At 46.1% G+C, this 104,836-nt stretch overlaps 2 protein-coding genes and 2 pseudogenes across 13 annotated transcripts; 2 read left to right on the forward strand and 2 right to left on the reverse strand.

Annotated features, from left to right (window-relative positions):
- The first annotated feature begins 348 nt into the window (after positions 1-348).
- Positions 349-72,185, forward strand: TXNDC11 (thioredoxin domain containing 11). 10 transcript variants are annotated; one of them, XM_035267016.3, is made up of 13 exons: positions 349-736; positions 7,312-7,528; positions 9,761-9,858; positions 12,987-13,116; positions 23,728-23,821; positions 44,403-44,515; positions 46,624-46,824; positions 52,941-53,724; positions 56,370-56,512; positions 56,824-56,933; positions 59,025-59,105; positions 70,623-70,729; positions 71,943-72,185. In XM_035267016.3, the coding sequence occupies exons 1-13, from the start codon at positions 483-485 to the stop codon at positions 71,990-71,992; spliced, it is 2,382 nt and encodes a 793-aa protein (XP_035122907.3). In that variant the 5' UTR covers positions 349-482; the 3' UTR covers positions 71,993-72,185. The 10 variants fall into 10 exon arrangements, with proteins under 10 accessions (XP_035122907.3, XP_035122905.3, XP_009007446.4 ...); XM_078344741.1 differs by lacking the exons at positions 70,623-70,729; positions 71,943-72,185 and adding exons at positions 1,322-1,487; positions 64,006-64,759 and having other exon boundaries at positions 428-736; XM_035267014.3 differs by lacking the exon at positions 71,943-72,185 and having other exon boundaries at positions 70,623-70,935.
- On the reverse strand, positions 64,683-75,493 carry SNN (stannin). 3 transcript variants are annotated; one of them, XM_054242626.2, is made up of 3 exons: positions 75,395-75,493; positions 69,690-69,946; positions 64,683-67,838 (listed from the first exon to the last, which is right to left on the reverse strand). In XM_054242626.2, exon 3 carries the CDS (start codon positions 67,751-67,753, stop codon positions 67,487-67,489), a length of 267 nt encoding a protein of 88 aa, XP_054098601.1. In that variant the 5' UTR covers positions 67,754-67,838; positions 69,690-69,946; positions 75,395-75,493; the 3' UTR covers positions 64,683-67,486. The 3 variants fall into 3 exon arrangements, with proteins under 3 accessions (XP_054098601.1, XP_078200874.1, XP_035122908.1); XM_078344748.1 differs by lacking the exon at positions 75,395-75,493 and adding an exon at positions 74,498-74,724; XM_035267017.3 differs by lacking the exon at positions 69,690-69,946.
- A 12,001-nt stretch (positions 75,494-87,494) lies between these two features.
- On the forward strand, positions 87,495-89,738 carry LOC118146146 (small ribosomal subunit protein eS12 pseudogene; annotated as a pseudogene).
- A 12,516-nt stretch (positions 89,739-102,254) lies between these two features.
- Positions 102,255-103,127, reverse strand: LOC118146111 (small ribosomal subunit protein uS5 pseudogene; annotated as a pseudogene).
- Between the last annotated feature and the right edge of the window lie 1,709 nt (positions 103,128-104,836).

A 104,836-nucleotide genomic window follows, 5' to 3' on the forward strand; every position in this document is an offset into this window, starting at 1 on the left:
ACGTGCTTCGGGGCCTGTAGTGAGAACGGTGGACACGACTGCAGTTGTTACGCCTCCTAAAATCCAGAGCGGCTAGCGGAGACTACGGTGGTGTCAAGGTCACTCGCCCCCAGGGACTTCACACGCGCCCCGCGACTGCGCCTGCACATACTCCGCGGGCGTGGGCGGGACCTGTGGGACGTAGGCGTGCTGAGGGCGGGGCAAGAGTCCGCCTGTTAACATAGGGTGAGGGGCGTGGCCCGTTGGGGCGGGGCTTTGGGGCAGTGTCGACCTTCGCGCCGACTCCATGAGCGGTGGGCGGAGCAGCGTGCGCTGGGGTGTTCCCTGGGGCTGCCCCTCGGCGGCGGCGCGGCTGACGTGGAGCGTCCGGGTTAGCGGGCGCGGCGAAGCTGCGGGATTGGGGAGCGACTGGCCGGGCCGGGCCTTCGGGCCCGAGGCGGCGGCGGCGGCGGCGGTATAAAGCCAGGGACTGGGAGCATGTAATGTCGGAATGCCGAGGCCGCGGCGGCGGCAGCAGCAGCAGCGAGGACGCCGAGGACGAGGGTGGGGGCGGCGGCGGCCCCGCGGGCTCCGACTGCCTCAGCCCGAGCCCGGCCCCGGCCACAGCGTCCTCGGCTGGCCGGCTCCGTCACGGGCTGCGCGGCGTCTCCCTCATGGCGTGCCGGCGGCCAGAGCTGCTCTGCGGGGCCGTGGCGCTCGGCTGCGCGCTCCTCCTCGCGCTCAAGTTCACCTGCAGGTGAGGCGGCCCGGAGCCCGGGGCCCCGGCGCGACGCTCCCCCGCTCTGCCGCCTGGAGCCTTCAGGGCCGGGTGGCAGCGGCCTCCGCCGGGGAAGTCGTGCCTGACCTTGCCCGGGACGGCTGACCCCTTCCGGAGCCTCCGGCCGCGGCCTCCCACCTTCCCTTCGTCCCCGCCGGCCCGCGGACATAATGGCGAGGCTTCCGGGTGCAGCCTCGTGCCGCATCGTCCCACTTTTGTGCCGGGGGAGGCGGATCAGGGGTGCTCCTGACCTGTTGCAGTCTCTAGGTGGGGACTTGTCACTTGTTTTCTGGCTGTAGGACCCTCATCTCTCACCGATTTCCTTCCCCTTAAGCTTCCCGTACAGTGATCCACAATTGAGAATTCCCGCACTCATTGATCTAATGATTATTATTTTTTTGAGACGGAGTCCCGCTTTGTCGCCCATGCTGGAGTGCAGTGGCACAATCTCGGCTCACCTCAACCTCCACCCGGGTTCAAGGGATTGTCCTACCTCAGCCTTCCGAGTAGCTGGGATTACAGGCAGTCGCCACCATGCCCGGCTAATTTTTGTGTATTTTGTAGAGACGGGGTTTCACCATGTTGGCCAAGCTGGTCTGGAACTCCTGAGCTCATGTGATCCATCTGCATAGGCCTCCCACAGTGGTGAAATTACAGGCATGAGCCACCGCGCCCAGCCTCATCTAACGATTATTCATCTGTACCTACTATGTGCTGGACACTCATCCAGGTGAACTCCTTGTTTCCTTGAGTGACTAGGACAGTGAACAAGTAAACATAATAAATTTTTTTTAAAGCTTCAGTTCTAGGCAGGGCATAGAAGCATTGGCGGTGAGGAAAGACTTCCTAAGGAAGTGACATCTGAAGCTCGTACAAAAAGGAGAAGGGACGAGCACTGGGAAGATCTAGTGGGGAGCGTGTCCAAGGTAGAGCGAACAGCAAATACAGAGGTTCTGAGGCTGGACGAGCTTGGTGTTTCCCTTCAGTCGATAAAAAGGCCTGACGGTAGGCTGGGGTATAGGGAGTAAGAAAAGGAAAGCTCATGTCTGTCTTTTCAGGAATATCCACACATACAAAATTTGCTCTGTATTTCAGGTGTCATTCTCGGCTCCCATGTCCACAGTGGATCTTCTGGGATTCCAGTTTTATAAGATCTGTATTGCTACTATGATATCTGTGATTTCACTTCGCAACATTTTTGCGTTTATTTAGCACGATATGTGGCCGATTGTCAAACGGGTATCAAACGATTGGGGATTTTAGTGGAAAGATAAATTATGATAACTCAGCATTTTCCGTATGCCAGGTACTGTTCTATCAGCAGGGTTTCTCAGTCTTGGCACTGTTGATATTTTGGGTCAGATAATTCTAAGTTGTGGGGGCTGCCCTGTGCACTGTAGGGTGTTTAGCAGCATCCCTGGCCTCTACCCACTAGATACAGGAAGATACCCCACAAGATGTAACAGCCCATAATGGCTTCAGCCATTGTTAGATGTCCCTTGGGAGCAAAATTGTCTGCTTGGGAACCACTGTTTACATAAGTGCGTTTATTCATTTAATACATAGTTGAGAGCCTAGTATGGGTGTTATTTAAATCTCACAATCCCCATTAAAGTTTGAATATACTGTTATCTTTCCCAGTATACAGATGACGGAGTCCAGCCTTGGTAATGTTACAGAACTTGCCCCAAATCACAGCCACCTGTTAAGTGGCTGAGCTGGAATTTGAATCCTTTACTGTCAGGACCTCCTAGATTCTTTTTTTTTTTCTCCCTCCCTCCTCGAGATTCTTTTTTTTTTTTTTGAGAAGGAGTCTCACTCTTTTGCCCAGGCTAGAGTGCAGTGGCGTGACCTCTGCTCGCTGCAACCTCTTCCTCCCGGCTTCAAGCAAGCGATTCTCCTGCCTTAGCTTCTGGAGTAGCTGGGGTTACAGGCACACACCACCATGCCTGGCTAATTTTTTGTATTTTTAGTAGAGATGGGGTTTCACCAAGTTGGCCAGGATGGTCTTGATCTCCTGACCTCATGATCTGCCCTCCTTGGCCTCCCAAAGTGCTGGGACTACAGGTGTGAGCCACCGCCCGGTTGAGGACCGCCTAGATTCTTAACCTTGCATTTTATTGTTGTCTCTCACAAGGACAGTATACAAAGTATTTCACGAGGTAGAGTGTTAGGAGGTGACATTTGGGTTCAAATTAGGAAGAGAGGTTTCCCCCTCCAGGGATGTGGAGTTAATTTTCAAGGGTTTGTTAAACTGCAGAAATAATGGTTAATGTTGGTTCTGAGACAGCATGGCTTAATTGATATAAAAGTCCTTTGAGGCCTGTCGTGGTGGCTCACGCCTATAATCCCAGCACTTTGGGAGGCCGAGGTGGGTGGATCATGACGTCAGGAGATTGAGACCATCCTGGCCAACATGGTGAAACCTCGTCTCTAGTAAAATACAGAAAATTAGTCAGTTGCCTGTAGTCCCAGCTACTCAGGAGGCTGAGGCAAGGGAATCGCTTGAACTGGGGTGGCAGAGGATGCGGTGAGCTGAGATTGTCCTACTGCACTCCAGCCTGGGTGGCAGAGCAAGACTCTGTCTCAAAAAAAAAAAAAAAGAAGAAGAAGAAGTCCCTTGAGATCAGAAGGAAGGAAGAGAATAAATCCAGTTACTGCAGTAGGCAGAATGAGATCCTTGCTTCAGGCAGGGAGAGTGAATCAGTAAATGGCTGCTGCTTCATCTCCTTTCTGTGTCACTGACAAATTTGACAGTCTTTTAATAGACTCATTAATTTCTTTAGGGTCATCTTTGAATAGTGTCAAGATAATATACTATTGCTGTAAAACTGGCTAACATTTCTAGTCCCCTTTTCCTCTTTAACTTTTATTTTTATTTTGAGACGGAATTTCGCTGTTGTTACCCAGGCTGGAGGGCAATGGCGCGATCCCGGCTCACCGCAACCTCTGCTTCCTGGGTTCAAGCAATTCTCCTGCCTCAGCCTCCTGAGTAGCTGGGACTACAGGCACGTGCCACCATGCCCAGCTAATTTTTGTATTTTTAGTAGAGACCGGGTTTCACCATGTTGACCAGGATGGTCTCGATCTTTTGACCTCGTGATCCACCTGCCTCGGCCTCCCAAAGTGCTGGGATTATAGGCGTGAGCCACTGCGCCCAGCTCCACATCTCTTTAACTTTTAAGATCTTTGCTTTAATAAGGAGATAGGCTTAAGGGAGAATAGGATTTTTTTTTTTTTTTGAGACGGAGTCTCAATCTTTTGCCCAGGCTGGAATGCAATGGCTGTATCTTGGCTCAGCCTCCGCCTCCTGGGTTCAGGCAGTTCTTGTGCCTCAGCCTCCCAAGTAGGTGGGTTTACATGTGCACGCCACCACACCCAGCTAATTTTTGTATTTTTAGTAGACTGTGTTTCACCATATTGGCCAAGATAGTCTCAATCTCTTGACCTCGTGATCCACCCACCTCGGCCTCCCATAGTGCTGGGATTTCGATTGACTGTGTACTTTATCTGGCTCATTTAGGAATGCTTCTGAACATGCAGAGCAAAAATACTGAGTTGCTCTTTATCCTTTCTTTGGCTGTCAGACCTACATTTTTTCCCTCATATTGCATTATTTGATGCTCACATTGCAGTTTTTTTTTTCTCTGGAGATGGAGTTTTGCTGTTGTTTCCCAGGATGGAGTACAATGGCATAATGTCAGCCCACTGCAACCTTCACCTCCTGGGTTCAAGAGATTCTCCTGCCTCAGCCTCCCAAGTAGCTGGGATTACAGGTGTGCACCACCATGCCTGGCTAATTTTGTATTTTTAGTAGAGATGAGGTTTCGCTATGTTGGCCAGGCTGGTCTTGAACTCCTGACCTGAGGTGATCCACCCACCTCAGCCTCACAAAGTGCTGGGATTATAGGCATCAGCCACCATGCTCGGCCATATGCAATTTGAATGGCAGAAAAAATACTCCAAAGAGAAGAATTTTGGATCTCTTGAAATCGTCTCATTGTTTTTTTTTTTGCTTCAGTGCCGTTCCCACCTCTTACATGACTATCTTGTCATTCAGGTCTCAGAGCTTAAATTATAGCACCTCCCAAACCACCATCCCATCAGAGGAGCTACCATGTCCTTCTGTACATCAGCTTTTTAAATTTTCCACATAGCAGTGAGCATTTTCTATATTTTTCTTGTTTACACATTTGATGGTTTTCCTGTCTTCCTCCCCTAGAAAGTGAGCTCCTCAGCAACACACTGCTGCAGCCTAAGTACCTGTGCCAGAAGCACAGTAACAGCTGCTCAGTAGAGTTTTTGAATAATTGAGTAAGTAGTTGAGTTTTTCAGGTTATGAAGGCATTCTGTGTAGACTGAAACCTCTCTGATTGAAGGTTAAAATACTAGTTTGAGTGAATAAATAGGTGACTTGCTTCATTGAATACTTCTGCCTGTTTGGGAATTTCGTATAAGTGCATGCATAGTACATAGTGCATGTACTCTTTAGCGCCTTTTTTCACTCAGCATAATTATTTTGAGACTCATCCAAATTATAGCATGTATGAGTAGGTTTTGTTTTTTGTTTATATTGTAGAGTAACATTTAAGTAAACTGGGGTAAGCACACCCCAGTTTATCATGTAACCTCATGAGTCATGCCAGCTTTCTTACACTGTTTACATAGCTTTTCTTTTCCCATCCTTATGCCTTTATCCTCCGTCTTTATATTTAAAGTGTGTCTCATTTAGATAGTGCATAATTGGGTCTTGCTTTATCTTGTCTGGCTGTCTGTTCCTCCTAATTGGGTTGCTTCCTCTTTTTATTTTTAATGTAATTGTTGATGTAATTTGGTTTGAGTCAACCTTTTGCTCTTTGTTTTCCATTTTTACCTTCTGGGTTTTGTTCTTTTCTTCTTTCTGCACTTTCTTTTTTTTGAGATGGAGTTTTGTTCTCATCTCCCAGGCTGGAGTGCAGTGGTGTGATCTTGGCTCACTGCAACCTCTGCCTCCCAGGTTCAAGCAATTCTTGTGTCTCAGACTCCCGAATACAAATGTGAGCCACAGCGCCTTTACTTTCTTTGGGGCTAATCTAATTGTTTTTTTAGGTTTCCATGTTTATATATTCTGTTTGTATATTAGCAAACAAGCTATAATGGTTTTATGGTATGCAAGTGCAGATACATGGGTAGCTCACGGTGTTTATTAGGGCCCTTTTACATGGTGAGATGCAGGCTCTATCTAGACCTTTATGTCTTTTTTTTTTTGAGACAGTCTCACTCTGTCACCCAGGCTGGAGTGCAGTGGTGCATTCTTGGCTCCCTGCAACCTCTGCCTCCTGGATTCAAGCGATTCTCCTGCCTCAGCCTCCTGAATACCTGGGACTACAGGTGTGCCATGATGCCCAGCTAATTTTTGTAATTTTAGTAGAGACAGGGTTTCACCATGTTGGTCAGGCTGGTCTCAAACAGTTGACATCATGTTTTACCCACCTTGTCCTCCCAAAGTGCAGAGATTACAGGTGTAAAGCACTGTGCCCGGCTAGACCTTTATGTCTTGATGAGGAAAGTAGTGGCAGATCCGTTACTTCTGACCACCTGTCAGTGTTGGTTTCTTTTTCCTCCTGATTTCTTTCTTCTGGGAAGCTCAAGTGTTCAGAAAGCCCGTTTTTTGGTTAAATAGGCTGTTGCTTTGTTACTCATCTTCATTAGTTTTAGGATTATGATACATATATCTGGAGAAATGTATATTATTATTTAATTGTTACTGTTACCTGAATGCCCTGGATAAGTATAAGACAACTCCAGCTAATAAGCTTAAAAGTTGAGTTGATTGTAAATATCTCCCATAGAAATCTTTTATTTATTTATTTATTTTTTTTTTTGAGATGGAGTTTCGCTTTGTTACCCAGACTGGAGTGCAATGGCACGATCTCGGCTCACAGCAACCTCTACCTCCTGGGTTCAAGCAATTCTCCTGCCTCAGCCTCCCGAGTAGCTGGGACTACAGAATAGCACCACCATGCCCAGCTAATTTTTGTATTTTTAGTAGAGACCACCTTGTTGACCAGGATGGTCTCGATCTCTTCACCTCGTGATCCACCCACCTCGGCCTCCCAAAGTGCTGGGATTATAGGCGTGAGCCACCAAGCCTGGCCAGAAATCTTATTAGGGATAGTGTACATGTTCCCTCACTGTAATTCTGAGCTTGTATCCTGGTGGGTCTAAAGCCCTGGAGACAAGTGGCTTCTGTGGAGAACCAGGCTGCAGAAAAACGAGAATGAAATCTTTGTTGTTGGGGGCAGGAATATACATTATTCAGAGACATCCTTCTGCTCTCCACTGCCCTCCCAGCCTACACCTAGGGAACCAGAATCTGAGAGAATTGTTTCCGGTGTATTATTCACGTCTTGCATTTGCTCAGCTAGAATTTGCCTTTCTAGGGCAGTGATTTTGGGACTCCCCATTTTCTTATTCAAAAGAGGACTTTTATTTTAAGCTTCATTCTACTTCCACAGAGCTACTTTTAGAAGAAGATAAACTAAGCAATCTTTTTTGTGTTTGCTCTTTTTTAGTCGAGCAAAAGATGTGATAATACCAGCAAAACCACCTGTCAGCTTTTTCTCCCCGAGGTCTCCAGTCCTTGACCTCTTCCAGGGGCAGCTGGACTATGCAGAGCATGTTCGCCGGGATTCAGAGGTGGTACTGCTGTTCTTCTATGCCCCCTGGTGTGGGCAGTCCATCGCCACCAGGGCAGAAATTGAGCAAGCAGCAAGTCGGCTTTCAGACCAGGTAATGCTGACATTCAGCCTAAGAATCAAATGACTGTCAGTCCTTTGTGTAGGGCAGGATGTCCCCACAGAGACACCTTGCCCAACAGTCAGATATTGCTAAGGTAAACTCCAGGAGTCCTTTCTAAATCACAGCGTCTTCTATAAAGCAACAGAAAGGATTTCCAGTTGTGGTGATTATAGTCACAGGCAAGTGTGGGAACAGATTCTACACCTCATAACACCAGCCAGTGCTCATCCTGGGGTGCTATACTGTTTGGTTTCAGCATTGAAAAAGGTAGAGGGACTAAAAATTCTAGTTCTTGCATATCCATTTGATACTTGCTGGTTAGGTATTTTAGGGAAGAAAATTTATGTATGATATGACTGCCTTGTAACAAGGCTGACCTTTTAAATATATGGACCAGAACTATATTCAACAGATAAGGAATGCCACCTTTGGGCTAGGTAAGAAGGAAATTATACACAGAAAAATCACCTGTTACGGCAGTGGTTTTTAGCCCAGTGGATCCCAGTTGCGCTTTTGAAAATAAGTACTGTATGATGTCCCCTTTTCTTCCTGAAAAATAATTCAAGATGATAAAATTTTCCTATACATGTAATTTGAAAATAATCTAATGCACTGATTGTAATATAAAGGTGGGGGGGAAGAAAGTAATTTGTAACTAAATGATATTTATTTTAGTATGTAAGTGCACACTCAGAACAGGTCCAGATACCTTTATGTAGAGCTACTGTGTAGACTGATAGAGGTATGATATGTTGGTGACTTACATGTCACAGGGACATTGCTCTTAGTAGTTGATTATCCTAAATGGTGAACAGTTCTTGATAAAATCCTGAACCACACAAAGCCCTTTCTGCTCTGTTTACACAGAAATTGCATTCCTGAAAAATTCAGTGAACACAAAAAGGATGCTTTAGATTCACATGGAAAACGCAGCTTGGTTCTGGGCTTGGATAATAACAATTTTTTCCCAACATCAGTGTTTGGCAGGCATTTTGAACTACTCTGGAATGCTGTGGATGACTCTTCCTTGTGCAAAGCCGTTGAGTGTAGCAGGACATCTAACAGGGTCCCCTGCCCTACCTATGCACTGTAGCTTCCCCTAGTCATTGCAGCAAGCAAAAATCATCCCACAGATTTCTATGATGCTCCTGCTCAGAACTGCTGATCTGAAGTAATGTGTGTAGGCAGCTGAGTTCCAGAAGTTCATTTGGAACTCTCAGCTGGTTTTTCTAAGAAACAGTGTTATAAATGGTGGCTAGGCTTTTTAACCATTACATCCCTGAAAGTGGTACCAAGTACTGCTTAAATATAACTTTCCATTCCTAATAATGTTGATTCGGAGAGCAGGATTGGGAGGAAGTGCTGTGGACTCGTGGAATTTATCTATTCCCTATTTATCTTTCCCCGCCCCCAACCCTAAAATGGATAATAGTAACCAAGCTGGCAGATACTTCCAGGGAGGAAACAGGAACTCTCAGGAGTTAGTGGGAGGCAAGTAGTATGTAAGCATAAAAGAAATCACCAGTTTGTCATTTTCTGAGCCTTTTGAATTTAGAGAACAAAGTTCACCTTCTCCATGTTGGGCACAAGAGGGAAGTCTATTGTGTTGTATTAATAAGTGTAAATTAGCTACCTTACTGTCAACCTGAGCAGTATGTCCTTCTGTGTGATGGTATTAGTATAATATTAATAATGGTATTTTGGTGTGCCAGGCCCTGTGCTAATTCGCAACCACTTTGCGAGCTGATGCTGTTAGCCCTGTTTTTCTGAAGCAGGACCTCAGGCTTAAGGGGGTGTATCAGTTTGTTTACAATTACATAGTGATAAGTGGTGGGGGTTATAGTGTAATCCAGTGACTGCTGCTGCTTTAAAAAAAAAAAAAAAAAAATTCAGCTCCTTCCAGATGAGGATCTTATTATTCCATGTACTCAGTAGGGAAAAAAGTAGGTTTATTTTTGGAAACACAACAAAAATTTTTTGAACTGTATTGCATGGTATAAGATTGGTAAACATGGTCCAAGTCCTGGCTGGACATCATCGGTAAGAGTATGTCTTTTTTGTTTTACTGGTAAATGATGACCTTTGAAAACTTGAGACAGTTTTTTTCATACTTTCTGTTTCAGTGAGAGAGGAAGAGTTCCATTTTTAAATTTCATCTTTTAAATCTTGGTAACTTTTCAGTTGTCATTCATAGTCATTTGAAAACCTTTTTTGGCTCTGCAGGTGTTGTTTGTGGCAATTAACTGTTGGTGGAACCAGGGGAAATGCAGAAAACAGAAACACTTCTTTTATTTTCCTGTAATATATCTGTATCATCGGAGGTAAGAACTTTTTAAATAGTGTTTCTCATTGCAGTTGGGTTTGTCAGTTTATAAATGAATTTGCATTTTTTCTGTATTAAAGTATTAGATACTCACTATAGAAAATTCAGATAATACAGATAAGTAAAAAAAAGAGAAAAAACCCTGGATAATCTGCCCCACTTTTTAAAGCTAAACATGGGATTAGGCAGTAATACTGTTTCCTAAACTGCTTTTCTCATTTTTTTGAACATCTTTTCATGTCATTATACGTTTTACAGCATTGTTTTTAAAAGTACCAATTACTTCAATGTATTGCTGTACATTTCAGGTATTTTAAGAGTGTTTTGTAACACAAAAATACACCAAATTTCTTATCCTTTTACCTGAAGGCATAGCAGAGTCCAGAGGGTATCTTACTATCTTTTCTAATGGGAAGAAAATTACTACAGGTACACAGTCCCATGCCCACAATTCTAAAGTCACAAAGGGGGCTGAAAAACTGAAAGAGTCTTATTTTGATTTTCTTTTCTTTTTTTGAGGCAGAGTTTTGTTATTGCCCAGGCTGGAGTGCAGTGGTGCAAACTTGGCTCACTGCAGCCTCCATCTCTAGGTTCTAGCAATTGTCCTGCCTCAGCCTCCCAAGTAGCTGGGATTACAGGTGCCTGCCACTATGCCTAGCTATTTTTTTTGTATTTTTAGTAGAGATGGAGTTTCGCTGTGTTGGCCAGGCTGGTCTCGAACTCCTGACCTCTGGTGACCCACTGACCTCGGCCTCCCGAAGTGCTGAGCCACTGTGCCTGGCCAAGAGTTTTATAAATTTTGTCTCTAGTTGCATTCACGTGGCTTGAGGTAACAAGAGATGATACCTTTGGTCTGTATCCCACTTAAGGTTCCTCTTTAGTCATTTTGCTGCAGAAATAATTTGTGTTTGATTGTGGGGTACAGCCTAGACCCAGCTGTGAATGATAAGTGATGTCTAAAAATCTGACTTGAAGGGTTTTGGAGATAGGAGATAGGACCTTGGACTTTGTTCAATGTGATTGGCTAGAAGTTTGTTGAAGGTAAAATGGGTAAAGGAGATTTGATTAGTAGAGAGGTTTATTTTTTCTCTCTCTCTAAACTTCCTGGGCCATAGTCAATGGGGATTTGTAGCAAACATCAATAAACAATGATTTGTGGGTTCTCTGTCACATTTCATCCCATTTCCGTGTCTGCAACATAAACTGTCATCTTGCACATAGTATGACTCCCAGGAACTATTAGGTAGTATTTGGGCAAAAATACACTTTCCTACCCCATCTCCACCCCCATATTTTCCTCTGATATTAGATGTTTGATTTTAATGTTTATAGTAATAAGCCAGTTTTTGCTTAGGGACCACTAAGACCATTTTCAGATATCTTCCCCACTGTTTGGCCAGTAATTTGGAGGTTCTGCCTTTACATGGAAGGTTCAAGTACAGGTTTTCTCGGATACAGGAGTACTTTCTCAGAGTTACTCTTATCGTTTTAAAGGAAAGCGTAAGGTGGTGTGCTTACTCTGTGCTCTGTAACGGGATGATGAGCTTGCCCTGCCGAGGTCCTTGCATTTCTTTTTGGCTTTGAAAAAGGGCATGGAAACCTAGTATGGGTATAGTTCTTTGGAGCAGATCAGAGGTGAACTGAATGTGATGTGACATTGAAATCTGAAGAGTTTCATGGAATCGAGTATAAATGTCATTTTGGGGTATGTGGGCATACAGTATTGTCATATATATACTATTTGTTTGCTTAGCTTTTGCAGAAAGATTGAAGGGACCTTAGAGGAACTTTAGAAACATGTCTAACCTTCTTATTTTACAGATGAGGAATTTGAGGTTGGTATATACCTTGAAATGCCTGTTTCCACACCCCTGTCTTGGTGTTGTTGGTTTTTACAAGTCACTAGGACCCTTGTATCACCACACCAGGAACACTCAGCAAAGCCTGTGTAACTGAGTGGTTGAGGTTCCAGATTGGTAGCTCCTTTTTACTGAACAAAATAAGTTAGATGTTTTTTTGATTTCTTACTTTAAATTAAAAATTATTGGTGCTTGATGGGGGCTGGTGGTGGTGGTGATAATTTTCAAACTGAACTAATTTGTAGTAAATCTGGATTTCATAGAATTCTTAACTGTCTCCCAGCTGTACATACAGAGAATGCTGTTTTTCACCTTTTCATGCTAATACTCCTTTCACATCATTCTGCAGTGCACATTGAAGAATTGTGTTTATCTCATCATTGTGTGTGTGTGTGTCTGTGTGTGTGAATTCTGTAACCATGTATTAGAGTATTATCACAGCCTTTATAAAATTCTTCACTGTGCTCTACTGTTGCTGTTAACAGTAAGCTTAATGTCAGTTTCTGTGTGGAGAACGGTTATACAGTTGTTGAATTTCACCATAACCCCCCACCCCTGCCACCTACCATCCAGTTATATTTGGGCAGTGTCTGTATTGTCTGAGATTGAAGAGAGGCACGTGAGAATTCCAATTAGCTTAGGAATGGTGATGGTATTACTTAGCAGCACTGAATCAAATTCTGTGTGTCCCCAGGCATGACTGGAGGGGAAAGGAAGAAAGATCATTTATACAGGTCACTGACTTCAGCCCTTCACATAATTTGTTGTTGTAATAAAGCTTCAAATAGGTTTAAGGTTCATTCGTGATCCTTTGTCTGCCTACTACTTTCTAGTGGGTCAAGGGCTAACTGCTCAGGCTGTTCCTTACCTCACAGTGATTAGTAGAAGGAAAGTCTGTTTACATTGAATTCTGTAGCGAAATCCTGGAATCCTTTAGCATGTGGTCAGTTTCCAGGGTTGTCTTTTTGTCTTGTTTTGTTTTTAAAAGAAATATTGTGGGAATTAATTTTTTTTCAGAGACTTAGAATGAATGTTCTTTGTTTGGCAATTCAGTTTGCAGTTGAATTCAAGATCATAGAAGGGCAGGGGCCGCTTGTGCCTGTCCTCACCTAAAATGCTTATTCTGAATTATCTGGTCACCTCCTGAGCTGTGACTTGGTTGGATCCCAAAGCAAGACATTTTCATTTTGTGGTGGTGATGATTTTAGTTATACATTACAGGCTTAATGCATGGTGTATTATTTTTATTTTTATTTTTTGGTACTAGTTTTGGACCAATCGAATACAAAGGCCCCATGAGTGCTGTTTACATTGAGAAGTTTGTCCGCCGGGTGATGAAACCACTTCTCTACATCCCATCTCAATCAGAGTTACTAGATTTTCTCTCAAACTACGAGGTACTTGTCTTTCATATCTCCTCCTCCATACTCAAGGCCTTTTACTGGGTTGTTATAGATTGTTTGTATTAAAGGGGTTTAAGAAAATACCTCCTGAATTGTGGCAATTAAAAGGTCATGTGGTAGATCCGCCCCAGTTAAATGCTTTTTGAGATACTGGTAAGGATAGCTTGTCCAAGGGAGTTTTAAGAGAATAGAATACTTGAAAAATCTTGTCTGTTTTTTGTTAGGGAATTTTCAACAAATGTTCATCTTCCCTCACAGTTAACTTAGAGTAGATGAGAATTAACTTACAATGTATGTGCAGCTGCAGATTTCTAAGAGTATTGTTTGACACTTCTCATAGCGTTGTACTATGAGATACCTGGTTTTTCTTGTCAGTTGTAGCTTGTTTTTTTTTTGAAACTGGGCATATGTTCCCTTCTGTATTATGAAGTCTCTAATTATGTCAAGGTCTTATTTACAGAAAGTTTTCTCACTTTCCTAATGCAACTTCTTCCCTGCTTTCCCATTGCCAACTTCAACCCCTGATAAATTATTTTCATACTATTTTTTTTTTTGAGGTAGAGTCTTGCTTTGACTCCTAGGCTGGAGTGTGATCTCAGCTCACTGCAACCTCCACCTCTCATGCCTCAGCCACCCAAGTAGTTGGGATTGAGGGCATGTACCACTACACCCAGCTAATTTCTGTATTTTTACAAAGGTTAGCAGATTCCCCAAGTAGCAGTATGAATATCTACTTATTCTGCTTATAGTTATTAGCTATGCGTCAGAGTAAATATTCCTTAACGACATAGATAGCAGATGGACTTCTGTGCACCTTCCAGGCCTGTCCCTTATTTTCCCTGGGCAGGCTGGTGGGTGAGGGCTATATTAGGAGGCAGGGTACTGGGGCCTGATCCCTTTGGCACACCCACTGGGTCTGTGATTTAGGGTGGGTTACTCACTTCCTGGGCATCAGGGGTCTGGGCCAGCGTATCCTTGAGATTCCTTCTAGTGGTAAAGTTGTGATAAGTGGGTTTTGACATGGATTTGCAGTGGGTTACAGCCAGAGCCACTGAAGATGGTACAGCAAAATGATGAAGAATCAGGAGTCAGACAGACCAACTTTTAGCAGTCCTCTGTTTTATTTATTTATTTTGAGACAGAGTCTTGCTCTGTTGCCCAGGCTGGAGTATAGTGGCATGATCTGGGGTCACTGCAACCTCTGCCTCTTGGGTTCAAGTGATTCTTCTGCCTCAGCCTCCCAAGTAGCCAGGATTACAGGCATACACCACTACACCCAGCTAGTTTTTTTTTTGAGACAGAGTCTCACTCTGTTACCTGGGCTGGAGTGCAGTGGCACAATCTCAGCTCACTGTGACCTTCATCTCCTGGGTTCAAGCAGTTCTTCTGCCTCAGTCTCCCAAATAGCTGGGATTACAGGCACATGCCACCATGCCTGGCTAATTTTTTGTATTTTTAGTAGAGATGGGGTTTCACCATGTTGTCCAGGTTGGTCTCGAGCTCCTGACCTCGTGATCCGCCCGCCTTGGCCTCCCAAAGTGCTGGGATTATAGGTGTGAGCCACCGTGCCTGGCAATTTTTGTATTTTTAGTAGAGATGGGATTTCACCATGTTGGCCAGTCTAGATTATTTTATTTAATTCTTTTGAGACAGGGCTTCATTCTTGTCACCCAGGCTGGAGTGCAGTGGGGTGATCTTGGCTCAAGTGATCCTCCTGCCTCCTCAAGCGATTCTCCTGCCTTGTGGGCACTTTGTCACAGGCATGAGCCACCATGCCCAGCCCAGCAGTACTTTAAAAGACTATGCTCCAAGTATTGACGTGGAGTTCACGTTAAACTCACTAATCTGCTGATGACATTACTGCGGATGACATTTAAAACATTACATTAAAGTTTTTTGGCAGCCCACTAAGAGTTATGTACAATGGTGATTAAACTGGACTGCCTTTAAAATGGAAACCACAAGAGTGTCACCAAGATGGAGTCCCTAGATCACTTCTGTCAGCCTTTAAAATGACTTCCTCCCAAAAGCTCTGGCTAGCTATTATCGGGTTAGTATCATCTTTTGCTGGGCTTTTCACTGACATGAGATTGTCTTACTGGCAAGAGATAGATAGTACTTTATTAATTGTGAAACAACTTGCTAGTCAAGCCCAGCATGACACTTGTGAAACCATTTGTCTTGCAAAATATACCAAATAGCCTGGCCTAGAAAATGTGACAGTTTCACACACAGTCTGTAAGAGAACATACAGAATTCTCGATCTGGTAATGAAACCACTGTCATGGTTTTGACGTTTGAATGATTAGGAAAGGTAAAGGAATTTTTGAAGTCTGAAATAGAGTACAATAAGCTTTTGAATACTCTGCTAAGTTAGGGTTTCCCAACCTTAGCACAGTTGACATGGGAGGTCAGATAATTCTGTGTTTTGGGGGGCTGTTCTGTGCTTTGCAGGATATTTAGCAGTATCCCTGGCCTATACCCACTAGATGTTGGTAGGACCCCATTCTCTCCTCAGTTGTGACAACCAAAAATATCTGCAGACCTTGCCAAATACCCCTTAGGGGGCAAAATTCCTCCGGTTAAGAACTACTGCTCTGAATAATTGAGTTTTCTCAATTAAGGTCTTAAGAGGAAAAGCACATCTTTTTTCATGTAGCTCTCAGAAGGCCTTAATCTAATAGTTCAAAGTTTATGTGCTTATAATGGTGGCAGTAGAGAGATGAAAATTAAACAGTGCCTTGACTACAGAATGCTAGAAAATTATTTGGGGGGAATTCTAGCTAGGGGTGAGTTAGATTGTCATCATTAGAGCTGTCTCTGATACTCAGCATTTTACTCAAACTCCTTATTTTTTCTAAAAAAGCAAACCCTACATAACTTTAAATATGTGAAGGAGCTTGCTAAAGATACCTTACTATGAAAGATACTTGTTTTGATCAAGAGCCTTATCTCAGTTTATATTTTTTATTAATATGGATTTCAGTATCAAGTGTGTTTAAATTTAAGTGTGTCAAAATTGGGTCAAAATAATGAATATTTTCATGGCACTTCTGAGGTATGACATAATGGCAGTTTTTTTTTTTTTTTTTTTGCATGACTTAATGTCTGTAGATGTGTTTGTAACATCTTGTTAGGAGTGTGTGTGATAATTTCCCCCTTGCTTAAAAAAAATTTTCTTTGTGTAGGATCTGGATTTTAAGGAAGGACCAAAAAAAAAAAAAAAAAAAAGAAAACCTATTGATTAATTATAAATTTGGCTCTAATCCAGACATTTGTGAGCATTTTGGGCCATTATGAAATTGTATAGTTAGCATTCATTACCTGGGAAGTGAGGATGTCCTGAAATAAGTAATGTTTTCTACTGACATAAACTCTTTTTGAGACAGAGTCTTGCTCTGTTTCCCAGGCTGGAGTGTGCGATCTCAGCTCTTTGCAACCTCCAACTCCTGGGTTTAAGCAATTCTTGTGCCTCAGCCTCTTGAGTAGCTGGGAATACAGTTATGTGCCACCACACCTGGCTGTTTTTTGTATTTTTAGTAGAGACAAAGTTTCACCTTGTTGACCAGGCCGGTCTTGAACTCCTAGCCTCAAGCAGTCTGCTTGCCTCAGCCTCCCAAAATGCTGGGATTACAGGTGTGAACCACTGTGTCTGGTTGATATAAGCTTTTATTATATGTATATGAAACTCTATTCATATATGCTTATTCTATTGTTATGAAAAGGAATGTTGTAGTTTCATAATTGGTTTTAATTTTTATAAGTCCTATAGTTGAATCCTTTCAAAGGCCCATTCAGATGATTTGATACTGAATTACTTAGAAGAGTGGAAGTTTTTTAACCAATGGAAAATATTTTATTTGGCTTAGATATCTCAAACTAACAATATCAGATTGCTTATCATTAACCATGGTGTATGTTTGTAAAATATGACTCTAAGAGGCCCAGTGAGGTGCCTCACACCTGTAATCCTGGTACTTTCAGAGGCCAAGGTGGAAGGATTGCTTGAAGCCAGGAATCCAACACCAGCCTGGGCAACAAAATGAGACCCTGTCTCCATAACAAAATGTGAAAAATTAGCCAGGTGTGGTGGCACATGCCTGTAGTCCCAGCTGTTTGGGAGGCTGAAGCTGGAGGATATGCTTGAGTCCAGGAGTTTGGGGTTACAGTGAGCTATGATGGCACCACTGCACTCCAGCCTGGGCGACAGAGTGAGACCCTGTCTCAAGACAAGACAAAGAAAAGACTGAGCCCAAAAACAATTTCTGGGACAACAGTTTTGCCTTTACTTAAAACATCACAGAAAGACATTAAAGGGTGAATACTAAAAATTCTTAACTTTGTAAACTGAAATACTTTAGTCGTTATCAGCAAAGAAGTGCGTACATGATCAGGCGCAGTGGCTCAGGCCTGTAATCCCAGCTCTTTGGGAGGCTGAAGTGGGCGGATCATGAGGTCAAGAGATCGAGACCATCCTAGCCAACATGGTGAAATCTTGTCTCTACTAAAAATAGAAAAATTACCTGGGCATGTTGGCACACGCCTCTAGTACCAGCTACTCAGGAGGCTGAGGTAGGAGAATGGCTTGAACCCAGGAGGCGGAGGTTGCAGTGAGCTGAGATTGGGCCACTGCACTCCAGCCTGGGGGACAGAGCAAGATTCTGTCTCAAAAAAAAAAAAGGAAATAATGCATAAACTGCATTGTCAAGTGCTCTTTAGTTTTCAAGTGCTTATTTCTGATGTTTCTAACAGCCATATGAGGTAGATGGAAATTGTAGATCCTTCGAACAGATTGAGAGGCTAAGGTACAGGGAGGCTGTGATTTACCTCAGTGGAGGCTGGACGATTGCCCTGCCTTGTTGTTCCACAAATTCTTGTCTATCATGTTTTTCCACAAAAAACTATGTAAGGTTCCGGAGTGGAAACTTTAATATCTATCTAGAGGTTACAACTTCAAATACTTAACTATTTAATGTCATTTTTTGAACCTTTTTTCTTTCATCATAGAAAATTTTGAAGGTGTTGGCACCTTAATTTGGCTGTAACTTTTTTTTTTACTCAAAAGAATAAATATGGATAAAGGATGATGCCATAGCTCTTAAGCACCCAATTTCCTGTTACTAATTGGTCATTAACATTTATTCTGAATAACTGGGATTATTCTGTGTATAATAGTGAAAATATTGAGGAAGGGTAAGGTCTAGAATTTTCTTCGCAGGTAAGCACTACAGTGATACTTACCTTATAAATAATGAACATAGCTAGAAACTGAAATGAACTTGCCAGGGGATAGATTAAGAGCTCTATGTCATTTTCTTACAAACCACGTTAATAAATTTTACTGACTTCAGTTACTCCAATTGTGGAATCCCTCTTTCTAGAAGGTTCTTCCTGCCAATTTAAATACAGATAGGAAAATGAAGTTGATTACTGTGGACTAACAGAACCAGCGTCATTTTTATTTTTATTTTATAGAGATGAGGTCTTGCCATGTTGCCTAGACTGGTCTTGATCTTCTGAGGTCAGATGATCCATCTCAGCCCCTAAAAGTTCTGGGATTACAGACATATGCCACCGTACCTGGCCAGTGTCATTTTTATTTCAGTGGACATTAAGTTGATTGGAAAAGGAAAAGGAGTGAGCAGTGGTAATTTAATTTTCAGTGACTAGTTTTTTGGCTTCTCTAATTTCAGTATTGTTTGGACATCATTTGTCTTAGGTATTGGTAGCTTCCACATCAATAGTGCTTGCTTCTTATTTATTTATTTGTTGTTTTGGGACAGAGTCTCGCTCTGTTGCCCAGACTGGAGTACAGTGGTGCATTCTCCACTTACTGTAACCCCCACCTCCCAGGTTCAAGTGATTTTCCTGCCTCAGCCTCTCAAGTAGCTGTGACTACAGGCGCTGGCCACCATGCCTGGATAATTTTTGTGTTTTTAGTAGAGACAGGGTTTCACCAGGCTGGCCAGGCTGGTGTCAAACTCCTGGCCTCAAGTGATCTGCCCTCCTCAGCCTCCCAAAGTGCTGGGATTACAGGCGTGAGCCACTGCACCTGGCCTCTTTACTTATTTTCTGAAGTACTTGACAGATTTGGTTTGACTTGTACCTTATAGTTTACTCACCAAATGCTAACAGTATTATTGTTTCAAACGCTTATCTTCTATGTGCAGGCAAAATATTTTAAGAATCTTTTTGTGAATTTCTGTATCCATTTAAGGACACTTATTTAGCATACACTCATTCATTTATTTCTACCAACTTGGTAAACAAAATTGTTTTACATTTAAGTGGAATGGGAAAAGGCTTGTGAATCTTTTGGGGGAAGAAGAGAGTTAAGTAAAATTGCCAGGTGACAGAAAACCTGAACATTTTGGGCAAAATTGTAGAATGACTGGCACCTGACATTGTCATATTGTTTGTAAAATTCTACTCTGAATGTTGAGCATATAGGTACTGTTTCTGTTAGTTCATAGTTTTGCATTTGTTTTGTTTTGTTTTTTGAGACAGTGTCTCGCCCTGTTGCCCAGGCTGGAGTGCAGCAACACAATCTTGCCTTACTGCAACCTCCACCTCCCTGGTTCAAGCAATTTTCATGCCTCAGCCTCCTGACTAATTTTTGTATTTTTATTATTATTTATTTATTTTTATTTTTATTTTTTTTGAGATGAAGTTTCACTCTTGTTACCTAGGCTGGAGTGCAATGGTGTGATCTCGGCTCACCTCAACCTCCGCCTTCTGGGTTCAAGCAATTCTTCTGCCTCAGCCTCCCGAGTAGCTGGGACTACAGGCGCGTGCCACCATGCCTAGCTAATTTTTGTACTTTTAGTAGAGACGGGGTTTCACCATGTTGACCAGGATGGTCTCAATCTCTTGACCTTGTGATCCAACCACCTCGGCCTCCCAAAGTGCTGGGATTATAGGCGTGAGCCACTGTGCCCGGCCAATTTTTGTATTTTTAGTAGAGATGGGGGTTTCACCATGTTGGCCAGGCTGGTCTTGAACTCCTGACCTCAAGTGATCCACCTGTCTCAGCCTCCCGAAGTGCTGGGATTACAGGCATGAGCCACTGTGCCTGGCCTCAAGTTCATAGTTTTATAACACTGTGAATAGTTTTACATTTTCTAGGTGTGAGTTAACATTGGCACAAAAACATTTCAAGTGCCATTGAGCAAAAACACACCAGGCCAGGCTTGGTGGCTCACGCTTGTAATCCCAGCACTTTGGGAGGCTGAGGTGGGTAGATCACTTGAGGCCAGGAGTTCGAGACCAACCTGGCCAACATGGTGAAACCTGTCTCTGCTAAAAATACAAAACAAACAAACAAACAAAAAAAATAGCCGGGCGTGGGAGGGCGAGGCAGGAGAATTGCTTGAACGAGGGAGGCAGAGGTTGCAGTGAGCTGAGATCGTGCCATTGCAGCCTGGGCAATGAGAGCAAAACTCAAGAAAACCAAAACAAAACCAAAAAACCAGAACACACCAAGGTAACTATTTTCACGGCCACTAGAGGGTGTGTGCACCATTTGCTGAAATTACAACTATTCTGCACATGGTGCCTGCTGAGGGAAGAAATTACTTTATGTAAATGAGGATTTGCTGGCCTCCTATGAATAGCCTGTTTTCAACTCTTCATTATGATAAGTCCTGCACTTATTGTACCTTATTGGATGGAATTAAAATATACAAACTGGGTCAAGTTATAATCTGGCACTCATTGTGTCTTATTTTTTGCTAAATTGTAAACTTGATGGAGGAGCCTTGTATTATCCTTTTATCCCTGTTCATTTGTTGGTTAACAAATAATTATTGTATGCCTGCTCTGGGCTGGGCACTCTCTGAGCTGGAGGAATGTAGGGATGAGCAAGAGAGAGGCTTTGTTTCATGGAGTTAAAATGGAAATAGACAACAAACAGGAAAACAACATTTACTGGGTTGGTATCCTCCCAAAACTCAAGTCTGTGTGGAACTTCAGAATGTGAGTTTATTTAGGGTAGGTCCTCGATCCAGTGGCTGGTATCTTGATGAGAAGAGGAGGGGACACAAACATAGGGAAGAAGGCCATATGAAGACAGAGGCAGAGATGAGAGTGGTGCAGCCTCAAACTAAGAAAGACCAGAGCCACCAGAAGCTAGGAAGAGGCAAAGAAAGACTCTCCCCTCCAGCCTTCAGAGAGCATGACTCTCCTGATATCTTGATTTTGAACTTCTAATCACCAGAACTGGGAGAGAATGACTTCTGTTGTTTTAAGCCGCCCATTTTGTGGTCACTTATCACAGCAACCCTAGGAAACTAATGCATGGATACTTTCAGAAAAATCACAAAGAGTGATGTGATAGAATTAGGGGCTGGGAGAAAGGCACAGCTGTTTTAGAAGACACGGTCTTTTGAGGAAATGAGATTTGAGCAGAAACATAAAGTAAAGCCTATATGATGTGACCCATCCCTGGAAGATTGGAGAAGGTGCTCCAGGATGTGGGAACAATAAGTGTAAAGACTCTGAGGAAGTATAAAGACCCCAGGACAAGGATAGAACTGGTGGGGCCAGAGGAGAGGAGAGAGTGGTAGGAGATGAGGTGGCAGAGAGGTTTTGATTGTCTGACCTGATGAAACCTTTGGTTGTCGGTTGAGTGAAGGGAAGAGGAACACTGATAGTGGAGCTCTTGTGGCTGCTTACCTAGTAGCTGTCTAAGCATCTGGGAGAGGGCTAATAGAAACACTGTGCCAGGCTGGGCACAGTGGCTCATACCTATAATCTCAGCACTTGGGGAGGCTGAGGCGGGCAGATCACTTGGTCAGGAGTTTGAGACCAACCTGGCCAACATGGTGAAACCTCTTCTCTACTAAAAATAGAAAAATTAGCCAGGCTTGGTGGTACATGCCTGTAATCCCAGCTACTGGGAGGCTGAGGCAGAAGAATTGCTTGAAACTGGGAGGCGGAGGTTACAGTGAGCCAAGATCATGCTACTGCATTCCAGCCTGGGCAACAGAGCAAGACTCTGTTTCTTTTCCTTTTTTTTTTTTTTGAGATGGAATCTTGCTCTGTCCCCGCCGGCTGGAGTGCCGGGGCATGATCTCAGCTCCTTGCAACCTCTGGGTTCAGGGGATTCTCTTGCCTCAGCCTCCCAAGCATCTGCGACTACAGATACGTACCACCATACTAGGATAATTTTTGTATTTTTTTAGTAGAAACAGGGTTTTATCATGTTAACCAGACTGGTCTCAGACTTCTGATCTCAGATGATGCTCCTGCCTCGGTCTCCCAAATTTCTGGGATTATAAGCATTAGCTACCGTGCCAGGCCTAGATGTTAGGTTTTTGGCAGAATGAAAACCAATGGATTCATTTACTGTTGAATCTTAGAATAAGCCAGTGGTTTAGATTGGAAAGATAGTATATTCCACTACAGATCAGAAGTTTCCTCTTTTATGTAACATATACTGATTTTAAACTTTACCAACAGATTAAATTTCCACCCTAACTTATGGATGCAGTTTTGTTCCAATGATCAAGTTCGCTTCCACAGTGACTTACTAATATAGAGTGTGGTGCTGAGTGTTTTTGGGTTCAAGAGGATTCTTTTCATTTGCCTTGTGCTTTGTGGTTCATCAGTCCTCCTCTTCACCTAACCCTGTGAAAATTGTTCCTCTTCCCACTTCAGGCAACTGAGGCTTCATATTGAGGGGTTGACCCAAGGCTGTTCTTTCAGCCACCAGATCTCAGAGTTCCGCTTAGGTCTTCTGACTCCAAGTCCAGCACTCTTTCCTCAAGGATCTCACAGTTTGACTTTTAAGGCAGATATAATTGTTACAGAACAAAATCTGACTGAATGAGTGCCATAGCGCCTTCAAAGAAGGAAGAATATATCTGGTAGGGGACAGTTAATTGGTTTCACAGAATGAAGGGGCATTCTATGCCCAGCTTAGAGAAGTAGATGAGCAGGTGGAAGTGAGTGTGTAGGACAGAGGAGCCAGAGGGCCATAGATGGGTCCCCTGCAGACCTGAGGGAAAGGAGAGTTGCCATTGTGGCAATGCTGGGTTTTTGGCAGAGTGGGGGATTGGCGGGGGTGCGGGGGGTTCTATGGTTTGTTTCCCATTGAGGGGCTTGATTACAGGTGAAGATTAACCCTAATTTCCAGCAAAGTGTGGAGGTATGTTTGCAGTGAGTGAAAGTGATTCAAGAAGAAACTTAAGGTTAAAAGAAAATTATTGACATAGCTTGTCTAGAGTTACTGAAAGTGATTGAGAGCATGAACTTGCTGATGAAGATTTGAGCCTGGGAAAATTGTACTGTCAGCAGAGTGTGGAAAGACCTACTCATGGGACAGAAGGAAGTTTTAGCTTTGAATGTTCCTGAATGACCACAGTGCAATCCTGTTAAAGCTGCTGCAGCTCCATCTCTTACCCTCTTATTATTGTTAAATGGAGGGGAGGGCATATTCAGCCCCAACCTGCAATCTTTCTTATGTGGTTACGCCTTTTGAAAAAATGAAATGCAACAAGATGCATTAATTGTCGATTATAATGTGTGCTTCTTGTTTTAAAATATCCTCCATTATACTGTGGCTGACAGTGCCTCAGTTACCTGATTCTGCTCTTTTTCCTACAGCCTGGAGTACTCGGGTACTTTGAGTTCAGTGGCTCACCCCAACCTCCTGGTTATTTGACCTTCTTCACCTCAGCATTACATTCATTAAAGAAAGGTAAAAAATGATTCATATTAAGACATGAGTACTTCAGTAGAATTGATATTGACATCTTTACCATGTATTATTATGAATATATATTTTAATTTGTTTGATTGCTTTCCTTAGTGTATTTTTATTTTATTTTATATATTTTTGAGATGGAGGCACGATCTTGGCTTACTGCAACCTCTGCTTCCCGGGTTCAAGTGATTCTCCTGTCTTAGCTTCACAGGCACCCACCACCACTCCCAGCTAATTTTTGTATTTTTAGTAGATACAGGGTTTTGCAATGTTGCCCAGGCTGGTCTCCAGCTCCTGACCTCAGGTGATCCACCCGCCTCCGTTCCCAAGTGCTAGGATTATAGGCGTGAGCCACTGCACCCAGCCATCAATGTATTTTTAATAATTACATTGTTTCATGTTCCATCATTAGCAAACAGGAAGTACTGTTCTATTTCAAGTATATCCTCTCAGATGTTTTGCTTTTTAAAAATAAAGCGTGAGGCGGGCACCGTGGCTTATGTCTGTAGTTCCTCCCAGCACTTTGGGAGGCCAAGGCGGGTGGATTGCTTGAGTCCGGGAGTTTGAGACCAGCCTGGCCAACATGGCAAAACCCCATCTCTACAAAGAATACAAAAATGGGGGGTGTGGTGGTGCACACCTGTAATCCCCAGCTACTTGGGAGGTTGAGGCAGGAGAATCGCTTAAACCTAGGAGTCAGAGGTTGCAGTGAGCTGAGATTGCGCCACTGCACTCCAGCCTGGGAACAGAGCGATACCCTGTCTTAAAAAAAAAAAATACACACACACACACAGACATGCACACACATATATGTGTACATGTTGGGCGTGGTGACTCACGCCTGTAATCCCAGCACTTTGGGAGGCCAAAGTGAGTGGATCACCGGAGGTCAGGAGTTCAAGACCAGCCTGGCCAACATGACAAAACCTCGTCTCTACTGAAAATACAAAAATTAGGTGTAAAAAAATTACACCCACCTATAGTCACAACATCTTGGGAGGCTGAGGCAAGAGAATCGCTTGAACCCGGGAAGCAGAAGTTGCAGTGAGCCAAGATTGTGCCAGTGCACTCCAGCCTGGATGACAGAGCAAGACTCCATCTCAAAAAAAAAATATATATATATATATATATATATATATATATATATATATATATGGCTTGATCATACTGTATCTGTAATTATGTATTTTGTGCTTTAAAATTTGTTACATCATTTTTTTGTTTGTTTGTATAAAGGTTTTGATCAGCATTGTTAGTGGTTATCAAATCTGTCAGGTTATAATTTAGCAATACATTTCCTTTTAGAAGTAGTTTTATAGGTATAAAACTCATGTCACATTATAGCATAGGCTTCTGCCAGCTTCTCACATCTGTATTTTTCTTTTGACTTAGTGGAATCGTACATTGTTTGGTGTCCTGCATTTCAAGTGAAAGGTCATATTCTCCCAATTTTTCCATGTTGTTCTGTGCTCTCTCAGTCCTGACTCTAGAGCTTGTCAGTTCTGTGTCAGATACATTCTTATCTGCTCGCTTGTCTCTGTCCTCTTCGTTACCACTCCGATCGGTGCCCATTCACCCACACCTGGACCCGAACAGTGGACGTGTAATTGGTATCCACGCACCCCTCCTTCCTCAGACTGTGGCCTTTGCACATGCTAGGTCTTCTCCCTGGAATGTGCCTTTACCCTTAGGGCCCAGTTCTCCACCCATCAGGGCCCAGTTCTACAATTAAATAACTGAAACCTCTACCCCAGTCTAAGTTGGGTACCCTGTTGTTTCTTTTGTAGCACTTAACACAGTTTGCATTTATGTATGTGGTTACAAGATGATTTATTTCATGTCTTTTTCTTTAGACTAAGATTTCTGAGGGTAGGGACCACATTCTTCAGATTAGTATTCTTTCTGTACAGACTGGCACAAAGCAGGGGGGTCATCAGTCTTTGCCAAGCAAGTGATCACGTTATCTTCCCCAAGTAGATCAAGCCTATCATCTTCCCCCAGTAGATTAACGAAAAATACGTAACTATACTTTTATTATTTTTATTTTTGGGATATTAAAACAGTATGTATGAAACAATTACATGACTGGCCATTTTAATATATACCTTGAAGGTTTTATGCACTGAGTATCTACTATATTCACATAGTATGGGAGACATTGGGGGAGAAAATCAAGCTGTCTTATGTCTGTCTAATTGAAAGACTTTGAGCTATACGGTTTCAAGTGTCTAAGAAGATATAGCAAATAAAGTTTGAACTTTGAAAACAAAATACTGCCAACTTAAATAAGCTTAAGAAGCATCCATTCAAAGCTCTTCATGGAAAATTAAGCAAAGCCCTTCAAAGAAGACAAGACCTTAATGAAGATCATATATAAAAGGGTAACCTAGAGTTATTCACTAAAGTGATGGTTGTATTCAAGTTCTTGAGCTGAAGAGGCTATTTCAAGGTTGTAGAAGCATATTTGTCATCTAGGCTTATATTTTGTGCTGCTATGCTGTATTAGAAATACATTACTCATCTTGAATTATTTTTTCATTCAGAGGTTTCTAAAATGGTGTTCCTTTTAGGAATACCCTTCTAATATGAGACAGTAGCCTTTTTTTTTTTTCTGAGACCGAGTTTCACTCTTGTTACCCAGGCTGGAGTGCAATGGCGCGATCTCGGCTCATCGAAACCTCCGCCTCCTGGGTTCAGGCAATTCTCCTGCCTCAGCCTCCTGAATAACTGGGATTACAGGCATGCACCACCATGCCCAGCTAATTTTTTGTATTTTTAGCAGAGATAGGGTTTCACCATGTTGACCAGATGGTCTCGATCTCTTGACCTTGTGATCCACCCGCCTTGGCCTCCCAAAGTGCTGGGATTACAGGCTTGAGCCACCGCACCCGGCTTCTTTTTTTCCTTTTTTTAAGCAAAAGAAGAGTAAAAAAAGTGATAGAGATAAAATAAGGCTGAAAGGGACAAATGAATAAAAATTACTGAAAGGTACAAAATGAACCTCCTGGGTCAAATCACTAATTTTGACAAATTTATATGCAAGCTGTTTTTATAATAAATGTGTGATCTGATTTACCTTTTCTACATCTCTTCCCTATCCTGTGATTCTAGTAGGATTTTGTAAAATTCTGTTGCATTTCCGAGATTGCAGGAGCCCAGATTAATTCTAATTAATCCTTTTCACCCCATTTTTTTTTTTGATGTGTGGCTAAATTCACACATTTGGAAATGATGGTTTTCTATAGTATGTGCACTGTGAATAATTCCCTGAAGTGATATTGCCTTGGGCATCTGAGGTTTTTCTCCCTTTCTTCTACCCTGAAGTCAAATGGTATTTTCCTTGTTATTAACAGCAGATGTGCAGTAAAAGGTAGGAGAAATGTGCACACTTAAAAAAAAAAAGATACAGTTTCAAATTCAATTCTAGGTCAATGTCACGTTTAGATTGTATATACAAATCTAGGTTGGAGAAACATTGGACACATGTAACATTTCGTTGTAGAGAGCTGAACTGAAGACCTGTTTAGACTGTGGTGGTAGAAAGCAGGTGCCTTGGTTCAGCAGGCCACAAGCATTTTTACAATGCACATGCCTTTCCCCTGCCTTAATGATTTTTTAAATTGTCTTAGAAATAGCCAGGCCACTTTCCGAGTTCTACATTTGTTTTTTTTTTTTTGAGACGGAGTTTCGCTCTTGTTACCCAGGCTGGAGTGCAATGGCGCGATCTCGGCTCACCGCAACCTCCGCCTCCTGGGTTCAGGCAGTTCTCCTGCCTCAGCCTCCTGAGTAGCTGGGATTACAGGCACGTACCACCATGCCCAGCTAATTTTTTGTATCTTTAGTAGAGACGGGGATTCACCATGTTGACCAGGATGGTCTCGATCTCTTCACTGCGTGATCCACCCGCCTCGGCCTCCCAAAGTGCTGGGATTACAGGCTTGAGCCACCGCGCCCGGCCTTACATTTGTTTTTTGAAGCTAGCTGGCCATCAGTACATAAATAATTTACCATTGTACCGCATCTGAAACATCACAGGCCTATAGGGTGTGCTGTGAGGAGAGCTTATTTCTGCCTTTCAACATGCAAGGCTTGGGTTGTAAGATCAGGTTCTGTGGTCCTTCATTTCCCACTTAACACGACTTGTCTAACATTTGCTATTTTTACACATGAAAATAAATGAAGTTCACTTACAACCTCAGCGCTGTAACAATAACTGCTTTCTCTTGTTGTGTTACCTGTTTCCTTTTATCTAGGTTATTTGCGTCCTTCTTTGAGGGCTCTACTTTTATGCTGATCTGTCATCTTTTACCTAGACCCACCTTTTACATGCTGTGGACAGGAACTCTTGCACATATTTTTGTCCATTATTATGTTAGCTTTTTAAATTTTATCATTATTTATATAGCGCTTTCATATTTTCATGTAGTTAAACCTCGTTTTTTTTGAGATGGAGTCTCGCTCTGTCACGCAGGCTGGAGTGCAGTAGTGTGATCTTGGCTCACTGCAACCTCTGCCTCCCAGTTTTAAGGGATTATCGTACCTCAGCCTCCCAAGTAGCTAGGACTACAGGTGCTCACCACAAGGCCCAGCTAATTTTTGTATTTTTACTAGAGATGGCTTTTTGCCATGTTGGCCCCTGTTGGTCAGGCTGGTCTCAAACTCCTTACTTCAAGTGATGCACCCCTCCCCGCTATGCCTGGGCCGGCTCCCATAGTGATGGGATTACTATCATTACAGGCATGAGCCACTGTGCCCGGTCTTCTGGTTAGTTTTTCTTGCCCTTTTTTTTTACCTGAAAATCTGATGACTATATTATTTTCTTCTTATTTTTTTGAGACAGTCTCGCTCTGTCGCCGGGCTGGTGTGCAGTGGCACGATCCTGGCTCACTGCAACTTCTGTTTTCTGGTTTCAAACAATTCTCCTGCCTCAGCCTCCCGAGTAGCTGGAACTATCACGCCTGGCTAATTTTTGTACTTTTAGTAGAGATGGGGTTTCACCATGTTGGACAGGATGGTCTCAGTCTCTTGAGCTCGTGATTCACCCGCCTTGGCCTCCCAAAGTGCTGGGATTACAGGTGTGAGCCACCACACCTGGCCTATTTTCTTCTTTTTTAAACTTAAAAATTATTTAGCACTTTATGCTCCCTGGCTTTGACTTAAAATATAGAGCACAGTTGATTTTTTTGCCCTCTGATTTATAAAATATTTCCTTTCTCTCTCATGTTGATGATGCCTGTTTTACTAAAGATCATATTCTTTTTCATGCATTTGGGTCTATTTCTGTGTTTTCTTTTGGTCTTTGTAATAAATTGTTATTATTTGGTAAAGTCTGGACTCTGCTTCTTCCAGTTCTTGTGTTTTGTGGAATATTCTTTTATGTCCACCCATGCCTTTGGCTGGAATTTTGTTGAAATTATGTTAAATTATAAATTGACTTGAAGATAACTGACATGTTCATAACATTTAGCTTTCCTTTTTAGGTTCACAGCATGATTATTCATTTATTCAAACCTTTGTTTTAGTTTTTTATAGTAGGTCTTACATATCTCTCATTAATGCTTAATCATTTCAGAGTGCTGGGTGATTTAATTATGGGCTGGCAATCTTTGTGTATGTTTCAAAAGCCTGGAGGAAATTGCCTCTCTTGTACTTCTTTACTTTTCTAGGACTGCAAAACCTGTTCCTCTTGGAACATTTTTACATTTGATCTTGGCAGACAGGCTGCTTTATTGCCAAAAGAAAATTTGGTAGAGGGATCATATACTGAAGTTGGTTGCTTGATTTTTTAAAATCTGATGATTATTATTTGCTGTAAACATGTGTTCTAGTAAAATGTTGTTATATTTTGCTATAATCAGTGACTTTTTTTTAAAAGAGAAGATTCGTGGCAAATTTTGATCCTGTTTTTCATCCGATCTACAAAAGTGCTTGCAGTGCAGTCTAAGGAGAAAAGCAGTGGGCCAGCAGCTAGCAATGCCTACTCCTTACCCTTTGTCTGCCCCTGGTGGAGTCTGTAAACTTGGAACAAAATCTTTAACTTTCTGTTTGAGTTTGCTTATCTGTCAATTTGGGGAGGGTGGAGATAAGTATATAAATCCTTGTTTTATAAAGTCAAATCATGTGAAATCCTTTGTGTGTGAGTCTAAAGTAATAGTCTTTATACCTTAATTAGAAACTAAGCCATCTGGCTGAAAGCAGCTCAGATAAGTATTTTATCTACTGTAAAAACATCCAAACCTCCTACCTGCTTCTGTTCGTAATGCATGGTTTTCACCCTGTCAAAATGGACTGAATCTCTCTCCCACCAGAATAGGAGCTAATTTGTTCAGATAATATTTACTGAGTGCCACGATGGCAGGGTTTTGTCTTGTTGCTCCTACAGCTCTACTATGTTCCAGCATAGTTGTAGCAAAGAAGGTAAATGAATGACTGGTAAAGGACGCGTGAAAAAGATTTCAGCTACAGGAATTTAAGTGTCACTTTGGATCCCCTCTAACCACCTTCTCCACTTCTCATGCCCGGCCCTTCAGGCTCCATAGACCATAGTGTAGGAATTCCCCTGCCTGGTTTATTCTTTTTTTTTTTTTTTGCAGAGACAGGGTCTTACTTTGTTGCCCAGGCTGGAACGCAGTGGTGCTTACTGTAACCTTGAACGTCTGGGCTCAAGCAATCATTCTGCCTCAGCCTTCTGAGTAGCTTGAACTATAAGTATGCAGCACCACACCACCAAGTTAAAACAAAAATTTTTTTTGTAGAGATCAAATTGAAATTCACATGGTACCTAAATGTCATCTTGGAAATACACTAAAGTATTAACTAAAGATATTGTTTCCACTCCCTTCTATCACCTTTGGGAATTCCTAAACTCAATTGATGAGGAAATCTACTAACGTTAGTTTTCTAAGGAACTCCCTTTGGGAAATAGTGTTTTAATGAATTTTTTTAGAGGAATATATTCAATGGAGGAAGAACTTTGATTCCAGTATAGGGTCCCTGTACTCCACCAGGTGGTGTCTGATGCTGCTGAGATTTGCTTGTGGAACCGAGTCAGTACACATAAAAAGTGCCCTCCTCCAAGGCCTTCTGCATGAAGAAAGCTTTTCTGGAGCATTGTTCTATCGGATTGTGAGATTTCACAGAGCATCAAGAGATTTTGGCCTGGTGCAGTGGCTCATACCTGTAATCCTAGCACTTTTGCCAGGCTGAGGCAGGTGGATCCCTTGAGCTCAGGATTTTGAGACCAGCCTTTTGCAATGTGGTGAAACCCTGTTCTACAAAAAATATATAAATTAGCCTGTAGTTGCAGCTGCTTAGGGGGCTGAGGTGGGAGGATTGCTTGAACATAGGAGGTCAGAGCTGCAGTGAGCTGAGATCATGCCACTGCATTTTGGTCTGGGTGACAAAGTGAGACCTTGTCTTAAAAAAAAAATGATTTGAAGGATAGTGTTTTCTTTTTTTTTTTTTTTTGAGACGGAGTTTTTGCTCTTGTTGCCCAGCCTGGAGTGCAGTGGCATGATCTCAGCTCACTGCAACCTCTGCCTCCCAGGTTCAAGCGATTCTCCTGTCAGCCTCCTGGGTAGCTGGGATTACGGGTGTGTGCCACCACGCCTGGCTAATTTTTTTTGTTTTCAGTAGAGGCAGGGTTTCTTCATCTTGGTCAGGCTGGTCTCCGCGAATCTCAGGTGATCCACCCACCTCAGTCTCCCAGAGTGCTGGGATTACAGACGTGAGTCACTGCGCTTATCGAAGGATAGAGTTTTCTTACTCTGTATGTGACATTTTAAAAGGCATTGAAAAAACAAGGGACTGACAAGCAAGGCTGGCTTGGAGATTGCTTTATTTTCTCTGGAGTTTGGGTCTAACTTTTGGGTCTTTGGACCAGACATTGAGTTTAACAGTTCTTGGTGAGTGGAATGGGTTCTAGGATTGCTTCGTTTTCTTGGGTAATTTCATTCATTGCCACTATACCCATTCATGGGGGAAATCTTTTTCTAACTGTCTGCCTGCTTTGAGACTCTTCTGGGTACTGACTAATACAGATTAGAAGTATTCTGTACTTTATGTCCTCACACCTAAAACTGACTTTTTAACTCAGTTGTCATTATTTTAGCAAAGGAATCCTTGTATATTTTGTGGGAGATGCTTTTGTTTCCACTGTGATTTTTTTCCTTTCTTTTCTTTTCTTTTTTTTTTTTTTTTTTTTTTTTGAGACAGTCTCTCACTCTTTTGCCCAGGCCAGAGTGCACAGTCGTGGCTCACTGCAGCCTCAGCCTCCCCAGGCTCAGTTGATCCTCTCACCTCAGCCCTCCAAGGACCTGGACTACAGGCATGTGACACCACGCCTGGCAGGTTTTTGTATTTTTTGTGGAGACATGGTTTTGCCATGTTTCCCTGGCTGGTCTGGAACCCCTCGGCTCAAGTAATCCACCCACCTTGGTCTCCCAAAGTGCTGTGGTTATAGGCATGAGCCACTGTGCCCCGCCCTGACTTATTTTTTAAGTCTTATAAATAAGAACTAAGGCCAGAAAAGGTCCTCCCAGCACTTGAGGTTAGATTCAGAAGTATAATTTCTTATTAAATAATTCAACAACCATTTGAGGATCTGCTATGTGATATAGCTACAATGATGAATGTACCTCATTCCTTGCTATCAGCAGGAGCCACTAGCCAGTGTGGCCAAGAAATACAGTTGCTCACAATGAGAATTTGGTGATGGGTCTGTGACAGCCCTCCTTAGGTGGAGACGGGAAGATGGCTCAGTGGAGATGGGTACTGGGAGTGGGAGGCTCAGCCTCCAGATAAGTGTGGAAGAAAACATACAGAGTGGAAGATTAATGGGGCCGGGGAAAGCAACAGGGGTTTCCACTTGTGTTTTGGCATCTAGAAGCTCAGAGCCAGTTTTAGTGTTCACTTAGATATATTTTGATTCCTTTATCTCAGGTATCTGAAAAATTGCACCTTCACTTTCTAATTATTTAGTGATATTTTCTACCCTTTTAAAGTTGTCCTCTTTTAGAGTATGGGTGTTGATCCAGTTTCTCAAAGTTTATTTTTTTTCATATTTGGAAGTTGATTAGACTCCTAGATAAAGAACCAGAAGCATTACAATTTTAGAAAAAAATCTTAGGGATCACATAATAAAGTCATAATCTTACAGTCAAACAGCTCCATGCAGTCAAGCCCAGTTCTGGTTTGTCCTTGGCCACCTTTTATATACACTTGAATCAGATAAGCTGACACTTGACTGAGCACTTCTTTGAGCCAGGGGGACTTGACCTGAATGACAGTCTTCACTATCACCCTTTGAAGTAGGAGCTGTTAATTATTCCAGTTTTACAGATAAGAAACTGAAGCTTTAGGGAGGTTAACTTAATCAAGGTTAATGTAGTAGGCAGGGCTAGAAGGGCTCTCTAAAAAGCTCCACTTCTTACTCACCAGAACCTATGAATATGTTATATACATGGCAAGGAGGAATTAAGGCAGCCAATGGAATTAGATTACTAATCAGCTGACACTGAGATTATCCTGTGTGATTGGGGTGGGCTCAGTGTAATCAGAAGTATTCTTAAGAATGAAAATTGGAGGCAAAATAACAGAGTGTAATGTGAGATGGACAGTCCAGTTGTCACTGGCTTTGAAGGAGGAAAGGGCCAACAAACCAAGGAATGTGGGTGACCTTTGGAGATGGAAAAGTTAAGGAAATAGATTCTTCCCTAGAGCCTCCCGAAGGAGCATGACTTGGTAGTAGGCCAGTGTTGATTTCAGCCCCATGAGACTCATTTTGGACTTTTGACGTGCAGAACTTTAAAATATGTTTGTGTCCGCTTGTTACAGCAGCAACAGGAAGCCAGTACAGTCACAAGCCAGTAAATACAGGAGCTGATGTGAGAACCCTCCTGCAGAGCTGTCTCACTCCAGTCCTATTCTGTTTTCTCTGCATCTCCTCTGCTCTACTGAGGTACAGCAGCTGATATGATGTGGTGATTCCCTCTTGGCTTTGCCTGTAATACTGCTTTAAATATAATACATTTCCCTGGCTGATGTCTGCCTTCCTAATTTTTCAAGACCTAGCGGAAGTTCTGTGGATTCATAACTCTTGATTGTCTATCATGACGTCTGGCATACTAGATGTCCTGTGATTTTCATAACCCCAGCTTCTTTCTTGGAGCTCCTGTTGCACTAACAGACGAATAGGCTATTTCTTCCGCTTAGCAGCCTGTCTTGGTTTCTAGTTTTCCCCGGGCTTCAGTGTTACCTTCCTAAGAAGAAGAACAGATAGGCAGGGGCCAATGAGTCTTGAAGTCATTTTTTTTTTCTCCTTAATGTTTATCTATTTGACAGGATCTCACTCTGTTATCAGAGTGCAGTGGCACAATCATGGCTCATTGCAGCCTCAAACTCCATAGGCTCAGGTGATCTTCCTAGAGGCTCAAGCCATCACACTCAGCTAATTTTTGTAGAGATAGGTTTTGCCATGTTGCCTAGGCTGATCTTGAATTCCTGGGCTCAAGCAGTCCATTCACCTTGGCCTCCCAAAGTGCTGGGATTATAGGCGTGAGCCACTGTGCCTAGCCCTGAAGTCATTTTAATAGCAAATATCCTGGTGTAATCATGGCCCAGCCTTGATTTCTCACTGGCCTTCAGGTTTCAGGTTCCCCATCTGTAAAATAAAGGAGCTTTGCTCTAGTTATCTATAAGGGGCATTTCATCTTAAAAATGCAATGGCCCTTGGACTATTTTTGTAGGCCTGGGAGCTAAGAATGTTTTTTACATTTTTAAAGCATTCTTTGGTGGGGAAAAAGAGAACATGTGACAGAGACCTCATCTACCTGACTCTCCTGTGTTAGACCTTAAGAATAGCCTGAAATGGGGTCGAGGAGGTTTCTCATTGGATATGTTTAGTTTGCAAAGTTTTTCCTTTCCCTGAGGATTATAAAGAGGAATTTAAGGGAAGTGCATACAAAGGGAAGTTTTTTAATTGTTCATTTTATTTTTTTTCTTTTGAGGTGGAGTCTTGCTATGTCACTGAAGCTTGAGTGCAGTAGCACAATCTTGCTCACTGCAGTCTCCACCTCCCGGGTACAAGTGGTTCTCCTGCCTCAGCCTCCTGAGTAGCCGAGATTACAGGTGCCCGCCATCATACCTCGTGAATTTTTGTGCTTTTAGTAGAGACGGGGTTTCACTGGACGGGGTGGCCAGGCTGGTCTCAAACTCCTGACCTCAAATGATCTGCCCACCTTGGCCTCCCAAAGTACCAAGATTACAGGCATGAGTCACTGCGCCTGACCTGAATTGATCATTTTAATATTGTGCTTTAGACTTACTAAATGAGAACAGCTGGTGTGAGGATGTTTATTTTACTGTCAGGTTAAGTATGTGTAACAATGCATATTTATCACTATAGTTTACTTTCTCTAAAATAATGTATTTGGAACTACATTTCTCTTTCCTTCCTACCTAGCTCACACATAAAAATAATCACAGCTTATAAGTTACTGTTTAGTAGTATCTTGGCAAGCACCGCAGTGTATCTGTGATGTCTAAATGCCAGATTTTTTTTTTCTAGATAATTGCTTTGTGCTTTATATTGAGAATTTTGAAACTGCGAATCTCACTGTCACATTCTGGGGGAAAGTGCAAGTAATGATAGTTTATACATTGAAAACAAGCATTTCTGTAATGTTACATTTCTTCGAAGGTTTTCTCATTTTGACGGACAGTTTATTGGAAATGTATGCAATCACCACCCAGTAAATGGTTATGAAGAACCTGAAAAGTGAATCATTATGTAAATATTAACATTAGAGGGGTTGTTTTTAATCCCTTTTTGTATAATCCTATTCTCCTTTTTCTGACTTATTTAAAACCTTGGAAAGAAGAGTAGAAAAGTAGAAGTTAAAAATGACAGAGAGACTAAAATGAGAATTGTTTCCCAACAACTGGGAAGTACCATGATACAGGGATATCCCTATTTTCCAATTGAAAGAAATGAGAAAAATTTCCCCATGGAGTAAATGGTAACTTCTTAGCCATGCTGATTAAATGCCATGTGACTTAATCCAGTGGTACTTTGTTTTGAAGTATATGTTGGTTTGTTAGCAGTTACCTTTATGAGCATTTTTCTTGACCTGATAATGCTCCATTTTGTTCCATGATCCCTTAGAGATGAGCTCATATGGAAGTCTCCATGATAGCGGATGACCTTCCCCAGTGTAAGGAATTCTGCATTGTTCAGACCTGGTGTTTCTGTCTGTTCTTTCAGTGTATCCTTGGGTACTTTACTATACCGTAGGCCTGTGAGAGAGAATTAATTTCAGAAGCTCAGGCTAGAGTTACAGATCTAGACCTTCTCTTTTTCCTTTTTGAAGAAGAGGAGACATGTACTTAGAGATAATTATTCTTTACTGTTGGAGGGATTTTCATGAAAAAAATTTAAGAAACATTGTCTCATGTGACCTTACCAGATATTATTAAGATTTCTGGCTCCTGGATTTATCATTGCAGCCTAATTTTCTTCCTGAGATAAATGAATCTTTCTTTTTCATCATTACCATGCCGGCATAATCCAATGGAAATATAATATGAACAACATAGCTAATTTAAAATTTTCTTTTAATTTTGTTTTTGAGACAGGATCTCACATTGCTGTCCAGGCTGGAGTGTAGTGGTGTAATTTTAGCTCACTGCAGCCTTGACCTCCTGGACTCAAGCAATCCTCCCACGTCAGCCTCCTGAGTACTGAGGACTATAGGCATACATCACCATGCTCAGCTTATTTGAAAAAATTTTTTTGGAGATAAGGTCTCACTCTGTTGCCCAGGCTATTCTTGGGCAACAACTCCTGGCCTCAAGTGATGCTCCTGCCTCAGCCTTCTCAAAAGTGTTAGGATTATAGATGTGAGCTACCATGCCTAGCCTAATTTAAAATTTTCTAATAGCTCTGCTAAAAATTAAAAAGAAACAAATGAGGCTGGGCACAGTGGCTCAGGCCTGTAATCCAGCACTTTGGGAGGCTGAGGCAGGTAGATCACTTGAGGTCAGGAGTTTGAGACCAGCCTGGCCAATATGCCGAAACTCTTGTCTCTACTAAAAATACAAAAATTAGTTGGGCATGGTGACGCATGCCTACAATCCCAGCTACTTGGAAGGCTGAAGCAGGAGAATTGCTTGAACCTGGGAGGCAGAGGTTGCAGTGAGCCAAGATTGGGCCACTTTACTCCAACCTGGGTGACGAAGCTAGACTCTGTCTTAAAAAAAAAATTGAGTGGGGGGAGAAACAGGTGAAATTAATATTTAGCCCAGTGTATCCAAATTATGTCAACATATAATCAGTATAATAATGATGGAGATATTTTACATTCTTTTTTTTTTTTTCACCTTCCATGTTCAAGCGAATCTCCTGCCTCAGCCTCCAGAGTAGCTGGAACTACAGGTACCCGCTACCACACCTGGCTAATTTTTAATAGAGCTGGGGTTTTACCAGGTTGGCCATACTGGTCTCAAACTCCTGACCTCAAGTGATCCATCTGTCTCAACCTCCCAAAGTGCTGGGATTACAGTCATGAGCGACCGTGTCTGGTCCTAGACTGACATTTTAATATTTAAAATTAAATTTAAGTCAAATGATACTAAACTAAATAAAATACAGTTGTCCCTTGGCATAGATTGAGGATTAGTTCTAGGATCCTCAAATATACCAGAATTTGCATATTCAAGTTCCACAGTTGGCCCTTTAGAGTCTGCATGTATGAAAATTGGTTCCCCATATAGATGGGCTTTACATTCTACAAATACTTTATTTTGGATCTGTGTTTGGTTGAAAAAAGATCTGTATTCAAATCCATGTTGTTCAAGGGTTAGCTATAGTTTTATACTAAAACATTGTTAAAAACCAGAAAGCGTTTATGCAAACTAGAGAGTAGAGTGAGCCAGATGAATGTGAGTGGAAACCAGATGGAGTTTCGGGTCTTTCAGGCACCCTTGGTAGCTACCATGAGGTGAATAGTGACAGTGGTGCACAAAAGGCACAAAAGAGCAGCCGAAGCTATACCTGGGGAGGGTGTGGGAAGCAAGGGGGGAACATTCTCTTAGGGGCAGAGAATTCCAGCCTCACAAGAGATGGCCAGGAGGAAACCTGCCTGCCTGCCAAAAGTAGGCAAGATTTCATGGGTCAAAGCACAAGACGATTTCTGCTCAAAGCACAGCAAACAGTATTCGCATCAGCATAATAGAGCTGGTTTCCCAGCCAGTGTCCATGGGAGATGTGCTGTGATGGGCCTAGATGGTACCTCTGTGCACAGCTCTGTAGCCAATGATTGCAGGGCCCTGGACCCAGCACCCTCTGTAGTAAGCAGCAAAGGATCAACCTTTCTCCCTGAGGAGTGAGGTGCACCAAGAGTCATGCTGTGGTCACCTTTTTAGCCACCTGTGTGAACAGCTGCAGAAACTGCTTAGTAACTAATTATTTTACCCAGATGTTCCTTCAAGATCTTATTACATCTTGCAGTGACCATTGACACCAGTTGTCACTTGTTTGAGAGAGATCTTGAAGTGGCCAATCACCAGACTAATGGAGATTTTTTTTTTTTTTTTTTAATTGAATGGGATACTGCAACTTTTAGACCTTTTTGGGTGGAGGAAAGGAGAGTATGAGTTTTAGTTTGTTTTTAATTATCTGGCAGATTCCAAGTTCTTAATTAAAATATTGAAACTTCATTACTTTTAGAACAAAAGAATTAATTTTATAAATGACAAAGACTTCTATTGTAGAAAGCCCTGGAGCTCTGCTTATCAGAGAATGCTCTGGATAAGGAGATGAGAGAATGCTGTTTTCTTGTATCGTCTTTATGCTATAAACTTCCTCTGCTAATCCAGGCATTCTTTGTTCACGTGAGACTGCAAATTTAAGCTGCTTCTTCCAGCAAGATTTCCACCATATGCTGGAACTTAAATAGAAGTGTGATTTTTGTAAATTTCTCCATGTGTGAAAAATAAAGTTTTGAGATTATAATATGTTTGAGCATGTTAGAATCTGTTCTGTCTGGGCAGACTGTCTGTTCTTATTAATACAGTTACACAGGTTTTTGAATGTCCCCTTTTAACCTTTGGGTCAGGCTGTCACTTCTTACACCTCTGCTCTAATAAATCCTGATGGTGACTTTGGCAGCCTGTCAAATGAATTTCCTTACAGGCTACTTTTCCTTCTCTTCTTTTATCTGTGACTGTCCACCAAGATCAGCTGTTTCTGGAGAGGGGTATTTTGGTCCTCCTAATTCACATCCTTTCTTTGGACTGTTTCTTCTAACAGCTTTGGGATCTGGACTTGTATGTCATGCCCTTTAAACAAAATTTTAAAAATTTCTCAACTAATTCTATACTTAGAGAAAAGTTGCAAAAATAGAACAGGGAGCTCTGTAATTCCCTGCCTTCAGCCAGTTTCCCCCATTGTTAACCTCTTACATAACCAGTTGTTAGGTGGTTTTGTACAAAATAAGAAATTAATATTAGGGCTGGGTGCGGTGGCTCACATCTGTAATCCCAGCATTTTGGGAGGCTGAGGCCAGGTGCATCACTTTAGGTCAGGAGTTCAAGACCAGCCTGGCCAACATGGTGAAACCTTGTCTCTACTAAAAATACAAAAAAGTTAGAGGATGTGATGGTGCATGCCTGTAGTCATAGCTACTCTGATTGCTGAGGCAGGAGAATCGCTTGAGGGTGAGCCGATATTGCGCCACTGCACTCCAGCCTGGGCAACGGAGCGAGACTCCGTCTCAAAAAAAAAAAACCAAAAGAAATTAATTAACATTGGTACAGTCCTATTCACCAAACTGCAGCCCTCATTTGGATTGTCTCAGTGTTTCCATGAGTGTCTTTTTGTTTCAGGATCCGCCTGGGATCCCATATCGCGACGAGTTGGTTTTTTCTGTTTCCTCCAACCTATGACAAAGCCTCTGTCTTTCCTTATGCTTTATATATAACCTTGACACTTCTGAAGAATACTTCTTGGGTATTTTGTAGAAAAATCACTCAATTTTGTCTGTTTTCTTGTGATTGTTGCCTTTTGACAACAATGCCATAGAAATAGGTCCTTTTCAGCACTTCTTATCAAGGGGTTCATGCGGTGTCAGGATCGCCTGAGGTCAGGAGTTTGAGACCAGCCTGCCAACATGGTGAAACCCCATCTCTACTAAAAATAAAAAAATTGGCCAGGCATGGTGGTAGACACCTGTTATGTGTCATCTCCTACAGGTGACGTTAACTTTGATCACTTGGTTAAAGTAGTGTTTGCTGGGTTTCTCCACTGAAAAGTTAGTATCTTTTCCTTTGTAATTAATAAATAAATTCCTTGGGGAAAGATCATTTGAGACTATGTAAACTCAAACTTTTGCCCACTAATTTTAGCCTCCATCAGTGGATCTTGCCTGCAGCAATTACTCTGGTATTCAGATGGTTATTTTCTATTTCCTTCATTCTTTTTTCATTATTAGTGGAATTCTCCTGTAAGAAGAGCTGACTGTTCTCATCAATATCATTATGGAGCCATGGGTATTTATCTTATTCTTTGTACTGTCGTTGTTTATTTTCTTCCTCACATTGTTCCAACTTTGGCTACTTGGAGGGCTTTGGCTTGGCTCCTGTGTCCTTTGGACAAACCCTTATCTTATTATGAGCACTTCTTTCCTTTTTTTTTTTTTTGAGACGGAATTTCACTCTTGTTGCCCAGCTTGGAGGGTAATGACAAAATCTTGGCTCCCTGCAACCTCCGTCTCCCAGATTCAAGTGATTCTTTTTTCTCAGCCTACTGAATAGCTGGAATTACAGGCGCCCACCAACATACCTGGCTAATTTTTGTATTTTTAGTAGAGATGGGTTTTCACCATGTTGGGCAGACTGGTCTCAAACTCCTGACCTTAGGTGATCTGCCTGTCTGAGCTTCCCAAAGTGCTGGGATTACAGGCATGAGTCACCTTGCCCGGCCCGCTTCTTTCCTTCTGATACAAGATATTTCAGGCTTATCTTGTGCTTTCTTCACCCCAGCTCTGGAATCAACCTCTTCTCCAAGGGTCCTGATTTCTTTTACTAGAGAATGTAAATGGCATTAGAAACCAAGATCATCTATGTGCTGGGTATGCTCTTTGGTATCAGGACGTCATTCTAGGTCTTCTCAGCGGATAGATCTAGGAACTGTATTTATACCCACACACATGCACATATTTATATTTCTGTATCCATTCTCTCTCTCTCTCTCTCTCTCTCTCTCTCTCTCTCTCTCTCTCTGTGTGTGTCTGTCTGTCTGTGTGTATCAAAAGCTGTAAGATTATACTGATTCTCTCTGATTTCAATTTAACATCACAGGGTTTATTTTTGCCTTCCTTTGTTAATATATGAATTCTTTGTCCAACAGTGAGAGTCCTGGCTATAATGTATTTACTACAAAGAAATACGAAGTAAGTTAGTAGTTGCAGAATTGCTAACTTATATCTCTTTAAGAAACACTACCTAGATTTACAGCACTTATGTACAATTATTTTTGCCTTTAGTTTTTCAGCATTGTCAAGATACTGTTTTCCAGTTATTAGGTTAGTTCTTTCTTCCCATCTCCTTCACTGTGGTGTTACCTGTTTGCAATACTTAGGGTTATTTGTACATGCTGTATTCCACATTGGGCTTGCCCCATCTCACTTGGTTTTAATTACTTGTTTAATTTTGGAGTATGTGAAGGGTATGTGAAACATCACTCTGGCCCTAGGAGTCAGACACTGAAAGGCCTACTCAGTGCCAGGCCTCTCAGCCCTGCTTTCCCATTCCCCTTCCCTTTTCCCCAGCCACCTGTAAGTAACCAGACTGTTTAATTTCTGGCTTATTTGTCCTATATTTCTTTTGTTTTGTGCCATTTTAAACTCACCAGGTTGGTATGAAAAATTATTGACTCTGGTGGTAGAGACATATTTACTCTCACCTCATTCTTCTTGGCCACTCCTTACCTGAGGGAGAGAGGATCACACCGCTGAAAGTGGGGCTCATGGGATGAAACTAGAAACTTTATGGGTTTAGCACCTCAATATTTTTATATCTTAGCTACTTGTATATAATTTGGTAACATTTGATGTTTAACTGATTTTTTTCAAAAAATTTATTTATTGTTTTGGAGACAGAGTCTCTCTATGTCACCAAGGCTGGAGTACAGTGGCACCATCTCAGGATCTCAGCTCATGGCAACCTCCACCTCCCAGGTTCAAGCGGTTTTTGTGCCTCAGCCTCCCGAGTAGCTGGGATTACAGGTGTCTGCCACAACACATCTGGCTAATTTTTGTATTTTTAGTGGAGAAAGCGTTTCACCATGTTGGCCAGGCTGGTCTCAGACTTCTCAGCTCAGGCAGTCCACCCACCTTGGCCTCCCAAAGTACTAAGGCTAAGGGCATGGGCCATTGCACCTGGCCTAAAGTTTAACTGATATTTTATTTAGCATGTGCTAATAAAGCAAAAAGGGGATAGGATAGAATGTACCTTGTTCTGTAGTATCTTATTCACCCTCCTTTAACACTAAATACTTTATAATCACACAAATATGATATACTCCATGAAAAAAATGAAGTTTCACATGTAAGTTCCCTGTTGATGTTTGTTCCCCAACATCAAACCACTTTTATTATCCTTTTAGATTCTTTATACATTTCTAAACATTAGAAAAAATATACATTTCTAAACATGTAGGAAAAAAAATACACACACACACAAACTGTTTTATAAGTGTCAGTCTTTTTCTTTTTTTCTTTTTCTTTCTTTCATTAGTATTAAAGGTCTACTCTAACTTCTTCAGCTTCTCTTTGTGGTGTATAGTCCTGCCTCATTGTTCTTAACATTTGCAGAGTGTTTCTTGGTGAATATCCTTGCCTGTGACTCCTGACACACGTGTGGATGCTCAGCAGTGGAAATCCTGGCTGTGTCCATTCTTTATCTAGTCACTTCAGCAGCTGCTCTCCTGAGTGGCTGTGCCGTTTTGACTTTTTCCCTCAGCATCACAGCAGAATACTCGTTTCTCTACTATTGGTCAATACTTGATGTTTCCTATATCTTAAATTCTGGGCAATTTGAGGGTTAAAAGTAGTATTTTGTTTTAATTTGCTTTCTTTCAAAATAATGAGGTTGAGTTTATTTTCTGTAATTATTAGCCATCTATACACATTTCTTTTTCTGTGATTTGCCCATTTTAACAGTTTTCCTTTTCTTGTTGATTTGTATCAGTCTTTGTATATGCTAGATTTGTTCAATTTAGTCAATGTGTTTTGATCTGTCACTATACACCCTGGCACTTCTGTAGGTGCTGGGATACCAGCATGAAGCAAAGTCTCTAATTTCACAGAAATTACAGTCAGAAGAGGAAATTGGGCCAGGCATGGTGGCTCATACTTGGCACTTTATGAGGCGGAGGTGGTCAGATCACTTGAGGTCAGGAGTTTGAGACCAGCCTGGCCAACAGGGTGAACTCTTGTGCCTGTTAAAATACAAAAACTAAGGCCGGATGCGGTGGCTCATGCCTATAATCCCAGCACTTTGGGAGGCCAAGGCAGGCAGATCATGAAGTTGGGAGTTCATGACCAGACTGACCAATGTGGTGAAACCCCATCTCTACCAAAAAATACAAAAATTAGCTGGGCATGGTGGCTCATGCCTGTAATCCCAGATACTTGGGAGGCTGAGGTAGGAGAATTGCTTGAACTGGGACCCAGGAGGCAGAGGTTGCAGTAAGCCGAGACCATGCCACTGCACTCTAGCACAGAGCGAGATCTCAAAAAAAAAAAAATACATATATATATTATAAAAACTAGCTGGGTGTGGTGGTGCATGCCTGTAATCACAGCTACTTGGGAGGCTGAGGCAGGAGAGTCACTTGAGCCCAGGAGACAGAGGTTGTAGCGAGTCAAGATCATACCACTGCACTCCAGCCTGGGCCACAGAACAAGACTGTCTCTAAAAATCAAAAAAAGAGGATATTGGACCAAAGAAATCCAAGTAAAAGAAGAAGATTATGCAGATGTTAAGAAGTGCTATAAAAAACAGGGTGAGATTTTTTAGGTGAGAATGAGATTATGCAGATGTTAAGAAGTGCTATAAAAAAAAGAGAGTACCTGAGTGGTTTGGGAGCCCAGTTTCCCTTTGTAGACTCTGTCTCCTAAGTATTTGCTGTTAGGTGGGGTGGTCAAAGAAGGCTTCTCAGAGAAAGTAGGAGATCAGCCACAAGAAGTGTCTAGATAAAGAGAACAGCATGTGCCTTGGCCTGTGATCAAGGAGGACACGTCAGACCATCATAAGATGGATACAGGGGACTCCTCAGCACAGGTGATTGTCAGAGAGTTTACTTAGAGACATCCTCTCAGGAGCAGGCTTGACATCGCAGGGGCTGAGGTCTGTGTCAGGAGGAGAGGTTCCTCACCTCCTCTTCTTCCCTCTTGAGGCTAGGTTACCAGAAGGAGCTTTGCTCCAGGGGTTTGTGCATCAAGAATTGATCATTGGGTTTTGTGGTTGTTTTAAGGCATAGGCCTTTTCTTTAATAAAGGAAAATTTTCTGTTTCAGATTACCTAGGAACAGTACGATTTGGGGTTATCACAAATAAACATCTTGCGAAACTGGTATCCTTAGTACACTCTGGAAGTGTGTATTTACATAGACATTTCAACACATCACTTGTAAGTATTTTGAAATCACGTTTATATTAGTGCAGTGGTTCTTAACCTTGTTTAGGTCACGGACTCCTTTGAGAATTGGGTACAATCAATGGGCACTCTCTAGAAAAGCGCACATGATCGCACATGATTTTATATTTGAATGGAGAGTTCTTACAGCCCCACCCTAGAGCCCAGGCCCCAGGTTAAGAACCCATGCATTAGAGGGCTCTTGAATTTAACATATAGAAATTCTTTATTTATAGTCTTAGATTTTGGTACAGACTTGCAAATTTTTCTTCTTGGATAAAATTGCAGAGTTATTCTCTTGGAGTATTGTTACTCTGAGCCCATGTTCTCAGAGGTTAAGCTTCCGCTGAGTGATGTTCTCTGTTTATTCCTTTTATGAAGAGTAGTCATGTGACATGCTTTTCTCCTTAGCTGATGTAATGGATTTTTGAAGTTCTTATCAAGTCACAGTGAGAAGTTAATGGCTTCTCATCCAAGAGAGCCTTGGTTTTCCATTGTCACCTTTGTTTCCTGATTTCATTTGCTTTCTCGTGGAACAGCCTGAACTCAGCTGTTACTGAGCTTGACCTGTGTTCTGCTCAGTCCTGTGCTTCTACTCTATTGATTGCTGCTTCCTCAGTCACATCACTGAGTTTACTTTTCTGAAGTATTCTGTCTCTCTCATGTTATTGTCAGTAACTTACAGGTTGTATACAGATCAATTTCCCTGCACCCAGTGTACCCAGCCTTTAAAACCCATGCCCCCCCCTTGGCACAGTATATAAGTCTTGTGCCTTCGGAGGGACTTTTGGGCCAATTCCAGGAGTGCCCCCTTGCTCACCACTCACCCTGGCTTCTGCATGTCTCTCAGAGCCCAGATGTTATGCCTTACTTCTGTCAGTTTATATTCCAAAGGTCAAATGAATTTTTGTGTTTTCCAAATAGAAATGTTTGAGGTAGTTCAAGTATGGTTTTTCAAACTCCCATCATCTCACCTTGACAGTCACTGCCGTGGTTGTTTCTCTGCTGCCCACCTACGCTCCTTGTGCTGCTACCTAAGCTGCTTTGACATCATCAGCTTTTGCTATCTGTCATTTTCCTACATCCTTCATTTTTAGCATGTTACACAGCCTACATATATTTATTTATAGTAAAGGGTACTGAGAAAGAAATTTAAAGTAGATGAGGGAAAAAAGGTAGGACTATGAGATGAGATGGAAAATATATCAGGTTTACTGCTTCGATTTGGTAGAATTTCTTTCATCAAATGCAATAATATTGGGAGACACCATTATTTTTAAAAATACAAGCAGTGGACATCTTTGTTATGAGTCAATTTAAATCTTCATTTTGAGGAGTTTTAAATATCCCATTTCATAAATCCCTCTGAAGCATCCCTTTGGTAGTTCTGTTTGAAGCCAGTGATTTATACTGTTAGAATTAAAAAATAATTGTATATTTACGTACATTGGTTGTTTATAGCAAAACAAAGCAAAAAATTTTAAGTGTCTCTTTTATTTATTTGTACACATAAAATGTGATCCATGGCCTCGTGCAAGTTTGGGTCATTTGTTGATTAATTCAGACAAGTGTTGAGTTCCTGCTCTGTGCCTGGTGTTTGTCTAGTCATGGAGGACACAGGTGAACAGAACAGCCTGTGCCTCACAGAGACTCTGTTCTGCCCTTGTGGGGCAGCATTTAAAAGGCTAAGGTAAAAATCTAAATGATCCTTGACTCTGTAATTTCTGTTCTCTTACATATGTCTTGGTCCTTTTATAAACACCCAGTAATGTTTAATACCTGTCCTTGAACAGGGTGATAGAGGTTGTTATTGCCACCAACCGGCAGGGAGAATGATTTGTTGATAGGTAGTTCTGTGTCATGGCAGAAAGATGAATCATACAATATGGAAGTCACCTCCTGCAACCACTTTGGTTTATTCGCCACTTGTGAGGAATGCTGTCTCTGGAGAAGAGGGCGTTACCTGCACAGCAGGGGCAGGTCCCACTCCGAGCCTGGGTTTTCTCACCTGCATTGGTGGGGTTGGAACAGCGCCGATGTGCCTGGAGCCTGCCCTCCCTCACTTAGGTCTCCTTTATCCTCTGTGCCTTTGTCTTTCGCAGGTCTTCCCCAGGGAGGTCCTGAACTACACAGCCGAGAACATCTGTAAGTGGGCCTTAGAAAACCGGGAGACACTCTTTCGGTGGCTACGGCCACACGGAGGCAAGAGTCTCCTGCTGAATAATGAGCTGAAGAAAGGACCGGCGCTGTTTCTATTCATACCTTTTAATCCCCTGGCCGAAAGTCATCCTTTAATAGACGAGGTAAGAACCGTGATGTTAAAAGCACCCCATAAGAAGTAGGAAAGCCTCATCTACCTGGCCTCTCTCATCCTGTACACAGCCATTTACGCTGGCAGCTGATGGCCACCAGGAGGGGCAGCTGCGGTCTGAGCATTGCTCTTTTCCCCTTCAGATGGGCAGGAGAGAGCTCGTATCTAGGACAGGGACTGGCACAGCCTCTCTGGACATATTTATTGACAGCTGTTGGGATCTCGGGTGAGTAGGAGGAGGCAGGGAAGCCATACTGTGCCCCTCTAGGGAAAGACGAAATGCCCTCTTCTGATGTGACTGCTGTTGACCTTCCTGTTTAGGGGGTGAAATAGGGAGTGGCAGGAACACAGGCCAAGTTTAGCGTGGCCTAGGAGATGCCATTGTCTTGGGGGTCCTCAGAGATCAGGAGCAGCAGCAGCGACATTGGAACACCTTGTTTCTCTGAACCTTCCCTGTTGTGCAGAAGCCAGAGTGCTTTTCAGAAGCGGTGCCGTCAGAGCCTGCTGTTCTTGCACGTCTTCGGCTTCATCTGGTGCGCATACATTCTGGGCGAAAGTTTATTTTCTACACGGAGCATTTGGAGGCCCTTTGAGACAGCAGGCACAGTACACAGAGTGAGCCTGGGGAGTGAAATTGCATTTACTGAGGGTTTTATTTTTTCTCTCCCTCAAGGATCCCTTAATTAGCCAACACCAATTTCGGCCAGCCAGTGTACCACTGGCCAGCTAAGCAGATGCTGCCTATCCTTGAGCCCCTCAGTGCTGGCCTGGCCGCCTGCCTGTAAGGAAGGGGAGGCAGGACTTCTCACCCAGCTGGATATCTCCTTTTGCTGTTGTGGAGGTCTTTTTGCTTAAGTTCTAAGTCCCTCTGGGGAGTATTCTGAATGAATCCTGCTCTCTTTGGCTTAGAGGAAGAAAGAGGAAAGAAATAGGTTTGGTTTTTTCCCTTCTAATTAGGGAGGACTCAAAATAATAGAACATTATTTCTGAATGAATGCTGCTCTTTGGGTTAGAGGAAGAAAGAAAAGAGAAAAATAGCTTTGTTTCTTCCGCACTAATTAGGGAGGACTCAGTAAAACTTTTCTTTAGAAAATTTTCACTACATGGATAGTTTGTAAACTGAGACACTGTTTCAAATGACTAGACCTTTACTGTATCTAATATTAAGAGCCTTAAAGCTTGTTGTAGGGAAGGAAGGGTTATCCAGCACTTCATACCAATGTGATATGGCTATGGTTGTGGATTTGGAAGGTTCTCTCCTGTCTGGTTTGAGTGTGTCGGGGTCCTGTGGGAGTGGTATTTTGTGGCAGGAGCCCAGAGCCTCTGCCCAGAGGATTGTGGTTGGATCTAGGCACTTGGTGGGAAGACACTTTCTTTGCCACCTTTGTTTCCTGAATGACTGTCCCTCCAGCAACCCGCAACTCCTCCACCTATCAACATGCCTCCTTTTTATCATGGTTTTGCCTGTGGCTCCTTTCCTTGGGGCTCCTAGTATCTCTGTGAGGTGGGTACATTCCCTTAACCTCAGTGTGTGGGTGAGATGACTGAACACCAGGCAGTATCTCATAGTATTATGAATTACTCAGGCAAGCGAAGTGCGTATCCAGCACATTTCCCTCTTTGTTTCAGGTCGGTCTGGCAAATGTTTACTGAGCACTCTCCTGGGAAGCTCCAGAGTAGAATGGATAGATGGGACACCATCGCATCAGTCTTGTCCTGTGGTCTTAGAAGTGTGTCCAGTACAGGGAGTGAAATTCTGCCTGTAATTCAAAGTAGAGGACTATCAGGCCCAGGCCCAGGGTCAGGAGGAACTGGAGGAGAGAGGGTGCTATCTCAGAAAGCAGGGGCCTGGGCAGGGGAGTGGTTAGCAGAGGCTTTGGATGGGGAAAGTATTAGAGACAGACTTGTAGGGGCAGCCAGGATCTTGGTGGGTTGAGAAAAACTTACTGGAAGGAGCAGCCTGAGCAGAGGCATGAGGGAGGAGAGTTGCTGCAGGTCCTGGTGTTAGGAAGGAGGCTGGGTTTTGTGGTCTGCAGATAATTGGAGAGATCCTGAAAAACCCTTTGGAGGAGAGAGCCTTGGGCACTTCTCTGAGGATTTCAAGATTAATCATAGTCATAAAGTCATCGTTGTCATCTTTTTTTTTTTTTTTTTTTTCAGTTAGGGTCTTCTTTTGTTGCCCGGGTTGGAGTGCAGTGGCACAGTCTCAGCTTACTGCCTCCTGAGCTCAAGTGATCCTCACACCTCAGCCTCCTGAGTAGCTGGGACTACAAGTGCATGCCCCTACGCCTGGCTAATTTTTGAAATTTTCTGTAGAGATGGGTTTCACCATGTTGTCCAGGCTGGTTTCAAAAGCTCTGGGCTCAAGCATCTGCCTTCCTTGGCCTCCCAGAGTGTTGGGATTATAGGCATGAGCCACTGCACCCGGCCCACACAAGTCTTATTGACAGTGAAGAGTTGTGGCCAGAGCTGTGCGTTACTATTACTAAAGTTTTTCTGATAGCAGGGTTCCAGAAAACTGAGAAGTAGTAAGAACTCAAACTTGGGTGGTAGAGATGGAGGATGGAAAGTAGGGTCTAGGATAAGGGAAACTGTGACACAGTGACTAGAGTGAAGAAGCCATTGGGCATTCGGGTTAGGTGGGAAGGATGAATGTTGTACTTACATAATGTGAGCTGTAAATTCATTAGCTTGTTGAACGTGAAAGACTTAGGTGCCTTTATTTTTCCATTATCACCTTAGGCCTAATATTGGGCAGAAAGTTGAGGATGCTTGCATTGTTGAGAAGAGAGAGGTCATCTTAGAGTGAGGGAAATAGAGTTGGAGGCATGCCAAGCACAGACGTTCTGGTTGGACAATTGTACTGTGGTACATGTAGGATACCAGGCAGGAGTGACTGTATGGTGGCCACAGCAAGCCAGACTGGGTAGCTGCTCCTACACACATGCATACCTGCATGTGCACCCATACACGTACCTGTGTGTACACACACACAAAAGCATACAACCTGACACCAGCATAAGGCCACTGACACCCTAGTGTGTCTAGACAGTTCTAGAGAGGTTATAAGACATCGTAGTGTGTATTACACAATTTGTTAACCAAAGGAAATGCTTACCTCAGCCAGCAAAGAGTCTTTTTGTGACTTGTTTTCTATTTTAAAAGCGTTTATTTGAGGCATTCACATATCTGAATCTGGTAAGCAAAGGCATGCTTATCATGTTCAGACTTACAGATTTCCCTGATTAAAGAAAATAGAAGGAAACATCTAATGTGCGAACAGTTAAAGTTATTTGCCAAGATTTCCTTAATTATTCACATGTAATTAAGTGACAGTAAGTGATACACATAATGTGACATAACTTGAGTTGTGTTTTCAAAATTGCATATTACATAAAAGGAATAGAAACATAAATACCACTTCATAAGAGAAAAATGATAATGCCTAACTCTTTAAGAGCATTGCTGGTGAGCACAGTGGCTCATGTCTGTAATCCCAACACTTTCAGAGGCTGAGGCGGGTGGATCACATCACCTGAGGACAGGAGTTCAAGACCAGCCTGGCTAACATATAAAAATTAGCTGAGCATGGTGGTGTGCACCTGTAGTCCCAACTTCTTGGGAAGCTGAGGCAGGAGAATCGCTTGAACCTGGGAGGCGGAGGTTGCAGTGAGCCAAGATCGGGCCACTGCACTCTAGCCTGTGCAACAGGAGCAAAACTCCGTCTCAAAAAAAAGTATTGCTGGTTGGATGCAGTGGCTCACACTTGTATTCCCAGCACTTTTGGAGGCCGAGGCAGGAGGATCACCTGAGGTCAGGAGTTCAAGACCAGCCTGGCCAACATAGTGAAACCATGTCTCTACTAAAAATCCAAAAAATTAGCTAGGTAAAATAAAAATAGAAAAAATTAGTTGGGCGTGGTGATGCATCCCTATAATCCCAGCTACTTGAAAGGCTAAGGCAAGAGAGAATTGCTTGAACCCATAAGGCAGAGGTTGCAGCTGAGATCAGGCCATTTTACTGCTGCCTGGGCGACAAGAGCAAAACTATGTCTCAAAAAAAAAAAAAAAAAAAAAAAGCATTGCTGTAGACAAAATTCTTTCTTCAATTAAAAATATTCTTCACATGGCTGCTTTGTTTATGAGATACTAAAGATAGGAGAGATGAAGAAATACTTTTCTAGAAATTTTCTTCTCTATTATGTAATTAATTACTTGGATTTCTATAAAAGATTACAGTAAATCTTGAAGTCTTATGGAAGTTTTGGGGGGAGTGGGTGGGAGTAATTGTCTGTTACTGTGTCTTTGAATATAAAGCAGTACCAGGTTAGGGCCAGAGGGCATCCAGGCTCTTCACAGATTATATAGGCTTGACCTTGTTAGTACAGCATGCTGTCAGAGCTTCAGCCAAAAACGGCTGAGATGTTTTTGTGTGGGGAAATACAATTTCAAGCACTGGCCTGTCATCTAAAGTGACTTCTTTTCTTCGCCCAGTAGGTCTCTGGTGGGTTATAGTGACTTTTTTATGCCAGTTAGTTTACAAGTTTTATGTAATATTTAGAGAGTTTAGAGAGTTAATTCAAAACATACATATTTGTACAGGAAAATAAATTGTTTCAACAAATAATTTATTTTCCTGTACAAATATGTATGTTTTGAATTAACTCTAAATTTTACATACAACTTTTTAAAATTTTTATGTACGTATTTTTATAAAACTTTTTAAAATTGGAAATGCACTCATTAAATTGTTTTACACAAATACACACACACTTTAACGAAACAAAATCCTGAGTGACACCACCCTGTAACTACCTGGTGAGATTTGATTCAAGTTGACACACTCTTCTGTTTTAGAGAGTAAATGCCTTTGGATTATAACTCATTTGTCCTTCTCAAGAAACTAGAATGAGAGGTGAGTAATAAAACATTCTTTTTGGAAGAGGAAGAGTCTTGGAATAAAATGTAAATCCAAATTGCCAATATGGCCTGAGAGTAAAGTGGCAAATCTTACCAAGAAAGGGGAATGTGTCCATTACCCTGAGCTGCCACTCATTCATCAGAGATTTACTGAACATTTGTTATGTGCCTAGCTCTGTGCTAGGCCCCAGGGATGGCAGGATAAATCAAATGTGGTTTCTGCCCATGAGGATCCATAAGCTTGTGGGGAAGAGGGATGTCTCAGCAGAAGCTTGTGAGACTGTAGAAGGGGCCTCAGGGACACTGGATGTATAGAAACTAGCTGGGAGTAGGGTTAGCTTCTCTAAAGCAGCTGCCCTGGTGCTGGACCTTGGGAACAGATGGAGGAGGTGGTATCCCCTGCCAGGCCTCCGTGAAGGCGTGGCATTGCAGGAGGGCCTGGTCTGTTCTGAAATGGGTCGGGTGAGACTGGAACACCAAACAGGCCAGATTGTGTAGAGGTTTTATCTCACAGGCAACATACCATTTGGCCCAGGAGTGTCATGCCTGGGGTAGTATTTTTAAAAATATAGTAATCACCTCCCCTGTACCCTCTTCTATCCCACTGCATGTTCTTGGTGATACGTTCCAAGACCCCCAGTGAATGCCTGAAACCACAGTTGGTACTGAACCCTGTATATACTACACATAAATTTCACTTTTCTTCATAATTTTATGAGTAGAATATTTGTTCTTAAGAAGACTTTAGCAACCTCACCATTTTGTTTTCTTATTGAGACTTTCACCATTTCACTTAAAGGAAGCATTTTGGCTTCTCTTTGGCATATCTGAATTGCCAGCATCACTACCCTTGCACTTTGGAGGCCCTTGTAATAAATAAAGGGTCAGCTGAACACAAGCACTGCGATACTGAGACAGATGATCTGATAACTGAGTTGGCTACTAAGAAACAGGCTGGTAGCTTTTTTGTAATGGCAAAAACTTTTTGTAATGGCTCAAAATTTTTGTAATGGCAAAAATTTCATCATTTAAAACTTAAGACATGTTTATTTCTGTAATTTTCCATTTAATAGTTCTGAACCAGAGTTGACCATGGGTAACTGAAATTGCAGAAAGAGAAATGTGGCTAAGGGGGTGCTAATTCCTCAGTCATCCCCCAGCCTCTCACCAACTTTGCCCTAAATTTCAGATCACCGAAGTGGCCTTGGAGTACAACAACTGTCATGGGGACCAGGTGGTGGAGCGTATTCTTCAGCATCTGCGGCGGGTGGATGCTCCAATGTTGGAGTCCCTAGCCCTGGAACCGCCAGCTCAGCTGCCAGACCCACCGCTGATCACAGCATCCCCCTGCTGCAACACTGTGGTGCTGCCCCAATGGCATTCCTTCTCCAGGACCCACAACGTCTGTGAACTCTGTGTCAACCAGACCGCTGTGGGTGTGAAGCCGAGCTCGGTCAGCATGCCACAGTGCAGCTTTTTTGAAATGGCAGCAGCTTTGGATTCTTTCTACCTCAAGGAGCAGACCTTTTATCATGTGGCATCAGACAGCATAGAATGCAGCAATTTTTTAACCTCCTATAGCCCCTTCAGCTACTACACTGCATGTTGCAGGACCATAAGCAGGGGTGTGGCAGGCTTCATTGATTCTGAACTTGAAGCCCCTACCATTGCATTTTCTTCCTTTGAGAAGAAATGTGAGGTTGATGCCCCAAGCTCCATTCCTCACATTGAGGAGAACAGGTATCTCTTTCCAGAAGTAGACATGACTAGCACAAACTTCACAGGCCTGAGCTGCAGAACCAACAAGACTCTCAACATCTACCTTTTGGATTCAAATTTGTTTTGGTTATATGCGGAGAGACTGGGTGCTCCAAGCTCCACTCAGGTGAAAGAATTTGCCACAATTGTTGACATGAAAGAAGAGTCTCACTACATTTTGGATCCAAAGCAAGCATTGATGAAGCTCACCCTAGGTACTGTAGGCAGTTTATTTCTCCAAGCATTGTACGTTTTGTTTGACGTCATATGGGTAAATTTTATTGACGGCTCTCATTACATTTAATTGTGGGGTGATACCAGCTCTGTAGCTCATTTTAAGTCTTGAGACTACCATCGGTCATAATTTTCAAGAAGTTAATTTTGTCTATTAAATGGAACAGAAACATCCTAACTCTAAATTTTGGATAAGTTTGTTATTTATTCCATGGGGGTTAAAGTCCCACTTTCTAAATTGGCGATTAGACATTTCACATATCTAAGGTAGAAGAAGCTGGAGGGAGTGAGGACTTGGGGACTGGAACTGGCAGGGAGGTGAAGAGCCATTCTGGTGGGATGTCCTGGGGGCTGATGAAAGTGAGCCTTGACTACAGAGCTGCCTTGCCTCCCTTTTTGTCTCACAGGTTAAAATGTCTAAGGATCAAGGCCACAAGACTTAATTTGTTCTGCTGCTGTTTTACTGAGGAATACTGCTAGGACCTGGGATGCCTAGATTATATCAAGTGTAAAGTGCAGTAAACAAGTGTCAGTTGCAAACTAGCAAAAGCAAAACCCATTTTTTGAGGAGTAACTCTCCATGATGAGAAAGCATCCAGGGCTTGCCCCGAGGCTTGGCAGCAACATTAGGCTGAACCACAGTGGCCTGTTCCCAGGGCTTTGCTGACACCCTTGACTACATGCAATGAAGTGAGAATTCAAAAGCCATGTTAGGTCAGCCTCATTGGAAACGTGTGGGAGGGTCAGTGTATGCCACATGGAGAAAGGAGGAATTTTGTAGGGAAGGAAACCTTTTCTATTAAGTTTTATAAAGTATGAAATCAACAGTAAGACTCAGAGCTTGTACATGCAAGTTTTTTTAGCCATTCTCTTTCAAATACAGGTGAAACTTGTTTCTTACATTAGATACATTTGTGAAAAGGCTTTATGTAAATACTGATTTTTCTACATCAAATTATATATTATAAATTCAAGAGTTCCTCAGTGTTTAAAAGAACCCTGTGACCAGTCACTTTTTGAAGGGCATAATCTAATGATAATACAGATTACTCCCAATTCATGTTTTCTAAAGTTATTTTGATGTGTTTTCTTAAAATGAAACAATTTTTTTTTTAATGGGAAACAGACTCCAGAGAAATGGGGTCAGTGCTCCCACAAGCATGTATTTTTGAGGTAGTGTGTATGAGATTTTCCTGAATTCTGTTCAGTAATGCTCAAGTGTTTAATGACCTCATAATGTGTTCACTTTGAATTTAAGGGTAATTGAAAGAAGCCTTTTTTAGATTTCTTTCCATCTCTGTATCTCCTCTGAAATGTTTAGCCTTGCTGTTCTTTGTCCTGTAGTTGGTGACAGAATTTTTAGGGAGCTTGTAAAAAACATCTACTGTGTGTCGTTGTTGGTTTAGAGAGTTAACTCATAAGTCAGCTATCTCTATGGCAGTTTCAGAATTTAGGCTTTATTCAGATTAGGAAATAATTCTTGGTTTCATGTTTCAAAAACATAGCCAGCTAAGTGCTATTTAGATTCTGATCGTGAATTCCTTTTAGTATTCACATGACATTCTTCACTTCTTCCTCCATTCTGCACTGCATTGATTGGGACCTCAAAATGGAGGGAGTTAGAAGAAAGAAAAAGAGGCCGGGCGTGGTGGCTCACACCTGTAATCCAAGCACTTTGGAGGCCAAGGCGGGCAGATGACCTGAGGTTGGGAGTTCAAGACCAGCCTGACCAACATGGTGAAACCCTGTCTTTAAAAAAATAATGAAATAATAAAAAGAACTGAAACTCTAGCTGAGTGCAGTGGTGTACACCTGTAGTCCCAGCTACTGTGGAGGCCAAGGTAGGAGGATTGCTTGAGCCCAGGAGTTCAAGGCTGCAGTGAGCTATGCATGCAGCACTGTACTCCAGCCTGGGTGACAGAGTGAGACCCTGTCTCTTAAAAAATAAGAAAAGAAAAGTGAAATTCAAATTACTATTGCTTCCAGTGAAGCAAAGGACTCTGAAGATGGCAGAATATGTGGGAAGGATAAAACTTTTGGTTCAAGTTAGGTTTTTGATTATTTATAGGTTTTATTTATAGGTTTTATTTATGTATTTTTTTACTACATATAATTTTTTCTTAACCTTTAAAAAAAAGAAACTTGAAGAACCTTCATAAAGGAAACAAAAAAAACATAGCTCATCTTCAAATTAATGAGCATTTAAACACATTCCACATTACTGTAGCTTGTGCAATTTCTACATTGTGTAGTTAAGCTTAAAGGTCTCCGTATTACAGAGTGAAATTTCTTGAAAAGATTGTGGCTTGTTGATGATTTATATAGTCTCACCTGGTGTCTATTTGTGGAGCAGTCCTTTTAAAAAAAGAATAGTCTATGAATATTAGAACATCTAACCCTGCATAGTGTTTTGTTATCTAAATTACTGTGTCTGCTGAGTTAATACTACCAGAGCTAAACCTGATGCCACCTGGGCAGCTTTGTGTGGGGTTTTGCTGATAGGTGAAATGTTAAAAATGTGAGCCTATGAAGTCATTTGAGTTTTTAAAATGTGGAGTTTAAAAGTAGGCCAGCTATTTTCCTTGTACCTAGAGAAGAGTTGATCTCATTTTCTCTTTATTTTTAGAGTCTTTTATTCAAAACTTCAGCGTTCTGTACAGTCCCTTGAAAAGGCATCTCATTGGAAGTGATTCTGCCCAGTTCCCGTCTCAGCATTTAATCACTGAAGTGACAACTGATACCTTTTGGGAAGTAGTCCTTCAAAAACAGGTATGTGGTCACGAGAGGAAAAAGTCAAGCCCTCTATTCCCCTTAAAAAAATAATTTCCAAAGCTGCAGCTGTTGGGTGAGCAGACGTTTTTGATGTATAGAAGAGCCATGTGACGGTTTGATTTCAGACCGTGAATGAATTAAATTTCAGAAAAGTGCTCGAAAAAGCACAGAATTAGAAGGACTGAAAGATGAAAATTTTCACTACAGTATTTACATAGGTAGCATTTATGGAGTGCGTGCTGGATTCTAAGCAATGAGGAAGAGCTCATTTCCTGGTGTAAGTAACAGCTGTCTTCCCCTTCCCACAGGACGTTCTCCTTCTCTATTATGCTCCATGGTGCGGCTTCTGTCCATCTCTCAATCACGTCTTCATCCAGCTAGCTCGTAACCTGCCCATGGACACATTCACTGTAGCAAGGTGAGCAGGCGTGTTGTGCATGGGCTGTGTGCCAATTTTCATTCTTTGCAGCTTAGCCATATGGTGTGCGAAGGTCTGCCCATTTTCTATTAACCTTTGGTATGACTTGGCTGGATTTAATTGTCAGGTTGAAGCTATGAGCAAAGCCTCATTGAAACTGAACTTTTCCTCATGAATTCTGAGTGTTCCTTCCATGATGTTGATGTTTAGCCCTGACTAGATTTGTAGGTGGCCAAGTGCAGTTCTGTGGGGAGAGCCCTGACCTGGTTTTCAGGATAGCCCCTTGGAATACCATGGGACAGTTGCCCCAGGCAATGCCAGTGGGCCCTGGGATCTTGAGTAGGTCTCTCCACCAGCCCTGGTTTTCCTCATTTGCAAAATTAAGAGGAAGGATCTGTAAATATCCACGTTCTAGTATTGTGATTCCATGGGTACTGTGTGTGGGCTTTTGAGTAAACAAAATTCTTAAAAATAATTTTTTGAAAAAGAAGCATCAAATACAGAGTTTTTAGATGGGGGTATAAGCAGTTTTGGGTGGGGAAAATTGTTTAAATTTAGCCCCCTACCTCTGAAAAACCCTCCAGATAGATAAAAGTTAAATATAAAAAAACAAAAAATAGCAGGATTTGTTGGTTCCTCTGAGAGATGGAAACTTTCCAAAGTGGAAGCAGTTAAAAAATAAAGAAAGAAAAATGGACAGATTCCGCTAGAAATACATGCAGTGAAAACAGGGAAAGCAAACGAAAAGGGGGACTATTAATATCTTTTCCAGTGTCTGTATGTCACCTGTTACATGCACTGTAAGTAAAAATTAGAGCCAAATCTGAGGAGTGACTCTGCTGGGAGACTTTTAGATATACATATTACCTGATTTAGTCCTCGGGACGCTCAGTGAAGCCAGTCTGGTTAAAAAAAGAAAGTGCTCTTTTTATTGAGGAGACTGAGGCATAGAAAAATTAGACAAGCTGCCAGAGCTTCAACCTGCAAATGAGTGACCAGGATTGAATCAGGCATTTATACTCTAGCCTCCCCTCCAGATTAAAATGCTTTAGGAAATAGCTGAGACAGATGCCTTCGTGAACAAAGGACGTGAGCAGGTTTTTCTTTAGAAGAGAGAGTAAATAAGTGGGGAAATTATAATCTAATAAATATAAATTAAAACAGTAACAAAGTGTCATTTAACATATTAAATTAATCAGTGCTTTTAAGTGGCAGAATCTTGTGTTGATAAAATAAAATGGAAACTGCAGTCAGATGTATCTAATGGAATGAGTACGTACATTGCCATAACTCTTTTGGAACAGATTTTGGCAACATTCACAAGAAATAAACAAAAACAGTTAACACATTTTTGACCCAGTTAATTTTACTTTGGAGAAGTAATGGAATAGGACTTACAGAGAAGCATGAGCTCATCATTATAGCACTGTTTATATCTACCAGGAGAGGAATGTTTCAGTAAATTATGGCTGGGCATTTAATGGAGTTTTTATCCCTTAACAATGCTTTTCATACAATTAATGGAAAAGAATAGAGTATGAAATATATGACAACTGTTCTTTAAAATATATAAGCAGATAGGCCATGCACCGTGGGTGAGGTAGTATAGACATCATTTTCCGTATTAGAAAGTTAATGTAAAATCTGCTAAGAAAATAGGCTGTTTTTGGCCTCTCTGCAGATTTTCAACATAAAGAGGGTATAATTTTCCATCTTCAGAGAGGCTTGATTTTGCTCAATGATTTCCTTTCTGTTTCCAGAAATATTCAGGGATTAAAATACTTGGCTAGCTCCTGTCAGGTGAGACGTGAACTACTCTTCAGGTGTCAGTGAGGCATTTTTTTGCAAGTTCATTTTTCCTTTCAGGATGTCGGGTCGCCACTCAGTGGAAAGTGTCCACATAGTGGAAAGTTGCATGTCTTGGAAGTATCAGTGCCCAGTTCACACCTGGTAGTAGTGCACTCATTGTGAAGGGGCTAGCCCGGTGTGGGGTCTAAAAATTGCACCAGGTTCTTGAGGTTATCTGAGAAGATTCTTTCAAGTTAGCATTTCTTGGGCTGATCTGCCATTTCTGTTTTTCTCTTTTGCCAGGATTGATGTGTCTCAGAATGACCTTCCTTGGGAATTTATGGTTGATCGTCTTCCTACTGTCTTGTTTTTTCCCTGCAACAGGTAATGCCAATTTTTTTTTTTCACTAGTGGGCAGTTGGGATTCTTTTGTGGAGGTCTGAAAATGAAATGCCTTTAAGATGTAAATCATTCATTATGTTCAAATAATGTTCACTTAGGAGTCAGGCACTACAGCCCACGCCTGTAACCCCAACACTTTGGGAGGCTGAGGTGGGCAGATTGCTTGAGCTCAGGAAGTTGAGACCAGACTGGCCAACATGATGAAACCCCATCACTACACAAAATAGCCAGGCATAGTGGCATATGCCTGTAATCCCAGCTACTCTGAGGCTGAGGCATGAGAATCTCTTAATCCTGGGATACAGAGGTTGCAGTGAGCCAAGATCACACCACACTACACTCCAGCCTGGGCGATGGAGCAAGACTGTCTCAAAAAAAAAAAACTGCCTTGGGGACACAGGGTAAAAGGCCTGTAGTGTCAAGATGTTATGTGTGGTACGGATCTTTTAACAGAAGGTTGCTCTTCCCACAGTCTATCTCTTACCGAGGCTTCAATGGAGCTGTGAGATTTCTTAGCTTTCATGGCCTATGTGAACATATGGAGGACTCAGAGACTGACAGGAAAAGACCCCATGTTTGTGTGGGTCAAAACAGCAGAGTATCTTTGGAGCCCTGCCTGCCTCAAGCCTTCCACATGCCTGCCTGTCTCTTAATTGGCCTCCCAGCATCTCCTCATCCCTCTCATTCAGAGGACAGGGTGGCTTTCTTGCTCATGGCAAGATGGAGCAGAAATCCCATCCTTGCCTTGGTTCCAGGAGCCCTGCAAAGGGACTTTCTCCCATGTGTGCAGACTGCTGTGAATGTCTGCCATGGGGTGGTTACTTAATTTTTTTCACACTTGCCTAGCCAGTGTTCCAGGTGCAGATCTTCACAGCAACTACCCCAAAAGCCGTAGCAAGCAGGACATTCACAAGGGGGAGTGGACTTCTAGTTAATGAATGTAGATGGCAGATGTTTCAGAAAAGAAAACAAACGCTTGGTCCTTTAGAGCCTAATATACTGGACGTTTGCTCCCTTTTTATAGATTCCTTCTGGTTTTTAGAAAGTTGAGTCCTTCTGGGGACCCACTCACATGGCTTTGACAATATCGTCTCTCCAGGGGAAAGTGTCGCATCATTTAGGGAGTCCCTGACTCGCATGTGTGACTTTTGCTGTTTTAATTACCTGCCTCCCTTTTGCAATTCAGCTTGTCATGTTTCTCTAGGAGAGTGTTTGCTTCATATCTGTTGAATCATTCCCTTGGTTTTTGTTCTGTATCTCAAAGCATATTTGCTGGAATACTTCTGTGGTAGTAGGGTCTTGTCAAATCATGCACTAAAAACAGAATGTGACTCACCCTTTTTTACTGCTGACTGAGTTGTGATGAGGCTTTTTCTTTCTAAGCAGTGTTTAAATTACCACATAGTCCAGGAATCACGGACAGTAACACTAACAGTTTCATCTCTGTGGCACAGGAGTTGGGCATGTAGTTTAATGATGAATAAATTTTGAATTATTTGAATTCCAAATTAAAAAAAAGAAAAATATTAAAATCATAGCACCCAGCACATTCCTTTTAATGAAGAAGTTCTCAGCAGCTGGCGGAAATGAATCTGTTTAGAAGACATAGGCAAAACAGGTGACAGGTCAGGACGTCATCTGGAGACCTGCATCTGGGCTAAGTGACCTTCATTCTGAAGCTGCCAAGTGTAGTAAACATGAAGAGGAGCGCATTTCTCTGGCCCCATGCTGGGCACTTGCTGCAGCCCTGCAGCCCCTTACCCTTATCCTTGACCTGGAAAGGTCAAGAGTGTAAATATATAAGAAGACTGTCCACTTCTCTTTTAATGGAAGGAAGTTGGTAAACAAAGTCTTATGGCTTTGGAATGGAATTTTTCTCATTTCCTAAAAATAAATGGTAGTCAGAAGTAAAGTATGCTCATCATGTACTGGTCCCAAGCGAGTGTTTGGTTTAGCCAGAAGGTAAATGGGCAAACAGCATGAGCTGACAGGTTGCAAAAGAGGAAATAAAAAAGGGTATTTGATAACATGTAGTAAGACCTTTTTCACTGTCCACCTGTGTATGCTATTTTTAGTGAAAATAATATGAGATTGTATATTTACTATGATAAAATAGAAACTTGTACATGTGTTAGGTGGAAATGTTCACAGAAGTTGAGGTGTCGATAGTGATTTCAGAGGAGTGAGATTGCAAGTGATTTGAAGGTGCTTCTTGTATGTTTTTACATCCCTTGTGAATTGTCTACAAAGTATAAAAATCATGAAGGAAAAAATATGCAAGAGCCTGTCCTCAGGAGGAAGAGGCAGGGGAGGGGCCTTGAGGGAGACAGAGTCTTCCTGTGCAGATGTGTCTCAGAGCCACTTGCTCCACTGAGCAGGTGCTCCTCTAGCCAGCACTTGCATCAGACTCTGTGACAGTTCAAAATGTAGGTGCTTTGGCCTGGCCCTGGGCCAGGTGATGAGTGGGAGATGGGTGCCCCTGTCCACCACAGGGAAAGAATCACACTTTTTTTTTTGGACACGGACTCTTGCTCTGTTGCCCAGGCTGGAGTGCAGTTGCGTGATCTCAGCTCAGTACAACCTCTACCTTCCTGGTTCAAGTGATTCTCCTGTCTCAGCCTCCCAAGTAGCTGGGACTACAGGTACATGCCACGACGCCCAGCTAATTTTTTATATTTTTAGTGGAGACGGGATTTCACTGTGTCAGCCAGGATGGTCTCTATCTCCTGACCTCATGATCCGCCCGCCTTGGCCTTCCAAAGTACTGGGATTATAGATGTGAGCCACCTTGCCCAGCCAGAATCATACTTTTTTGGAGGTGTGCCCTGCCATTCCCTCAGGATTAGAGGAGAGTGGAATAGACATTGGGACCTGTTACCACCACACTTTCACATTACTGCTTTCCTGGAAGTAGATTGTTGATATTCTGTGTACTTGCCACTTTAACAAAGTGTTTTAGCATGCCCATTAGGGACATTCATGGAGAGTGCACCAAGACCTCTTAGCAGAGAGCATGCTCGCAAATGTCACTGTCCTGTAAATTTCTTGAGATAGACATACTGAGGGATCTTGGCAGCTTTTTCTGGGAAGTAATTTACCTTTACTCTGCCTCGTAAGATCAGTCTTGTGCCTTGGAAGGTTGGGGCAAGTCCAGCTTCTGTATTGTTTCATGGGCCCACTTCACAGGGCCATGATATGTTTTTAGTTGCTCTGGGGGTGTTTTTGTTTTTTTATTTTTGAGACAAGGTAGCACTGCAGCCTGGAACTTCTGGGCTCAGGCCATCCTCCCACGTCAGGCTCCCAAGTAGCTGGATCTACAGGTGTGTGCCACTTTGCCCAGCTAATTATTTTATTTTTTTTGTACAGATGAGGCCTTACTATATTGTCCAGGCTGGTCTCAAACTCCTGGCCTCAAGCGATCCTCCTGCCTCATCCTCCCAAAGTACTGGGATTACAGGTACCCAGGGCCACACCCAGCTTTGTCATTTGAATGTCTGAGATGCCCCACTTGAAGAAAATTTATATATTAAGAAAACTAAGCTTGGCCAGGTGCAGTGGCTCATGCCTGTAATCCCAGCGCTATGGGAAACCGATGCAGGCAGATCACAAGGTCAGGAGTTTGAGATCAGTCTGGCCAATATGGTGATACCCCATCTCTACTAAACATACAAAAATTAGCCGGGAGTAGTGATGGGCACCTGTAATCCCATCTACTCGGGAGGTTGAGGCAGGAGAATCACTTGAACCTAGGAGGTAGAGGTTGCAGTGAGCTGAGATCATGCCACTACCCTCCAGCCTGGGAGACCGAGCAAGACTCCATCTCAAAAAAAAAAAAAAAAAAAAAGAAGAAAAAAATGAAGCTTTAAAGGAGGGGATGGTCAAATGCATACCCCCAAATTTTATGCTATTTTTAGTGAAAATAATATGAAAGATAAAATAGAAACTGTTTTATGGTTGGGTGCAGTGGCTCTGGGCAGCCGAGCTCTGGAGTCCCTGCTGTTGACTTCTATTCTGTTAACACCTGAGGGAGACAAACCTGGCTGCCGGCCTGCCTCATACATAAGTGCATAAAGCTGGTAGTTTTGGTGGATTGCAGCCAGACTGTACAGGCACAGGTAAATAGAAGTATGAGAGAAACTTCATCAGATGATTAAATGACAAGTTCTGGAGAGAAATTTTCTAGATCTCTAGATCAGGACCTGGAACAAAGCTGTGGGAAAACCCCTTCCTTTGTCACTTCCTTCCTTTTTCTGTGCTCTCAGGGCTGGGCAGCCAGAATCCTAGTCCCTTGGTCGGTCTGTTTGCCAGGGATCAGATTGCCGGTGTGAACCAAATGTACCCAGGGATCGGGGGTAAAGTCACCCCCAGTTGAGAACCCCTGCCTTAGATAATGTGTAAGAAATGCTTGCTAAAGTAATAGGTTGAGTATCCTTCAAGTTCTTTCTATTTCTCTGGGCACTGTCAGTGGGCACAGAGGGACATAGGTGGGACAGTCCTGCCTCCCCTGGACGCTCTTCCTGACACAGCCACTGGGCATCTCCGAGCACACAGAGGCCCCCTGCCCACACACTCCCAGGGCCCTGCATCACTGGCTTTAGGCCTGGGCCTAGGAACTCCTGTCTTTCTTGGACTGTGTGGGTGAATCTGAGCTCTGGCTTCAGGAATAGATAAGCCATGTAAATTACAGAATAAGCATGTGGGACAGCTTCAGCTTTGTAGAGAATTTCTTGCCTGGGCAACATTTTCCTTACTTTCAGTAAGTTAAATCTGTGGAATGGCTTTTCTTGGTGAGAAGTGATGGCCTGGCCTTGGGTACAGTCTGCTTTTGGATGAATTGTGTTGGCCCGACTCGCGTCTTTGCTTCCTTTCCCTTTCTCTCCAGAAAGGACCTAAGTGTGAAATACCCCGAAGATGTCCCCATCACCCTTCCGAACCTGCTGAGGTTCATTTTGCATCACTCAGACCATTCTTCCAGCCCCCAGAATGTGGCTAACTCTCCTACCAAGGAGTGTCTTCAGAGCGAGGCAGTCTTACAGCAGGGGCACATCTCCCACTTGGAGAGAGAGATCCAGAAACTGAGAGCAGAAATAAGCAGCCTCCAGCGAGCACAAGGGCAGGTGGAGTCCCAGCTCTCCAGCGCCCGCAGAGATGAGCACCGGCTGCGGCAGCAGCAGCGGGCCCTGGAGGAGCAGCATAGCCTGCTCCACACACACAGCGAGCAGCTGCAAGCCCTCTACAAGCAGAAGACACGAGAGTTGGAAGAGCTGGCCCGCAAGCTGCAGGAGCTGGCCGATGCCTCAGAAAACCTCCTCACTGAGAACACGTGGCTCAAGATCCTGGTGGCCACCATGGAGAGGAAACTGGAGGGCAGGGACAAAACTGAAAGCCTGGCAGCCCAGAGAGAGGTCCGCTCTGAGCAGCCTGAGCCCTCAGGTGCCCCCCGGCTACCTGGCTCCCCTCCACCTGCTAACGCTAGTGCCACACTGGCGTCTGAAAGGAGTAGCGAGAATAGGACAGATTAACTTTTTATAAATGACATGAAGAAATCAGAGGTGAATATTGTACATTGGGAATATATTTATGCAAATTTTATTGAAATTTATTGTAAATAAAGATTTTCTCAGTGGTCTAGAAAATCAACTTGAATGTCGTTCAGCATTTATTGAAGAGGAATGATATCCCTTCCACTTATTGCACAAACTTGGTAGCTTTGAGACAAAAACAGTAGCATAGTCCATTTGAATATTCGTCCAAAAAATTAGTCCATATTTTAGTGGCTCAGTGTCAGAAGTTCCCTCCCTGCCCCCCCACTGTTGCTTCTGCAGTGATACAAAGGATGAACACTTAATTTCTTGATTAGTCAGAAAACTTGAATGCAACAGTTGGGCATTCAGAAAGAATTCCAAGAGAGGTCATAACCTACTAAGCCATTTGAGAGAGTGGCTCTGGTGTCTATGCTAAAAAAAAGTAGCTATTGAAAAATAAGAACAGTGAGCGCTATGATGTGGTTCACTAGTTCTACAGGCATTTTCATTTTCCTCCCAAAGACCCCCCTCCCCCAGTGCCTCACTTAGTCCCTGACCTTCACCCAACACAGCTACCATGCTCAAATGGGCCTGATTCAAACTCCCAAGTACGTCCCTGGCACCAGGGAGTGGGATAAGAAAGCCTCCAGAAGTGAAACTGATGAGAAAGTGACGCTTAATCACTTCAAAACCGAGACTTCACTGGCAAGGTCAAAACCACAGGTCAAGTCTGATAATCGAACATTGGTCAGTTCAGGGGTCAGGCTCGGAACCTGAGAATGCAGATCCTAGCTGCTTCTGCATCCCTCGGTGTGGGGGAAGGAAAAACAGCCTAGGGTATGTGCTGGCTGCAGTGAGAGTCGAGGTAGAAAGCCTGGAAGTTCTGAAACATGAGGGGATGGGTCACATGCTCGCCTCAGCCTTTCCTCATTCACCAAAGCAAACCTTCTCCCCCATCTCCACCTTTGGAACTTCTGTTCTCCCTCCTAGGCCTGGTTTCAGTGGCCCCTGCCATGTGATTGCCTGAGGGGCCTCTGCGGACATCACACCTGCCCTACCACCACCTCTTCTGAGCTTGTCCATGTCAGTGGATAAAGGTGTTGCCTCTCCTTCCTAAGGGCTCTCAAGAGCCCAGCTGAGTTGTTTCATTACTACCTTATGCTCAGATGGCCCTGCCAGCCATCCCTCTTCCCACCCCAAGCTACTACTTAGTTTAACCCCCCCAATTTAGGTTTATGCTGCTTAAAAGGGCTCCCTACTTCTCCCCCCTTGAGGTTCCAGAATGTGGATTCATTCAACACGCTTTTTAGAAGAGTCCTGGGTGAGTCCAGAGGAGGTTCCTCTAGCCTGAACAGAAGGCCAGAGCTCTGAGCTCAGGCATTAAGGGCCAGCGTTCTGTGGTTAAGCCGGGGCTGGCCTTCCGAGGATGGCAGGCATGAGTCACGTTTGAATCATAATTAAAATTACTGTGTGCTTACAGTGGTGGGATTAAAAATCAAAGTGAACTCACTGAAGTGTACACAGGGGAGGCCTTGGAGATGCCAGCTCACCTAGAGCCACCAACTCACCACCTGTGGGAGAGTCAAGTCCTGAACTCAGCATTCACCTCTGCCCTGCCCCCTGCTGTAAGCACAGGCTGGCAGGAAGCAGTCTGGTGGCTCCTGTGGCAATGTGCATGTGAGAAATGGTGTTCTCCGGGTCCTCAGTGCCTTCAGAGCTGGGTCAGGAGATGGGAGACCTGCTGAGGACAGCGGAGACAGGACCCTGCAGGCAGGTGGTTATCAGAGGAGAGGAAGCCAACTGGTGTGAAAAGGGAAGAGGGAAAGGAAAAAGAACCTCAACAGTCCCCTCCCCCTCCAGTGCAGAAACTAGGAAACACCAATACAAAACATACAACTTTCTCTTTCATGGGCCAACTGGGTTTCAGACCAAAAGCAGCCACTACAGGCTCTGGTGTTTCTATGAGGATCAGAGCAATTTCAGCGAAGCCTGCACTGCAGGGGGTTGGGGGGGAATCGGCATGCTGAAGACCAAAGGAGTGAGAAACTGCTCTGCTACTAGGATGCTGGCAGCCTCCGGGACTCGTGCCCTGACTCGCCCTTCAATGGCTCCCAGGCAGGTCCGGCAGCTTCCCTGCAGTAACTCCAATCTCAACAGGAACTGCTATTTAACATGTGAGTCTACTGGAGTAGGAACAGCACGGTGTGGGGGTGTGTGGTTCCTCTTCCACCCATGACTAACCAAGCAGAGATCACCCAAGCACCCCAACTGATTGGCCACGAGACCCCAAACTGGCATCTCACTTCCTTGAAATGCAGACAGATGAACACACATGAGAGACCCCTGCTGAGTGCAGTGTGGGCCTTTACAAGCCTATGACCCTTCGGGGTCTTGACTCAGCTTGTCATGAGTACAGCCAGAATCAAACCAGTCCCGTGTGCACTAGATGATATTTTAAAAAATCAGCAAAAGGGCTTAAGCACGTGCTTCCGGAGGCCTATTTACAGTTCACAGGTTTGTTAGTTCACGCATTACAGTAGTAGCTCCATCAAAAACAGGCTCAGCTAAACATTCAAGTAACAAAAGCGCTACGGGGCTGTGAGCCCCAGCAAGGTCAGGCCTGCCCACTGCCTGCAATGGGCAGCCTCACCCAGAGGCCGAGGGGAAGCCCAGGACAGCCGGGCCTTCGGGTGTCAGTGCATGCGATGACGAAGCCTGCAGAGGCCATGCCAGCAAGTATCAGCCCTTCCTCTCAGACAGCAGCACGTCCGTGTGGTTTTGCCCCTCCCAGCGCCTCTCGGCTGGCTGCAAACAGGACCAGGAGCCTCCCATCCTGGCTCAGCCATGGACTTCCGGGCCGTTGGGAGTCATCAGCTTGGCCTTTCTCTCCACGCACGGTCCTTTGGCCGAGTACTGCACCAGCAGGAAGGGCTCCTTGGTTTCCCCATCCCCCACGATGCTCTCCTCATCCTCCGACTGGCTGATGCGCTGCAGCCGCAGGTAGCACCAGCAGCCCAGGATCAAGGCCCCCAGGGCTGCGATGGCAATGAGGATGACGATGACTGTGACCACGCCCGTGGTGGGGCTGTGGTCCATAATAGACATGGTCAGTGCCAGGGGCTTCCTCGGCTGGAAGCGCTTTGCAGGTGGCCACTCAGTGAGGCTGGAACTCAGGATGGGCACAGTAGTCCTGAAAGACAAAGCAGGTGAGGTACAGGGGGGCCTCCACCAGGGACCCAGACCACCCATGAGCTGCAGCTGGCACTTCCACAGGGTCTATTTTTAATCGTTCTTAGACCTGCCCATCACACCCTCACCCTGCCAAAAAGTATGCGGGCCAGCATTCGAAGACATCTGCTCGCCGGTGCTCACCCAGCTCCTGCTCACGACCTTTGAAACCCCGAGTGCTGCTGTACCAGCCAGGCGAGTCACCCTCGCTGGCTGCAAAGCCGGGAACACTGTAACAGCAGCAGCTGCAGCAAAGGCTGCCAGAGAGCCAGGCACGGTTCTGGTTCTTCTCTTGAAGGTACACCTTTGGGAAGCCCTGCCCCCCTACTCAGTGTTCATGACCACGAAGGGACTGAGGTCATGAGAAATGAAGCAGGCACGGTGGCTCACACCTGTAATTCCAGTACTTTGGGAGGCTGAGGTGGGCAGACCACTTGAGTCCAGGAGTTTGAGACCAGTCTGGCCAACACAGCAAAACCCCGTCTCTACTAAAATACAAAAATTACCTGGGCATGGTGGTACCTGCCTGTAATCCCAGCTACCCAGCTACTTGGGAGGCTGAGACATAAGAATCGCTTGAAGCCAGGAGACAGAGGTTGCAGTGAGTCAAGGTCCTGCCACTGTACTCCAGGCTTCCAGCCTGGGCAACAGAGCAATACTCTCCAAAAAAAAAAAAAAAAAAAAATGCTGAGAAATGACATCAGTCCCTGTCCCAAACAGACATCATATAAAGAATAGTCAGGTCCTTTGGGGACACCTGTGAGACGGTGTAGTGGACAACAGCCTTTGCCACCAGGCACTGCAGCTGGCTTGGGAAGACTCCTGGAACGCTGCACACCATCTGAGGAGGAAGCTGGGCAGAGTACCTTGTATGGCTTGGGCCAAGGCCAACCAGCAAGTGACAGGGTAGAGTGTACCGGGAGATGGAGACAGGCACTTGGAGAGCTTCAGGGAGGCAGGGAGGGTGGGACAGAGACTCCCCGCCGACGGAGCTTAGCATCTAGTGCAGGAGCCAGACTGTAACAGGTCAGTACCCCAGATGCTGGTCACTCACAATGCAGGGCACCATGTCAGGAACACAGCAACCAGGTACCACGATGCTAACCTGGGTGGGCAGGTGGGAGGCAGTGCTGATGGGTTAGAGTGTTCCTGGCAGGGGGAACAGCGAGGGCTAAGGCTCTGAAGGCAGAGGGTGTCCCCCTGGCAAGTGCCAGGAGTCGGACACCAGCTGGTTTGGTTGGGGGCAGGGACAAGGTCCCCCCCAGACCAGGCCAAGCCTTGCTCTGCATGTTGAGGAAGTGATGCCAGAACTAGGAGGGCCGGGACCACCACCTCCACCTGGCCGAGCCACAGGGTTCACACATGCATGCGGCTGTGGAATGCACTCAAGGACTAAGAGTCCCCTGCTCCAGGCACCCTGTCAACCCTCTAGGTGACACCCAAGACACAACCAGTGACAGCACGCTGGGGCCAGGGCTTTGCCACTGCTGCCCCTTGGTGCTGAGGCTGGCAGGCTCTCTGGCGTCCCAAGATAACCTGCACTTTCTTCCCTCTTCTGCCTCGCTCACCACAAACAGAGCAAACACTCACTGCACCTGGGGTCAGTGAGGATAAGCAGGCCTGAGACACGTTCTGCACAGGACTGGGCGCGCAGTTGGCACTCAGGACTAGATGTCTGGCCTCTTTTTATTCCCTTTGGATGAGACTGACATCAGCGCAGGCAGACAGCCCTGGAAGGAGGTTTTCCCTCCAAACAGGATCGAACCTGCTGCATTCTTGAGCAACAGCAGCCTTCAGGAGAAATGATTCTTACCTAACAGGAGTTTCCCCAGAAGCCAGGTTTGCCTGAAGGTCAAAGGCAGCCAAGTCAGCGCCCCCAGCACCTGTCCAGGGTCCAGGCCCCGGGAAACCGGCAGCTTTGCAGAGAGCCTGGGCAGAGGAGGTGAGCTCCCTCCATTCCACTGCCTTTCCCCTGCCTCCAGGGGCCAGGCTGCTGCAGGCACTAAGGATCTCCCTGTCCGCCCTCAGAGGCCACTGCAGCTAGGATGCCTTCGAAGTCCTCACAATGACCTGCAGGAGCAAACACTACACATCCCCAACATGCCCTGCTTGCCAGCCACGCTGACCCCCACGCACCCTCCCACCAGGCCCTTGCCTGGGCAGTTGCTCCTGCCCAGAACATTCCGCCGGTTTATCCTTGTTCAGTGGTTCTCAATTGAGGGTCATTGTGTTCCCATCCTGGGGACATCTGGCCATGTCTGGAGCCACTTCTGCTTGTCACAACTGGGTGGAGGTAGCACTCCTGGCATCTAGGGAGACGATGGATGCTTCTGGCACCTACTCTGCACAGGGCAGCCCCCACCCCACAGATGGCCTGGCTGGAGAAAGAAACCCTGACGCGGTTAATGCCAGCTACAGCAGGGAAGCCTTCCCAACCTGGAAGTCCAGGTTGGACTCCTTCCCTCCGGAACAGTGGCCTCGGTGTGCAGCCCTGGCTTCTGGCGCACGGCCACCTGATTAGTGCCCACCTCCCCCTCCAGTGGGCCATGAGTTCCATGGTGGCTCTGCCCTGTCCCCTGCATGCACAGACCACCCTGGTCTCTCTCCTGCCCCACAACCCTGCTCAGCTGTCCTCTCAGGCCTCCAGACTGGATAGGGGACCCCCTGGACCCCCTGGACAGCCTGCCCACCATGGCTGGGTGAGCCTGTGTACACTCATCCCAACCTCTGCATTCTCTCCCTGCAGGGATAACACCTGCCTGGTCTATGCCTCCCGCCACCCTCTCTCCTGCACCTCTGGCCCACAGGGCCTGCTGAGGCGCCTGCCCTCCCCTGGGGCTTCTGGACAGGAAGGTAAGTCAGTATCAGTTCAGAAGGGGAAGTGTGTGTGTTTAGGGGTGGGGGTAGTTCACGGACAGGAAGTACAAAATCAAACAATGGCACCATGACCTGGGGTAGTAGGAGCAAAGCCAGGTGGGCAGGCCAGGTCAAAGGGCCCCAGTTCAACCAGGACTAATGAGGAAACTGAGGCACTGGCAGCCCCAGCTCAAAGGGATTCTCTAAGAGGAGTGGTGACCTCAAAACCCTGTCTGCTGCCCTCACCTCAGGCCAGGAGACATGGGCAGAACCAGGTGGGGCAGAGCCCAGGGACTAAGCCACAGTCATGCCTGGCCTGTGGTCTGGCCCTCCCAAGTGCATATCTGTTCCTTTGTTCACTTAGCAAATGTTTCCTGAGAAACCATCTTTGCAAAAATGTGATAGCATAATCCCCACTCAGAACCCTTCCTGGCACCAGAAGAGAATCCAACCCTCCTGCCTCCCCAGGTGTCCCCACGCCCTCTGCTGCGAGCCCACACTCCCACCTCTGCCCTGACTGCCCCGTGGCTGGAGCCTTCCTATTGGGGACTTTCTCAGAAGGCGCCTCTTATAGGCTGCCCTTCCAGACCACCCTGGCCCCAGACCCTTCCCTCCCACGTCCCCACTGCAGCCTTGCCCTGCTTCATTTGTCCTCCGCGCTACCTGCCCTTCTCTAGGCTCAGGGGATGTCCCCTGGCTGTGTCTAACTCCCCGAACTGGACTCCAAGGCTGTCAGAAGAGGGCACCATCTGTCCCGCCTATGGCTGTACCCTGCCCTAGCACGGGCACACAGTAGGTGCTCACACTCAGTAAATGTCAGCTAAGTGTTCCCAGCCTGAGGATGCAGTAAGTTAGAGGAGACCCTGTTCCCAAGGGGATTACAGGTGGGGGTCTGTGACACCCAGAGCACTCACAGGCCCCTGAGCACAGGCCCCCGAGCACAGGCCATGTTTTGTCCCACGAGACTCAAGCCGGCAGCCTGCGTGGGAGGACAGGCCTACGCCCAAGTGCGGGGGCAGAGCGGTGAATGCCAGGATTCAGGCAGGCTGAGCCCATGGAGGGGCAAGCTGGCTCCATGCTTGCTGGCAGGCAGGGAGGGAAGGGGGTGACCGAGAAGCAGAACCCGGGGAAACTCAGAGCATGGAGGGCAGCAGGTCCCCACGAGCCCCTGTGCCTGGCTGGACCCCACCCGCCTGCTCTCTCTTTCCAGCCCCTCTGACCAAAGCTGTGTCTTGCAAGCTGGGTAACCCCTCACCCTGATCCAGTCAAGCCCACAGGATGCAGGGGACAGGGACAGGCCACAGCTTGGGCTGGGGAGATGCCCAGGCTGGCACATGGGAATCCTTGCCGGCCTGACAGCCATCAGGACAGCAGCTCACATTCACTCCCACCAGCGTTGAATCCAGCAAGCCTGCAGCCGCCTCTGCTCACCCAAGCCATCTCCATCTGGCAGGTGAGGAAACTGAGGCACATGCAGGGAGGTAAAGTGAAAAGCTAGAAGGCAGGATGGGAGCGCAGAGGGGAGCCCGGCAGCACTCAGGGAGGTGTCTTCTAAGTGCAGAGGGACCCAAAGCGTAGCCTGGGCAGGTTGGAGTATCCCCTCTGCCTGGTATTTGAAGCCCCAGGCCATGTGGATCCCCCAAACATACACCCTCCTGCTCCATGTGCCCTCAGTCCTGCCATCCTCTGCCAAGGGGGTCCTGACTCTCGGATCACACCCACCCACCATAAAAGCAAGCTCCAAGGCCCAGGCTCTCCAGTCTGTACAATCCCCCCACCCCAGCACCCTCAACCCCAGCAGGGGTCAGCGGCAGCACAGAACACATTGTGTCTCCAGGCAGAGCCCACACTCATCCCACAGAATCACAACAGCAAGACAAGCCTGAGCCACGAAAGGTAATCGGGGCCCACACCACCCTGGGCCACTCCCCCAGCCACCCAAGCTTGCAGATGTTACTGACATGGTCCTGCCTAGGCCCACAGAGATCAGTAACTGGGCCCCCAGGAGCATGGGGGCAGAACCAGGGATGAACACCACCCAGTCAGAGCCATTCAAATGGACAGTCCCTGGCCCAGCTACCAGTGAGGGGAGGGAAGGAGAGGGGAGCAGAGAGGATCGGAGGGCAGCAGAGGGGAGGGGTCACCTCTGGTCCTGTTTTCCCTCCCAGGGCCCCAGCTTGTCTTCTAGGTCCTCCCCAGTATTGGAGGGGAGGGGTCTACTTATCCCTGCCCCCTCATGGGATCCCCAAACAGCCTGATCCTGCTCGACAGGCCACTCCAGGTGCTCCAGGCCCTGGGGGGCCCACAGCCCACAGCCCAAAGCAGAGCAGGCTGGAGTGTCCTCCATCCTCCCAGCCTGGGACTCGCCTTTGTGCCCTGCTTCTGCCCAGCCAAACAACCTGCTCCTCTTGGCCTCAGTTTCTCAATGTGCAAAGTGGGTATGAGTCCCTGACCTCATCTACCAGATTGTGGGGAGGATGAGAAGTGGTAAGAAAAGTGAAAACAGAAGGGCCGCGGGGACACCAGATTTGCATGTCATCAGCCATACCTTTCTGTGTGCCGCAGAGGGAACACTGAGCCCGAGGGACCCCAAGCCCACCCCCAGGACCGGAAGGGCACAGAGCCTGGCCCAGGCCCAGTGCCACAAATACCCTTTCTCCAGGGACATGCTGCCTCCTCCTAACTCAGCTGGGAACATCACGAGTGCTACCGGGCTCACCACCAGCAAAACACCCCCGCCTGGCAGCCGTCACCTCCTGAGGCTCCTCGAGGGACGCCAGGAGGGCTGCCCTGCTTACAGGGGCCAGCCATCCCCACGGGGCTTCCAGCACTGGCCCCATAAAGCCACCTGCCAAGGGTGCCAAAAAACTTCAGTGAACCCCAGTTCACAAACCAGAAACATTTCCTGCCCCAGGTTCTGACTGGGAAAACAGGGATGTAGGGAGAAGAGGGCACTGCTGGACATAGGATGAGGCGGGACATCCGCTCTGCCCTGGGCCAGAGCACCAGTGGGACACAGGATTCATCACACAAGGCCCCAGACCTCCAGAAGCCAGGAGCAAGAGCAGCCGGATGCCAGTGGAAGCCAACATTGATGGGGCTGTGCCCAGCTCTCTGGCCAGTGTCATCTCAACCTCCACCCCCACCCATGACACCTCCTTCCTCAGAAGAGGAAACTCGCTCCAGAACCCCCTAGCTTCCCCGGTGGCAAAAGAGGAAGCCAGAGCCTGCAGAGCGCTGATATGGGACTGCCCCAAGGTCAGTCGGGGTCTTCCTGGGCCAGGAGGCTCATGCCCCCACTCTGTGAATCACCCACTGGTCATTTTCACAAGCCGCCCCAGGGTTGGTCTGTTTGGCCAAACAACTATGCTGGTAGATGCCCCAGAAAGTTGGTGGCAATTAGATGTGCCAGACACTGAGCTAAACAGTTCATGCAGACATCTCCTATCTGCCTCAATTACCGTTCCCTCTCGGCAGATACAGAAATCAGTGGTTCAGAGAAGTTAAGTCCACTGCCCAAGGTCACACAGCTCGAAAGCAGACACGCAGATTCAAACGCAGGCAACCTGCAACCCAAATCCCGAATTTCGACCCTGACTCTAAAATGCCACATTCGGCCGGGCATGTGGCTCACGCCTGTAATCCAAGCACTTTGGAGGCGAAGGCAGGCGGATGACCTAAGGTCAGGAGTTCAAGACCAGCCTGACTAACATGGTCAAACCCCGTATTTTAAAATAAATAAATAAAATGCCACATTCTGCTCACCTCCTCTCCCAAGTGCCTAAGAGGACCGGGAACAGGTGAACCCCGGTGTGGCCCTTGCTGGAGTGGGCTGGGCGACCTGGGCTGGGTGCTGGGGACTCAGGGGTGACAGAGTCCCGGCGGCTCCCGCGTGCTCAGCGCAGGCGGCGTTGCAGGCGCGATGCCAGGCGCGCTCCACGCACCCTCCCATTCCACCCTGCCCGACGCCGCCGGCGTCTCCCCCACTCTACAGAGGAGCAAAGCCAGGCTCTAGGGAGGAGGCGGCTCGGTCCAGGGGGCGACAGCTGGGAGGGAACGGCAGCTGGGGAGGCAGTTCAAGTCGACCCGACGGGAGGCGAGCTGTGGGAAGGGGACCACGGGACCCAGGCTTGCCCACGCCGCGCAGCCACTGCCTACAGAACCGGGCGCCGAACGCTGCAGCCCGGCCTCAATTTCCCTATTCGCGAAGCCGGTGCCGGACGTCGCCTGGACCCCTAGCCCCCGAGCCCTACTGGCCACGCAGAAAGCTGCCAGGTTCTTCCCGCCCCCAGAATTTTGAAGAACCCCGAAGTGCTGGGGAAAGGCGGGTGGGCACGGAGCTGCTGGCGGGCGGGGGCTGCACAGGCGGGGGCGGGCAGATCGCGCTCCCCGCAAAGCGGCCTCCGCCCTCCCTCCCCCGCCTCCTCCTTTGTCCCGATCTCGCCGCAGCGCCGCGGACAAAGAGCCCCAGCCCGCGGGCGCGGCCCCCTGAATGGACCCTCCCCCGAGCCGCGCCCGCCGCACTGCCCCTCCCCCGTCCGCAGACCCCGGCCCAGCCCCGCCGCCGCGCGCGCCCCTCCCCGTCCCGGTCGCCCCCTCCCCGCCCCTGGGCCCCCGTGTCCCCGCCCGGCTTGTGCGCGCGGCCCGCCCCGCCCCGCTCACCATGGCGCGGCCGCGACCCGGCCAGATCGCCCCGCAGCAGCCCCGCGAGCCCGGCTCCGCCCGCCCGCCCGCTCCCCGGGTCCGGCCGCCGCGCACTCTGGACGCAGGAGGCCGGCGCTGCGGCAGGCGGGGCCCGGCTCCTCCCCGGGTGGGGGCGGGGCCTCCCAGAGAGACCAATGGGATTCGGCGCTAGGACGGCGGGGCGGGCCGGGGCGGGCCGGGACGGAGTCACGTGCACTTGGGGCCTGCGGGCGGCGGGGCTGGGGCTGCGCGCGGTGGGCGGGGCAGGGGGCGGGGGTCGGGGGACGGGCTTGGCGCGGGCGAGCGTGGATTGGGCGCCCTTGGGTGCTGGGCCCCTCTGCAGGCGACCTTCCTCCGCCCGCCTCACCCTGACCCCAGCAGGCTGCCTTGGTCCCGCCCGCTTACACCGGGAGAAACTGAGGCACTCTGCACAGAAGAGTGCTTCACACTCCCTGAGAGCTGGGAGTGGCAGGGAATCCGGAGGAGAGGCAGGGAAGAGGCGCGACCGTTGAGGTGAATGACCTTGCTTCCGGAAGGAGCTGGGCATTCTTTGTTTCGCGAATTCATTCAGGTATCACTCATCCGCCTGTTCAGTTGATGGAGGAACACTGACCACGTGCCTGCCACGCCAGTCGTCGTGGGAACAGCAACGAGCCAGACAAGGTCCCGGCCCTGATGAAGCTCTCATTCCGCTGCGGTGTTGGGCTGTGAGACACTTGCACCCCTCAGCCACATATAATGATGGTTATTTTTAGCATAATAACCCGGTGGTTTGGCTCCCACCAAATGCCTGCCCTGTATAAACAGCCCAACACATTTTATTAAGATGACTCCGAAAGAAGGAAAGAATCTTCCCATTTTACAGATGAAGAATCCGGGGCTCCAAAGAGCTGAAGTCCCACAGCCTGCTCCTGATGGAGAGGGGAATTGAGGCCAGGCCTATCTGCCTGGGAACACGGAGGCGCCAGTTCCTGGAGTAATTTCCATTCATCCACCCGAAGAAGGCCATCATCGATAGGACACCCCAGCCCCGGGGCCCACAGGAGGGATGAGGATGGGTCTTTCAAGGCCTCTGTGGCCCAGAGGACTTGAGAAGACAGAATGGAGCAGGTCGAGCTGGGACCTCATCCTGGGAGCGGGGGCCTTATTTGCTGGAAACTTCTTTCCCATTCTCAAGCAGAAGCCTCTGGAAGAGCATGGAGGGCCGGGGTCACCACTCCCTCCACTGAGCCTCACTGGGCTTTCTCCCCTATGCACCAAGCCTTTTCCACTGCCAGGCCTTTGCCCACGCAGTTCCCCCCAGCTGGAACTCTCTTCCACTTCTTCCAGATCTCAGCTTAAATGCCTCTCCTGAATAGGGCCCTACCTGGTTGCCCAGCCAAGAGTAGTTCCCTTTGGGTTTTTTGTTTTGGTTTTAAGACGGGTCTTGCTCTGTCACCCACGCTGGAGTGCAGTTGTGCAGTCACAGCTCACGGCAGCCTCCATCTTCTTCCTGGGCTGAAGCCATCCTCCCACTCAGCCTATATCCATGAATGTGGACAAATTTGACAAAGCATTTATTTTTTTCTTTTTTAGAGATAAGGTCTTGCTCTGTCCCCCAGGCTGGAGTGCAGTGGTGCAATCATAGCTCACTGTAACCTTGAACTCCTGGGCTCAAGCGATTCTCCTGCCTCAGCCTCCCAACTAGCTGAGACTACAGGCATATGCCACCATGCCTGGCTAGTCTTTTAGTTTTTTGTAGAGATGGGGTCTCTCTTTGTTACCTGAGCTGGTCTCAAACTCCTGGGTTATCCTCCTGCCCCAGCCTCCCAAAGTGCTGGGATTATAGGCGTGAGCCACCATGCCCAGCCTGCCATTGTGAAATTGTACGTTTTTGGCAGTGTGTGCTGAACTTTTGGTATGTCTCTCCCAGGACTAGGTATATGGCAGTCACTGCCATGTCTACAGAACAGCACCTAACACACAGTGGGAGCTGAATACATGGATGTTGAATAAATGAACATCAAACTCCAGTTCCTACAGAACTCCAGGACTGGTCCAGTGGCAGCCTAGCCAGGAGGCCAGGCCCAGGAGGTGAGCTGGGGATTGAGCAGGAAGGTAGGACAGAAAGGCAGAGGGGAGCCCAGCTCCAGCCAGCTGCCCCACAGGCCAGAGCCAGGTGTCTCAGAACAGCTCCGCTTCCACGTCTACCCAGCTCCTGCCTCATCAGCCACACCTGGGAGTCCCCAGAGTGGCAGGAAATAGGTTCTTCCCACGAAGCCAGTTCCAGCAGCCTCTGTGGTCCCCGCCTTAAGTTGGCAGAGACTCCATTAGTAGTGAGGACTTCGGAGGGGCAGGCTAAGAACCCCAGAGCTAGCACCGGCAACACGACAAGGGAGGCAAGGACACTTAAGGGGAAAAGATTCTGGGGGGAAAATGGTGAGAGTCAGCATGGCATGAAAGCTGAGAGTCAGACTGCCAGATTCAAATCCAGGCTTTCCTGCTGGGTGGCTGTGGACAAACAGCTGAACATTTCTGTGCCTCAGTTTTTTTCATCTGAAAAATGGAGATGAGGCTGGGCGCGGTGGCTCATATCTGTAATCTCAGCACTTTGGGGGATGCCAAGGGAGGGGAATGGCTTGAGCCCAGGAGTTTGAGACCAGCCCTGGAAATACAGTGAGACTCCCATCTTTTTTTTTTTTTTTTTTTTTTTTTTTGGCGGGGGAGGAAGGCAGGAAGGGAGGGAAGAAGGAAGGTAGGGAGGAAGGAAGGTAGGGAGGAAGGAAGGGATGAAGGAAGGAAGGAAGGGAGGAAGCAGGGAGGGAGGGAGGGAAGGGAAGGAAGGAAATCAAGCAATGAGAGAGACATTGCCGACCTGGATCTAGAGGTTTACAAGTTGATTTCTTTTTTTTTTGAGACAAGGAAAGAAAAAAAAAATAAGTAAAGGAGAGGAAGAAAGAGGAGGAAAAAGAGGGAGAGTAAATGGAAATATTGCTTTATTTTGAAAAAAATTGGGTATTAATAATGGCCAATCAATGTCTCATTTAAAGTAATGGGTAGGTGTGATGTGGTATTGACAAGAATGTATATTTTGTGTATTTGAAGGGGAGAGCTCTATAAATATTTATTAAGTTTACTTGTTCCGGATCTGAGTTCGAGTCCTTGATATCCTTATTAATTTTCTGTCTCATTGAATCTAAGTCTCGTATCTGGGTGTTAGGATCGTTAGCTCTTATTGTTGCATTGATCCTTTTATCACTATCTTTGTTGCTTTAAAATCTATTTTATCCGATACAAGAATTGCAACTCCTGCTTTTTATTTATTATTTATTTTTGCTCTCCATTTGGTTGGTAAATTTTTCTCCATCCCTTTATTTTGAGTCTTTGTGTATCCTTGCATGTGAAACAGGTCTGGATGTAACATGCCATTGTGTTTTGCCTGTGTCTTTTGATTGGGGGATTTAGTCAATTTAAATTTAGGGTTACTGCCATTTGATGTTGACTGGCTGTTTTATCCATTCGTTGGTGTAAATTCTTCTTTATGTTGGTGCTCTTTACTTTTTGGTATATTTTTAGAAAGGCTAATACTGGTTGTTTCTTTCTGTGTGTAATGCTTCTTTCAGAAGCTCTTGTAAAGCAGGCCTGGTGGTAATAAAATCTCTGAGTTCTTGCTTGTTCATAAAAGATTTTATTTTTCCTTCAGTTGTGAAGCTTAGTTTGGCTGGATATGAAATTCTGGGCTGAAGGTTCTGTTCTTTGAGGATGTTGAATATTGGCCCCCACTCTCTTCTGGCTTGTAGAGTTTCTAAGAGAGATCTGCTTAAGTCTGATAGGCTTGCCTTTGTGGGTAACCTGACCTTTCTCTCTGGCTGCCCTTAGTATCCTCTCCTTCGTTTCAACCCTGGTGAATCTAACGATTATGTGCCTTGGGGTTGCTCTTCTTGAGGAATATCTTTGTGGTGTTCTCTGTATTACCGGGGGTTGAATGTTGACCTGCTTTGCTAGTTTAGGAAAATTTTCCTGAATAATATCCTGAAGGATATTTTCCAGCTTGGATTCATTGTCTCCGTCACATTCAGGTACACCTATCAAACGTAAATTTGGTCTTTTCACATAGTCCCACATTTCTTTTTTCTCTAATCTTTTCTTCACGTTTTATTTCATTAAGTTGGACTTTGACCTCTGATATCCCTTCTTCTCCTTGAACAATTCGAGTGTTTAAACCTGTGCATACTTCTCAGAGTTCCTGTATTGTATTCTTCAGTTCCATTAATTCACTCATACTCCTCTCTAAGTTGTCTATTCTCAATAGGATTTCATCAAACCTTTTTTCAAAGTTCCTAGTTTCTTTACGTTGGGCTACATGTTCTTTTAACTCACCGAAGTTTGTTATTATCCATTCCTTGAAGAGTGATTCTGTCATCAGGAGGCGCTCGTTCTCCATCAAGCCTTGTTCCATTGTCGATGTGGAACTGTGATCATCTTTAGAGGGAGAGGCGTTCTGACTTTGAGTATTCTCAGCTTTTTTACGCTGGTTTCTTCCCGTCATTGTAAATTTATCCTCCTGTAGTCTTTGAAATTACCAACTTTCAGATTAGGTCTCTTGAGTGGACGTCCAGGTTGTTAGTTCCCAGGGCCAGAGCAGCAGCGTTAAAACTGATGGTGCTTTTCTTCCCAGGATTCTCCTGTCGGGCTTCCTTCTTGTGTCCGTAGTAGGCAACTCTGCCTTCCCAGGACTCCAAACCTCGGTCAGAAGGGGAACCGGTCTTGTTTACTCTGCGCCGAGTGCTGCCTCGCCAAGGTGCCGTCACAGCCGCTGCGCCGGGCTCTGGTGTCCTGCTGGGGGCCCGTGCGGGTCCTCCGAACCTGTTTACTCTGCTCTAAGAGCTGCCGTGCCCAGGTGCCAGTGGAACCGCTGTGCCGGCCACGAGAGTCGCGCTGGCCACCCGTGTGTTTCCTCTACTGGGGGATCTTCTGCTCCGTGAGCGACCAGAATTTGTCTGAAAGTGTGGCGTCCTCTAGTTCTCCGCGCCTTCCCTGAGAGCTGCAATCTCGGATGTTAGCGATCGGCCATCTTGGATCGTTCTGAGACTCCCATCTTTAAAAAACAAAAGTTAGCTGGCTGTGGTGTTGCACGCCTGTAGTCCCGGCTACTGGGGAGGCTGAAATAGGAAGATTGCCTGAGCTTGGGAGGTTGAAGCTGCAGTGAGCTGTGATCACACCACTGCACTCCAGCTTGCGTGCCAGATTGAGCCCTGTCTCAAAATTAAAATAAATAAAATAAAATATAGCCTCTGACCCCGTAGGTCTGGGCCCAAAATCCTGCATTTTCCTTTTTCTTTTCTTTCTTTCTTTTTTCTTTTTTTTTTTGAGGTGGTGTTTTGCTCTTGTCCCCTTAGACTGGAGTGCAGTGGCACAATATCCGCCTGGGTTCAAGCAATTCTTCTGCTTCAGTCTCCTGAGTAGCTGAAATTACAGGCACTCGCCAACATGCCTAGCTAATTTTTTGTATTTTCAGTAGAGACGGGGTTGCATTATATTGGTCAGGCTGGTCTTGAACCCCTGACCTTAGGTGATCCACCTGCCTCGGCTTCCCAAAATGCTGAGATTACAGGCATGAGCCACTGCAACCGGCCTTTAATCCTGCATTTTTCCAAAAGCTCCCGAGTGGCCCTGATGATTCAGGGACTGCACTTTGAGCAGCAAAGGCAAAGTCACTTGCTGAAAATCACAAGGTAGCAGGCTCCAAGCCTGTATTGGCACCCATGAGGTAAGCTACAGGATCCTACGTTTAATGGCAAACCTCACTGCCTGCTGCAGCCCTACCTTTCTGTCCCCAACAAAGAGGAGGCAGGAAGTATCTCACCCCTCCCCCAAGCCCATTTCCTCTACCTCCCTTTGTGGTGACATCTGGCCTCCAGTCCTGGGGGTTCACCCTTACAGAATGGAATGGAGGTTCTCAGATGCTCATTAGCCAGGAAGATAATTAAGGCCATGGGATGAGCTCACTCCAGTTCCCTGAGGCTTGCTGGGGTCCAGCTGGTGTACCCTCTGCCAGCCTGGCCCTGTGCCCACTCCCCCAGCTGCTAAGGAAGGGGCTTGCTCAGGGGTGGGAGAGGCCCCAGCCTCAAGGGAAACTCTGCAGCTGGGACTCCCTGCAGAGCCCACAGCAATTGGGTGCTCAGGCCTTTGCTCCTGGGGCATCTCCATAAGGGATCCAGGCCTGAAAACAAAATGAAAACTGCGTGGCCAAAGGGGATTTTCCTGCAGGGTGAGATGTGATCCACTGGTGAGATCTGCAGGGTGAGGTTACGTAGAAGGCAGAGAGGGCGTCACCCAGCTCTGAAACCCACAGCAGCTCCCATTCCAGGGGCAAAGCAGCCTCCCTTGCTGTTAGTGTGGCCTGAGCATCTCTCTTAGGCTGGCCCAACCCGCTTCTGTCCAGGAAAGAGTGCAGACCTCGGGCTCAGAATCCCTGGCAGTCGACACTCGGCAGCTAGAATTGAACCATGTGTGGGTTTCTCTGTGTGTTTCAGTTGTTTTCTGTGTATGGTGTGGGTATTGTGTTTCTGTTTATGATAATGACATAACTGTTGCTTTTTATTTCTTTTTTTCTTAGTTCTTGAGGCAAGGTCTCGATTTTTTTACTGAGTCTGGAATCCAGTGGCACAATCACTGCCCACTGCAGCCTTGACCGCCCTGGGTCCTCCCACCTCAGCCTCCTGAGTACCCAGGACCCAACTCAGTCTTTTTTTTTCTGAGACAGGGTCTCATTCTGTCGCCCAGGCTGGAGTGCAGTGATGTGATCTTGCCTCACTGAAACCTCTGCCATCCAAGCTCAACCAATTCTCCCGTCTCAGGCTCCCGAGTAGCTGGGACTACAGGTGTGCCACCACACTGGACTAATTATTATTATTATTATTATTATTATTATTATTTTGACATGGAGTCTCACTCTTGTCACCTAGGCTGGAGTGCAATGGTATGATCTCAGCTCACTGCAACCTCCACTTCCTGGATTCAAGTGATTCTCCTGCCTCAGCTTCCCAAGTAGCTGGGATGACAGGCACCTGCCACCACACCTGGCTAATTTTTTTCTTTTGTATTTTTAGTTGAGGCAGGGTTTCACTATGTTGGCCAGGTTGTTCTCGAACTCCTGACCTCAGTGATCCACCCGCCTCAGCTTCCCGAAATGCTGGGATTACAGGCATGAGCCACCGCATGCGGCCTATTATTTTTTTTCTGTAGAGATAGGATCTCTCTAGGTTGCTTAGGCTGGTTTCGAACTCCTGGGCTCAGCGATCTGCCTGCCTTAGCCTCCCAGTGTGCTGGGATTACAGGCATGAGCCACAGTGCCCAGCCCCCATTGCTTCTTGTTTGTGTGTTTGAGCCAGAGTCTCACTTTGTTGCCCAGGCTAGAATGCAGTGGCACCATCTCGGCTCACTGCAACCTCCGTCTCCTGGGTTCAAGCGATTCTCCTGCCTCAGCCTTTTAAGTAGCAGAGAATATAGGTGCCCACGTCCAGATAATTTTTGTATTTTTAGTAGAGACCCATTTTCGCCATGTTGGCCAGGCTGGTCTCAAACTCCTGACCCCAGGTGATCTGCCTGCCTCAGCCTCCCAAAGTGGTGGGATTGTAGGGGTGAGCCACTGCACCTGGCCCCCACTGCTTTTTAAATCAATGTGTTTGGGGAAAGAATAAGTAAGTTACAGCAAAGTAAGAAGGCAGTAACTGGAGAGGTGGTACGAGAGATGGAAAAACGGGACGGTGGCAGTTGAATGAAGTGAAATGAACCAGCTGAGTGACTGCAGTCTGGGCACCCCAGGGTCCTCTTCCTCCTGCACACAGCAGAGCCCCAGTCAAGAGATGGGGCCATCCCATAGGCCCCTGAATCCTCTGGGAAAATCCATCTGGGTTGTCATGTCTGAGTGGGGTCTGGGCTGGCTCTCCTCTCCATTCCTGTGGTCTTTGGGATCCATGAGATAAGGAGAGGACCGAGGGAGGGGGAATAGCATGCCCCGCCCAGAATGCTCCCTGCCCCCAACCTGCCCTGTGCTTCCTTCTGCCGTACCCTCCCCCAAACACACTGACTGAAGAGTGGAGTCTGCTCATCATCCACTCACTGGATCATTCACTCACTCATTTATCCTTTCTGTCAATCTTTTTTTTTTTTTTTTTTTTGAGGCAGCCTCTCTCTGTCCCCCAGGCTAGAGTGCAGTGGTGCGATCTCGGCTCGATGCAATCTCCGCTTACTGGGTTCAGGTGATTCTCCTGCCTCAGCCTCCCGAGTAGGTGGGAGTTACAGGCACCAGCCACCATGCCCAGCTAATTTTTGTATTTTTAGTAGAGATGGGGGTTTCACCATATTGGCCAGGCTGGTCTCGAACTCCTGACCTAGTGATCCACCCACCTTGGCCTCCCAAAGTGCTGGGATTACAGGTCTGAGCCACTGTGCCCAGCCTTTTTTTTTTTTTGAGACAAGGTATCACTCTGTCCCCCAGGCTAGAGTGCAGGGGTGCAATGTTAGCTCACTGCAACCTCCACCTCCCAGCTCAAGCGATCCTCCTGTGTCAGCCTCCTGAGTAACTGGAACACAGGTGCGTGACACCATGCCCAGCTAATTTTTGTATTTTTTTTGTAGAGACAGGGTTTTGCTATGTTGCACATGCTGGTCTCAGCCTTGTAGGCTCAAGCAGTCCTCCCACCTTGGCCTCCCAAAATGTGAAAATTATGGGTGTCAGCCACCACACCCAGCAATTTCTGTCAGTTTTAACTGAGCACCTACTATGTGTCAAGCACTGTGCTCAGTGCTGGGGAGACAGCCGTGAACGAGGCAGGCAAAACTCAGCCCTTGAGGGGTTTACATCTCCCTGGGGGAAGACATGATATACGCAGAAACAGGTGTACATGTTATGGAGAAAGGGAAAGAGTAAGGTAAGAGGTGGTTGGGCCCTTGCAGGACAGAGGTAGGTAGGGCCTCTTTGAGAAGGTGCCAGGCGCCAGATGGATACAGGCTAGTCCTGGCACTAGAGAAGCTCACAGGTGTGGAGGTAGATGGATAGGGAGCTGGCCCTGGGCAGGGAACCTTTTTTTTTTGGAGGCAGAGTCTTGCTCTGCCTCCCAGGCTGAATGCAGTGGTGCGATCTTGGCTCACTACAACCTCCACCTTCTGGGCTCAAGCCATTCTCCTGCCTCGGCCTCCCAAGTAACTGTGATTACAGGCGCATGCCACCATGCCCGGTTAATTTTTGTATTTTTAGTAGAGATGGAGTTTCACCATGTTGGCCAGGGTGGTCTTGAACTTCTGACCTCAGGTGATCCACCCACTTCGGCCTCCCAAAGTGCTGGGATTAAAGGTGTGAGCCACCACACCTGGCCGGAATTTTTTTACGTAAGTGTTTTTTTGAGACAGGGTCTTGCTCTGTCACCCAGGCTAGAGTGCCATGACACGATCATAGCTCAACATAGCCTCCAATAGCCTCCAACTCCTGGGCTCAAGTGATCCGCCCACCTCAACCTCCTGAGTGGCTAAAAGTACAGGTGCAGGCCACTATGCATGGCTAATTTTATGTTTGTAGAGGTGGATCTCACCGTGCTGTGAAGCTTGTCTTAACTCCTCCTGGGGTCAAATGATCCTCCCACCTCAGCCTCTCAAAGTACTGGGATTATAGACATGGGCCACCATGCCTGGCCCTCTGTTTTCAAATAAAGCCACATTTACAGATACTATATTTAGACATTATATATATATATATATATATATATATATATATATATATATATACACTATTATTACATATAATATAGTATATAATAATATATAACATATTATATAATATATATGTAATATTACATACATACATATATTACATATATAATATGTAATATAATATTATAAATGTGTTTAAACATGTTTTATATATTATTAAATATACATTTATAAATATGCACATATATAAAATATGTTACATAAAATGTGTCTAAATACCATATCTGTAAATCTATACATACAGGTATTTATACATACATTATATATTCATGTATAAATTCATAAACACAGGTACAGGCTGGGCACGGTGACTCACACCTGTAATTCCAGCACTTTGAGAGACTGAGGTGGGCAGATCATGAGGTCAGGAATTAGAGACCAGCCTGGCCAACATGGTGAAATCCCATTTCTACTAAAACTACAGAATTACCTGGGTGTGGTGGCACATGCCTGTAATCCCAGCTACTCGAGAGACTGAGGCAGAAGAATCGCTTGAACCGTGGAGACAGAGGTTGCAGTGAGCCGAAATCGAACCACTGCACTCCAGCCTGGTTGACAGAGTGAGACTCTGTCTCAAAAAACAAAACAAGGCTGGCCAAGGTTGTTCACACCTCTAATCTCAGCACTTTGGGAGGCCGAGGCGGGCAGATCTGGAGGTCAAGAGCTCAAGAGCAGCCTGGCCAACACAGTGAAGCCCTGTCTCTACTAATAACACAAAAATTAGCTGGCTGTGGTGGTACACATTTGTAATCCCACTTACTTGGGAGGCTGAGGCAGGACAATCGCTTGAACCCAGGAGGCAGACATGGCACCACTGAACTCCAGCCTGGGCAACAAAGCAACAACATCTCAAAAAAAAAAAAAAAAGAAGAAAAGAAACCCATATGTATTTTACTCTTATGTCCTTCTCAATCAGACCAGCCTCCGTTTCCAGTGCTCAGTCACCACATGTGGCTGGGGTCATTGGGTTGGGCTGCACAAGTTTAGGAGCTGGAGTCAGCAGCAAACACACGCCAGAAAACCCCTGCCCTGATGGAGCGTCTGTCCTCCTGGAGGAGACGGACGATAAAGAAACAGGAAAATGCATCGTATGTTGCACACATTCCCGGAAGAAGAACTAAGGAGAGGAAGTGGGGTGGGGTATGGGGGTGCACGGTCCGTTTCCTCTGTGTATTCTTCCAGAGGTATCCCGCATGAGCACAGGCATGTATGTGTATATACAGACACACACACTCCCATTTTAAACAACACAGATGGTCATATTTCATACGTACTGTTCTGTTCCTTCCGTTTCTCACTTGAAGGTGTATATTGAAACTTCTTCCCCATCAGCACACATAGATTTCAGATTTTAACAAATAATTGGAAACACAAAAAGACACGGTACTGCTGAGCTAGAATAACAGAAGCTGGAGTTTGCACCAACCTCCGATCCTCCTCACAACCCTGTGAGGTAGGGGCATTTCCAAAAAACAGTTCAAGTTCACAGGCAGCGTTTGTAAACAGGTAGCTAATAAAAATGACTAGCTTGAGGGCCAGGTGCAGTGGCTCATGCCTGTGATCTCTGCACTTTGGGAGGCCGAGGTGGGAGGAACGCTTGAGGCCAAGTTCGAGACCAGCCCGGGCAACTTGGTGAGACCCTGTTTCTATAAAACAATAAAAAAAATTAGTGGTCCCTGTGGTCCCAGCTACTTGGGAGGCTGAAGCAGGAGGATCACTGAAGCCAGGGAAGTTGAGGCTGCAGTGAGCCATTATTGTGCCACTGGACTCCAGCCTGGGTGACAAAGTAAGAGACCCTGTCTCAAAAAAGCAAAAAAAATCAAAACTACTAGCTTGAAGGAAATGTTAAGCCCTGGAATTTGGCACTTCCAGATGGTAAGAGAGCTCTTGTTGAGAGAGCTCTTATTGATGGTTAATACTAAATAATTAGTATTTTATAGTAAAATGCTAACGTAGGTCAGGTGTGTGGTGTGGCTCACGCCTATAACCCCAGCACTTTGGGAAGCTGAGGCAGGAGGATTCCTTGAGGCCGGGAGTTTGAGACTAGTCTGGGCAACATAGCAAGACCCCCATCTCTACAAAAAAAATAAAATAAAATAATTAGCTGGATGTGGCTGAGCACCTGCAGTCCCAGCTACTCGAGAGGCTGACATGGGAGGATTGCTTGAGCATAGGAGGTCAGGGCTGCAATGAGCTGAGACTGCACCACTGCACTCCAGCTGGGTGACAGAGCAAGGCCCTGTCTCAAAAAAAAAAAAAAAGTTTTTTCCCTGCTGCCTGCCCCCACTGAGTCTTGCAGACTGTAACCCACAGGTTACAGTGAACCTGTAATGATGCTGGAGGTATAATGGCGCTGGAGTATAATGTTAATACTGCTTTACAAGAGGGGCTGAAGACAGCCCTCATCCACCATGGCCTAGCACGTGAAATTCACGAACCTGCCAAAAAGTACCAAGCCCATCTTTGTGTGGGTGCATCCAACTGTGATGAGCCTATGTATGTCAAGTGGGTGGAGGCCCTTGGTGCTGAGCACCAAATCAACCTAATTAAGGTTGATGATAAGAAAGGGGTGGAATGGGTAGACCTCTGTGAAATTGACAGAGAGGGGAAACCTCTCATAAACTGGTGGCTGCAATTGTGTAGTAGCTCAGGACTATGGAGAGGAGTCTCAGGCTAAGGATGTCATGGAAGAGTACTTCAAACGCAAGAAATAAACAAATCAATCTTCGACTCACATTCAAAAACAAAAAGGCGGAAAAAGCAAGGGAGCTGATGCTGATGCTTTTGTGATATTCCTGAGCCCTGACGAGTCTACCAGGCCCTGCAAGGCTCAGGAAGGGACCTTTGCTCCCGAACCAGACTGGCCCGACCTGGGACGAGCTCTCCGGGGAATATTGTTCTGGGCTCCGAGCCACACAGGCTCTGGGTTCAAGCCTGGCTCTGCTGCATCAGGTTCTGAGCTCAACTCGGCTGAGCCTGAGTTTCTCCATCTGCAGCATGGGCTTGGTGCCTGGGTAGACTGAGCACCTATTTAGAACTCTGACGGGGAGGAGCGGGGGAGGAAATAAGAACCCCTGCCAAGCAGAGCCAAGGCCTCCCAGGGAGGGCGTTTCCTGACTCAGGAGAAATTGCCCACTCTGCTGGGGGCGGGGGGGCCTGCCAATCCCTGTCCCTGCTGCTCCAGCCCTGAGGGAAGGGTTGGAGCCTGGTGAGCTGTCTCCGGCAGGCTCTGGCCTCTCCTGGCTGGGAAGCTGGGTGGCTGGGCAGGACCAGGACAGCCCCTCCAGGTCCCTGGATTCCACTGAGATCCGTGGAGCCACTGAGGTTCCCAAAGCATTTCTAACTGCCCTTGGGCCGTGTCTCCTTCCTCCTGCCCCCTTCCTCCTGCCAGCCATGCGGTCCCCCCACTCCTTTTGTCTCCTTCCAGCTGCCGGCCTTTGCACAAGCTGCTCCCAACACCTGGGGATCCGTGCCTATCCTTTTAGACTCCTACTCACCAGTCAAGAGTCCACCTGGCAAATCCCCTCAACCGCGCTCTGTGTTCCCTCAGCCCAGCCCAGATTTCACTTGTGGACCCCAACAGGCTGTGAGACCCCTGAGGGCTGGGAACCAATCTGCCAGTCTGTTCCGTGCCAGTTCTGTAGTAGTGTAACCCCGGGACTGTGGACTGTCAGTAAAGGCTTTTTTTTTGGAGGTGGAGTCTTGCTCTGTCACCCACGCTGGAGTGCAATGGTGCAATGTCAGCTAACTGTAACCTCTACCTCCTGGGTTCAAGTGATTCTCCTGCCTCAGCCTCCTGAGTAGCTGAGATTACAGGCACTTGCCATCACGACTGCCTAATTTTTGTATTTTTGTAGAGACATGGTGTCATCATGTTGGCCAGGCTGGTTTTAAACTCCTGACCTCAGGTGATCCGCCCATGTTGGCCTCTCAAAGTGCTGGGATGACAGGTGTGAGCCACCTCGCCCAGCCTTTTTTTTTTGAGATGATGTCTCACCCTGTCACCCACACTGGAGTGCAGTGGTGCTATCTCAGCTCACTGCAACCTCTGCCTCTCTTGAGTTCAAGCGATTCTCCTGCCTTAGCCTCCTGAGTAGCTGGGATTACAGGTGCCTGCCACCACACCCAGCTAAGTTTTATAGTTTTAGTAGAGATGGTGTTTCACCATGTTGGCCAGGCTGGTCTCGAACTCCTGACCTCAAGTGATCTGCCTGCCTCAGCCTCCTAGAGTGCTGGGATTACAGGTGTGAGCCATCGTGCCTGGCCAGTAAATGATTATTGAAAGTAAATGAATGAATGGATGCAGGCAGGTAGCCAGGAAGTAAATAAGGAAGGTGTCCACACCACCAGCCCCAAACTTTGTCTCTGAAGGCAAGGACCGTGTCTTTCTCTAACACAGGGTGACTCCTGTAATCGGCGCTCAATAATTGCATGTTCATGTTTAGTAGGTGTGGGTATTCGGTCTTGCTCCAGTGATGTGGTCTTCTACTAATCCTCTCTCTATATTTTAATTAATTAATTAATTAATTAATTATTTTTTTTGGGTGGGGAGGAAGGCAGGAAGGAAGGGAATAAGGACAGTAGGGAGGAAGGAAGGGATGAAGGAAGGAAGGAAGGGAGGAAGCGGGGAGGGAGGGAGGGAGGGAGGGATGGAGGGAAGGGAAGAAAGGATATCAAGCAATGAAAGAGACATTGCCGACCTGGATCTAGAGGTTTACAAGTTGATTTCTTTTTTTTTTGAGAGAAGGAAAGAAAAAAAATAATAATAAGTAAAGGAGAGGAAGAAAGAGGAAGAGAAAGAGGGAGAGTAAATGGAAATATTGCTTTATTTTGAAAAAAATTGGGTATTAATAATGGCCAATCAATGTTTCATTTAAAGTAATGGGTAGGTGTGATGTGGTATTGACAAGAATGTATATTTTGTGTATTTGAAGGGGAGAGCTCTATAAATATTTATTAAGTTTACTTGTTCCGGATCTGAGTTCGAGTCCTTGATATCCTTATTAATTTTCTGTCTCATTGAATCTAAATCTCCTATCTGGGTGTTAGGATCGTTAGCTCTTGTTGTTGCATTGATCCTTTTACCGCTATATCTTTGTTGCTTTAAAATCTGTTTTATCCGATACAAGAATTGCAACTCCTGCTTTTTATTTATTTATTATTTATTTTTGCTCTCCATTTGGTTGGTTAATCTTTCTCCATCCCTTTGTTTTGAGTCTTTGTGTATCCTTGCATGTGAAACAGGTCTGGATGTAACATGCCGTTGGGTTTTGGCTGTGTCTTTTGATTGGGAATTCAGTCAATTTAAATTTAGGGTTACTGCCATTTGATGTTGACTGGCTGTTTTATCCATTCGTTGGTGTAAATTCTTCTTTATGTTGGTGCTCTTTACTTTTTGGTATATTTTTAGAAAGGCTAATACTGGTTGTTTCTTTCTGTGTGTAATGCTTCTTTCAGAAGCTCTTGTAAAGCAGGCCTGGTGGTAATAAAATGTCTGAGTTCTTGCTTGTTCATAAAAGATTTTATTTTTCCTTCAGTTGTGAAGCTTAGTTTGGCTGGATATGAAATTCTGGGCTGAAGGTTCTGTTCTTTGAGGATGTTGAATATTGGCCCCCACTCTCTTCTGGCCTGTAGAGTTTCTGCCGAGAGATCTGCTGTAAGTCTGATAGGCTTGCCTTTGTGGGTAACATGACCTTTCTCTCTGGCTGCCCTTATTATCCTCTCCTTCGTTTCAACCCTGGTGAATCTAACGATTATGTGCCTTGGGGTTGCTCTTCTTGAGGAATATCTTTGTAGTGTTCTCTGTATTACCTGGGGTTGAATGTTGACCTGCTTTGCTAGTTTAGGAAAATTTTCCTGAATAATATCCTGAAGGGTATTTTCCAGCTTGGATTCATTGTCTCCGTCGCATTCAGGTACACCTATCAAACGTAAATTTGGTCTTTTCACATAGTCCCACATTTCTTGGAGACTTTTCTCATTCCTTTTTATCCTTTTTTCTCTAACCTTTTCTTCACGTTTTATTTCATTAAGTTGGACTTTGACCTCTGATATCCCTTATTCTGCTTGAACAATTTGAGTGTTTAAACCTGTGCATACTTCTCGGAGTTCCTGTATTGTATTCTTCAGTTCCATTAATTCACTCATACTCCTCTCTAAGTTGTCTATTCTCAATAGGATTTCATCAAACCTTTTTTCAAAGTTCCTAGTTTCTTTACGTTGGGCTACAACATGGTCTTTTATCTCACCGAAGTTTGTTATTATCCATTCCTTGAAGAGTGATTCTGTCATCAGGAGGCGCTCGTTCTCCATCAAGCCTTGTTCCATTGTTGATGTGGAACTGTGATCATCTTTAGAGGGAGAGGCGTTCTGACTTTGAGTATTCTCATCTTTTTTACGCTGGTTTCTTCCCGTCATTGTAAATTTATCCTCCTGTCGTCTTTGAAATTACCAACTTTCAGATTAGGTCTCTTGAGTGGACGTCCAGGTTGTTAGTTCCCAGGGCCAGAGCAGCGGCGTTAAAACTGATGGTGCTTTTCTGCCCAGGATTCTCCTGTCGGGCTTCCTTCTTGTTTCCGTAGTAGGCGACTCTGCCTTCCCGGGGCTCCAAACCTCGGTCAGAAGGGGAACCAGTCTCGTTTACTCTGTGCCGAGCGCTGCCGCGTCGAGGTGCCGGAGGAACCGCTGCGCCGACCACGAGTCGCGCTGGTGACTCCTATGTTTCCACCACTGGGGGATCTTCTGCTCCGTGAGCGACCGGACTTTGTCTGAAAGTGTGGCGTCCTCTAGTTCTCTGCGCCTTCCCTGAGAGCTACAATCCCGGTATGTTAGCGATCGGCCATCTTGGATCGTTCTCCTGGTTTTTTTATTTTTAAACAGAGTTTCACTCTGTCACCCAGGCTGGAATGCAGTGGCCCAATCTTGACTCACTGCAACCTCTGCCTCCCGGGTTCAAACGATCCTCCTGCCTCAGCCTTTCAAGTAGCCATGACTACAGGCACGCGCCACAATGCTTGGCTAATTTTTGAATTTTTACCAGAGATAGGGTTTCACTATGTTGGCCAGGCTGGTCTCAAACTCCTAACCTTAGGTGATCTGCCCAGCTTGGGGGATTACAGGCATGAGCCACCACACCTGGCCTATTAATTCAATTTCTTTTCTTTTCTTTTTTTTTTTGGAGGAAGGCAGGAAGGGAGGGAAGGAGGACGGTAGGGAGGAAGGAAGGGATATTTTAATTTATTTTATTTTGAGACCGAGTCTTGTCCTGCTTCCTAGGCTGGAGTGCAGTGGGGAGATCTCAGCTCTGCTGCAGCCTCTGCCTCTCAGGTTCAAGTGATTCTCCTGCCTTAGCCTCTTAAGTAGCTGGGATTGCAGGTGTGGGCCACCACACCCAGCTAATTTTTGTATTTTTTGTAGAGATGGGGTTTCACCATGTTGGTCAGGCCAGTCTGGAACTCCTGACTTCAAGTGATCTGCTCACCTGGGCCTCCCAAAGTGCTGGAAGGTGTGCCACTGCACCTGGCCTCTTTTTTATTTTTAATTGAGACGGGGTCTTGCTATGTTGTTGAGGCCAGTCTCAAACTCGGGCTCAATCGCTCCTTCTGCCTCGCCCTCCTAGAGTGCTGGGATTATAGGCATGAACCACCACACCTGGCCCTGCCCCACATTAAATTTTAAAGAGCTGGTTGAGACTGATGTATACAAAATAGTTGAGCAAGGCCAGGAGAGCAGGGTGGAGGCCCCTGCAGTCCTTGAGTGAGAAAGGTCCCTCCCTTGGACTGAGGCAGAGATGAAGAGGTGTTGATAGATACAGGAGGATTTTTAGCAAAGAGCCAACAGAACGAGTGGTGGAGTCACTTTTCAGAGAGTAGCCGGGGAGCAGGGGGAGGCCATCTTCGGACGATCTCAGGAACAGGGTCTGAAGTGCCTCCATTTCCTATCCAGTAGCCACAATCAGTGCAGCCACGGTCAGAGCCATGGACCTGGGGACAGTGGAGGTGATGATAGGAAAACGTATTCCAAGAGCCAAGACCATTCTCCCTCCTGGAAACAGGCAGGAAATAGGCCCAAGGAAGTCTTTTGGGAGGACAGGTTTGAGTCCCGCCCTGCCCTGGAACTGTGGAGTGACCATCTCTGGGGGCTCAGAGCCTGGGTGCCCTCCCAAGGCCTCCTTGGGGACCTGGGGCTCCTGGAGGCTTCCTCCCAGGCAGCCCCAGCCCAGGCTCAGCCACTGTGGAAGCACAAGAAAATGCCTAACGATGGAGCCTTGCACAAGACAAGATTCCAGACCCCCTACCCAACCACGGTGGCTCCGGCCTGTAATCCCAGCACTTTGGGAGGCCGAGGCGGGTGGATCACAAGGTCAGGAGTTTAAGACTAGCCTGGCCAAGATGGTGAAACCCGTCTCTACTAAAAATACAAACATTAGCAGGGCATGGTGGCAGGTGCCTGTAGTCACAGGTACTGAGGCGGCTGAGGCACGAGAATTGCTTGAACCTGGAAGGTGGAGGTTGTTGTGAGCTGAGATTGTGCCACTGTACTTCAGCCTGGGTGACAGAGCGAGACTGTCTCAAAATAAAGACATAGAAAAGAAGAAAAGAAGGAAAGAACATTCCTGAAAGACGGAAGAGCCAGGGCAAAGGCTTGAGGTGGAATATAGAAGGCGAGGGTGGCTGGGAGGGCGAGGAGATGGACCAGGCCTGAAAGGTGAGTGGTGTTGGGGAGTGTGTCCCTGGGGAGAAATGGAGAGTTTCAAGCAGGGGTGGTGTGTTTACCTCCTCTTGCCTGCCAGGATCCTCCCTGCAGCCTGGAAAACCCCTCGCTGGTAGTTCCCTGTTTCTCAGGGTCTTTCCATGGTCTCTGCCTCTCCCAGCCCTAAGACAGGTACTTTCTGAGCTGGAATTTCCCCCAAGGGTGAGCAGAATATGCAGCCAGTGGGGAATATGAACACTCATCTCCCTCAAGGTCTCGGACCTCCTACTATTCACCAGGCATGGGCTGCCTACCACGTGCCAGGTCTTGTGCTGGGGGCACCGCAGGCCTGGCTCCCTCTGTCCCTCGCAGCCCGCCTGTCGGAGGCAGAATTCATGCTCCGTTTCACAGGCCAGGAGACCTAGACTCACAGTGACTCACTCAGGACCACATGGTTCAGAAGGCAGGAGTCTGGATTTGAGGCCAGCTGCATCTGACCCCAAAGGCCTGAGATCTCATTCCAGCCTCACAACAATTCTGTGAAAATGGGGGCTGTGAGGCCGGGTGAGGTGGCTAACGCCTGTAATCCTAGCATTTTGGGAGGCCTAGGCAGGTGGATCACAAGGTCAGGAGTTCAAGACTAGCCTGGCCAATATGGTAAACCCATCTCTACTAAAAATACAAAAATCAGCTGGGCATGGTGGCGGGTGCCTGTAGTTCCAGCTACTCAGGAGACTGAGGCAGGAGAATCGCTTCAACCTGGGAGGCGGAGGTTGCAGTGAGCCCAGATTGTGCCACTGCACTCTAGCCTGGGCAACAGGGTGAGACACTGTCTCAAAAAAAAAAAGAAAAAGAAAAAAGAAAGTTGGGGCTATGGATTCACTTACTCCTTTCCTTCCTGCCCTCCTTCATTGCCCCTGTTTTGGTGGCACTGTCAGCTCCTTGGCCACTGAGCTGGACACCCAAGAGCCATGCTCAATTTTTTTTTTAGATAGTCTCACTTTGTTGCCCAGGCTGGAGTGAAGTGGCATGATCCCAGCTCACTGCAGCCTCCGCCTCCTGGGCTCAAGTGATCAACTCACCCAGCCTAAGTAGCTGGGCCTACAGGCACCGTCACCACACCTGGCTGTTTTTGTATTATTATTATTGTTGTTTTGAGACAGTCTCACTCTGTCACTAGGCTGGAGTGTAGTGGCGCCATCTCGGCTCACTGCAACCTTTGCCTCCTGGGTTCAACTGATCCTCCTGTCTCAGCCTCCTGAGTAGCTGGGACTACAGGCATGCACCACCACGTCCAGCTATTTTTTTTTTTTTTGTATTTTTAGTAGAGACGGGGTTTCACTGTGTTGGACAGGATGGTCTCTATCTCTTGACCTTGTGATCCGCCTGCCTTGGCCTCCCAAAGTGCTGGGATTACAGGTGTGAGCCACTTAGCCTGGCCAATTTTTGTACTATTAGTAGAGATGGGGTTTCACCATGTTGGCCAGGCTGGTCTTGAACTCCTGACCTCAGCTGATCTACCTGACTCAGCCTCCCAAAGTGCTAGGACTACAGGCATGAGCCACTGCAGGTGGCCAACTCCAGAGCCATTCTTGATTCCTCTCCTCCGCTGCCCCTTCTTCCAGGGGCCAGTGACTCAGTGGCCCTTGAGGGGCTGTGCAACACTAACACTAGCCGTGTAGGTTGTAATCCTTTTTCCCCCCCTCGAGATGGAAAAGAAGGAAATTAAATGGTGGCAGGTTATCAATGATCTAGAGAAAGCCACACTGAGCTCTGTGGGCACCTTTCTCTGAAGACATACTTCATGTGGTTGCATTAACGAAATTCAGCTGGAAGCTGGGCCAGCTGGTAACTCACAGGTGCCTTAAAGAATATCGTGGGAACTGTCTCTTGGTCCCATCCCCGGGGATCAGTGGGCAGATGGTGCCCCTATGGCCCATACCTTCAACCGTAAGAGAAGTCATAAGAAGGCTGAGGGGGCTGAGCGCGGTGGCTCACCCCTGTGGGAGGCTAAGGCAGGAGGATCTCTTGAGACCAGGAGTTTGAGACCAGCCTGGGCAACATAGCAAGACCATGTCTCTACAAAAAAATAATCAGAAAATTATCCAGCCATGGTAGTAGCTTTAGTTCCAGCTCTTAGAGAGGCTGAGACTGGAGGATTGCTTTAGCCCAAGAGATCCAGGCAAAAAGAGAGAGAGAGGTCAGAATCACCACCCACCTAGCCACACTGAAGCCAGGCCTTCCTTTGGGGTAATGTTCTAAAAGTGCAGTGAGGGGCCAGGCATGGTGGCTCAGGCCTATAATCCTAGCGCTCTGGGAGGCCAAGGTGGGAGGATTGCTTGAGCTCAGGAGTTCGAGATCAACCTAAGCAACACAGTAAGACTCTGTCTCTACAAAAAGCAAAATTTTAAAAAGCCCACAAAAATTAGCTAGGTGTGGTGGCATATGCCTGTAGTCTCAGCTATTCAGGAGGTTGAGGTCAGAGGCTCACCTGAGCCCAGGAGATCGAGGCTGCAGTGAGCAATCATCACGTCACTACATTCCAGCCTCGGTGACAGAGGAAAACCTTCACTCAAAGATAAAATAAGCCGGGCAGGGTGGCTCAAGCCTATAATCCCAGCACTTTGGGAGGCCAGGGTGGGCGGGTCACTTGAGGTTGGGAGTTCAAGACCAGCCTCACCAACATGGAGAAACCCTGTCTTTACTAAAAATACAAAATGAGCCATGTATGGTGGTGTATACCTATAATCACAGCTGCTCAGGAGGCTGAGGCAGGAGAATCGCTTGAACCTGGGAGGTGGAAGTTATGGTGCATTGAGATCGAACCATTGCATTCCAGCCTGGGGAACAAGAGTGAAATTCCCTCTCAAAAAATAATAATAAAATAAAATAAAATTGCAGTGATGGATACACAACTCCACAAATACACTAAAAACCGCTGCTGTGTACACTTTACATGGGTGAACTATATGTGAATTATAACTAAATAAATATGTTGGCTGGGAGCGGTGGTTCCCGACTGTAATCCCAGCACTTTGGGAGGACAAGGCAGGCGGATCACAAGGTCAGGTGTTCGAGACCAGCCTGACCAAATTGGTGAGACCTGTCTCTACTAAAAATATAAAAATTAGCCAGGCATCGTGGCACATGCCTGTAATCCCAGATACTCAGGAGGCGAAGGCAGGAGAATCACTGGCACCTGGGAGGCAGAGGTTATAGTGAGCTGAGATCGTGCCATTGCACTCCAGCCTGGGCAACAGACGGAGACTCCGTCCAAAAAAAATAAAATCTGTTAAAAACAAGCCCCCACCCCAGGTTCCCTGCATTTCCCCCAGAAAGGTAGGGGATCTGAATCTGTTCAGATAAATACAAAGCTTTTTTGTTTTTTGTTTTTAAACCATAGCCTGGGTGTGGTGGCTCAAGCCTGTAATCCTAGCACTTTGAGAGGCCGAGGCAGGTGGATCTGCATCTGAGGTCAGGAGTTCGAGACCAGCCTGGTCAACGTGGTGAAACTTCATCTCTAAAAAAAAAAAAAAATCGTAAAAACACCCCAGTATTTCCTAATAGCAAGAATCAGAACTGACATTTCTTTAGTGCTTCTGACATGCTCAACCCTGTTTTATGTTTCAACTCCTGTAATCCTCACCACAACCCTGTCAAGCAGAGATTGTTATTCCTCCATTTAACAGATGGGGAAACTGAGGCACACAGTGGGAACGTGAGTTGCCAGAGGTTGCCCTGCAGGATTTGTACCAGCTCTAAAACCTTCACTCTTGGCAGGGTGCGGTGGCTCACACCTGTAATCCCAGCACTTTGGGAGGCCGAGGTGTGTGGATCACCTGAGGTCAGGAGTTCCAGACCAGCCTGGCCAACATGGAGAAATCCTGTCTGTACTGAAAATACAAAAATTAGCCAGGTGTGGTGGCAGACGCCTGTAATCCTGGCTACCCAGGAGGCTGAGGCAGGAGAATCTCTTGAACATGGGAGGTGAAGGTTGCAGTGAGCAGAGATTGTGTACCACTGCCCTCTAACCTGGGCGAAAGATCAAGACTTTGCCTCAAAATAAAAAACCAAAGAACAATAATCAACAAGTAATACTGCCCTGATGTGGACCACCATCATATCCTCATACCGGCAAGCTGCCAGCCGGCCCAGTTTCCAAACATACCCTATTTACTATGATCATGGGAAGTGTATCTTATTTTATTTTTCTTTCTTTCTCCTCTTCTTCTTGTTCTTGTTCTTGTTCTTGTTCTTGTTCTTGTTCTTCTTCTTCTTCTTCTTCCTCTTCCTCCTCCTCTTCTTCTTCTTCTTTTTTTTTTTTGAGATGTAGTCTCACTCTGTCGCCCAGGCTGGAGTGCAGTGGTGCAATCTCAACTCACTGCAATCTCCGCCTCCTGGGTTCAAGCGATTCTCCTGCTTCAGCCTCCCAAGTAGCTGGGATTACAGAAGCCAGCTAATTTTTTTTTTTTTTTGTATTTTTAGTACAGACGGGGTTTCACCATCTTGCCCAAGCTGATCTTGAACTCCTGATCTCGCGATCCACCTGCCTCGGCCTCCCAAAGAGCTTGGATTACAGGTGTGCACCTTCTCTTCTTCTAGTGACAGAATCTTACTCTCTTGCCCGGGCTGGAGTGCAGTTGTGAGAACACAGCTCACTGCAACCCCAAACTCCTAGGCTCAAGTGAGCCTCCTGCCTCAGCCTCCTGAGTAGACGGGATGACAGGTGTACATCACCACACCCGGTTTGAGAGCGATTTTTTCATTTGTTAATTTATGTTTTTAATTTTTTTTTTTTTTTGTAGAGACAGGGTCTCACTGTGTTGCCCAGGCTATTCTTGAACTCTTGGTCTCAAGAGATCCTCCTGCCTCAGCCTCACAAAGGGCTGGAATTACAGGCATGAGACACTGTAATGAATTACATTTGATCTTCCCACAGTGCTGGGATTATAGGGGTGAGCCACTGAGCCCGGCCTGAAGTGTGTCTTTTGAGGAATGTGTAATCTTCTCTGGACAATGTTGTTTCAGCTCTACCCCACCCGCTTCCTCACCCGCCACCTGCTGAATCATTCTGTTTCAGGTCTCCAGCACTGTATCATTTGATAGGATTCACTAATATCATCTACAAATTCCATCTCTCCTCCACTGTTTACTAAATATATTTTTATGGTTCGTCGGGCCAAATCGAGAGACAAAGTCCCAATGTTACATTTGGTGGCTGCGTCTCTTAGAGCCCCTTGGGTCTAACAGTTCCCTCCTTTGTATTTCCTGGCCCGTTGTTAAAGAAAGTGTGGAGTCCTCACTCATCATCACTGATCTGCTGCCCCTGACAGGGCCTCCAGCAGAAAGGCCTCCTGCCTTGGCCTTGTGGGGAGCCTGAGGATCCCGCCTTATTGTGTAATTATCTCAAAAGAAATGAAATTAGGTCTGGGTAGAGAAGGGAGTCACACTGTTGTTGGTGACAGCTAAATATACTCATTTGTCCATTTCGTCACAAGCCCTGTCAATTCCACTTTCAAAGCGTATGTGGAATCTGTCTGCATCGCTCTTGCAGAAAGCAGATTTGGGAGGTGAGGGAGGAGGCAGGAAGACCAGACATGAGGGTCCCACAGTGCAGGCAAGAGCTCATGATGGCCTGGGCTGGGGCTGGGGCTTTGGGGAGGAAGGAATGGGGACAGGTTCCAGGAATCTTCCCGAGGTGGAATTGTCAGGTGCTTTGAGAGCTGGCTCCTTTCTTGATGGGAGATGCCGCCTTCTTACCCCTAGTTCATGGGCTCAGACGCCTCCTCCCACCTCCCAGCTGCAGCTGTAGGAATGACACACACACAAAATGAGGGTGACTCACTTCTCAGCAAGAGCCCATCAGCACCCCACGCTCACCCTCCTGGGGCGCATAAGCCTACAAGGGAGGCAAGGAGGAGCCACAAGGGTGCAGTACCAGAAGCAGCCACTTTGCAGGTGCAAGAACTTGACAGCTTGATACATCTCTGAGCCTCAGTTTCCCCATCTGGAAGTGGGAATCCTCATTCCCACCTGGCTGAGCATTTTCAGGAATTAAATGGTGATCCCTGTTGTTAATGGGTGGCCTTGAGGAAGAGCCTAGGTGGCCCCAGGCAGGTCAGGAGGAGGTGAGAAGTGGTTGGCAGAGAGGCTGGGTGTCATGGAAGCTTGGTCAGCAACTGATCATGATACAGGGCCAAGGCCAGGCACGGTGGCTCATGCCTGTAATCCCAGCATTTTGGGAGGCCGAGGTGGGTGGATCACCTGAGGTCAGGAATTCCAGACCAGCCTGGCCAACATGGAGAACCCAGTCTCTACTAAACACAAAAATTAGCCAGGCTTGGTAGCACATGCCTGTAATCCCTACTTGGGAAGCTGAGGCAGGAGTATTGCTTGAACCTGACAGAGGTTGCAGTGAGCCAAGATGGCACCACTGTATTCCAGCCTGGGCAACAGAGTGAGACTCCATCTCAGACAAAAAAAAAAAAAAAAAAAAAAAAAAAAGATGTGGGGCTGAACACATCCCAGCTGGCCTCTGATCCCACTTGTGTCAGCCTCTGAAAGTCCCGGTTATAGGCACCGTGTGCTAACAAGAGGGTAGGATTGGGGTGCTGTCCACAGTTCTGAACCCCACCCTTTCCTTTACCCCACCATTCTCCAGTTTCTGCCAAGCCTCTGGACCTTCCCTTCCTGCTCCCCTTCCCCCTTCCCTTCTCTCTTCCCTTCAGCCTCCCCTTCTCTCTCTCCCCGTCCCCCTTCCCTTCCCCCTTCCCTTCTTCTCTCTCCCCCTTCTCTCTTTGCGTCCCCCTTCCCATCCCTCTTCCCCTTCCCCCTTCCCTTCTCTCTTCCCTTCAGCCTCCCCTTCTCTCTCTCCCCGTCCCCCTTCCCTTCCCCCTTCCCTTCTTCTCTCTTCCCCTTCTCTCTTTGCATCCCCCTTCCCATCCCTCTTCCCCTTCACCCTTCCCTTCTCTCCTCTCTTCCCTTCCCTCTTCCCTTCCCTCTTCCCTTCTCCCCCTTTCCTCTTCCCTTCCCTATTCCCCCTAATCTCTTCCCTTCCCTCTTCCCCTTCACCCTTCCCTTCTCTCCTCTCTTCCCTTCCCTCTTCCCTTCTCCCCCTTCCCTCTTCCCTTCCCTCTTCCCCCTTCACCCTTCCCTTCTCTCCTCTCTTCCCTTCCCTCTTCCCTTCCCCCTTCCCTCTTCCCTTCCCTTTTCCCTTCTCTCCTTTCCCTTCCCCTCTTCCCTTCCCTCTTCCCTTCTCCCCCTTCCCTCTTCCCTTCCCTATTCCCCCTAATCTCTTCCCTTCCCTCTTCCCTTCTCTCCCCTTCTCCCTCTTCCCTCTTTTCCCTATTCCCCCTAATCTCTTCCCATCCCTCTTCCCTTCTCCACCTTCCCTCTTCCTTCCCTATTCCCCCTAATCTCTTCCCTTCCCTCTTCCCTTCTCCCCCTTCCCTCTTCCCTTCCCTATTCCCCCTAATCTCTTCCCATCCCTCTTCCCCTTCACCCTTCCCTTCTCTCCTCTCTTCCCTTCCCTCTTCCCTTCCCTATTCCCCCTAATCTCTGCCCATCCCTCTTCCCTTCTCCCCCTTCCCTCTTCCCTTCCCTATTCCCCCAATCTCTTCCCATCCCTCTTCCCCTTCACCCTTCCCTTCTCTCCTCTCTTCCCTTCTCTCTTCCCTTCTCCCCCTTCCCTCTTCCCTTCCCTCTTCCCCTTCACCCTTCCCTTCTCTCCTCTCTTCCCTTCCCTCTTCCCTTCCCTATTCCCCCTAATCTCTTCCCATCCCTCTTCCCCTTCACCCTTCCCTTCTCTCCTCTCTTCCCTTCTCCCCCTTCCCTCTTCCCTTCCCTATTCCCCCTAATCTCTTCCCATCCCTCTTCCCCTTCACCCTTCCCTTCTCTCCTCTCTTCCCTTCCCTCTTCCCTTCCCTATTCCCCCTAATCTCTTCCCATCCCTCTTCCCCTTCACCCTTCCCTTCTCTCCTCTCTTCCCTTCTCCCCCTTCCCTCTTCCCTTCCCTATTCCCCCTAATCTCTTCCCATCCCTCTTCCCCTTCACCCTTCCCTTCTCTCCTCTCTTCCCTTTCCTCTTCCCTTCTCCCCCTTCCCTATTCCCTTCCCTATTCCCCCTAATCTCTTCCCTTCCCTCTCTTCTTTCCTTTTTTTTCTTTTCTTTTCTTTTTTTTTTTTTGGAGACAGAGTCTCGCTCTGTTGCCCAGGCTGGAGTAAAGTGGGACCATCTCAGCTCACTAAAGCCTCTGCTTCTCACGTTCAAGCAGTTTTAGTACCTCAGCCCCTCACGTGGCTGGGACTACAGGTGTGCACCACCACACATCATACCTGGCTAATCTTTGTATTTTTTTTTTTGCAATGTTAATTCACTTTATTTTTCTTGTATAAAACCCCTATGTTGTAGCCACAGCTGGAGCTTGGGTCCTCTGCATGGAGACTGGTGTGGGTCTTGACAAGGTGGTCAGTAAATTCCTGATAGGGAGACTTGGTGAACACAGTCTCCTTCCAGAGATCGGGGGTCAGGTAGCTATAAGTCTTAGAGATGGCATCAAAGGTGGCCTTGGCAAAGTTGCCCAAGGTGGCAGTGCAGCCCCTAGCTGAGGTGTAGCAGTCATTGATACCAGCCATCATAAGCAGCTTCTTGGGCACAGGTGCTGAGACGATGCCAGTGCCTCTTGGCGCGGGGATGAGGCACACCAGCACAGAACCACAGCGGCCTGTCACCTTGCAAGGGATGGTGTGGGGCTTGCCAATCTTGTTTACCCAGTAGCCTCTGCGCACGGGGACAATGGAGAGCTTGGCCAGGATCATGGCCCCACGGATGGCAGTGGCCACCTCCTTGGAACACTTAACACCCAGACCGACGTGACCATTGTAGTCCCCAATAGCAACAAACGCCTTGAACCTGGTGTGCTGGCCAGCACGGGTCTGCTTCTGCACCGGCATAATCTTCAAAACCTCATCCTTGAGAGAGGCCCCCAGGAAAAAGTCAATGATCTCAGATTCCTTGATGGACAGAGAGAAGAGATAGATCTCCTCCAGAGATTTAATCTTCATGTCTTTGACCAGGCGGCCCAACTTGGTGACAGGCATCCACTCCTTATCCTCGGCTTTGCCTCGGCGAGCTCCTTGGCCCCTGCCCCGGCCCCGTCCACGGCCGCGACCTCGGCCAGGGATGCCACTGCCGAAACCTCCCATCCCAGGGCCCCCGGGGGCCTCCGGGCACCTCCCCCCCACCCCACCGCTGCACCGGCGTCATCCGCCATTTGGTGTTTGATCAGAGAAGAAGAATCTTTGTATTTTTAGTAAAGACAGGGTTTCACCATGTTGCCCAGGCTGGTCTCGAACTACTGAGCTCATACAATCCACCCACTTCAGCCTCCCAAAGTGCTGGGATTATAGGTGTAAGCAACTGTGCCCGGCTTATTTTCCTTTTCTTTCAAATTTTTATTTGTAACTTTTTTGAGACAGGGTGTTTTTCTGTTGCCCAGGCTAGAGTGTAGTAGTGAGATCACAGGTCGCTGCAGCCTCAACTTCCTGGGTTCAAGCAATCCTCCCTGCATCAGGCTCCCAAATAGCTGGGACTGTAGCCATGCACCACCACACCTGGGTAAGTGAAATTTTTTTTTCGGCTGGGCAAGGTAGGTGACACCTGTAATCCCAGAACTTTGAGAGGCCGAGACAGGCAGATCACTAGGTCAGGAGATGGAAACCATCCTAACACGGTGAACCCCTGTCTCTACTAAAAAGACAAAAAATTAGCCAGGCATGGTGGTGGGTGTCTGTAGTCCCAGCTCCTCGGAAGGCTGAGGCAGGAGAATCACTTGAACCGGGGAAACAGAGGTTACAGTTAGCTGAAATCGCACCACTGCACTCCAGCCTGGGTGACAGAGTGAGACTCTGTCTAAAAAAAAAAAAAAAAAAAAATTTTATTTGTCTAGAGACAGGATCTCGCCATGTTGCCCAGGCTGGTCATAAGCTCCTGTCCTCAAGTGATCCTCCCAAAGCAATAGGATGGCCGGCATGAGCGACCGCAGCTGGCCATCATTTTCCTTTTCTACTTTAATGTGGAATCTCCTGTGTCAGTTAATAGGAAGCTCAGAAGATGGTTAAGGCCACGGACTCTAGGATCAGAGTTCCTGAATGCAAATACTGGCTCAGCCACCCACCAGCTTCCTGATCCTGGGCAGTTTTCTTAGTAATCTCCCTGTGACTCAGTTTCCTCAGGTATAAAAGAAGCACAGTCACGCACTCTCCTAATAGGCTCGTTATGATGATTAAATGAGATTAGGCACATGTTCCTAGTGGTGAGTTAATACTTGTAAAGGGCCAGGTGCTATGACTCATGCCTGCAATCCCAGCACTTTGAAAGGCTGAGGTGGGTGGATCACTTGAGGCAAGGAGTTCAAGGCCAGCCTGGGCAACATGGTGAAACCACATCTCTCCAAAAAATACAAAAATTAGCCGGGGTGTGATGGCACACCTGTAATCCCAGCTACTTGTCTCAAAAACAAACAAAAATCTTGTAAAGCACTCAGAATCACAGTCAATACGGGAACCTCTTTGCATAATGTTCTTCTCCTTGGCAGGGGCCAAGGAGCTCGCCGAGGCAAAGCTGAGGATAAGGAGTGGATGCCTGTCACTACCTTTGATGGGACCTCAGTAGTCTCTGAGAATTGCTTTGTTTTTTTTTTTTTTTTTTGAGACAGAGTCTTGCTCTGTCTCCCAGGCGGGAGTGAAGCGCCACAATCTTGACTCGCTACAACCTCTATCTCCCAGGTTCAAGCGATTCTCTTGCCTCAGCCTCCTAAGTGGCTGGGATAACAGGTGCCCACCACCACACTTGGCTAATTTTTGTATTTTTCGGTAGAGATGGGGTTTCGCCATGTTGTCCAGGCTGGTTTCTGACTCCTAAACTCAGGTGATCTGCCTACCTCGGTCTCCCAAAGTGCTGGGATTACAGGCGTGCGCCACT

The sequence above is a fragment of the Callithrix jacchus genome, chromosome 12, assembly GCF_049354715.1.
Source record: "Callithrix jacchus isolate 240 chromosome 12, calJac240_pri, whole genome shotgun sequence".
NCBI lineage: Eukaryota > Metazoa > Chordata > Mammalia > Primates > Cebidae > Callithrix > Callithrix jacchus.

Coding starts and splice junctions, on each gene's coding strand:
- SNN (XM_035267017.3), bottom strand. CDS start 67,753: ATGTCTATTATGGACCACAGCCCCACCACGGGCGTGGTCACAGTCATC.
- TXNDC11 (XM_009009198.4), top strand. CDS start 483: ATGTCGGAATGCCGAGGCCGCGGCGGCGGCAGCAGCAGCAGCGAGGAC. Junction 9,859..12,986: donor ATATATCTGTATCATCGGAG/GTAAGAACTTTT, acceptor TTTTGGTACTAG/TTTTGGACCAATCGAATACA. Junction 44,516..46,623: donor GACATTTCAACACATCACTT/GTAAGTATTTTG, acceptor TGTCTTTCGCAG/GTCTTCCCCAGGGAGGTCCT.